The 120,130-nt window shown below is 38.0% G+C and overlaps 6 protein-coding genes across 10 annotated transcripts; 2 read left to right on the top strand and 4 right to left on the bottom strand.

Annotated features, from left to right (window-relative positions):
• Positions 1-3,850: 3,850 nt before the first annotated feature.
• On the top strand, positions 3,851-6,902 carry LOC136691628 (tubulin alpha-1A chain-like). Its single transcript, XM_066664267.1, has 4 exons — positions 3,851-3,948; positions 4,602-4,824; positions 5,438-5,586; positions 5,710-6,902. The coding sequence occupies exons 1-4, from the start codon at positions 3,946-3,948 to the stop codon at positions 6,688-6,690; spliced, it is 1,356 nt and encodes a 451-aa protein (XP_066520364.1). The 5' UTR covers positions 3,851-3,945; the 3' UTR covers positions 6,691-6,902.
• An 8,348-nt stretch (positions 6,903-15,250) lies between these two features.
• tuba8l4 (tubulin, alpha 8 like 4) lies at positions 15,251-19,736 on the top strand. The gene is made up of 4 exons (XM_066662859.1): positions 15,251-15,385; positions 17,633-17,855; positions 18,302-18,450; positions 18,610-19,736. The coding sequence occupies exons 1-4, from the start codon at positions 15,383-15,385 to the stop codon at positions 19,582-19,584; spliced, it is 1,350 nt and encodes a 449-aa protein (XP_066518956.1). The 5' UTR covers positions 15,251-15,382; the 3' UTR covers positions 19,585-19,736.
• A 78-nt stretch (positions 19,737-19,814) lies between these two features.
• On the bottom strand, positions 19,815-41,519 carry LOC136690823 (mitogen-activated protein kinase kinase kinase 20). The gene is made up of 12 exons (XM_066662860.1): positions 41,165-41,519; positions 35,939-36,129; positions 35,048-35,135; positions 31,436-31,537; positions 31,280-31,345; positions 29,549-29,577; positions 29,307-29,444; positions 28,316-28,402; positions 27,136-27,210; positions 25,871-25,977; positions 23,062-23,203; positions 19,815-22,005 (listed from the first exon to the last, which is right to left on the bottom strand). The coding sequence occupies exons 2-12, from the start codon at positions 36,095-36,097 to the stop codon at positions 21,661-21,663; spliced, it is 1,338 nt and encodes a 445-aa protein (XP_066518957.1). The 5' UTR covers positions 36,098-36,129; positions 41,165-41,519; the 3' UTR covers positions 19,815-21,660.
• A 785-nt stretch (positions 41,520-42,304) lies between these two features.
• Positions 42,305-86,573, bottom strand: rapgef4b (Rap guanine nucleotide exchange factor 4b). Of its 5 annotated transcripts, none has more exons than XM_066664365.1 (30): positions 86,440-86,573; positions 80,607-80,749; positions 80,184-80,272; positions 78,124-78,270; positions 61,803-61,875; positions 61,388-61,452; positions 60,734-60,840; positions 59,703-59,824; positions 58,756-58,939; positions 58,051-58,135; positions 57,827-57,887; positions 57,050-57,126; positions 56,797-56,943; positions 56,565-56,692; positions 56,367-56,452; positions 56,120-56,198; positions 54,886-55,036; positions 54,249-54,337; positions 54,133-54,163; positions 53,927-54,005; positions 53,682-53,828; positions 52,543-52,640; positions 52,319-52,444; positions 50,945-51,123; positions 49,938-50,028; positions 49,470-49,520; positions 49,272-49,383; positions 49,005-49,069; positions 46,771-46,825; positions 42,305-45,643 (listed from the first exon to the last, which is right to left on the bottom strand). In XM_066664365.1, exons 1-30 carry the CDS (start codon positions 86,505-86,507, stop codon positions 45,516-45,518), a joined length of 3,063 nt encoding a protein of 1,020 aa, XP_066520462.1. In that variant the 5' UTR covers positions 86,508-86,573; the 3' UTR covers positions 42,305-45,515. The 5 variants fall into 5 exon arrangements, with proteins under 5 accessions (XP_066520462.1, XP_066520464.1, XP_066520463.1 ...); XM_066664367.1 differs by having other exon boundaries at positions 49,272-49,359; XM_066664366.1 differs by having other exon boundaries at positions 56,586-56,692.
• A 3,321-nt stretch (positions 86,574-89,894) lies between these two features.
• rin2b (Ras and Rab interactor 2b) lies at positions 89,895-109,372 on the bottom strand. The gene is made up of 12 exons (XM_066666274.1): positions 109,243-109,372; positions 106,919-107,001; positions 104,558-104,661; positions 103,697-103,880; positions 102,441-102,552; positions 100,577-100,649; positions 99,322-99,413; positions 96,851-98,083; positions 94,968-95,276; positions 93,737-93,874; positions 93,222-93,385; positions 89,895-90,977 (listed from the first exon to the last, which is right to left on the bottom strand). The coding sequence occupies exons 2-12, from the start codon at positions 106,976-106,978 to the stop codon at positions 90,654-90,656; spliced, it is 2,793 nt and encodes a 930-aa protein (XP_066522371.1). The 5' UTR covers positions 106,979-107,001; positions 109,243-109,372; the 3' UTR covers positions 89,895-90,653.
• Positions 109,373-110,419: 1,047 nt separating this feature from the next.
• On the bottom strand, positions 110,420-115,901 carry dtd1 (D-aminoacyl-tRNA deacylase 1). Its single transcript, XM_066665192.1, has 6 exons — positions 115,768-115,901; positions 114,978-115,068; positions 114,251-114,486; positions 113,068-113,165; positions 110,926-111,086; positions 110,420-110,835 (listed from the first exon to the last, which is right to left on the bottom strand). Exons 1-5 carry the CDS (start codon positions 115,808-115,810, stop codon positions 110,931-110,933), a joined length of 624 nt encoding a protein of 207 aa, XP_066521289.1. The 5' UTR covers positions 115,811-115,901; the 3' UTR covers positions 110,420-110,835; positions 110,926-110,930.
• Between the last annotated feature and the right edge of the window lie 4,229 nt (positions 115,902-120,130).

The raw sequence follows: 120,130 nt of genomic DNA, 5'->3' as shown, positions 1-120,130 counted from the left end.
GCTTGAGGAAAAAATGGAAAAATCAACAACAAAGAATTGCATTTATTACTTTGTCCTCCTTGAGCTTGAATTTCTTTTGTGGCATTAACTCCACTAATAAAACATTCATTCATTCTTTCATTGTCTGTAACTGCTTATACAGTTCAGGGTCGCAGTGGGTCCAGAGCCTACACAGAATCACTGGGCGCAAGGCAGGAACACACCATGGAGGGGGTGCCAGTCCTTTACAGGGTGACACACACTCACACATTCACTCACACCTATGGACACTTTTGAGTCGCCAATCCACCTACCAACGTGTGTTTTTGGACCGTGGGCGGACACAGGGAGAACACACCAAACTCCACACAGACAGTCACACAGTCCTCTGATATATCAGCTTTGCGGGATTGTAAATTATGCTGGCCAGATGTATTATCATCCTGAAAGATGACTTCATAATTACTTTCAAGCCAACGAGGTCCAGAATTTCAGTTTACACTTATTTGTCTTAGAAATGCAAATTATACAGTGATCCCATATGTTTTTACACTGGAAAAAAATAATATGTCATTGAATTTAATTTGTTTGAGGTGTGTTTGACAAATTCAGAATGCTCAGCTACTAAGCAAACATTCTTCTCTAATATCTGTGATGAATTCATTTCCTATGAAGTACAAAAACATCCTCTTATTAATTACCATCATCTCCTTATGCCCTTAATCCATTTCAGGGTCACAGTGGCAACAGGAAGAACAATGAAGCCCAGATGTCTCTGGACTCTGCAACTTCCCCTAGCTCCTCCAGGGGGATCTTCAGGCATTCCCAGACCATCCATGTGATATAATCCCTCAAGTGAGCCCTGGGTCTAGCCGGAGGCCTCCTCCCTGAAGGGCGTGCTTGGTATACCTCCAGCAGAATGCCTCCAGGGGATATTCTTATCAGATGCTCAAACCATGTCAACTGGCTCCTCTTAATGCAAAGCAGCTGTGGATTTAATCTGAGTTCCATCCAGATTGCAGTGCTTCTCACCCAGTCACGGAATGTGCCCAGAAACAAGAAAACACATGTTGCCTGCTTGTGTCCACAATCTCTTTGTTTTGGTCTTTACCCAAAAGAGCGTATCCAATGTTCAATGACCTGTATGTAATCCACACCGTTCCTGCAGAATATGAGGTTCGACCAATGGACATATTCTCTTTTCTAGTACCCTGGCATAGATATTCCCAGAGGATGCTGAGAAGTGTGGTGCCTCAATAACTTCTTTTTCAATCCATGTAAGATTACAAATGCATGTCAGCTATGACAGACCCCAATATCCAGGGCCTTCAGCAATTCTGGGCAAATCTCCAGGCCCCATTCTAATGCAGAGCTTGGCAACTACCTCAGTGACCGCAGTCAAGGAAATGAAATCTGACACCCTGGCAGCCTCTGACCCTATCTCCTGCACAGACGTTGTCTCTCAGGTTTAGGAGATCCTTAAAATGCTCTTTCCAATAATTTACAATATCCTCAATCAAGCTCAGAGTTTCACCATCCTTGCTGAGCACACCTTGGACAGTGACACCAGATCTCCATGGCATTTTCAAACTCCTCCCAAGCTCTAGATTTTACTTATGCCCCTGCTACACCTGCAACTTGCTCCCAGGTACCCATGCGTCAGCAGCTAAACCTGAAAAGCCACCCTTCTTCTCTTTGCCAGCTTCCCTTACTGCTGGTGTCCACCACCATGTTATAGGGCAGCTGCTATAACAGGCACCAGTAGCTTTTTTGGCTACAGCTATATGCAGACACTTCCACAACGTAGGTATTACACAGGGGGTGTTCAGACTCAATGCCCACCACTTCTTCTGGGTCAAGTGATTATCTCTCTCAGAGGTGAGAGCTGAAATCATTGGAATCCTCTGCTAGCCTTTCCCAAGAAACCTTCACTACACATTAAGGCCTACTAGGTCTCTCTGGCAGTTTTCCCTGCCATCCAGTTCAACTTACCACAAGACAGTGCTCAGCTAACAGCTCAGTCTGTCTCTCTACACAAGTGTCCACAACATACAGCCTGAGGTCTGATGAAATGACCACAAACTTGATCACTGACCTTTGGCCCAAGGTCATCTGGTATCAAGTACACTTATGAGCTGTGAACCTACAGGCAGACGAAAACCTGTACATAAGTCCAATAACATCCGAAACCTCAGGTTCAGATACGTCAGGTCATTTCTCCCAATCATTCCTCTCCAGGTTTCCCAGTTATTGCCAACAGGAATGTCAAAGTATCCAAACATTGCACCACACCTTTACTCTGGTTCATGCGGGTGGTGGGTCCACACAGTCCTCCCACGAACAGGCACCTGCATCTGAAACTACCCCCAGACCTGTCTACGGGGAAAGATCCCAGTAAGACTTGTCTGGGCAGTGTACACACTCTTCTTTACTTGCATTCATTATAAGGGTTCTTGTTGGATCATGTTTTTATGTAAATCTTTACTTCAGGCCTGTTTGACATGTGAGACTGTACTGGGAGCCCATAGCTCCCGACAACATAGCCTTGGAGATCAGACGCGATACTACAGTCCTCCCATCATGACAAGGTAGTTGTACATTGTATGTCAGTAAAAGTACAGTGGTTTCAGAGTCCCACTTTGTTTTCCTAAAGGTACATTGCATTCTGTCCTCCACAAGGAGAGGTGAGTATTTGTAATCTTTTATTATCCAATTGTGTAAAATAAAACGTGTGGGTTTCTCCCAAGTGCTCAGGTTACCTCCCACAATCTATTTGTAGGTGGATTGGCGACTCAAAAAAAGTGTCCTTAGGTGAGAATGAATGTGTGTGTTTGTATGTGTTTGTGTGTGTGTGTGTGTGTGTGTTGCCCTGTGAAGGACTGACGCCCCCTCCAGAGTGTGTTCCTGCCCAGTGATTCTGAGTAGGCTCCGGACCCACTGTGACCCTGAACTGGATAAGTGAATGTCTAAATGAATGAATGAATATAAGTCCTGGGGATGAAACAGGGTGCATGAAATCAACACAATTTTAAAATCTACCATTATAACTAAGGTAGGAAACAATTTAGTTCCCTAACTAAAAGTAATGAATATGAACCCTGGACATTACCACCACAGTGAGTTTTTCTGACAGGAGGGGTCTAAGTGCCTAAGAGAGAGAGAGAAAGAGAGAGAGAGAGAGAGAGAGAGAGAGAGAGAGAGAGAGAGAGAGAGAGAGAGAGAGAGAGAGAGAGAACAATGAGACATGACAGCAGGGCTCACCATGATAACTGCTGGTTTCAAATGTCAATGTGTAACCATAGAATCTAATGCATAACATTTAACTGAGCATGAAAACACAACAGAGATTGTGCATTAAAATTGGGTATGGGAGGAATAGTAAGGGGATTGAAAAAGAGGTTTGTATACCCCTGGCAAGATACAGGCAGTGGCATTTGCTTATAACAACACTGGTTCAACCAGGAGAATTAGAAAAGGGATGAATCAGTATAAAACAGAGAAATAAAAAAACTTGAACAATCATTTTACTAAAATGTACTAAACCATACCACTATGTTACTTTTTTTCCCTTTGAACCCTACTTTTTGTTCTTCTTGAAGTTTATCAATCATTTGCCTGGTATGAATTACAGAAAATAATTAAATTTTCTCTGCAGGTTAGAGTTAAATATTAATGTGTGTGTGTGTGTGTGTGTGTGTGTGTGTGTGTGTGTGTGTGTGTATTGAGGAGGCGGAGCGCTGAGGTGTGACTGTTTATTCAGTAAACTGCAGACTTGTATGACTGGCTCACCTCTAAACCAGGCAGGCAACAGAACAACAATCTCAAAAACGAGCTTAACCCCTTTGTTGCCAACAACAAATCTTGTTTCCACAGCATCACTGGGCCTATATATACCAGTATCATCGTCAAAACAAAAAATATTCTCTCACTTCAACTCCTGACTGCAGCCAGAACACAAGAACAAGAATGGTAAGAGATCTGAATGGGTCATTACTTCACTATGTTTAGGCTGGTATAAAGTTGTGTTGGTAGATGTAGAAATGAAGCGGCATCGTAGTAAAGTTGATGAAAATTGTTAATGATATGCTATATTGCAGAAGACAGAAAAGCAAACAAGGAAAATGTTCTTTGTTGTTTTTAAGGGTAGTTATATTATGTGTTATGTGTTTAGATACACCTATTAATTAGTTTTTGTGTTTCATTGTACAAACATAGCTTGTAAAATCTCCATGAAATATATTTATAGATTGGGACCTAAGCTTAAGGTCACTATGCTCAATGCCAATTAAATCAGAGGGGTATAAATCCCAGTTGTACTATGTTCTCTAAACTGATGATAAAAAATCCAATACCGTTCAGTTGTTACACTGGCGAGATTTGACTATGTCTAAACATCCAGGGTAAAATCTTCCAATATTGTAAAGGCAGCAATTAAAAAAAATAAAAAATAAATAGAATACGCAGATGCCAACATGTAACGTACATCTCACCTCTCTAACCGTCGACCAAACTCATGGAATAATCTGTAGTTCTATGTGTCTTACAATAAATATTTTTATGACATCTGGCTATTGCTAGTGGCTTGAAATCTGGTTTCTGAATTCTCTTCCGTCTCTCCACAGCGTGAGTGCATCTCAATCCATGTCGGCCAGGCAGGTGTGCAGATGGGCAATGCATGCTGGGAGTTGTATTGCCTGGAACATGGGATCCAGCCTGATGGTCAGATGCCCAGTGACAAAACCATTGGTGGAGGAGACGACTCTTTTAACACTTTCTTCAGTGAGACAGGAGCCGGCAAACATGTTCCTAGAGCTGTCTTTGTAGACCTGGAGCCCACTGTGATTGGTAAATTTGTTTTAAAAAATCTCTAAATATATTATCAAAATTTCTTAAACCTATTAGAAGCCTTTCAGTATTATTTAAAGGGGACATATTATACCTTGTTTAAGTTAGAATACGTCTATCGGCTATACAAAACATTTTCATGAAGTCCTTTGCACAAAATCACTCTCACATAAAGAGATCTCACCAGCTCAATTTTTGCCAGCTTCAGTCCCTTTTAGAATGAGCCCGTTTAGGAGCTCTGTAACTTTTATGCAAATAAGCTCTTGCTGGCCACACCCCACCCACTTGTAAAACTAGCAGACCAAAATAGCGGATCTTCAACTAATCTGGGGGTTGGCAGGTGAGTGGTGGTGCCAGGTTGGTTCTATGCTAATTTCATTACTGACCTCACAATAACAAACGGCTCATAGAAGCATATTACACCTGACAACAAAATCTTTCAATTGATTCACAGAAAACTGATGGATAGGTTTTTTTCAGACTTGGAGTCTTTATAGAAACAGTAGGGACCAAAGTGAAAATACAAAAGCATGCAAAAAGTGAGTTTTGCGTAATATGTCCCCTTTAAAAATATTTGCATAATTGAATATGGATTACTAATATCAATTTCTAGATGAGGTGCGCACAGGAACCTACCGCCAACTCTTCCACCCAGAGCAGTTAATCACAGGGAAGGAAGATGCTGCCAACAACTATGCACGTGGTCACTATACTATTGGGAAAGAGATCATCGACCTGGTGCTCGACAGGACACGCAAACTGGTGAGAAATAACATATTTTCCAAGTAGATAAAATAAACAACAGAACTGATTGCACTGAAAGACATTATGTGATTGATTTTGTCTCCAAAAAATATATCTGTAACCTGTTTCTAATAATTTCAGGCTGACCAGTGCACTGGGCTTCAGGGTTTCCTGATCTTCCATAGTTTTGGAGGAGGCACCGGCTCTGGCTTCACCTCTCTGCTTATGGAGCGCCTGTCTGTTGATTATGGGAAGAAGTCCAAGCTGGAGTTTGCCATTTACCCTGCTCCTCAGGTCTCCACTGCTGTAGTAGAGCCCTACAACTCCATTCTGACCACTCACACAACCCTGGAGCACTCTGACTGTGCCTTTATGGTTGACAACGAAGCCATCTACGATATCTGCCGCAGAAACCTTGATATTGAGCGTCCCACCTACACCAACCTCAACAGGCTCATTGGTCAGATTGTCTCCTCCATCACAGCCTCCCTGCGCTTTGATGGAGCCCTGAATGTAGATCTGACAGAGTTCCAGACCAACCTGGTGCCCTACCCTCGAATTCACTTTCCTCTGGCTACCTATGCCCCTGTAATATCTGCAGAAAAGGCCTACCATGAGCAGCTCTCTGTTGCTGAGATCACCAATGCCTGCTTTGAACCAGCCAATCAGATGGTGAAGTGTGATCCTCGCCACGGGAAATACATGGCCTGCTGTCTCCTCTACCGTGGTGATGTTGTGCCCAAAGATGTAAATTCTGCCATTGCTACCATCAAGACCAAGCGTACCATCCAGTTCGTGGACTGGTGTCCCACTGGCTTCAAGGTGGGAATCAACTACCAGCCTCCCACTGTTGTTCCTGGAGGAGACCTGGCCAAGGTGCAAAGGGCAGTTTGCATGCTGAGCAACACCACGGCCATCGCTGAGGCCTGGGCTCGTCTGGACCACAAGTTTGACCTGATGTATGCCAAGAGAGCCTTCGTTCACTGGTATGTCGGAGAGGGCATGGAGGAAGGAGAGTTCTCAGAAGCCAGAGAAGACATGGCTGCCCTGGAGAAAGATTATGAAGAAGTGGGCACTGACAGCATTGGAGAGGAGGGGGAAGAGGAGGGAGAAGAGTATTAACATCCGTGTATAATTTCCAAGTATATTATTAAAACCATTCAAACAGATGTAGTATTTTCATTTCATAAAAGAATATTTGTATCAACTAATTTTGGAAAGTGTATACTGAAATACTAAATAGTCCCTGATAAAATTTTTGTTTTTCTTATCATCGTCTTCGTATATCATATAACTTCATATCTTTTTGGATGCCATGTATTCAACTTTAAATTATGAATAATAAATTGTTGTGTGACCAGTTATGTTAAAGCAGATTTGCTGTTACTGTTTTATTGTTAAGGACTATGCATAACAGATTAAAGTGAAGACTAGAGCTGAGGTAGCAGTTCAGTGTGAGTATATAAAAGTCAAAGTAGATTCATTCAGCAATATAACTGCGTGTGGGAAGAAACTGTTCCTAAGTCTGGAGGATCTGGCCTGGATGAAAGACACCACTAGATACAGGAGTCTAAGCCTGGAAAAGAGAAAAACAATCCAATATATTAAGAAAATTCAAGATATTTTGATGGGTGGCATGGTGGAACAGCAGGTAGTGTTGCTATAACACGTCTCCAGGGATCTGGGTTTAGGGGTTTAAGTCCCGTTCCGAGTGACTCTCTGTGAGGAGTTGGTGTGTTCTTCCCGTGTCCATGTGGGTTTCCTCTGTGTGCTCCGGTTTCCTCCCACAGTCCAAAAACATGCGTAGGTGGATTGGCGACTTAAAAAATGTTCATAATTGTGAGAGTGTGTGTGAGTGAATGTGTGAGTGTGTGTCGCCCTGGTACCCCCTCCAGAGTGAGTTCCCACCTTGCGCCCAGTGACCCACCGCAACCCTGAAGAGGATAAGCGGTTACAGACAATGAATGAAAGATATTTTAATGCCTGGAAAAATTAAACATTTAAAAAATTAATGGTCATTTAAAAAGTGCACAATTATATGAGCCTTCAGTCTGCACTTGAAGACAAAGAAGGACTCTATAGTTGGGACAGCCATTGAAAGCTCATTTCATCATCTGGGGGCCAGGACAGACAAAACTCTTGATGCTTGTCTTCCATGTGACTTGAAGGATGATGATTCAAGCAAAGCCAAATCCACAAGCAGTTGAGACAGGGATCAGGTTTTGAACTTTCCCATCATGCAGGAAGGGGCTGGGCCATTATCGTCTTCATAGACAAGGATTAGAGTTTCAAATCTGATGCTGGAAACCACTGAAAGCCAGTGAAAGGAATACAGCAACAGAAGAGAACTTTGGACAATGAAATATTGTGGTCAGGACAAGCTGTAGAGGGTGGATGGCCTGTTGAGTGAGACCAGTGAAGAGGTAGTTGCAGTAGTTGAGCTTTAAGATGACCAGAGGTTGAACAAGCAACTGGGGATCGTCCTGAGAAAGAAAGAGTCAAATCTTTTATACAAATCTTTTGTTGTGGAGACACCTGCATGACTGAGTTCAGTTTGAAATATGAGTCGAGACCAATTATTAGTCATCCAGATCCAGTTACCTCAGGGCTGCATACAGCTTCTGACAGTGTTACCAGGGAGTTCTCAAACGAGACTGTCAGATATTGAGCACAAATATTTCCTAGGATGTACATCAGCTTTGTTCTTGCTGATTCAGCGTTTAGTGGTGAATCCATGAAACAATGTCTGCGAGGCATACTGAGATTTAGCGGCATAGCAGTGGTAGGTTAAACCATGAAAAGGTATTGTATTACTAAAAGAAGAGAAGAGAATTGAAGTGGGCCCAGCACTGAGCCCTGAGGGAAACCAGTGGGGAGTCTAAATGGAATGGATATGAATCCTTACCATGTTGCCTGATAGGTCTATCCCTCCAGACAGGACTGACAACATGACGACAAGCTGTGCCAGTGATTCAAAGTATGGAGAGAATAGAGGAGGATTATCTGGTTGAATGTGTCGAAGGTAGCAGAAAGTTCCAGAAATATTAAGGCCAATTTATGCTTCTGTGTCAAACCTACACTGTAGGCTATGCATAGGTCCCGCATCGACACAAACTGTAAGCCGTAGCCTGACAAGCACCTCACCAGAAATGTAAATTTGCATCTCGTTGATGCAGACCACAATGACGTAGTTGGACAAACATGGTTCAAGTTGAACTGAGGAAGTCCAGAAATATAAACTCCTCTTATCCACATTACAGAGACAGCAGCAAGTTCATGGTGAGAAATGTCCTTAGACATTGGTTTGGAGGTAATGGAAAGATAAAAAAAAGGTGAAACAGGGGATACAGACACCTCCAAAAGAAGCAAAATAAGCAAGTAGTAGGGAAACATTTCAAACTTTGTATTTGTTGCTTTACTGATACTGCATATAATCTATGCTCTGTTCCTATTAGCACCCTACTCACTAAATAGAGCAATTTAGATGTTGTTACTATCCAATTAATAACATGTTTATCCATTTTTGTTCATTTTAATGAGAACATTATTTGAACACAGCAACTGTCCTTCACACCTTGTTAAAATTAAATGATGAATGAACCAATAGAAATGCTCCAAAATTACTTGGAAAATAATTGTTTTTTTTCATTCACTTCCATTGAAAGTTAAGACGTTGTTAACTGCTGTAAAGTTACTATTTTGGGAGATTTATGTTTTTAATTGGACATCAACGATGTTTATAAAACTAATACTACTACACGACTACATTGTGTACTACACAGGATTATGGAAAATATTTGTGATTCAGCCCTAATAGTTTGGAGTAATTGCAGAACAATTCAGAAACCAAGTATAAACCCTCACACTTGTGCAAACTACAACATATACTTTTTGTTGAGTCAAGGCAAAGGCATTATAAACCTTTAGGATTAAAAACAGTTTGGTTGCTCTGACATCATGGAGATTCTCACTCACTGCAGTGAGGGCCTTTTTTTTTGGAATGTACAGGTTTGAAGCCAGACTCTTTGAGATCCTGGTGCTGATTCTAAGCAAGAAAGGAAAAATTGATTACAGACTGCTCTTTTCAGAATTTTTGAAAGGAAAGAAAGGAGCGATATCATCTTTAGTTGCTGATGTAAGAGCTGTTGAGGGTGGACTATTTCAGGATATGTACTACCCAGGCAGACTTGAATGTAGCAGGGATGTGTCCAGAGGAAAACTGTTGATATAGGTATCTGGAGTAGGAGTATCTTAAAGTAGATATCTGGAGAATGTCTGGAAAAACATGGATGCAATGGGATTCTGGTGCGGAGGTGGATTAAGTGGAGAATAGAATATAGTTAAGAGCTTGCATGAATCAGATGCTGATGATTCTAGTTTTCCTTTGTAGTATAATTTATTCTTAGATTACATAATCATCTTTCTTGCAGTAAAGAGCACACATGACAAAGTATGAAAAGTTTAGTGCACTTGTCTTTGATTGTGTATATTAAAATATGCTATTACTTTTTTGTGTTAAGCGTTTTAGTATGTCCCCAAACAAGAAGCTTGTTGAAATTACTTTCTGAATTGTTTGCCCTTTAACACAAAAGTTGATCATGACCAGGACTATTTATATATTTCCAGTGTAACCGCTATGTTTCTAATATAGTTACTGTGAACTCCACTGTGCTGCAGCTTCCTTGCAACAACATGAAGACAACACAACAACAAAAGGCAATGGAATCTTTATTTTAGGTCGCAATAAATAATAAAACTACACAAATTAACAACTGGAGTTTTACTTGAATACGTTTGCCAAAATGTATTGTGGTTGTAAATGATCCTTCATAGTTTTTTTGATGAGGGAGAGACACCGTGAACAGCCTGTGTAATACAGGTCTATAAAAATTAAGCAGAGTTATTTCAATATGTTAGGGTTTATTAAAAATTACCACAACTCACAAAAAAAAACTTTTACTACTAACTAGCAGCATTAATGTGAATAGCTTTATGTGGCTGGAATATATCTGGATAGATTCCGTAATCATGCTATTTAATGTAAGTGATACTGACTCAAAAATTTGTAAATTTACGTTATTTTGCTAGCTACCTAACTTTCTAAATTACAATTAACTATACCTTTTTTTTTTAAGTTCAAAAACATAGGTTACGTTTCCTAGTATTTAAACATATCCATATGGTGCGCTCAGTTCTTCTGCAAATCAAATCCCTGACAGAAGGAATATGGGTACCTCCAGCTGCTGATTGGTTTTCTAAAAACTCTGACTGATATCAAAAATGAGTTTTATAGTTGGCTTCAGTTGAAGAACAAACCCTCCACAGTGCTCTGACTTTCAGCATTACCTTTCTCGACCATTAAGATAACGTCAACAATTGTAATAAAAAAACATTTTTTCTTCACAATTTTCTAGCTCTCTAGCCTGTTTGCATAACCAGTCTAATGTTTTTAGGAATCCCCATTATCAGTAAATGGTTTAAAAGTCAAAGTGTCTTGGTCTGATATGCTATGATCTCTCTCTCTCTCTCTCTCTCTCTCTCTCTCTCTCTCTCGCTCTCTCTCTCTCTTCTCATGCCAGTGAAAAGGCATCTGAAGTTTTTCAGACAACAGAGAGAACTCCAGACGTTGAAAAGCAACTGCAGAGATGATGATAGTTTTCTAATCCTGTAAATGTCTCCAAAATTGGGAGACATCTAACTGCAGAAAAGTCAAAATCAACTTTTGCTACATGAGTTTCAGTTGCAATTCTTAAAAACTTATAGTAAAGTTAAACTTTGCCACTTACAAGCAACATTTTTTTTTTCCTCAATACCAATACACCCTAAAAGATGCAGAGCTTTTGAATGTAAAACAAACTAGAGAGAACTGCTGTTCCCACAATCTTAGACATTTCCTTTAACTATGCATGGAGGAATCACTGAGCAAGGCGGGAACACACCCTGAAGGAGGTACCAATTCTTCACAGGGTGACACACTCTCACATTCGCATTTATGGACACCTCTATTAGTAGTCAATCCACCTGCTAAAATGTGTTTTTGGACCATGGGAGGAAACTGGAGCACACAGAGGAATCCCACGCAGACATGGGGAGAACACATCAAACACCTCACAGACAGTGAACGTGTAACGTTAAATAAAGATGGCCAACTGCTTCAAAGAACAGCATGAATCAAACATTTCTGAGGTATATTTGCAGTGTATATGCTAATTCTGTGTTCTGGGTGTCCTACATGTGCTTCGGTTTCCTCCAAAAGTCCATAGGTGTGAATGTGTGAGTGTGTGCCCTCCTGTTATAGATTGGTGCCCCGGGGTGTGTCCCTGCTTTGCGCCCAGTGATTATGGCTAGGCTGCACATACACTGCTACCCTGAACTTTATAAACTGTTACTGTTTTTCTGCTTATTTAAATTAATGTCCTTTATTAGGCAAGGTCATATGAAATGTTGCACAAATGATAATCAAAGTCATATTTTTTGCCATTTATTTAAACCTGGGACTTCATCAGGCCATCAAATCAAAATTATTCTCTTTCTAAAAAGAAGGATGAAGACTGGTGACAATTGTATAATGGGTGTTTTACAGCCAGTGGCTGTCTTGCAAAATCAGGCAGACCTAGTTTTGTTTTTAATAACAGTTTTTGAACTCTTTTACTTAATTCATTTTGGGTTTGCTTGTCCTTTACAATGGGGTATATTAAATCTCTTGTAAATATCTCCTGAAAACGTATAGCTTGTAGTCATTTAGACTGAATATTGTCACTGCCCATAGAAGAACACGTATCTCTGTTTTTGTGAATTTTTAATTTACTAGATCCTTTGAACACAACAGCTGTCCTTCACATTGTGTGAAAATGTCAACAGAAATGCTTTAAAATGGAACTTGGAAATTATGTTTAAGATTGACTTAAGTTAATTATTTTTCCTTCTCCTGGAAAGTTACAATTATTGTGCTTACAATCAATCTTTCTTTCACTAAAGTATCTTACTGTCATGTTGTGCTTCTGTCGAGTGCTTTGGTTCAATTTTGCCTTGTCTTCTGCTGCCTTCAAGTCCTCCTCGGAAATTCCTACTTAATTACTTCCTTAATTATGACATTTTACGTTTTCAAGTGGTATTTAGTCAGGGGAAATGGACACTATGCAAACCTTTTTGATGTTATTTTTTTTTTTTTTTGTATGATCAGAAACAGCAAGTTTATGAAGCAAATAAGACCCGCATTAGGTAAAATATATTTGCATACATTAAAATAATTTAATTACATATGCTAGCATATTATGTTTTTTTTTTTTTTTGCACATTGCTGAGACATTTTTAAAATGTCTTCCTCATCAACATAAGTGAAAGTTGTGCACAAAATGTATACAAACTTATACTGTACTGTTAACATGCAAAACTACCACTAATAATCTCTAAACTTTTACTGTCTACTGTAGAAGCAACAGTCATCATGACATTTGATCTTTGTGACATGACTTAAAGGTAGTATTAGTCTTGTGCTTTGTTTTGTCCCTGCCATGTGCTCATTGTGTGAGGTTGTATCTACCAGATGCTGTTTGTTTGTCTAGCCACATGCTCATGTCTCCTCTTGTGTCATGTGAGTAGTCCTTGGGGGTCCCATGTTTATTGTAGATATTTAAATCTTAGTCCCTTGGTCTGTCTCTTCTTGGTCATATTCTGTCTGTCTCAGTTGCTGTATATTTCTGTTTAATTCTTGGTCTGTAGTATTTATTTCAATCTCAGCTTCAGGGTTAGTTCCTTGGTCCTTTTCTGTCAGTGTTTCTGCTTTTGTCTCTAGTTCTTCATTTGTATAAGTTCTGGTGTTTAGTTCTCTGTTTGTCTCTGCCTGAGTACAGTGTTCTTTTCCTGTTTTCTGTATGTCTTGATTTCAGTTTTAGCTTCAGTATTAATTTCTTTGTCCTTTATTTTCTGTCCCAGACTTTGTTTTAATTACTATATCTAAGTTTCTGTCCTGCATTTAGTTTATCAGTCATTTGTATTCTTGGTATGCAGTGTTTGCCTCTGTGTTTTGTGTGTTTGGTTGCCGACCTGGTCTGAATATAGTTGAATAAATCTGCATCTTCATTTGTACATCTGCCTCATCATCTTCTTACACCAAACGTTACACCTACAGAGATTAAGGGGTATAAGGATGAATCCAAGGACAGTTTAAATCCTGTCTGGGATTTATAAGTCTGAAATTTAATGAAGTTTGATAAACTGGATAAAACTGTTACATGACTGTTACGGAAGTAGAAGTTTATCCTTGCAAGCTTTTCTGTCAAGCTGTAAATATACTCTACTGTGCAAAAGTTTTAGGCACCAGAGATTATGAGATTTAACACAAGCAGAGCAGTAAGTGTTTATTTGCTAAAAACATACAAACAACAATTAACGTCCAACATTAAAATAAAACCAAATAACATTACTTTAATAAGTGTGATACTCTTCAAACTCACTCACACCGACTACTTTATAGAAAAAAAATTATTTTATATTTCTTATTTGTTTTATATTATTCTTTTTTGTATTTACTGTGATTATATATGACTTTATATAAGCACCACACTTACTGAGAAGTCATTAGTTTAAATATATATCTTAGGTGCCTACTGTGTATATAAACAACTTTGAAGTTTTTTAAATATTTTCTGCATAAAGTCAGTAACACTGTGCCTTTAATATGTACCCGTCTTTAAAGTATCTAGTTCAGCCTGTGGAAACAGGACCCACTTTGCATTTTATCAGGGCATAATTTTCATGGTATGATGTAATTTGAATGTTTGAATATGTAAAGTCTACAGTGTGTCTGTTTGTTTATTTCTTTGCCACTAGAGACTGAACAAAAAGCAATAAATGTGCATGAGGACTTCATTCTCTTTCAGTTGGTCTGGCTTCCCCATGTATTTTTCAAGCAAAATCTTACCTTATGTGTTTCATATTTATAAATTATTTCATAATAAAAAGATATTAAGTCATGATTGTGAGAACCTATTCTCATCATAATGAGAAATTATGTCATATAAATGACCAATGTCCTCATAAGTGTTAAAATTGTATATCATAATTATGACGTATTCCTAATATATTCAGCTCCTGTCCAGTATATTTTACGTTATAATTCATGTCATAAATATTTTAAGTCATAATTAGGAGATGCTTACCATTTAAAGACACTTTCTCATTATGACCATAGGTGAATATATTTCAAAAGTCAGAAAGCAGTTTCCATACACATCATGTTTTTTCTTAGATTATTTTAAATCACAGAAGCTAGCAAGCCATGCTGGGCTCGAGCGGTACGGCAATTTATTACGTTTGTTTTACCGCTGAGCAGAAATGCATAGATTTTTTTTGCCCTCTAGGGCCTCTTATTCTAACGGAGAGTTTGTAGGAGGGTTCGCCTGGGGCTGTGTTTTTAGCCTGAGTTTCAAGAACCCGGCAAGAAGTAGCGCCCTCTATTGTCACAGAAATCGACCGTCACACTATTCAGTGTAACACCGGAAGTATACGTTTTATAAGAGAACTACCTCGACTCTGCTGATAACATCATTTTAGAGGATTCTGAGAACGTTGTGTATTTTGTAACATAAAGTTTGTAAAATCTCTCTCTGCCTGGCTCGTATTTGTCGTTTAAACATAAACACCACCCCCCACCCGTTAATGTCTCTCGCTGGAGCCAATAGGAAAGTGATGATTAGCTACTTTAAGCCCCACCCCTCTCCAGCGCCTAAAACCACAGCCCGAGCCTAGACAGCCACATTTCACCCTCTTTCACCGAGCCATAGACGTCGGACCGGAGGGAAAATCTGAAACAATGGTGAGTCCATCGTTTATTCAGATTAGTCGATTCAGGTGTCATATGTGTCCAGGCTGATATATTTTACTTAGAAAATAAGTGGGTTGTTCTGCTTCTATTAATATAATATAAATATTTATATTGTATTATACCTTCAAATCAATCGCTAATACAGTGGTTTTTAGACGTATTCAATCGAAAGAATAATAGCAGAAAACTGAAGTCTTATATTGGTTAATTCTATTTTTAAAAAAATAACAAGAATAAAATCGTAGAAAATGGCCCTGAGGCGTGCATCGAGGCATGAGGCCTTCCCAGCACCGTTTAAACTAATATTAGAAACAACGGCTAAAAAGCTCTAATATTATAATTTTGATGTTTAGCTTGGCGAGATGTATAATAACGTTTGAGTATTATGACCGTGTCCTTAAAAACCCGCATTTCTGTCTCAATCCCAGTTCTATTTTATTTTTCCCTCCATTTCTCTCGGCTTTGAAGCGATAAGGGACGTTTGGCGGTAAAGGCGCGGTGGGGGTGGGGACTCGCCCTTTTCTGTTTCTTTTAAAGAATGTCAACGATGAATGTAAGAAAATGGCGGACCACTGCCCCACCTAGTGCGAAGGGTTTTTGTTTTTTGTTTTTTCCTCTGCCATTAACATAAATGTCCTAAAATATTTTTTTGTAGCCGTTTAAAAATGCCCAGTTAATAAATTACGGAAAAAAATGGGTAAACAAATGCACCACATTGCCATTGCTACTGGACAAAAAAAAAGAAATGTACAACCAGCTACATGTTGCTGTTTTCTAATGTCGAACTAAATAGCTCTAATTACTGTTTAAAAAGTAAGACAACTGAGATCCATTTGTTTTTAGCTAGCTGATACATGCGCACATCCCTGTAGTTTTATCTTTCTGAGTATTTTGTGTGACAGTGAGTTTAACATTTATTTAAGTACCTTCTGTATGTTAATGCTAGCACTTCGCAGTTCCGGTTACACTGTTTGTTAAAAGGTGTGTCTATGGCAGATAGCAATAAATTACCTTTGATCATTCCTTTTTGATCAGGGTAATTTAGAACAGGCCGGTAAAGAGTTGCGCACATGGCACAGAAAACCATAATGCACCACACTGGCTGATAATAGCTTATACAACTGTGTGGCTGGATTATGGCAGCTCCTCCCTGTCATTAAAAAAAGCCAGCACTTCCGTACAGTGGCACAATCCAACATTAACTCAGATGGTGGGCATACTATTGCTAACCAAAGCAAAGTCTTTTAAATGATTATTAGGTGGTATTTTTTACCTTAAAAGTACAGTTTCAAAATCAGTGTGAAGCTTCATTGACCTTTAATAGGGAGAAGTGTCTATTGTTTCTACTCTAGTCTCAGGACTGTGAAACTGCACTATGTTTTGGTGGATTGTATAAAATCAATCCCGTACCCTTGTTTCAGGAAACTTGTAAATGTGAATTGCAGTCTGCACATGTATGGGGGGCCCCTGAGCCAAAATTGCCAATTTTAACTAGTCTTTATTTCCCTCTTCAACACACACACACATGAATCATTGTGAAAAGTAAACCAGGCCGATGATATGCGGAGAACATACAACCCGAAATGTCCCAAAGTATTGTGTCAAATGAGGTGTCACATAAACAGTCAAAACCAGAAAAAGAACACAATCTTAACTATCAGGTGTTGATTTTGTATTTTTCAAAAAATAAATGTCAGGAACTGTGCTTCAACTCAGAACTGAAAAGGTAGGTCCTTATATAGGCTATGCACTGAAACGTGACATACTTGTTGCTTATTGGCTAATTAGTAGTTGTTCTGACAGACTGGTGTGAATCTAAATTAATTGTAAAATCTCATAATTTAATAAAGTTGTTACAAATATGCACTTATAAAGCACAGAATGAACTCCAAAATTCTTCTGGAGGATGAAAAAAATAAAAGGCAATGGTATCTTATTCCAACAATTAATGTTAATCTAGTTTAACATAAGAATGCCATTGCCTTCACTCTTTGATACCCTTGTTTCTGCCTTTGTGTGTGTTAGACCATATGTTGTGGTTCTTCTGCTTTTGTGTGGGTTTTGCTTTTACTTGTGAAAACATTAGCCGCACTCATTCTTTGTGTTGAGATGAACATCAGAAAAGTTACTATGTAAGCACTACTAGTTTTCCAACTTGAATAAAGTAAATAAAATCCAAAATGAATGAAGTATGCCTATATTACCATGTTCTTAACATTTCCCACTTTCTTTTAACAGCGTGAGTGTATTTCCATGCACGTTGGCCAGGCAGGTGCCCAGATGGGCAATGCATGCTGGGAGTTGTATTGCCTGGAACATGGGATCCAGCCTGATGGTCAGATGCCCAGTGACAAAACCATTGGTGGAGGAGACGACTCTTTCAACACTTTCTTCAGTGAGACAGGAGCCGGCAAACATGTTCCTAGAGCTGTCTTTGTAGACCTGGAGCCCACTGTCATTGGTAATCTTTTTTTTTTTTTTTTCTATCCCCCCCAAGTACAGTCTCCATTTCCAGAAAAGCTTTAAATTTTGTAAAATGCATTTCATACAAGAATCTGTGATTCAATAATATATTGAATAGTGTGCTTATGTTTTAGACTTAATAATTGGTTTTTAATTTGTCACTGAAAGCAGTAACGTTTTGTCAGTTAACTAAAGGCTCTTGTGATTTTTATACAAGTTAGATGTCAGTTTACGTTGCAGTTGTGTACCAATTTTTCTATGAATATGGATTTGTAATATGAAACATGCCTGAAACTTATACTAAAACATGCATTTTTGAAATTTAAATCAGAATTTTAATACTCGATATATATTTAATTTAATATTTTAGTGTGACTACCATTAGATTACAATGGAATATAACTGCAGAATTTAAAAATTTTATTCCTGTCTTTTCTCCCTCAGATGAGGTGCGCACAGGAACCTACCGCCAACTCTTCCACCCAGAACAGTTAATCACAGGGAAGGAAGATGCTGCCAACAACTATGCACGTGGTCACTATACTATTGGGAAAGAGATCATTGACCTGGTGCTCGACAGGACACGCAAACTGGTGAGACCCTGAGTGTGGCTGTTTTGAGCCCTCTGGGGAATTATCGAAAGGGTAGCTGCAATGTTTGTCCCATGATTATAATCGCAGCTGCTAAAGCATACTTATCCATATTTACGAGTTCTAAAGTTTAAATCCTGCATGCTTGTCCACTTATTTCAGGCTGACCAGTGCACTGGGCTTCAGGGTTTCCTGATCTTCCATAGTTTTGGAGGAGGCACTGGCTCTGGCTTCACCTCTCTGCTTATGGAGCGCCTGTCTGTTGATTATGGGAAGAAGTCCAAGCTGGAGTTTGCCGTGTACCCTGCCCCTCAGGTCTCCACTGCTGTAGTAGAGCCATACAACTCCATTCTGACCACTCACACAACCCTGGAGCACTCCGACTGTGCCTTTATGGTTGACAACGAAGCCATCTACGATATCTGCCGCAGAAACCTTGATATTGAGCGTCCCACCTACACCAACCTCAACAGGCTCATTGGTCAGATTGTCTCCTCCATCACAGCCTCCCTGCGCTTTGATGGAGCCCTGAATGTAGATCTGACAGAGTTCCAGACCAACCTGGTGCCCTACCCTCGAATTCACTTTCCTCTGGCTACCTATGCCCCTGTAATATCTGCAGAAAAGGCCTACCATGAGCAGCTCTCTGTTGCTGACATCACCAATGCCTGCTTTGAACCAGCCAATCAGATGGTGAAGTGTGATCCTCGCCACGGGAAATACATGGCCTGCTGTCTCCTCTACCGTGGTGATGTTGTGCCCAAAGATGTAAATTCTGCCATTGCTACCATCAAGACCAAGCGCAGCATCCAGTTCGTGGACTGGTGTCCCACTGGCTTCAAGGTGGGAATCAACTACCAGCCTCCCACTGTTGTTCCTGGAGGAGACCTGGCCAAGGTGCAAAGGGCAGTTTGCATGCTGAGCAACACCACGGCCATCGCTGAGGCCTGGGCTCGTCTGGACCACAAGTTTGACCTGATGTACGCCAAGAGAGCCTTCGTTCACTGGTATGTCGGAGAGGGCATGGAGGAAGGAGAGTTCTCAGAAGCCAGAGAAGACATGGCTGCCCTGGAGAAAGATTATGAAGAAGTGGGCACTGACAGCATTGGAGAAGAAGAGGAGGGAGAAGAGTACTAGTGTGGCCTAAATTCGTTACTCTATATTTGAAGGGTCATTGCTGCAAGAAAACATAATGGACAATCTAAAATGAAAAACATTCCATTATGTCTGCATTCCAGAAATGTAAACTTTTAGATTTGGTTTTCAATTAATAAAGATATTATACCTTGTTTTTGCGTCTTTATTGTATTAATGCATTTAATACAACATTATTTTATTTGTATGTATTAGTTAGGAATTTAGTCTAGAATTTTCATTTTCTGAAAAATGACCAGGACAGTTGAGACATGGAGTAATGCTTGACAATTTTGACAGTAATACACAGTCAAAACTGAAACAGTGGAAAAGCAATATTTGTTTCTTATTTCAGAAAGGGAACTAGTTTTTGCAGCAGCAAAAAAAATGTCAGCTGTAAAAGTTAGTGTTTCATAGGTGTGAAAAGCCAACATGCAGAATTTTTTTTTTTTTTGAAAGGCTAGTTTTTTTTTTAACAATTAGGAAATTTGAAATTAGTTTTCCTAATAATGATGTTGCTTATTCTGAAAACAGCTTTGACAATTGTACAGCCCAAAAAGTGAAGTTAAATCCAGAATGCAATATCTAAAAATTGTAAGCTATGCAAGGCTTGAAAATAATGTTTAAGTTATAACTTTGGCAAGTTCACATTGCCCAACATCTCCCAACATTTGAATGTCTGAATAAATGTAGTAGAGATCTTATATTTTGCACGCACAAATACTTTTCTACTCAGGTTTAAACTGAACAACTACAGCCATTTATAAATAATTATGGTGTCAATGGTCCAGGAATGAAAATTTTGGATCTGACATTTTACACAGTGCTGTCACAGGACAATGTTAATTCTATTCATGGATTTGTAGTTTCAAGACCAACTGCATATTTCAGATTGGGTAGAAATCTGAGTGATAAGCTGGATCACTCACACACACACCCATTTATATAATCGTCCATACAATGCAAGCAGGGAAAAAAAAAAACACTGCTAGAGATTTTCAGTCCTCTGTATTACCCTGCAAAACAAGGTATTAGAACATTTGTCAGCTGACCTGCTGCTGGGCTTTACTGAAAGTAAAGTCCAAGGGCGAGTCGAGTACCTTCTATATTCTTTGAATATGTTCTGTGATTTGACAGTATACACCCACCCACCAAAGAAATATAGAGCGTGGGTACAGGCACAGTAGAGTGTTGGTCTTTCAGACCGTTACAGACCATGCTTCTGTTTTGGCACCCAGCCTATCTCTTTCACACACTGGGGACTGAGTCAAATAACTGTTATGCAATCTCACAAAAAGAAATCGAAACCCTGGTCATGCTTATCCAATATTCACAGTGAGAGGAACTCTGGTATGTGCTCTTACACAAGCTGGATTTCAACCCAAGCATCAGCAGAGGGATTACAGAGTTCACAGAGGACCTTATGCCACAGAGTACAGAATTGTTCTAATTCAGTACTCAATCTTGGTGACTACAACATATTTTTTTTACTTTTTTTTAATCTGTAATTTGTAAAGAATTTAGAACAAAACTGCATTCGTTTCTTTATTTAAAAACAAGGGCTTTACAAAAAACACATCTTCACAAATCATAACCACCAGGCCTTCACACCAAGGAAAACTAACAGATATGCACAGTATATTTTGAAATATTAGATGAAACTATTTATGGGTAGTTAAGCAAGGTATGGCAAGGTAAACCCCTGATTATAAAACACGGACATTCGTTTAGTTTATGCTTGGCTTCACTTGGCTTGGCACTCAGTATTGACTTACAGACTTTCCTCCCACTTACAGAGGTGATGAGGTGTTGAGATCTGCTCAGGATTGAAATAGGTCATACAGGACTCAGGTCAGATATTTAATTCTGTTTAAGGGTATATTTTTAAAGTTGTTTAAAAAGTTTAATGTTTTTGGCGTTTATTTTTTTCCAACCAATAGACTTAGACTTAGATGGCTTAGTCATCTTTATATTGGTTCAGTTGTATTAATTAAACACTTTAAACCCTCTGTGTGTCTTAGACCCAATGGCTCGTTCCTTCTCATGCCCAGTGACCCTCACATCCTTCCCAAGAGCTTATTAGTCGCTGTCGTCATCAGACCAGCCAAATGGGTCCATGGTGATGGCCATATTGAGTTTGCGGCCCTCGCGCAAGCTGCACGACTTGGAGGAGTTCTGCTTGGCCTGCATGTTGATCTGCATGCCTGACTGCCGCAAGGGGCTACTACCTGGCATCCCCACATCCAGGTCAAACACACCTCCAAAGCCACGCATGATCGCTTGCAAACTGCTTCCGCTCAGATCTCCGTTACTGCAGGAAGAGATGTGACAGCTCACCTCTGAGCTGTTGCTCTCCTCAGTGTGAGACTCATAAAAGGACTCAGCGCTCAGCGTGGCAGCCAGGGGGGAGACATGGGAGAAGAACTGAGAGAGAAAAATAGAGTTTAGCTGTGAATAACAAACAATTTATATGAAACTACAAAAGGTTTTTGTAAAACTTATGAGCCGTGACGTTAAATAAAAACATTTTAAATATTTTTGTACAAGGATGGTGGGTAGTTAAGGTTATTTAGGCAAACAATACACACCCTTTTGCTTCAAATAGAGAACAAATCACTAAGAACTGTACTGATTCTGGGTTATCTGGGTTATCGTATTTTACTGGTTATACTGAGATCCGGTTGCTGAAGAGATTACTTTTAAAATTTAAAGTACCTTTCAGAAAAAGGTTCTATAAAGAAACCCTTTCTTTACAATTTTTCTTTTACAAATAGTGTTCTCTAGAGACCGAATGTAGTTCTTTGATGACGTTGATGATCAAAGTGAAATATCATCTGCATTTTGACGCCCCCTAGTGGTTTCAGGTTAGCTAACTCTAGGACAAAGCATATTTCCTAACTTGAATTTGAAAATCTAAATAGTTTTAACTTTTAAAAAGGTACTTATTTTATTTCTGTACTTCAGAACTCAGAAGCATTGAGTTTAACTGCTTGAATTTTTAGTAAAAATATAATTTATTGTGCCCAATGATTACAGGTAGGCACAACACCATCTGCAATCAAGCTGTTCACAATCAGGATCAAGCTGTTACGGAAAATAACAGAATTAATGAATACATTTAAACAACTCAACTCAGCTCTAGGAATAATATTTTATTTTTAAATTAAGCAGTTTAGAACAGGAAGACTTTGTGTGTGGTTTGATCATGTAGTCTTTAGGGTTTCAAAATGATTTTCACAATAGTCTGGATATATGTAGAAGTTGTATTAAAACCAATAAAACAGGGTTATCAATTCTTTTATGAAAATGTCCAGTATGGTTTCACGTTTTCATTCTGACTGACTGATCAATTATTTGAAGCCTGACTGCCACATTATTCAAGAGAATAACTTATGCTTTAATGTTACAATAGGCTAAGAATAATGTTTGATTGGAAATAATCAGAAAGTGTTAAAAAAAGTGTTATTGTGAAATTCTTACAGGAGTGCATGATCTAGATCTCTCCATGAGTCTGTTCTCCCATTCTCTCAGTCTCTTCTCTCTTTCCTCCAGCTCTTGTTCCTTACAGGTCAGCTCTCTCTCCAGCCTCTTCAGCCGTTCCAGAGTTGCATCAATCTCACACCTTAGAAAAAGAGAGGAGAAAAAATTAGAAAGAAGCACAGTAAGGTACATATGCAAATACAAACAAACAAACAAACAAACAAAATCTCTCTAAAAAGCTAAAGGCTAAAAAGGTCACAAATTCTACGCTTTCAGTTCAGACAGGTGACTCTACAAAACCATTCCTGGCATAATGTGTCAAACAGTGCATTACAAATTAAATCAATCAAATATCATACTGAATTTAAAAGCACATTGTACTTCCATACTCTGATCTGTTGGTTACTGAAACACAATACCAAAGAGGGTACATGTGCTAACTGTGCATTTTTGTGTTTACCGTACAAAACAAGCCCCTTCACCTCTGCCTATTTGTGTGTGTGTGTGTGTGATCATGTTGCAAGTTTGCCATATTAAAGGGAGCACCAAAAAAATGATCAAGATGTGAAAGGGAACTATAAAACCATCCAAGAGAAAGTAGGTAACCGTGATTTAGTAATAACCATAGTAACTCAAGGAAGTGCAACATGTTTCACAGGATACTGCACAAGTAATATTGGTTATGATACTGAAATGTTTTTTTCTTCTAAACTAAATAACAGAATGTGTGTAGTGATATTAAAACATGATTACAAATTTGACCTTATTCCCAACCCAGCTTGTCCAAGGGTGAATCATGTTGATGATAGTCTTCCCTTTTGGCAACACCTACCATGTATCTAAACTCATTGTCTATTGTATCAACTCCACTCTCCATACAGGAACACTTCGAAGTTCAATCATAGACAGTAGTCCACCATTTTCTCTGCATACTTTCTTAAGACCATTACACCCTGCTCTTGAATTATCAGGAACCCCACAGGACCACGACCAAGCAGGTATGATTTGGGTGATTGATCATTCTTAGTGCTGCAGTGACTCTGACGTGTTGGTGACGTTGCTGTGGATCAGACAGAGCAGTGCTGCTTAAGTTTTAATAAAACAATCTGTCCACTCACTGTCCACTAGACACACCTACTAAGTTGTTCTACCTTGTAGATGTTAAGTCAGAGACAGTAGCTTATCTTTTGCTGCACAGTTTGTGTTGGTCGTCCTCTAGTCTTTCATCAGTGGACACAGGACGCTGTCGGCTGACTTTTTTTGGCTGGTGGGCTTTAAAAAGTGCTCCTGTGTGGTCAGTGGAGCTGATAAACTAGACACTGAGTGTAGATACCAGGTAGGTATTCCAAATTCAGTCATTGTTCAATGTATATGGAGTCTATTACAGAGTGTTACTGGGGAAAGACCAGATTGGGAAAGATCTTGAGACCTTTTCTGAAAAAAAACAAAAAAAAAAAACAAGAATATTCTACTTTATACTTTTATGATTTGATCATGCTTACTATGATCTGTCATGTCAAAGTGTCCATTTTGAAGTGCATCTTACTGTGCATTACCCCAGCCCAGCAGCAGGGGTCATAGTGTGCTGTGCTAAAAACAAGCCACAGCTGCTCAGACACAAAGCCTTTAGTGCAGCTATTTATAAATAGGTATGTGATGCAGAGCCAGAAACCCCCTCCTCGGGTATTTACCCCTGAAACCTTGTATGCTCCTGCCAAGCTCACTCTCCACACACACACTACAAACTTCTCTCCTGCTGCTGGAATTGGTTTCTCTGCCACTCTCCTGACAAGCACTGTCAGAATTTCTCACCCTCTCCTTCTCAGTCTCTCTGACACTTGCACATTCATGCTCGCTCCTGTAGTTTCTCTTGTTTCTTGTTCTTTCTCTCCGTCACCATCTCTTTTTGCAGCCCCTCACTTGATTTTGAGATAGCTCTTCTTCCTCCCTGTTTGAGAAGAGGACTCTTGTCTATTTTTTCTCTCGTTGCTCTGCCTTTAAATAGCTCTTGGGACACCAGAATGAACTCCCAGAACAAACCCCTCAACTATTTTTGCCCTTCACCCCATCTCACTTATACATCTGTCCCAGCTGCTTTTCTTTCCCTTAACCTCTCATTCCCTACTCAACCCTCCCACACTATCTTCCCAGCCATTTTTTTAGACAAACCAAATAAACAATCAGATTTTCTCATGACAGTCTTGTGTTTCTTGATGTGTATTGGTGTGTACACTGGGAATATTCTTGCACAACGTTATGATATTCAGGAGGGGCTCATAAAAACACAAATTTTCTTTAGCTTTGTTTATGTTAATTATTATATTTACAGATAATATTTTATGAAGGGGGCACTCACATTCCGTTTTCCCTGCAGTGCTTCATTTTTATGTGGTGTTTATATTAACCCGGTATAATACCATTATATCTGATCTTGAGGTACTTCTTTCAGTTTTTAATTAATTTCATTTTTATTTATTTAGTTACATTCAATAATTTTGACAATAATCTAATTCCATAAACTAGAAGACATTTCCATCAAACAAGTTCTGATAATTTTTTTTGTTACTCCATTAAAGACACACTAGGTATTTTTGCTCCTGAGCTCCCCCTAAAGGGGCAGAGTGTAATTCACTTTTCCAGAACTGACCTGTAATAGAAAAGCATCTCCATAAATAAGATTGATGCTGTAATCTTAAGGTAAAAAGACCTAGTGTTCCTTTATTTTATGTGTGTGTGTGTGTGTGTGTGTGTGTGTGAGAGAGAGAGAGAGAGAGAGAGAGAAAGAGAAAAAGAGATCAATGCAACATACCTCCACTCTGCTTTGTTGTGTAGAAAAGAATTGCACTGATCAGGAAGCTTACTATCATTACACATGGACTCTAACGTAGCCAGGATTTGTTTAAACACAGGCCTCTCCTGTAGAAAAAAGCAATAAAAGCATACAAGCATAAAAGTTTTACTCATATAGTTCCTACAGGTTTAACCAATCTTTATCACATTTTCTTTTTTGCTGGACTGCCTACCGGGCCAGAATAAAAGAGACATTTTCGCTTATTGACTGACTGACTGATTGACACCTAGTGTTGAAACGTGCATGCGCGTATAGGAACCACCGTCAGTTGGTTCAGCCATATTTCACATTCCAGTTTGTGAACTAAATTTGGAACCGTTCGGCATTTTCCACTGACATAAACAGGTTCACGAACCAGAAAAATTTGTTCCCAGCTGGAACCAAAGAACAGTAGGTTGACACAAACCGTGGCTGAATAATAGGAAATAAGGCAGCAACACGCTCTGTTTGTGTGTGTTTCTGGGGCTGTGTTTGGTGCGACAACATGTGCACTGGCCAGAGCCTCAGCTTGGCATCGGTTAGTTCACAAGCTCTGCAGGGCGGCTCGGAATGTGGCAACATTTACACACATATCTTATAGAGTGAGGAGGACTGCTGGATTTGTCTTATTTCATGAGTGTGTGTATTTGCATGAAATATTGTAACGGGAAGTGGTGGGGAGACATTTTGTGTCGTTAGTGTGTTTATAAAACTAGATATAGCTGCACACAGCCACATTAAACTTCACTTGTTTTAACTTGTTTCATTGAAAAAATAAGTAATTGTAATTCTTAAAATCAACAAAATGTTCTTGGTCTTCTTTGTTCTTTGGTGGTAGATCATCTAGTATTTAATTTTAAATAAAATGAACAAGAAAAACACTGATGCTATATATTATTACCAAAACTTTGTGCTTTTTGTTTTCTGCATTTATTAGGTGCTGCTCTCCATATTTTCTGTACAACACGATCACATAATAAAAACCACATGCAAACAAAGACATTGATATGAAGCACCAAAGCTTCTCCAGACCGTCCAATGACAAGGGTATGTATTTTGGTCTTCCTTGTTATTGAAATGCCAGAAAAGCCTATGTAACAATGGCTATATGGCCATTGGCAGTCCGGCAAAATTAGGCTTGCCTAGTTTCTTTTTGCTCTTGTCTTTTTACAACTGTACATCCAAGTTACTTTTCAGTTTTGTTTTGTTTATTTGTTTTAATTAATCTGTTGGATCACACTTACTTTGGGTTCTGGCCCCCAGCATGTTCTCATTAACTCTGCAAAGCTGGAAGGGCAACTGCTTGGAATGGTGGGCCTCTGAAAAACAAATAGGTACATACAGAATATAAAAAATAGCCATTGTTAAATAAAATTCTGTATTTAGCCCATATCCAGTTTCAGCATACACACTCAACTAGTGTAAAAGGTCTCCCCAAGGACTGTGTTTATAACATTAGGTTGGGCTGGATCGTTCTGCATATACATAAGAGCTAAGAGCATAAGAGTTAATTAAACTACTTTAGGTTTTACAGTATGTTGGATGTGAGTGTTGTTTATACTTCTGCACTTTAAAACATGCCCTAAATGTCCTGTCAAGTAAGTGAAGAAAGTGGTGCATATCTACAGCATGGACATTGTACAGTTAACTTGTTGTATATTCAATGGAATGTGCAGCTCGCATATTTAACTTTATTGTGCTGCAAAACCACTTGCACTGCAGAGGTATTGAGCTCTGGAAAACATCTAAATAAAAATCTAAAATATTGCTCTCCCATACCTCTTAAAATAAGTCTATTTGAATTTGATTTAATTTCAGAACATATTTTGGTGCCTCTCACGTAAACTACATTTGTGTACTGTGCTCCCTTCAGACGTAGCAGAATCACAATGTAAATCTAAAAATCCCCTACATGATTCAATTCCAACTGCCCGTCGTCTCTAATCATCTCAAACCAGCAACATAAATGCAAGGGCACTGGGGAGGATTTTTATTTTATTGTTGTGAATTTACCACTATTGTCTCTCACACTAAAACACTGTGCTGTGACCTAATGGTGAAGGGCTGCAGCGGGGAGAGAAGCTTTTACACATGCATACACAATAAAATACTGTGGACAACATGCTCAGACTGAGTAAAGTGTGCTCATGTTCCATAAACGCAGCAGAGATTCACTCAGTCACAGAAGCCTGAGATCAGCCCACTATAAATACCCAGTCAGAGATGCACAGGAATTCATTATCATCCTGTTCCTCTAACCAGGGAACAAGGGCAAGAGGAGAACGCAGTGAAGTGAAGTGAGTGGTTAAAATGGGACTGGAATCCTAAACACATATTCAACTGTTGCCAAAGCAATGAACTTCCTTTATCTAGTCATACTGTTGGGGAGGCTAAAGTGGAATTGTGGGATATGTAGTGTGTTACCTCATTTTTTTCCACAACAAGCCAGGCCACCTGCAAGCCCTCAAATCCCTTAAAGGGAACCTCTCTGGTCAGCATTTCCCATAAAACCTGTAAGAAAACACATGTAGTATTACTTTCTGATGTAGTATTATATCGGAAACAAGCTCTTAATCTGAGAAAAAGACAGACATACACAAGTGAATGTAGAAGGAAATGCTTTATAGAAGGAAATGCTTGTAATGCTCTGGGCAAAGTTCTTTTGAACCAGACAAAATGTTCAAGATGTTCATTTGGCCTCCAAATTCTCCAGATATCAATCTGATCAAGCATCAGTGGGGAAAAACAATCTATGGAAGCTCCACCTTGTAATTTACAGGACTGCTGCTAACGTCTTGGTGCCAGATACCACAGGATAACTTCAGAGTTCTTTTGGTGTCCATCCTTTGATGGAGCTGTTTTGGTGGAATAAGTGTGACCTACAGTATTGGCCAGGTGGTTTTAATTCTGTTGCTGATTGGGCAAAATCTCTGCCAAATGTCGTCTTTGTAATTTAAAATGAAAAACAGAATTACATAAAATCTTACATCAGAAAGTACTTCTTGTCTTATTATTACAGAGAGATATTTCAGTATGTCCTGACAATAATTATGTGTACAATTACATGCTAAAACATGGCTTTAAGACTTTTGATATAAAAAGTGTATAAATTTAATATCCTTTAATAACAACTAAGCTTCAAAATAAGCCACTTATTTATTATAGCATTTTGCTAAATCATGATGTTCAAATTACACTCTACTCCCTCCAAAGGATAAAAGACATAGTGTACAATGCTGAGTGGGATTTTGGGCTAGACTTGTGATTGGACTGGATCAGACTAATTTATTTATCAGTTCTGATATCTGATACAGCATTTTCTGCTGATATTGGGTACTGATACCCCTGATACCCGATGATAACTGCTGGCTTATTTTATATTACACAGAGGAACAAAACACAGTGAAAAACTCACCACACCATAGGAGTATGTGTCACAGGTTTCAGATACAGGCAGGCTCTGGATCACCTCCGGGGCCATCCATGGGAATGTGCCCACCAAAGACATGTGTGTGGTATGAGACAGGAACTTAGATGCCCCAAAATCACAGATCTGACAGAGACAATATTGTAGGTATTGAAGGTCATTGCTGAGGACAGTAATCACCCACAAATTAGTGTGAGAATAAAAATTAAGTTGCGGTCCATAATATGTACCTTCAGTACATTGTCAGCAGTCAACACCACTAAAAAAAGAAAAGTCCATGTTAATTCAGCACATCATATTTACAGCCGACACACAGTCACACACACAGCAGTGCTTTCCACCTTTAGCTTTCCAGATAGCAGCATTTTGATAGCACATGACTGCTTTTCACAATGAGTAAATAACAACAATAATCAAATAAGTTTAGATTTTCAGAATTCTAAAAGAAACGTAGAGACCTCTTAGCTCTAAAACAACAGAACCAGTTATACTTGAATGAATAAACAGAATGCCTTATATTTTTAAAATCTATAAAGCAGAAGACAAAATTGTTATCAGATAAATACAGTATAATTCACAAAATTATACATAAAACATCTTCAAGTGTTTTTATGGTGTATACTTTGCTATATTTCTATACACTAAAATACCAATATACACTGCCTGGCCAAAAAAAAGTGACACACACTGAATGGATCACCTTGATTATGTCAGGGCATTCTTCTGACAAACCTATGCACTGACACAAGAATTTTTCTCTCTGGATTTGCATTAAATTTTGGCTGAGATCTTGTATTGACAAAGGGAGGGTTAAACCACTGCGTAAAGTCTTCTCCAGTACATCCCAAAAACATTCAATGGTGCTATGTTCAGTGAATCAGTAAGTCTGGAATATGTCCATGCCATCAAGGAAGAAATAATCCATTAGGATAACCGGGTCATTTGGTTAAATAATTTTGCTGACACTAGAATCAACCAATTAAAGCTACACATGATAACATTACCAATGGAACTTGTATAGTGGGCACTAGACGTGGTGGGTGCATTGTTCATGTGCTGCTCTTCTTACCCTAGCATGTCCATTTCTCTGGAATAAGTTAAATCTGAACTCATCAAACCACATGACCTTTTTCTAATTCTCCAAGTCGAACATTTAAGCTCCTTAGCAAACTAAAGTCTTTTTTTATGATTAGTCTTACTAACAAGTGCTTTTAAGCCCATACAGCTGTTTAGTCTTGTCTCAGTTTTGTGTGGTAATTCTTTTGCTTTCGTAATTAAACATAGCAGTGAGTTCTACAGTCAGTTTTTACAATCCCACTTCAGTAAACATTTAAGTGATTTTCAATCCAGAACATTCAAGCTTATATCTGACCACTCTCTTACACTAAGCTGTTGTTTCACTACTATCCTTCCAGGTTTTATTATACCTTTGGATAGTATTTAACACAATTAAAGTAACTTCAGCAATCTGCAATGTTGATTTCTTTGCTCAATGAAGGCCAATAATTTTACCCTGCTGAAATACAGTAAACTTTACAACTTTTCCACAGCCATGTCTTCTGACAAGGTTGTTTAAGAAATTGAAAGCTACTCTTTGAATCACTCAGGGTGAAAAGAATTGTTGCCAGCTGAAACACATGAATCAATGCGGTAATCATCTAATCACAGGCTCAAGTACTTGCTTATTTAAATCCAAACACCAATTTGTTGACCAGGCACTGTAAGGTATTTTTGTATGTGTATGTGCCAAAAAATTCTGTTAAATGTTTTGTATAACAAATAACAGGAATCTTAATGTTTAGGTTATTTTCTGTTCAATAAAATGACAACTGTCATTTTAATACTACACAATAGTTAACATAAAATGGCAAATAAGACAGAGAATGTTTGAATTCTGAATTGCAATTATACGTTACGCAAACAACTAATAAATTAAAAATGTATCAATATTTCCAACTTGCCGTTTCGTGATTTCAGATCCCTATGAATAACTTTCACTGGAGCTTCTGCATGTAAATAATGCATTCCTGAGTGAAAAATGTAGACACATCAATTACAAGACTTGCGCTACTTTTGAATATGACTATGAAGCATAGGCATGCACAAGTAATACATACCTTTAGCAATATCTACTGCCCATGTCATTACTTGATCCATGTCCATCTCTTCACTGTCTGGACTAGACAAGTATTCATACAGTGACCCTCCGCTGGCAAATTCTTAAATAAATACACACACACAAACATACACATATACAAATATAAGATTCACATCAGAAAAAGGGTCCATCCTAACTTTTCCTCTGGACTCTGAAAACTGCACATACTTTATATTCTCTAAATTCAGGGAAGAGACAAATGTCTTGCCAAAACGAAGGGGTAAAGAGACAAAAGGAGAGAGTGAGTTTCAGATGAACTTGAATATATTTAAATGTACATCCTGAGCATCAACCAGGCAACCTCTATATGCTCAGTGGAAGATTTGTTCACAGGTTACATAAAATGGAAGAATGGTGTAACTCATCACAAGCTTGCTTCAGTGTTGTTAAGGCAAAGTGATGATAAGTAACCATAGGTACAACTCCTTTTGGAGTTTCCAACAATGTCTACCAGAGTTGGCTATAAAAATGAAAACTACATAGCGCAGTTAAAGACTGCAGCAATATAAAAACTAGATTTTTAAATAGATGACATTAATTTACATCTTAATTTATTTTGATATTTTATTCTGATCTTAGTACATAACTATAATTTCGGGAAACTCATTTGATACGTCTGATATTCTGTTCCATTCATTCATTCATTATCTGTAAGTGCTTATCCAGTTCAGGGTCACGGTGGGACCGTGGACACGGGGGGAGCCTACCTGGAATCATTGGGCGCAAGGCAGGAATACACCCTGGAGGGGGCGCCAGTCCTTCACAGGGCGACACACACACACATTCACTCACACACTCACACCTATGGACACTTAGGTAGGTGGAGTCGCCAATCCACCTACCAACGTGTGTTTTTGGACTGTGGGAGGAAACCGGAGCACCCGGAGGAAACCCATGCGGACACGGGGAGAACACACCAACTCCTCATATTCTGTTCCAATCATTTTAACAGAATGAATGCTTATAGAATATCACTATCACCATGTCACACAATTTCACAGTAACTTTACAGCTTTGTTACAGCTTTTAGAACAGTCAACATAAAGTGTTTATTTTGGCACTGGCACAGCACTTTAAAGTATAAGTTTCTTTAAAAAAATAATTACAAATGTATACACTAGTGGCTATATGCATGTTAAGCAAGAGCCCCACTTCACCATCCTGTCAAATTGTTTACAATTTCAGTGAGAGGAAGAAGCAGAACTGTCCTTCTGGTCACGAAAAGGGAAAAAAAACCATGAGAGGGAATTGTGAGCATAGCTATCATCTCCTCTCCAATTTTGTTGTCAGCATACTGCAGTACCTAGCTTGCAGTTCATTTCTTTCTAATCTATCTGTCTCGCTAACCTTGCTGGGCAGTGCATCTCTGGGTCTGTGTGTCTTGCTTGCCAGCCACTTCCAAGGGTGTGTTCTATGACTTTGTGCCTGACAAAAGTGAGAGTGAAATACAACTATTTATTATGTTTGATCAACAGTACCTTTGTTTATGAAAACAGCTCGGAAATGAAAAATGCATTTGAGAATTCATATGCCCATGCACAAAATGAAACTTGTGCTGTCCAACAGCAAGCATTGTGGGGACCAAAATACTACATGAAATAGTATTTTATATGTAAAAATATATAATAACGGCATGCTCTGGTTTCCTCTCACAGTCCAAAAACACACATTTGTAGGTGGACTGGCTATGCAAAAGTGTCCGTGTATGAGTGAATGTGGGAGTGGCACTCCTTCCAGGGTGTGTTCCCGACTTACACCCAGAGATTCCGGGTAGGCTTCGGATCCACCGCGACTCTGAACTGGATAAGCGATTACAATAAATGAATGAATGAATGAACGAATTAATGAATAATAACACCATTTTGGGGAAGTCAGTTTGGAGTGACCTGATGAAGGTTGATATATTTAATAATAGTACTGTTATCTGTAAGTTACTAATTTTAAAAGGGGAATATTAAAATGAGTGCTGGGGTGTCACGTGTGACAATTTGGCATTGGCAAATGGTTTACATGGTTCATACGTCAGGCAGAGGGGCCCTTTAGCAGAATTATTCTTAGAGCATTACGGGTGTCTCTGAAAATGACTCTCACCTTTTTTCTCTACTAGTGCATAGTGGGAGATTTAGAAGCACTGAGTAGTCATTAAGTAGTCATCTTACAAGCATTCATAGACAGGAGTACAGGCATAATAAAAATACATACTGGAAACCAAAACTAATAATAAACAATTTAACACAGACATGATATAGGCCCTGCTTAAGAATTTCCTATTTTGTTACTTTGAATAAACCACAGTAGGCATTAAATGGTGGTAAGGTATAGGCAACTCAAAGCTGGATTATTGATAAAAACATACACATGCAAACACACACGCAAACAGAGTGAGAGAGAAAGAGAATCAAGCAAGCTATCTCTGGTTCTATGAGCACAGTCATTAAGTTCTGATCAGCTTAGTAATAAACAGCTAAGGTCAGATTTCAAATGTACTGCCAGCTGAAAGAACATCACAAATTGACTGAGAGACAGGAGGGCTATTACAATATAAGCAAAGACAGAGAGACTGGATGGGTAACTCTAAAACTGTAACAGACAAATTTGCTGCCTCATATCTACATGCAGAATAAGCTTTTAACCACAATAAAGATGAAATGTTACAATAATAGTTACAGGTATAATTGCAGATATAATATAGATATAATAGTTTTAACAACAAATGTGAAAAGTCATTATTTACAGTAAATATTAGAGCACATATTTTTCTTAAACAGCCATCTTTGAGAAAATCTCGAGGAAGCGATTAATCTGACAAGCACTTTTACAAATTTTGATTGATTTTGTTGTTTTACACTCACAAGCAATGTCTCCATTACTGAAGCTGATGCTTATATGCTCTGTAGTTACATAATTCTAGACTATATATAGTACAATAGCTAATTTACTGACTTTAATCACTGTACTAGGAAGCTAAACATTGACATTATCCAAAATAGTTATTCAAAATAATCAGTAGCATGGAGGTTTTGTTTTAATTTGTATAATATCGTGATAATCTTCCACACATATTTTCTGCAAGCAATTGGTGATAGTATTAGTGATATATTTCTACATGACTTCTAGATTTAGTTTTCATGATAGATTTTGGGTTATATTTATAGTAATATTTGCTGCTTTCTCTGTTTCTCTCTCCTTGCTTTTCGGGGGTCTGTGAATGGCCTTTGTTGTTCACTTGGCACTAGGAACACTAGGACCTAGGAATATGTGTAAAGCTGCTTTTTTGAGAGTCCCAATTGTAAAAGGAAATATATAAATACATTTAAACAAAACTGTTTATCATTCTATAACATTAAAATGATTCAGTTGCTATTCCTCTAGAAAAGAAATAGTAACTATGTCATCTTCAACACTCAGAGTGCTTTTTTCCCTAGTTTTTGCAGTCAGTACTCTATTTCCTTCTACATATTACAGAGTGCAAAAGTCATGAAATCAGTTACACCATTGCAAAGCCAGGCATACAAAATATGGGGGAATCGTATTCACAGTTTTATAAGACACATATTCATACTTTCATTACCTGTGACAATGCCATAGTTTGGTGCCTCGAGAATCGCTCCATAAAACTGAATGATATTTTTGTGACTGAGGACACTGAGAATCTCAGCCTGAATAGAAAAAGACAACGGACTGTTATAAACAATGATGAATGATGACAAGTACACTTCCAACAACCTAAACATCATATCTAACTGCACTGTCACAAAGCTGGGGTCCTGGGGTTGTGGGTTCGAGGTGACTGCCTGTGAGGAGCTCCCCATGTCCATGTGGCTTTCCTCTGGGTGCTCTGGTTTCCTCCCAAAGTCCAAATGTCAGTAGGTGGATTGGCTACTAAAAAATGTCCATAGTTGTGAATGTGTGAGTGTCTGTTGCCCTGGGTTGCATTGGTGTGTGCTCAATGATTCTGGATAGGTTCCGTACTCACCACGACCCTGAACTGGATACATGGTTACAGACAACGAAGGAATGAATTTATAACACTGACTCTGACGTGTGCTGTTGAGTGTTTACTGATAATTGCAGCCCTACAGTGAGTGAAGGTGAGAAAGTATCATGGAAAATAAGATCTGGGTCTGGCAGTCAGCAAGATACTCCCTCTCCCCCTCTGCCACACTACCAATAACAAAAACAAGACTCATAGATAAAATGACAGGAACAAGGACATTCAAAATTCACAATACATGTTACGTATCACATTTAGAGGAACAGACAAAATGCACCACTGAAGAGTGACATTGAAAAAGGCTATGGTTGAAAACTATGAAAATTATCTATTATAATTAACTAAAATATTTTCAATATGTTCAAGAAAAATAAGGTAAAAATAAAATATTACTGAAACTTCAAGTCTCTAAACAACACCAAACAAATAATTTCAGTTGGTTTCTGCAGGTATAAACTTGTCCCTCACCTCTTTATCAATTTTCAGCAGCTTTTTGACAGCCACCTCTTTGTCCTGTGAGATCCAGCGTGCTCGATACACACTCCCGAAGCTCCCACCGCCACAGTTTTCATAAAAGTTGATATCACTAAAACTTATCTGCACGAAGCTTGCACTGAGGGACGACATCTCATACTGACATGAACATGCACAACACCAATCTGTAAAAGAAGGTACATAGGAATATTGTAAGGACACATTATGTAAAGGCAGTGAGATTTGTCTTGCTTTGTTTCATTGTCGTGCATCAGATTTAATGATCCAATAGAACGATACATTAAGGGTCCGATAAAAAACAAGTAAGTGCTTAATGTGAGTATTTGACATTAGTGTCATGTGTAAATTGTCGGCTTCTGTGTGTGAATTACAGCAGGTCTGGAGGGTCTCCTTCCAGCACTACTTGACATGTGAATGCATCTGTTTCTATGTTATACTGAATATTTTCAGCAAAAAGCTGTATGGATGTCAAATTAAATACCCCTAGATCAAATAACAAATAAGAGGAAATTTTATAAAAATAAACCAATTTTCAGAGCATTAATATGCACATTAATTTGGGTATCTGAATAGTCTGCCAACTCACAAACGGAAACAGGACCACCTAGTCAGTTTTTTGTGGTTTGCCTAATTCAGTAAATGTGGAATAAACCAAGTCATTCAGATTTTGTGCTGCTTCCTACATCATGTCCAGAGAATTTTAAATTATCCCTTGATGTAGCTGTTATTTATCTCTGTTATTTTCCAACCTGTCTGCAGGATTTGATACCAGGCATGTGCACAGACATTTTTGGATGCAGGTGCTCAAGTCAAAACAAAAAGGGCACCCAGTGCCAAAATTATTCATAACATAAAAAAAATAAAATAAAAACACAGCAGGATATTTAACTTATATATTTACATTTGTTAACACAATAAATACGCATCTAATCAAATAACTCAAATGATCAAATTGCATAAATTGCATGACTTATGAATACAAAACATACAAAAACGCAAGCATTTTCAGTGGGTGTTACACCTAAATGAATCCTATATCCCCACCCCCCCACACACACCTTGTTTTTTTTTTTTAAAGGAAACGTCGGGCCAGTAGCCATGTAATGTTTTTCAGTGGCGTGTTGTGATGCCGCGGGTCAGAGGAGAAATGTGTAGCAGTGGTTTGGCTTGGGGTTCAGCACTTCATGAGCGCTAACCTGAGGAGGAGGATGGAGGGGCAAGGTGGGAGCTTGTGCACACCACAGATCAGATGGGGGCAGAATGTGCACAAGAACTCAAATAAATGCCCGTCAGATATCAAAACACTTTTGGGGTGAACTGATGGCAGAAAGGGTCATTTTATTTTTAAATATTGACAAATTAAGAAATAAATTGGGCTCCAGAAGAAAGGGCACTTTACTTATCCAGGGCAAAAGGGTAGGTGTTTGAGCACCACTAGGGGTCTATCTGTGCACATGCCTGTTTGATATCAAAGGTCCCACTATTTTAACAGACAGGCTACAAAAATTTACAGAGGTAACAGGTGTAGCACTAGCATTAGCATAGGTTTAACTCTTACCTGACCAACTGTTATCTTTCTCTAAAAACTACCCATCCTGTCTGACCCATTGATGGAGAAAGACTAAATCTGAATGCCCCCACCTCCCTGACATCTGGCCTACTTTGACCATGACACAGCACTAGCACGTCCCTCAGAACAGGCCTCAAGGTGCAGATTCCTGTTAGTTTCTTCTGCACCTTCATGCCACCAACTGAGTGATGAGACTGGGCTTTAACTAGAACTGCCCACAGTTCACCTGCCTCTCACTATACTTTTATTAACACAGCTCAGAACCCATTATAGACCACTGTGCACAGCAAAGCACTGTAATGTTATTACTTTATTTCTTCCATTTGTTCTTTTTATTATTATTCCAAGATCAATAAATCTAAAATCACTTAATGTTTGCACGAAAGTTTTTTTGTAAATGTCACAGATGCTATACCTCTTCTATTTTCTACACATTATACTTTTTAAGATAAAGACATAAAAAAAAACAGTTAATTTATCCCCATAGACTTTGATGATTCACTGTCGCATCTTCATCAGGTTTAAACTTGCTTGAACCAGCTTGAACCAGTTCTTTACTCTCAATAAGCCTGACTCTCTCTCTCTCTCTCTCTCTCTCTCACTGTCTCAGAAACTGTGCCCTATTCACTATATAGTGCCCTATTTTGGGGTTCTTGATCAAAATCATAGTGGAAAATTTTCAATCAAACAATTGCACAATGCACCGTGTGTACTAACAGATGAAAATTACCCATAATCCACTGCATTGCTTGGTTAACAACCCGCATGAGCAAGTGCCTAAAATCATTCACCATCCTCTAGTATTCAGTTCTCTATAATATTACATAATATTATATAATGGATAATATAGGGAATAGTGAATAGGGAGCCATTTTGGACGCAGGGACATATAAAACTGCAGAACACCAAATTATATATTATTTTTATCTATCTATCTTGAAAATTCTTAATTCATACTGTCGATGTTTATACACTGCACATTGTTTATACTCTGTTCTTTGTTTGTTTTGCTCTGGAGTCCACTTCAGGACTGAATCACCTAGAGGAAACCCACACAATGTGGAGAACACACCAAACCTCTCACAGACATTGAACCCACAACCCCAGGATCCTGGAAATATGTGGTAGCAACACTCAGCAGCCCTCACGCATATTTAGCAGGCTTAAAATTCTTACTTGTTAAAAAAGTAAAATAACATAAATATATGACCAAAGCAGGTTTAATATTAAATAAATATTAACTAAATTGCTTAGCACTTACTAAATACAGATGTAACTTTGAGATTTGTTTACTGGTCTCTTTAGTTCCCACCTGGGGCTCACAGTTTAAAAAATGTTTGCATATAATTTTTTTTTGTTTTTTTTTTTCCAAAAAATCCCATAAATTTTCATACTTGAACTGTTTCAAAATAATGATTGATTGCCCCTCAGTCAGTAACAGTCATCTCCAAGTAGTTCTTCCTCTTTCAAAGAATTTAGTAAGAATTAGTATTTAGATAAACATTAGAATTTGAGGCAGTTAAAAATATAAAAGGACCATCTCAGAAGTGGTGGGGTTTTAATTACATTCCTCAAAATTCATTGGTCAAATTATAAAAAGGCATACCTGCTAGCTCTAAGGTAAGCTAACGCTTATGTAGCTTAATACTCGTTTCAATATTATGTCTAGTCAAATAAATGATAAAGAGTACAATACTGAAATAAGTATTTGCTTTAACATTAGCCATAAAGGCAGTTACTCAGTATCTGAAAAACTCTTTATTAGACAAGAAAATCTGCTATTTTATTTTATTTCTTTTTCTTTTTGTTACTGAACGTATTGGCCCACAAGCTGGCCTGACCTAAAAGAGGAATGGACACAGCAGCAGTAAAAAAAAAATAAATAAAACACAAGATATCTTGTAATTTTGCAAATGTTCAAAAAACTGATGCTGTTTTCTTGGAACATTTATATTAAAAACACAAATGAATGAAGTCTCATTAATAAAAGTCAGGGTAATGCTGCAGGATGTACATTTTAGTTATCAATGCCAAGTTGTTTAAAGTGAGTTAAGTTCCTGTTTTTATGTAACTGTATTTGAAAAACTTGGTACAGTTTGTATATTATAAAAGAACAGAAAGTAACCATTGGTTACTATTGTATGTTCATGTATATTCTGGAAAGTTCTGCCCTCATCAGCACTCATGAAGTATATTACCTGTGAGAACCTTTTATCTTTAAATATTTAGACATGTGTTCACCATTAAGAGCTATGTTTGCCGAATGCACAATATACTGCTTGTTAGGATCATGTAGTCTATTACTAATACATTAGAGTTAATATATTTTTTTTATCTTAGGTCCAAATCTAAACTTGCCCTAGCTTTACATGAAGCCTAAACATCCACTCTAAGACAAACCTAATCTAATAATCACAATGTCCAAAAAACCTTTTTTAATTCTAATAATCCAAGGCAGACAGTGCTTAAGCTGTTTTTATTGAGGACTTATTAAATGAATTTTAAATAGTTTTCCATCAATTTTTAAAAAATGTATGCATTATTCAAATCATATAAAGCAACTTGATATAAAATCCTTCTTTCCTGGCAAGTCAAACTGTTAACAGCACTGAGAGAAACCAGACGTCCAAAGAGCTCAATGCCTCTAAAAGTGAAGTGGCCACAGCCTGGTACTTAAGACATTGTTTTCTGATCATTCTTCCCCCTAACCCTAAAATACCCTTTTAAAAAACGCATGATCCACAGGGAGGTGACATCCAGCTTATTAAAAGGCAAAATTAAAGAAAACGTACTTTTCAGGATTCCCACCCTTTTACCTCTGCAAACATTACATATGATAATAACTGGTAATTTTGGTTGCAATAAAGCCATTCAGATTTCTGGGCTCTTGTCATATCCATGCTGGATGTTTTCCTGCAATTATTTTTACACCAAAACACTTCAAATAATTTAGTTAACACCAGTTGTTGAAAATGTAAAAGTTTCCAACAACCATTTCTACTGTCAGGACATTTGTAGATGGATATTTGCCCGCATTCTCACTGTTTTTAACACATCAGTCTCTAAAACAACAAACTAGGATTAAATTGGGGTTAATGACAACAGTTCACTGCATCACAAGTTGCTGTATCCTTCACAGAATGCCACTCCTACAGACCTGTGTCTATTTGCATAAAAATGTAAAGTTATCTTATGTTAAAAACTTAAAAATGCACTGACCGCTGTGCATTAAAATAAAATGAGCCGTGAACTCCGCCACTCTACTTTCATTATGACCGCTATACACTCTCCACTCACACTGACTCTGCAAACTGACTTAGCATATGACATAGATACATAATTTAGATCATATTCCTGCCCTCTTCGTTACCGTCCAGTTTGCAAATATCTAACATTGTCTCATGCAACTCTAATATACACAATGTTAGAGCTTTCAGCCACACTACATAAATAACACAGATTAATGGAAATGAAGGGTTCGGTTTGAGATATTATCCGAACGCTTGTTTATATAGCCTCTAAATTGTTTATTATGACCTGTCTGTTATCGGCATATTACTATACCGTATTCAACAACGCCGTTAAGTTTCTGAATAAAAAACAAACTCTTAAATACAATCCGTCCTTACCTGTTCTTCGTGTTTTCGGCGCCGTCCTCTAGTAACGGTTGCTCTCGCGCTCCGGACAATCCGCGTCATGAAATAGTGTGGAGCCTCGTTGTCTCGAGTTACTGCACTTCCATAACAGGACACACGCCGGGGACCTACGTGCCATAAACTCAACAAACACCAACAGCGCCGCTCCACGGCCACACAGAGCGGACCACAACTGCCTCATGCTTGTCTTCAGCAGGGGCGTTTCCAAAACTCCTTGCACTGGGGCACAGCTGTACACCTCTAGCCTCTTGCTAAGCACAGGGGTCACAACTGTGCAACTACAACAACATGTCTGTTAAATACGAAATATTTTTAACGATTTAAAATTGTGTGTTATCCTGCCAGTGATGAAAGTGAAGGAAAACACAATTTATTGCATTTTGTTTTGTGCATGTTCTTGAAAAAATGAAGAGAAAGAGAATTTCCGTTTGTCAACACTGGCCAACACTGCATCTAAATTTCTTTATACACATACACATGGGGTACACTGAAAACATGAGAGAATAGTGTAATTATTCTTCTGCATTTCCTAATTTAATGAAACTCTCTACATGAACGATTCCGAAATCACAAATCACAAAAAACCGTCTTTCTTTAAAATACTCCCAATTGACCATTGCTCTGTAAAAATAAATAAATAAATAAATAAAAAAAGGGGGGGGGGTTATGGGAAATGTAGTGCCTTTGAATTAGCTTCTATTCAGCCTGAAGAGGATAAGCCGTTAGAATTAATGAATGAATAAATGAATGTCTTGGTGGCCCTGCTTTTCAGCAAGATAAATAAAGTGCATTATATGATCCCCTACGTAAGGCTCTGTTAGACCCACTCTGTCACCTGTTGCTGCTGTGTGGGTCATTTCTAGTGCTTCATCAGTGGACACAGCCTGCTGACCACAACAATTTTTGGCTGATTATTTTTGGTTGGTGGATTCTCAGGCAGGCAGTAAATGAGGACTTTAAAACTCCAGCAGTAATACTGTGTCTGATCCATTACCAGCATAACACATCAGCACTATGTCAGTATCACCGCAGTGCTGAGAACGATCCACTCCACATAGGGAATATGACACTTTTGTAAAGTCAACTTTTCAAAATGTTGAGCAATACATTTATTTAAATTATACTATATACAGGGTAAGTGGAGACATAATCCAACAGATTAAGAACTCTGCAGCTTCTAAGAGATGCTTTCTCCTAGAGAGGATGAAAACAAACAAGGCATTCTGAGGTTCATTAAAATAAATTAACAAAAAAAAAAAAAGATGTCAAGCAAAAATATACAAATATGTCTGAATATACAAAAAGACATCATAAATGCTACAGGCTATGGCAAGAGGTAAGTCACTAGCACAGAAATATACCAGCAATAAAACAGTCCTTGAGCAAAAATACTGATGTAGCCCATCATAACTGATTTCAAATAAAAAGAGCACACAATTTGGAGGCCTTTAATATTTCACAGAGCATCATTAATGTAATGCACATAACCGCACATGTAATGCTTCTTTTATCTTTGATCTACTTAAACTTAGGAGAGTAGTATGTAGAGACCATCGAAAACCTCAGTTTATAACTATAAAGTAATGTTTTAAAAGCCTTAAAGATGGAAGGTTATGTAATGAAAATATAATTACACTGTACTTCAAGGATATATATATACACACAGCAAATAAAATTGGGCCAAATAGTTTTCTTCATATCTGACACAGATACCCTATCCGTGTGGTATTGTGAACAGCAAATAACATGTTAAATTAGACATTTTCATGTGGTATTAATATACGATGTTTATCTGCTACAATTCAACATGAATTGAACAGCCAGAAGAATATGTATGTAATTTTATATCAAACTGACTGGACATATGTCATAATTTCAGGCTGCTGGAAAGCAAAGATGGATCACAACAGTAAGAAAAAGTATGTGTATGTTCTGTTTAAAGCACTTTCATTCTGAATTTAAGATTTGCTGAGCACTATTCAAAGCCTTGCCATTTCCTAAAAAAAATAAAACTGGGAAACAAAAAATGTAATTTATGAAAACGATGTGGACATTGGCATTACAGATTTCATAATAATTAAAAATAGAGAAGACCTAATTTCTCAAAATGCCATCAGCTTTATAATTTTCAAGTCCCAAAAATATCTTAGTGTTAAAATCTTCTTAACAGGTAGAGTGTGTTCAGAACGATACTCACTCTACTACTTAAGAATACTCTTTGTTCTAAGATGCTTTCGGGAAACCCAGCCCATATCCTCTGCATACACCATATGGAGCAGCACGGACCTCTACATTTGGATGAACATGCCATATGTGGGTCAGTTTTAAGAGCCTGACCTGTTCAGACGAATGTCATATATAGATTATACTAAATATATTCATGTGAAGGCACATGAAAAAAAATGGTGTCTTTCAGAAAAACAGATTTGGCCAAGTTTACATGCTGTGTAAAAGCAGCCTCATGGTCTACCAGGGAAATGAATTAAAGGGGACGTCGACGATTGTGGGGAACTGAAGTCCTTTCTGGTTTGATTACGTTCATGTTTGAGGTTAAACAAACAACTGTTGTTTGTATGTGGCTGAAGTTTATCTTGTTTGTAAGTTTATTTTCACTGTTTGAATTACCACAGAATCCTGCTTGCAATTCGTGTTGCTTAGTTTTTGTAGCATGTTCAGTCTTTCGTGTAGTCAGCCTCCTCTCGAATTTGGAGACATTTCTACTTAAATAATCAGAAACAGCACAAACAAGTGAACAATACCCACCTGTGGAGCAAGAATAGAGCAATATCCTCATCTCACTTTAATTTTTAGCCATTTTCTGACACCTGGGCTTCAGAAAATATTACACAGGTTTCGAGTACGCAAACAGACCTGAGAACTAGTAAATGATGACGAAACATCCTCACAATTTTATAAAAATATTTTTTGATTACAATCGTGAACGTCACCTTTAATGGCATTAAAGGCGGAGGAATGTCAACCCCAGATCACCTTAATGCCTGGCCTACACCACAGGATTTAAAAAATTCTAACCTATGTTGAAAACGTTAGACAACCCACATGTAATGACATTTTTTCACCAATTGTTCTGTGCTTAATCACTGTTAGTCATCAAAGACTCCACACTACACAATCTGCCCTGAATGAAACACCGCACATTTTCAGATTTCTCACACCTGACCGACAGTTCTGATCCTCAATATCTCTCAGGAGTTCCTTGCAAATTAGATGTAAACAAACATGGCAGATAACAGCAAAACCACTGCTATGCTATTGGGGAGTGCTTTATGCTCAGAAAAAAATCCAAGAAAAAGAAAAATATTTAGTTTCCATGCTCTTAACTTCTTCTGTACACACTGATATATTCCATTCAGCTCAGCTCTTATAGGTTGATGATCTTTCAGGTAAGACGTCAACGTCGTATTTATGATTCACAATCATAAATATGATAGGAGAAGATCGGAGGAGTATAGGTTGGATTATGGAGTCCCCACACTACAGGACAATCATCATTTACCATCACTCTAAAATCAGGAGACCTTCTGTGATTGTCAAGAGGAGCAAATCTGCCTCAAAACTGGTCCGATTATCCTGTAGTATGGGCCAGGCATAACACACACACACACACACACACACACACACACACACGCATGCAACACTCAAAACTGAATATCAGCTCACAGAATGCCAATAGATGAGGTTAGTCTTAAATCTGTAGATATAACTGGCAGTATTTAGTACACATACATACACACATTCACACATGCCTCTCCCAGCATGCACACATTTAAAAAAGTAAACTTGGACACACAAATAAATGCCCATATACATGAACACACTGATCAGTTGGCAGTGGTAGCACACAGAATAAGTATTCAACAGTTTTTGCAGCTGCGAGTTTTATAGTTTGGATTTATTAATGAAGGATACTATATGCAAGCTAAAGATATTTTTACTTTTTGTCTTTAAATCAATAGTTTCATTGTTTTGGTTTCATTCAATCAATCTTAGTCTATATATTTTTTTCATCTGGGTTTAATTTAACTCCGTTTTGTTGGTGATAGCACCTGCCGAGCTTTACTCTTGCACTGCTTTACTGCTTTACTGTTGCTTTAACATTTTTAAAGATACAACTCATACTGTTTCAATACAGCAGCATGGTTTTCACTTCAGAATGGGTTCAGGCTACTCTACACACGTCTGGCAATGGATGTGTGTTTCAGTGTGTCGGAGACAGAGGAAGTGCAAAAAAAGAGCATAAAATCAGAAAGAAAATGTAGGTATTCTAAGAGAAGAAACAAGAGACCACTGTGCTTTTAGGCTCTTAGGCTCGTCTTTGCTCCAGTCTAAAAGAGAGCTGGGATAGGGTCCTCTGGTTGTCGATCACTGAGAGCTGACGCACATAGTTGCGCACTTCCTGGGGATTCTTGCTGGCTGGTGATGCCTCAACATCTGGGAGAGATAAAGTAACAAATATCAGACTTAACAAAGATTTGCTGCACTAATTAAATTCACTTAACTCTGATCTGCAATGAACAGAAACCTGCTCACATCCCCACAGGAGGTGTTTCTCATTGTCTGTTATTGACTGTCACAATTATGGAGATTTAGCTGAAAATTAACTGCAATATGCATAACATATCATTCATTCATTCATTATCTGTAACCGCTTATCCAGTTAAGGGTTGCGGTGGGTCCAGAGCCTTCCTGGAATCATTGGGCGCAAGGAGGGAATACACCCTGGAGGGGGCACCAGTCCTTCACAGGGCAACACACACACTCATGGACACTTTTGAGTCGCCAATCCACCTACCAACGTGTGTTTTTGGACTGTGCGAGGAAACCGGACCACCCAGAGGAAACCCACGCAGACACGGGGAGAACACACCAAACTCCTCACAGACACCCGGAGCGGGACTTGAATCCACAACCTTCAGGTCCCTGGAGCTGTGTGACTGCGACACTACCTGGTGTGCCACCGTACATTAAACGGTACTGAAGGACAAGCTTAGAACTGCCAGAATGGCTGGTTAAATACCTCTGGTCTTGCAACCTACATGTTGCTACTTTCTTTACAAATGACTAGACACAGCTCAAGCTCAAAATAATTAATTATAAACTTTACACTGCCTTTTAAATATATTTAAGCACCCATCACGTTAGAATATTAAATGTTTTTATAAGATCTCAAGAGATGAAAATATACCCAGTTAAATTACATTTCAGGTGCAATAAACATAGGATGATAAAATCTATCAATATTGGAAAATAATTGTGGTCAGTTTAATGGACCACTAGGTAAGATTTTATATCTTCCTCCCTTTGCAGTTGCAGAGTGTAACCCACTTTTACAGCACAGGCCTTAAATCAAGGGTTACACAGTGCAGTTTCTGCAGTGCTGAGCCTGTAGTATCAATGACAGAGGCTCTATTTTCACTATTACAGGTCAGTGAACCTGTAATTTTAATTACCTAGTATTCCTTTATATCAGGTGTTTATGCAGTAATCATTTTGTGTTTATTTGTATAGTGTAGCATATGAGATTCTGTAGGTGTAGTCCATCTTAAAAATTAACTTACTGAAGGGTTGGCTCCTGCAGTGTCTCACAGCCCGAATCGTATTAGCAATCAAACGCTTAAAAAAGCATTCAGAAATATTATACATCATAGGCCATTTAAAAATTATTTAGCATTTTTTGACATTTAAAATGGTCATATAATGCAGAAGCAAATACATGATAATTAACCAATCATCAAGATGGAAAAGGTTTTGGAGTCTTTATGAATACCCACCCAAAAAAAAAAAAAAAAAAAAATATATATATATATATATATATATATATATATATATATATATCATCATCATCATCATTTTCTTCTCCGCTTCTCCATTTCAGGGTCGCGGTTATATATATATATATATATATATATATATATATATATATATGTATAGTACTGTTTTATATATATATATATATATATATATATATACACATTTTATTGGTATAACACTTTTTACATCTAATGTTGTCACAAAGCAGCTTCACAGAAATAGTTCCTACTGGTACTTAAATATAGGTACAGTGAACATTTGGGGACTTAAGAGTGAAACTTTACAACATTTACGGTATAATATCCCAGAACTTTGTCCAGTACTGCTTCAAGTTACCTCTCTGAAGTGCACAGCAGTGGAAAGTAGCCAGTACAGAAAACTTCCTCTGTAAGTACAGAGAAATCACATGCAGGAAGTACACTCTTCTTCCATTTTTACTCTAAGTACAATGTAAACATTTTTAATCCAGCACCCTCCCTGCTGTTTCTCAGGAAGTACTGTTTACAGAGGAAGCAATCTATACTTACTGGATTACCTTGTATTCTCTGTTTAATGAATGAGTAAAAACATTTTTATAAATATCCCTGCACTCCATATTACTTTGTAATTAAAGATATAAATATGTGTATTATTGCATCTTGTATACACGCTTCGACTATTTATTATACTTTATCATGTTTAGGATTATCCATAACTCAAATAACACACAATTTGTGTTGGTTTTTTGGGGGTATGCAGAGGAATCGATGGACAAGTTTGTGTAAATGTAGAACTACATAGTGTTCCTATATGATTAGTAGAGCTGATAAAACAGACAATGAATGTAGATATAAGTGACATGTTTTATAATCATTGTACAACTGTACATTGAAATTTGACCACTGCATTTAACCCATTCAGTGCCAGGAGAGCAATTTGGGAGCATAAAGGTGTCTAATTATAGGCCACGGCTGCCCCACAAAACTGCGTGTTTCGCCACAGTAGCATAGAGTTAGATAAAAGTACCTAATCAAATCACAAGAAAAGTGAATATAATTGTCTATACAACAAGTAGTGCATAGCTGAATGACATTAAAGTGCACATATAACATTCAGGCAAGGGCATAGGTTCACATCCGAGACAGTATAGACAGACATATATCTATAGGAATGTATAGAAAACTATGGCATATTGAATAAAAAAATATTGCATGTTGTTCACAGTAGTGGTCATTATTATTGCACTGTGTAACAGGAAGTGTAAACTTGACATGGGTGATAAAGTGCTCAAGTGTTGTGAAATATAGAATTATTGAACAAAACATTCTGGGAAATTATACAGTAAATGTTGAAAAGGTACACTCTAAATACCCAACTGTTATTTTAAATGCAGTGATTCATACAGTTATATAGTAAGTACCAGCAATATACACTAGAAACACGAGAAGTTACACACTAAATACCAGGACAGTATAATCTAAAACACAGGCTTTATAACAAAGTGTTACCTTATAATTTGGTACATACCTTTACACTGTTGTTTAAAAATGATAAAATTATATGTTGTGTGTCTTTTCTCAGATATTAGCCCATCACAGTGGACTGTGTAACTAGAAGATGACATCCTCTAAAACTGGCCACTTTCCTGCTTACTTAATTTCAAACATTGAACAATAAAAGTAACATTCACTCTCCATCAGAGCTCACTGCAGATAGCGAGAGGCAGTAAATCAATGTATATCATAATTTTTTGTAGAATGACTGTCGGATTAAACATCTGTAGATTGTGTCAATTAATATTTCAGGGAGCTTCAAGGGCAGAAATGTATAGTTTGTAATGTTTGTTGCTGCACATGTCAATTACTGAAAATAATGCATATATTCTTATGAAGATTTGTTATGAAATCATATGCTATGTTTAATATGAAGTAATGGGATTACTTAAAAATCAGTTGACACCCCTTACAAATTGTGTTTAGATGTGTAATTGTATCATACACACCATTTTCTCGAAGTTCACCAGTCCATCAACAAATGTCTTGTTACCCTCATGAATGAAAGTCATGTCTGCGAAATGAGGTAAGAAGAAAAAAACAGCTGATCTGAGTGTTCCACCTTGCAGTGATATTTTGAACGAGATACTACCTGTATTTTTTGCATGTACTGCTAGGTCAATAGATCATGTTTCACATATTCAGTGTTTATCACGTTGGCCTTGGGGAAAATTGACCTTGCTGGCCCAATACACATTACATATGCATCACATTACCTTTAATGAGGAGGGGCATGAAGGGAATGATTGGTGGCTCCATCTTAGCCACAGTGAGGCGGTAAACTCTGTGGTTCCTGGATGGATCCTGAGTGGACAGGACAATGATGAACTGTCAGTGAGGGATGTAGATGAAAATCATCAGTAGCCCAACCTAAATAATTATTATAATTAACATCAAGCTTATATGATACATACGAGTAAACTCTCAAACTCTGCATAGAACTTCTTAAATTTACTGGGTAGCTTCTGCATAGAGAGAGAAACAGAAAAATTATTTTTTGTGTCTGTGACAAGTAAACCCAGCTAATTTAGCAGTACAGAACACCAGAACACACACGCATGCCAGGCCATTATACATCTTGAGTAATTCATGGTTCACAGATTTTTTTCCCATTTTATTTGATACACATCAGAGATCGTATTCTGAGATTTAATTTAGTGAATGGGCTTGTGAGATAATTTGGGTGGGACTGCGGCTCAGGGTGTTCATTAATAAAAATGGTCTCTATTGTAATATCAGATCTTAAATGTATTTTTAGTAAATAAAAATGTCTTTTTTTAGCATTTTGACTGGTGTAAACATTTTATTTTAACAATTAACTTGAAATCAGTGACCAGTTGCACCACTATAGAGTACTACCTGTATGTATGAGTTACACTTACCTCCCATGTCTGACTTAGTCGGCTTACAGCTGGATTGCACATACCCATAATGATGGCAAAAAAGGAATTGAGATTCCTAAACTCTCTGCAGCTGCAGGAATACAAATGATTGTGCATATTATGTCTCTCCAAAGAAGTTAAAACATTATGCCAGATCACTTTCAGAGATAAACATGTCTTTTACTGTCACTGAATCAGGTTACATACAGAACATCTTACAATACATTTACAAATACAGTACACAGTGTAATTAGTATGAAACTACAAAGTACTCAAATGAACTTTAATTTATTATATATGCCATTGTAGACTGTTCTTTCAGATAGAAGAATAAATTTTGCAGAGTAAATGTGTTCTAACAGTTGATGACTAGACAACAAAGCCAAATTAGCTATAATTTGTATAATGCAAGATCAAGTACTCTCTGTAAGATTTTAATCTGGGCTCCTGCCATGATAAAATATGAGTCTGATAGTGTTATTGTCAAGCTGCTTCTTGGTAGTTGTAGCAGCATGTGTATTGTCTTGTTAACTGTAAACTGATTTATTGTAAGTAGGGTCACGGTGGGTCTGGAGCTTTCCTGGAATCATCAAGTGCAAGGCAGGAACACACCCTTGCCAGGACTGGTTGAGCACTTTCCACTTTGAAACTGCACTGTTCAAAAGACAGTCTTTATTGTGTGATTTTAGCAAGCTAGGGTTTCATAATTCATAAAACCAAAGCCTTTCAACTTGTAGGGCAGGGCTTTCAAACTGCATATTAGACCCAATGTAGGGTCTAATTGAATATTCATTGATCTGCCCATCCTGAATTACTGAAAAACATGTGGAGTTATATCTAAGCCACTTTTAAGGTATTAATTTTTTTCATGGAAAGAATGTTTAAATTTGTCATTTTGATAAACAGAGATGAGGTTTTAGAGGTTTAATATTTTGCCATTCTGGGCAGTTGGCCCATTTTCTGCACAGGAGTATTTTTGTGTGTGTGGAGGTTTGTATATTCCTTACTGAGCAGCAATCTTGATGAACTTCTTGAGCAGCTGCACTCGTTTACTGAGAGTACCACACAGGCAGACCTCAGTCACCACCCACAGCTGCACCTGGTTAAAGCGGCGTAGAAAGAGATCCAGGTTGGCTGTGGACCGCCGGTACGCCTGTCGCCCAAATGTATGATACACCAGTTCATACTGCAGGGGAGACATAGATAGACACACATCACACAACCTACATGCATTATGTCAGGTGGTAAATAACGTATCAAATTTGTTGATAAAAAGTGCATACCAGCAGAAAAACACAATAATACTTATAATAGAAACCTAAGGTTAACAATTTGAATTTCTAGGATTTTCATGGTAAGTGACGAGTTCCTAGGTTCTAATTAGATAAACAAGAACGTTCTTGTTGATCAGGGCCCAGCTTCCCCAAAAGTCTCAGTGTTAACATATCTTAACAGAGAGAGATAGCGATCATTGTGATGCCCACTCTACCACATAAGAATCCTCTTTGTTCTAAGCTGCTTTTGGGAAACCCAGCCGTGAAGTCCAGAGGCACCACAAGTTTGTCAGTGTGCTGCAGACAAATGTAGTATTTTAGGAATCATCAACTTCTCCACAATTACCCGTTTCTTGTCATTAACATCAATCCAAAACTGCTTCCCAAACTTGTTGTGTGCTTATCTTATTTCTAAAGAAGCAATAGTGTGGTATTTCACATAATATGGTAGGAAACTACTAAAAAGTTTAAAAATAATGTAGTACAGGCATGTTCCACACTCTGTAACTGATCACAATTAACAGAAATTCCTGTGATTGTGTGAAACTAAATGGTCCTACGGAAAGAAAATGGACAAATATCACAAGACTTGCCAATGTACATAGCAAATTCTCCAGTGTTAAATCAACACTATTAGTGTTAACACTGAGAGTGTTAAATTATTACACTAACAGTGTTGATTTCGCACTAATAGTGTTGATTAAACACTAGAGAATTTGCTGTGTACATTGTCAAGTCTTGTGATATTTGTCCATTTTTGCCAATTTGCTGGGTGCATGCTCTAAAACTGTCTATTATATTTCTGTTATGTTTGATTATGTAGTCATCAGAGATATAGATAAAGCTGGTGAAGAAACCAGTGGTCAACATAAGCAGTTTTAAAGGACTGTGGGGATAAGAGTTCATTTTTCCTTATTAACAATTGTGATGTAGTATGTAAACATTGTGAAATTTCCAAAATATACTCTGATATTCGTGCAATCAATATAAAGAAACTAAAGTAAATTCTTTCTTTTTGGTGATGTCATTTAAATCAACACATTCACATATACCTAATGAGTAAATCAAACATTTAACACTGTGTAAGTATGTGTGATTAATTTAAACCTCATGAACACAGCTGAAGAGTTCCCAATCATAAAGTGTCATCTGAAAGGCCAAGTCCTTAGAACTCATAAGCTCAAAACTGGACATGGAACCTGTGGAAGGACCTTCCTGCTCTGGAAGGGGAGTCTGTAACACACACACACACACAGAACAGTTACTGGAATTCTAACATTTTACCTCTCACTCACACACATCCCGAACATTTTATTAGCTGATTATCTCACCAGTGAGTCAAGCTGCTCTCTTGTACAGGCAAACAGCCGTCCATTCACTCCTAATGACTGGAACACTGACACATCATCGGGCTTCAGCATCTGCTTCTCTTTATAGAAACAAATTAAAAAAAAAGAAATCAGTTAATAGGTTAGTCCTTCTCACTAAGAGCAATTTAAAGAAACTGTGCAAATAACCTTCACAAAATGAAAAGCTTGTAACAACAACAACAACAACAACAACAATAATAATAATAATAATAAACAATATGTAAATCAAAGTTCGTTATTAATGAAGTAGGTTTATTAAAACCCAAATGATAGATGCAATAAATACTAAAATTAACACAAAGCTAATAAATACCTGCCAGAAAGGCTTCAATATTTCCAGTCAAAATCTCAGTTCAAAATGCTGTGTATTCCAAGACTAGGCTTAATCCCTGACTGGGAAATTACCACTTGGTCATCTGTTGTGAGTCCACAGTGCAGAACCTCACACACACAAACACACACTCCACAGGACCAATGAACATCATACATTGTGCACTTTATTCAAGTCACACTGACAGGACTGTTATATAACCTTTTAACAGTTCTCAAAATTTCTTACTAATATTACCCATTCTGGCAACCAAATGTCCCTTCCAAAACAATCTTATAAAAAATCATGCTGTGTTTCTAGAAGGCTGTACCTTAATATGGATGACTAACAGGGTCCTAATGCTATTTTTAGAACACGCTAAATATGTCCCTTTCACTAGTTTATTAAAAGATTTATTTAATTACTCAGTTTCAAGAAGATCACACACCAAACTAGGGTGGCAGAACCTGTCTGTATGTGTGAGAGCGGTCTCTATTAGAATACTATTCAAAATATCATTTAGTTAAAGGATCATTATAAAGACAGAATATTTACTTGAACAATAAGCATCAGTGATTTATATCCAGGAGGATAGTCTCCAGTTTTATAAATTTAGCATTTTGCAAAAGATATAATTGAATTTGTATGCAGATGTGTAATATAAATGTTTATTGATATTAGAATTTAATGATTTATTCATATTATAATTTACATTTAATGTTAATAATAATTTTATTATTATTATTATTATTATTATTATTATTATTATTATTATTATTAATAGTACTACCTCCATTAGCATTGAGGCTGATCAGGAAATGCTCCTCAGTGAATCCAAGTTTATCAGCTACAGCTGTTATCACTTCTCTCCCGGTTGCAAGCACAGGAACTCGGATGGTGGTATATGTGTGATCGGCGCAGTATACTTTCACGAGTACTAAATACACACACACACACACACACACAAAGAGATAAACAAAGAGTAAGAAAACAAGAATAAATAACAGCGCAACTTATATACACCCACATACTCACTATCGTCAAAACTCCTGATTGGTTGCTTCTTTGCGAGCCTCTCTTCTCCAGAGCTGAACTGCCGCAAGAGAACTTTATGCTAAAATGAATGAAACATGAAACAAAGCATGAAAATCTTTTATAATACTTAAACAGGTATAACAGTACAATTAGTGAGATACTTGAGGATGAGTATTTATGTAAAAAACTGATGCTTTAAAATTAACCTTTTTTTGAGAGGTACGGGCATCGTCAGGGCTGAAAAAAAGGGAAAAAAAAGTTTGCTTACTGCACATATAATACACATATACTCCCGATCTCATAAATACATATACACACTTACTATTGTCTAATGATTTTCTCCAGTTCTGGTAGTAGTTCCTTCAATGGGCGTATGACCCTCGTATCGTTTGAAACAAATCCATAGAGCTCCTGAGTATACACACAGGTACAAAAATGTTGCTTCATGCATATATTGAATTTGATATTTAAATCCGTGCTATCACATTATCACATCTTAACATAAAAATTCAATTTGTTAGCATAGTCATGAAGGGATAAATAAGAAAATAGTCCAATTAAATGGAATAAATCTTGTTAAATTAACATATGTTAAATTTACAAAACGCATTCTTGCTTCTGGAGATCTACTTGGATTTATAGTGATTTGTGAAAACAGGGTTTTACTTAGTATGTAATCCTTAAATATACCCCAAAACATAGGTATAAAATAGATATAAACATTGGACTGCAGTTTGTAATGTATGCCTATGAAGTGCAAAATATACACCAGATAATGAGATCAAGGAATGCAGGTCCAATGGACAACCAGGGTCACACTGGCATATAAAAACAATATATAAATTATTTAATAACTAGGAAACTAAATATTTGAGTTTTCTTTATTTATCTGTGACCCTGAAATGCTGTCTAAAATTCACTCTTAGTTAGACAGTGGACCAACTGTGTATGTGTTCAACCTCAAGAAAGCTGAGTGCAGTGTCATCCTCTAGAAGATGGTGGGCCTGCAGTGTGGCCCACCGCAGAGCCAGGCCCATCACACGTCTCTTAGTAGCCACAGCATAATCCATTCGCTCTTGCTCAGAACCCTGAGATGCCTGAGAATGGTAGGTGCACACATGCTAAGGAAAACACATATGTTTTTGACATAAACACATATGTTTTTGACATAAAACACATGCAGTGTTTGCAGGCAATGCGTTATTTGAGAGGGATGGGAAAGTGTTTTAGTTAGGGGTGCTGACATTTTCAGCAGCATTTATATCACATATGTAGAGATGTCACATTAAAAGTCAGATGTTTTAAAAACTAGTGATTAGATGATTCTGACAATTCAGCTGCTAAAATTCTGAGAGCAGCAACCCAACCTAACCCAGCATATCAAAAAAACACAACCATTTATTATTTATAACTCATATTGTTATTACATTATAAGAGTAATTTATAAACCCATGTAAATCCAGTTCAAGCTAACACTACACGTGGCATCAATTATATAAAATTATCCTACTGCTTGCAAACTGCAGCATTCCATATGTGAACTTGTGCTCAGGAGTGATGCTGATAAACTCCCTCATGAGAGCATTAATGTCAATAAAGCTTCAAAATATCACTGTGAACATGTAGTAATGCCAGGTGATTTAATTTTCTCTGAGAGCCATTAGTAATTATTTCAATATTCCAAGATTAAAGGAATTATTTCAAAATGTAGAACATTTTGAGATTAAAGTAATAAAGTAGCATACTCGAGATTCCTACAGTAAAAATACAGGCCCATTATCCCCTGTGTATCAGAACTGTGACTTTTAGGCCTGCAGTGGGTTTTTCTGATAACAATTTAATTTCAGTTTTTAATAACAGGAAAACTGTGGATATCCTACATATTATATTTCTTAATCATTCAACAGGCCATAGTGTGTAATGCCATTTTCAAATCCAGTTGATTGGAGAATCAATAAATGTGCCTTTCAATGAGTGGCAGGTTTCCCTGCCCCTAACATATATTCTACCGTAAAACACAATGCAGACACGCAAACAGAAAGAGAGGCCACCAGAAAGCCCAAAGTGTCTTTACATTCTCAAATAATAGTTGATAATTACTGTAACCAGGGTGGAAAACTTTTGGAAACAAGTTTTAATCATTCTAAGCCAGAAAACAAAACTGAACCAAGAGGCTAACTTGGGGTAGGATATTGAGCCAGCAGGGCTGGGCACAGTTGGCTGTTGGGCATGAAGACACAGTGCATGAGAACAAAGTCATCCAGAGCAGGATCTGTATGCAGAAAAAGTAGCAGTTTAATTATTATTAATTATTTTCAGTCAGATCTTCCAACCAGTCAATTTCTTATATTTATCTGTGACCAATAAATTTACCACTTGTTGTCCATTGATATCAAATATTTATTCCTACTGTCCTGTATGAAGTGTAATAACTAATAACCTGGGTCAGAGAAATGAATGTCAAGGCGCATTGTCTCCAGTAAATGCTCAAGAATCTTCTCTGGGGATCCTGACATCACAGTGTATCTGAATACCAAATACACACAGATTAATATGTGGATAGCAGCTTAATAAAATGACAGATGGTGAGCATGAGTACAACTGCAAAAAATATGAATGTAATATATTTATGAATTACTGGTAAGGTGTGCATATGTACTTGAAGTGGGCCGGAACATTTCCATGGCTGGAGGGGCGGAGACTCTTCTGAAGCACCAATACATCCTTCCCATGTTCTTTCAGACGTACTGTGTTTGCCTCTACATCCTGCCACACAATCATTTATACAACAGGGAGAACAGATTCTTGAATTGAAGGAACCTTACCCTTTATACACTGTGTATATATGTGTATATGAGAGTGTACTCTACCCTGAGTATGCGGTTAAAGTCTTCTTTGTCCACTCGTAAAAAGTGACAGTTGTCCTCTCTCAGAACGATGGAGGCAGCACGTGGAGCATCGTTGACCAGAGCCAACTTGCCAAAGTCATCACCTTCATGCAGCGTGCAAACCACCCCCTAATAATACAGGCCAATGCAACACTTCATTATCACTGAGTCTATTATGAGAATATTTAGTGAAATTAAGAGTGGTTAGTGTAATGAATCTATGGGATTGTCTCACCTTGCCATAGATAACAACATTTACAGATCCCTTCTGGATGATGTACCAGGAAGTGCCTTCCTCACCCTGATTAAACACTAAATATCACATAAAAAAGAAAAAGAATAATAGATCATGATTCACATAAGAATATTATAAACACATTTTTTTTACATTATTTTTAATCATTGTTTTTGTTATTGCATATTTTTATGATGCTTCATTCTCATCAGGACTGTGAGTTAGGTGACTCCCTGGAGTCACTGCACACAAGACAAACACACACCTGACAGAGCACCAGTAAATAATTCATTCATTCATTATCTGTAACTGCTTCTCCAATTCAGGTTAACGGTGGGTCCGGAGCCTACCCGGAATCATTGGGCGTAAAGCAGGAACATACCCTGTAGGGGGCATCAGTTCTTCACAGGGTGACACACACTCACACCTATGGAAACTTTTGAGTCACCAAACCACCCACCAACGTGTGTTTTTGGACCATGGGAGGAAACTGGAATACCCGGAGGAAACCCACAAAGACACTTGGGAGAACACACCAGACTCCTCACAGACAGTCACCTGGAGTGGGACTTGAATCCACAACCTCCAGGTCCCTAGAGCTGTGTGACTGTGACACTACCTACTGTACTCAGTAACTCAAGGTGGTTATTGAAGCCAGAACACCAAATTGATGAAGCTGTGTGGCAGTGACACTACCTGTTGCACCACCATGGCACCCACTGATATAATAACTTGTTTTAAATAAGTAGTAAATAAACAATAATAATGTGTACTTACAGACAGTGCCTGCTTTGGCATGTGACTCAAATATGAGGACACCAGCAAGCTCTCTCTTCACCTGCAAAGGGAAACACAACCAGGTTTAACAGACTGACACAGTGTAATACAAAATGCATGCCAAAATGTGGAAATTGTAGTGCTATATTGTATACACACTAAACAAAACAACCAATGATTATTCACATGTAGTAAAAAAGTAAATATACAAAAGGGTATTTTACAGTGTTGGAGAGGTGAGCAAGAGCTTTAATATGCAGCAGTTCATCATAAATAATCTCCAGATCTTCAAGTGTCCTCTGCCCCGGCCTGCACAGAGAGGTAGATAGACAGAGAGATTAATAAATAAAAAGCAGGTTTTGATTTCCTCTGTGCAAGTGGACACATGCAAAGCAGGAACACACCCTGGAGGGGGCACTAGTCTTTCACAAGGCAACACACACTCACTCATACGGACACTTTTGAGTCGGTAATCCACCTACAAACGTGTGTTTTTGGACTGTGGGAGGAAACCAGATCACCTGGAGGAAACCCACGTGGACACAGGGAAAACACACCAAACTCCTCACAGACAGTCACCCGGAGTGGGCCTTGAACCCACCACCCCAGACACTACTTCTGCGCCATCGTTCCCCCTGATGCAGACCAAGTGCAGCCTTTTATGGCCACAAGATTACTTAATGGAAGTAGGAGGACACAACATAAGACTGATGTTTTAAATATTACGGCTGATTGATTGGTGTAAAATAAAACATAAATTAAATTATCTTTTCTATTACTCTTAAAAAATACTCTTCACACCACCACTACTGATACTGGGTAAAATGTATTTCTAACACAATATTGGTACCTTATGAGTTTTGAATTATACAGAGTGCATCAGGAAGTCCAAGAATATAGATTTGAAGGTAGCACAGCTATTCACTTACACTTTTCTAAGAATCATGCGCATGTGTGCATCAGGGCCAATCTGAGAGAGGAAGAGGAGGGTGTCCTGCAGCTCTTCCTCTGCTTCTCGTTTCTCATCTTCTGTGGGCAACACTGGCTCCTCTTCTTCATCATCAAGGAAACGATAGAAAAGGTACTTGTCTTGGAAATTAAGCTCCTGGTCCACTGTAAATAAAACAGTGTTGAGTGTTGTGTACCTCATTGAGGTATAACTGTAATTGTTTGTATGTTGGTTTTTTTGTGCATATTTGTGTGTAAATTTGTAAATTAAGACAATATGCAGTACTCTGAAACGTTTTAGGCACTTAATAAGATTTAAAGGCTATTTATCTCAACAGTAAGAGTTTACTCAAAATAAACCCTAATATTAGAATAAATACAAATTACATTATTACAGTTGGTAGTGATATTCTGTGTGTGAATGTACTGTTTTAACAAATTTCAAACCCCTCTTTGTGGCAGTCCAGTATCACATGTGGTTATCATCAAACACCTAGTGTTACAGATTAATAAATACTTCATTATGTTAAATTAAGTGTGGTTGATTTAAAAAAATCCATATGATCAAAGAGAATATCTGGAAACAAACATTGTTCTTCACATTAGTTTACAACAAATCTACCACTATTTCAAAAAAAATCCTTTTAGTTTCATTTTATTTATGTTTTGTATTTATTGTAATTATATATAGTTATATATATAAGCGTGCCACGCTTTCTGAGAAGATACATTCTTTAAAATAATTATAACCTTAGGTGACCAAGACTTCTGCACAGCACTGTAATAGTAAGATTATTTTTGCCAGTTCTCATAAAACAGTATGTATGTATGTTATACTACTTTCAAAATGTGGATAGATAAGTACATAAGTCGGTAAGTATGTATAGAGACGTAAAATATATAGAACATGTGTGACTTCAAATCTCACCATGATTAAGAATTCCCTCCTCCAGCAATGCCTGCCACATTCCAACAGCATGGGCTCGACTGTGAACACATGAACTCTGCTGTAGCTGCCAATCAACCAGCTCAGTGCCAACACAGCACTGCCTGTGGACACACAACGAAATATAAGACAAGTAAACGCACTAATACACACGCACAGAGTAAATATCAACTTCATATTCATACTGATTAAGTATCAGAAGATTATATTAACTGTGCTTATCTTGTACATTTTGATATTAGTAAGTAGTATTAGAAAAGCTTGAATATAGCAATGCAAAATATTATACAATAAATGATCACTGGATTAGAAATACCTAGCTTGTATCTACACAATTTGTCCATTTTATCAGCTCCACTGACTGTACAGAAGCACTTTGTAGCTCTACAGCTCTACAGACTATAGTCTACCTGTTTCTCTGCATACCTTCGGATGGATCCACTTACTGTCCACCCTGTTAGACAAATCTACCTTGTTCATTGAGTTGGTCCTCCTGTAATCCTTCATTAGTGGACACAGGATGCCGTCCACAGGACACTGTTGGCTAGATGTTTTCGGTTAGTGGACTTTCCAGCAGTGACCCTGGGGTCTTTTAAAACTCTAGCAGCCCTGCTGTGTTTGATCCATGCATAACAGTGCAACACACACTAACTGAGTGCTGAGAATGATGCACCACCCAAATCATACCTGCTCTGTGGTGGTCTTGTGGGGGTCCTGACCATTAAAGGACAGGGTGAAATGGGGATAAGAAAGCAGGGAAACAGGTGGACTACAGTCTGTAATTGTAGAACTACAAAATGCTCCTGTATTGGTCAGTGGAGCTGTTAAAGTGGACAAAGATTGTAGACACAGTGTAGGGGTTCCGAATCCAGTGATCGGTCAGTGTATAATATTATGCAAAATATATTATAGCCAAAATTATGTTTAACAGTATAACACCAAAAATAGGTTAGAATTTGTTCATCGTATTGACATATATATATATATTGACATATTGAACGTGTAAAATGTACCTGTATGTTTTTAAATGATATTTTCTGTCTCTGATCATGTGAGGAGCTCTAGCCAGTATAGCATTACGTAAGACCTTGCCTGCTCTCAAAATCTTTTCTGATGGCACCTGAGAGAGAAAGGAAGAATGGTGGGGGATGGCACAGAATAAAAGGAAGAGGGACAGAATGGAGTGAGAATAGGGGAGTGAAAGAGGATTGAAACAAAGAGAGATTTTAAAACCCATATGCACACCGGGCTGACATTAATGAAATAAAAGCCTCTCCATTCAGCAGATGCCTTTTTTTATTCTCTCTGAACACATTTCCACACATTTATGTGAAACAGGTGGCGATCACCTGCAGCCATGTGTGAGTGTGCATTGACCATGGCTGTGAATCGATTAAACTATTATACAGGGTTGCTTAAAAACCCTGTCCCATTAAAAATTTATCTCCTAAAATAGAGGAGAAAAAATAATCTTTAGAAATTTTAATGGAAGTCTGTTAAAAAATGAATTTATTCCTAATTATTCTGGAGCATTTTTTTTTGGTCCATTCATAATGAAATTTTCACACAAAATGCAGTGAGCATGCTGTGTTCAAATGATGTAAACTAAAAATCCACCAAAATGGAAACAATGGAAACAAACACTTTCAGAATGAGGGTGAAAGTACCTTGCTTAGGCTTTTTGACATATATTTCAGGGGATCTGTGCTGAGATTGTCTTTGTCAGGCATTCCTGCAGAACAGAGACAGGTAGGCAAACAGATCATATAACTCACACAAATCATTAGGCACACATACAAGCAAGATATATTTTATTATTTTGTTTTTCTCTTGCATTGTGGAGAAGGAATAAAAAGTCTAGAAATACAGTTTATTATTGCAACTTTATTATATACATGCGACTAATTTTTCATCAGGGATCAGTAGTGTTATCTTATCATGTTATTATGTCTGACGTTCTGTGTATCTGTCCTTCTGTCCTAAACATAGAGTTAAAGGACCTTTGAAGTGGACTCAGATGTTGTGGCTGAAACAGAGAGGGGAGAAAAAGAGAGAAAGAGAGAGAAAAAGGGAGATACTCACGATCATTGCTAGATCCACTCTCCATCACCCCATAAGGAGGGGCGAGTAGTCCTGCCATGCACTGTCTATATTTCTGTAACACACATTGCTTCTTGTTACAGCAGGGGTTCCCAAATATTTCTGGCACATGAACCCATAGTGAATGTCCCTTGACCCAAAGCATTTAAAAACATTTAACATTAAACTTGCAGAAAGTATGATGTCAGCTTTCCCTTTTTCCCTTATATTTTAACTGAGCCACAACACCCCTTCAGGAATGCTCAATCCCATAAGCATTAACCTTAAATATGCCCTTTATATCCTTCTACACCTGGATTAGCATGGTGACTTCAGTTCTAAAGAATTTTAGACATTAAGTGCAATTTTAGTTTTGGTTCATTTTTAGTATTTTCACAATTAAAGTTTAAATTTCAGAATGTTGAAAGGGTAGTTTTCATACCTCTCAAGAACAGTCATTTGAAGAACCACTTCTCCAAATCCAAGTAATTTCAATTGGCTTTTTTCAAGGGTTCTGGTTTATAGCCCATTGTTTTGTCTTTGTGGTTAAAAATTAGTTCAAACGTTCACTCATTTATAATCCAGATTCACCTTTTTTAAAGATGACTTGATATGGTAAAGGCTAGTAAAAGAGATTTCATTCATTCATTAATTATCTGTAACTGCTTATTCTGTTCAGCATCACAGTGAGTGCAAATAGGAAGGAACACACCCTGGATAGGGCACCAGTCCATCACAGGGCACCACACACTCCCACATTCACACCATACACACACTCACACTCACACACACACACACACACACACACACACACACACACACACACACACACACACACTCACTCACTAAATGAGATTACAGCTGAGAACACAAATTACTGTGTATAATCAACCTGACACTTCACCACATACAGAGAGATTATGGATAACTGGGGAGACGGATGAAATAGAATGACATTTAATCACAGGGACATGTATGCAAAGAACTGATTAAGAGCTTTCAAACAGTTCTCTATCAAAGATTTAATGAATGCCATAAAAAAGATATTTAAAAAAGCATTTCTATTAAATACTTACATATATTTAAACTTGATCTGATTGAGAGCCTTGAACAATGAGGATACAGACCGTCTTAAATGTTTTCCTGGCAAGGCCAATAGAGTTAACTGAAACAGTATTTTTATCCAGGTTAATAAATATTTCTTTATGTTAAATAAATTGTGGAGTTGATTTAACAATTAAAAATATAATGGTCAAGGAGAGCATCTGGAAAAAAGATTGTTCTTCACACTCGCACACAACACTCTATTACTTTTATTTTTATTCATTTGTACTTTTATTGTATTTATATTTTTGTGTTTATTGTAATTATGTACATATTTATACAAGCACCACACTTGAGAAGATACATTATTTTTAAAAATAATAATAATCTTAGGTGTCTAATAGGTGCTTACATATCGTTGATGTTCAATTAAAAACATATATACCCTAACCCAAATAGTACCTTTACAGAAGAGGGGAAAAAAACCTATTCATTTTCAGTGGGAGTGAATGTAAAAAGATTTTATTCAGAGTAATTTTTGAGCATTTCTATTGGTCCATTCATTATAAAACTGGTCCATGATATTTTTTACACTGTGTGACGGACAGTGAATGATGTAGTAAACTAAAAAATGCATACAAATGGAGATACACAGACAATATATTCATACAGTGCATTTATAACCATTGCTAGCATAGTGTTTGTGTGTGTTAGATGACCACTGGATTAGGAACACCTATCTTTTGCACAGTTTGGGGAGAAACAGGTGGACTACTGTGCTCCTGCATGGTCAGTGTGTGTGTGTGTGTGTGTGTGTGTGTGTGTGTGTGTGTGTGTACTCAACAAACCCATTCAGCAGGACTGCGTATTTCCTGTTTCCTTACTTGAATAAAAGCAACATACTCTCTTCTAAATATCCTCTGGGCCCCTTTCTATGCACAAATCATCAAAACAAAACACTGCTCTGTTTTCCAGCTGGCTGCTTTTATATAGGTTGAATAATTAAACAACGATTATATAATTCACACACACACACACACACACACACACACACACACACACACACACACACACACACAAACACAAAAAGGAAGTGTTTTCCTGTTCTTAAGTCATTGCTAGGTCAAGCTGTGCCCCATACTGCCTGGCAAAGAGCTGATCTCAGGTCTGAGAGAGAAGCTTCTCAATATGCAGCTCACAAAGCTTGTTTAAACAGCTTTATAAGGCTGCAGTATGAACACAGATGACCAGCAGAGTGTGTAACACCAGTCACAATGACAATGACTAATGACAAAATAACAGACAACAGACATACCCAGATTAAATAATAATGTGTGAATTTTGCCCATGTGTGCCTTTATGGCAGTATAGGCACAATGAAAACAGTGAGAAACATGCGTTATTTTATACTAAGGCAGCAGTTAGAGCACTAAAACTAGAAAAGTATGTGCACAAAAATAAACTCAGCAAGGATACCAGGGTCTGTTACTTGGATAAAATTACAACTTTATATATATTAACAATATACAGTAACAATAACATTACTGCTCCATATGGCCAGACTATAAGTGCTGAACTTTGAGAACATGAAGTGCTGAACTTGCATTGCTACCTCCTACCTTGTACTTGGATATTACCAACCATTTTGTGTTGGGTATTTTTTTAACCTGTGAAAAGTTCCCAAACTATAAATCCCCTTAATTCTAAATAAACAGCATTGTGCTGTCTTACTGAAGCAATGTTTGGCTCAATGTGTACTAAAGTAAACAAGAAAATATTCCAGATTTTTTATATTATTATTTTGAATATTAGCTCTTAACAGCCCTGAGGATGATGTAGAAATTAACAAGAGATTTTAAAGGATTTAAAATCTTAAAAACAAAAAAAAAAAAAACATTTCATTGTGGTACTTAGTACTGCAATCTTGTACACAATGCGATATTATTTTTTCCTCTGGTAAAAGGAAATGAGTGAAAGGGAAATGCTCTGAATTTAATAGTTCCAGTATAGCACTGGGCACATTTGAAACAGCAGTGACCACAAGCCTCTCGCCAGTGATACGTCAACTGTCAGAGACTGATTGCTTGACATTGTATGCTGATAAACATAGGATCCACTGAGAAATGAATTCTCAGTGAATTTCTATTATAGACGATATTCAAAATACCTCATCTCATATGAGCTTCATTTTAACCAAAATAAATATGCTTATCTTCACTACATCGTACCAAGCATTTTGTGATATCCTCAACAGCTACTAGGTTTACTGATAACATTCCAGATGTATCAAGTTCTATAAGCTCTACATTGAAGGCTCTGAACTGGATACTATAACTGAAGACTTAGAGAACAACTTTTGCTCTATGGTAAATAATGTTGCACAACTAAGTAGTAAAATAATTAGGTAGATAAAGTTTGCTAGCCCTGAAAAATGTTCAAGATTTAGAGCATAAATGGTGATTTATGCTCTAACAATTTTTTAAAATAGTGTCACATCAGCAGCAATGGTAGAGATCTATCTGATCGATCATTATAACTTTGTAAATGTAAATGGATAATGATCAGTATTACAGAAGTTAAATATGGTGTACCACAAGGTTTGGTCTTTGGGTCATCTTCTATTTGAATTATATGTGATATCACTAGGCAATGTTATCTGTAAACATGGTCTTACCTTTCACTGCAATGTTGATAACATACAACTATATATCAGCTAAACCAGATGACAAACTCCAATTTATTAAGATGGAGGCCAATTACGGTTACAAAATACTGCATGTCAAAGAAATCAATCCAAACTAAATTCAGACAAAACAGAGGTTTTCCTTCTCGGTCCAAAAGTTGATAGAATTAAACATTCAATTTTAATTCAAAATTTGTATCATTTTTCAGTTTCTTCAAGCATGTCTCGGAAAAACCTTGGTGTCAGAATTAAGTCTGCTCTTTGAAGAATAAACAAGTAATATTACTAGAATAACTGTTCTTAATCTTCAAAAATTGCTATGATAAGAAATGACAAACAATGCAAGATGTTGAAAAATTTGTTCTAGCCTTAATTACTTTTAGTTTGAACTACTACAGCGTCATGCTCTAATAAAAGCCTAAAGAAGCTTCAGTTAGTCTAGAACACTGCAGCCTGTCACGCCTTCGTCCTGTCAGTCTGTTGTCCCTGCCATGTGCTTTATTTGCACATGGCTCTGTTTTGTTTATGTTCGAGTCTCCGCCTTTGTTCCGCCTCCTCGTCCGTGTCATGTGTTACCCGTCCTCGTTATCTGTCCAGGTGTGTCTCGTTTGTGTGAGTATTTAAGCCCTCTTGTCTCTCATCCGTTTGTCTTACATTTCCCCTTTATCCTGTGTTTAGTTGGTCATGTTATTTAGTCTGTCCGTCTGTCTCTAGAGTTTCCCCGTTTCTTCTCCTTTTTCGTCGTGTCGCTTTTCGTCCGTCTGTCCTGTTCTCCCTGTCCAGTTTCCTTTGTTTTATTTAGCTTGTTTGGCTCCTTGTTTGTTTGTGTCCTGTTTAAGTATCGTTGTTTTGTTTATATTAAATTATCCCGTGTTTTAGCGAATGCGTCCGCCTCCCTCAATCCGCCCCTCGTTCCTGACAGAATGTACGACCCACAGGACGCAGCTAGCACGGACTATTACCTTAAGGGGTGTGCCGTTCGCCGGACTCCATTCCGCACAGGCCCCAAAGATCCTGTGGAGGAGGCCTTGAAAGCGGCCTCGGAATGGAGTCGCCGGCTCCAGCTCCTGCCTGGCGCTGTTCCGGATCCTATAGCGGAAGAGTCGACTCGGGAATCGAGTAGTTGCGCCAGCGGGAGTCGAAAGAGCCGGCGGAAGAAGCGTGCTGGAGTTCCCCCCTCGCTGGAGGATTACCCCCTCAGGTCCGGGGAAATTTTTGGGGGGGCGTTAAGGGTAGGGGCTGTTAGCCTCACCTCCGGAGCTCTGAGGTCTGAGGCTAACAGGGGCGCACCTCGAGGTGATCTAATGGGTGCGCCTGTGAAACCCCCTAAACCCTTTACAGCTCCAGCGTGAGCCCGGCGAGCAGCACAAGCCCCTGTCTTCGTTAACGCGGCGCCTCCAGCCGCGCCTGTCCTCGAGAGCGCGGCGCGCGCCTCTCCTGTCTTCGTGAGCGCGACGCGCGCCTCTCCTGTCTTCGTGAGCGCGACGCGCGCCTCTCCAGTCTTCGTGGACGACGACGCAGACTCCTCTGCCTCCGTGGACGTCGTCGCACGTTCCCCAGTCTTCGTGGACGACGTCGCAGACTCCTCTGCCTCCGTGGACGTCGTCGCACGTTCCCCAGTCTTCGTGGACGACGGCGCAGACTCCTCTGCCTCCGTGGACGTCGTCGCACGTTCCTCTGCCTCCGTGGACGTCGTCGCACTGTCTCCTGCCTCCTTGGACGTCGTCGCAGGCCCCCCTGCCTCCTTGGACGTCGTCGCAGGCCCCCCTGCCTCCTTGGACGTCGTCGCAGGCCCCCCTGCCTCCTTGGACGTCGTCGCAGGCCCCCCTGCCTCCTTGGACGTCGTCGCAGGCCCCCCTGCCTCCGTGGACGACGTCGGAGGTTCCCCTGCCTCTGTGGACGACGTCGCAGGGCTTCCTGTCTCGGTGATGGCGGCACCCGCCGCTCCTGTCTCGGTGATGGCGGCACCCGCCGCTCCTGTCTCGGTGATGGCGGCACCCGCCGCTCCTGTCTCGGTGATGGCGGCACCCGCCGCTCCTGTCTCGGTGATGGCGGCACCCGCCGCTCCTGTCTCGGTGATGGCGGCACCCGCCGCTCCTGTCTCGGTGATGGCGGCACCCGCCGCTCCTGTCTCGGTGATGGCGGCACCCGCCGCTCCTGTCTCGGTGATGGCGGCACCCGCCGCTCCTGTCTCGGTGATGGCGGCACCCGCCGCTCCTGTCTCGGTGATGGCGGCACCCGCCGCTCCTGTCTCGGTGATGGCGGCACCCGCCGCTCCTGTCTCGGTGACTGTGGCTACGGCCGCTCCTGTCCCCGTGACTGTGGCTACGGCCGCTCCTGTCCCCGTGACTGTGGCTACGGCCTCTCCTGTCCCCGTGACTGTGGCTACGGCCTCTCCTGTCCCCGTGACTGTGGCTACGGCCGCTCCTGTCCATGTCCGTAGGTCGGCCCGAAAGACTTCGAGGCCGATCCCCAGAACTGTGCCCAGGCTGGTTCCTCGGACTACCCCACAGACATTTGCCAGCCCTGGGCACCCACCTGTTGTATTGGTTCCCCTGTCTGTCCCTGTCTTGGTTCCGGTCTCTGTCCTTGTCCCAGTACCCGTGTCTGCCTTTGTGTCTGTCCCGGTCCCTGTTACTGTATTCATGTCTGTCCCCGTAAACGTCTTGGTCCCTGTTCCCCTACCAAGTCCAGTCCAGTCTCCTGTCAGCCCTGTCCAGTCTACGTTTCAACCCCCTGTCCTGTCTCATGTTCAGTCCCCTGTTAGTCATGTCCAGTCTCCGTATCTGTCCAATGTCCAGTCACCCGTCTTGTCTCCTGTCCAGTCCCCGTTCCAACCCTCTGTCCGGTTTCAAGTTCAGTCCCCTGTTAGTCATGTCCAGTCTCCGTATCCGTCTAGTGTCATGTCACCTGTCCTGTCTTCTGTCCAGTCACATACCCCTGTCCAGTCTAATGTTCCTATCCTGTCCAGTGTCTTGTCCCCTGTCTCGTCACCAGTCTCTGCTCCCGTCCATTCCCAGCACCCAGTCCTGTCATCAGTCCCGTCTCCATTCCAGTCCCCTGTTCTGTCACCTGTCCATGTCCAGTCTTCTGTCCCCAAACGTGTCCAGTCTCTGTATCCGTCCCACGTTCAGTCCCCTGTCTTGTCTCCCGTCAATCCCCATGTGTCCACTCCTGTCCTGTCCAGTCCGTTCTCGTCTCTTGTTGCCCCCCTTTGTCAGTCTCCTGTCATGTCCCAAGTCCCGTCTCGTATATTCGGTCCTGTTGTGTCCCCAGCTCCAGTGTCTGTTCCCGTATTGTCCTGAGTCCTGTCACCCGTTGGTTTGTGGTCCTGTCTTGTTTTCCGTGCCCTCTCCTGTGCCAGCTCCTGGGGGGTTTAGGAGTACGCGCCCGGGAGTTGCGCGTTCTTGGGGGGGGCATCTGTCACGCCTTCGTCCTGTCAGTCTGTTGTCCCTGCCATGTGCTTTATTTGCACATGGCTCTGTTTTGTTTATGTTCGAGTCTCCGCCTTTGTTCCGCCTCCTCGTCCGTGTCATGTGTTACCCGTCCTCGTTATCTGTCCAGGTGTGTCTCGTTTGTGTGAGTATTTAAGCCCTCTTGTCTCTCATCCGTTTGTCTTACATTTCCCCTTTATCCTGTGTTTAGTTGGTCATGTTATTTAGTCTGTCCGTCTGTCTCTAGAGTTTCCCCGTTTCTTCTCCTTTTTCGTCGTGTCGCTTTTCGTCCGTCTGTCCTGTTCTCCCTGTCCAGTTTCCTTTGTTTTATTTAGCTTGTTTGGCTCCTTGTTTGTTTGTGTCCTGTTTAAGTATCGTTGTTTTGTTTATATTAAATTATCCCGTGTTTTAGCGAATGCGTCCGCCTCCCTCAATCCGCCCCTCGTTCCTGACACAGCCATATTTCTTATGAACTAGCAAGTCTGACCGTGTTAGCATTGTACTCGCAGGATTACATGCAGCCAGTCAACAGATCACAGAATACTGCTACGGACATATAAAGCTCTAAACAGCCTTGCCCTGAGCACTTGAGTAATCTTATTTTGACTAACGAAATATTGTGTCTTCATATATCATAAAATATCATAAAACCCAACTGCCTGTTTGTGCCTAGAATGACTAAACCTACTGTACGAGGGAAAGTATGTTCATATAAAACCCCCAATCATTGGAATAACCTTCCAGGACATATTTGAGACTTACAAACATTCTCATATCTTAAATCTAGGATAAAAACCTATTTATTTAGTTGAGTGTTTGTAATAAGATTCCTATTAGACAAAAAGTGTAGATCTAGGGGTTCATGGACATAGAGATTTCTTGTAATCTGCAATGTCCGTGCTGTCGTCCTGCTCCTTTATATGTTCACATGAAGCAGAGCGGTGTTGATATCTCAGAAAGGCTTCAGAGCTTTGCTGCCTTTTCTGGTGATACCTTTTTAGTTATGCTGTTGTAGGTGTGCCAGAGCTACAACTTCTACACTAACCCTTTTTATCATGCCCAGAATATCAAAACTAACTATCTGCATGTTTCTCTGCCAAGCTGCCTGTCCTCTCTTATATGATAATTGGAGAAAGATAGTGTGGACTGAGCTGTCCCTGCTTGACATCCAACAGGCTTTGACAATGACACAGCACCTACACACCCCAGAATAAACCTCAAGATTTGGGGGTTCCTGCTGCCCTCTCATGAAGCCATCAGCATGTCTCAGATTGTCTCACTTTCATGCCCACTGACTGACTGGGGATGAGACGGGGGTTTTATTTTAACTAGCTCTACTCTTTGTTCATTTCCCTAGTACGATACTTTACCAACATTGTTCTTAATATGCTTATAGAATGACATATTCATATTATGTATGATGTACACTTAATGCAACAAATGATTGTTTTTGCTCTAGTGTTGCATAGAGGAGGTCTTGGTTCCTCTAAAGGTTTGGTTGTCATGTTGTGAGGGAGTTTTTCTTTGCCATATTCGCCTCGGGTATCTCTCCTGAGGCTATGACCTAAAATCTTGTAAAGCTGCTTTATGACAACACCAGATGCAACAAGTGCTCTGTAAATGAAACAGAACTGAATTTTAATTTAAACATTATATCCCTATATAATAAGAGTCTGTTACAATATATACATTTTTATAAATATATTTGTTGTTGGTGTTCACAAATTTGGAATCAGTTTTTTCAAGAATATAACAGTGTGTTGTCAGAAATAATACAATATTCTAGCACATTAGAATTTTGAGTGCATGTAAATGCAAACAATTGTATGAATGATTACAACACACAATGACCACAATGTTCAAGAGATCTATATATTTTCTAAAAAGACAGCATGGAGTTAAATTATAATTACATATAGCATCCCAAAGTAACAAATAAATCCTCAGGCAGACAGTTTTGAATAAATTGGACATGAAAAACATGTACCATTTGCCTGCAAGGTAAATAAAATAAAAATTAATTTAAAGCAAATTCCAAATTTTGAACATTAATTCAATGCCTGCCGGACCAGCAAATGGTGCACAATATTCAGCAAAATTCAGTATCGCTATATATTACATTATTAATATATGACCTGATATTTCAGTTGGTAATAGGAAAGATACAGAACTCAAGTTTGCTTTGATTAACTCAACCTCACCCATTATTTGAAATGGATGCCACACAGAAATATAAAATAATTTTGGCTGTAATCTGAATATGAAATATGACTTAAATAAACAACCTGAAGCATCCAGTAAACAAAATATCCTAATTTCTACAATCTATTACATAAAAAAAATCAGTATTACATTGTAATGCAGATATCAGAACACCAGTATGGATGCTAAATTACCAAGCAAACACTAAACTCCATTTGTTGCAAAACAACAGAAGAGCAGGTGAAAAAAATTACCCAGGCAAGACTTACCCAGGAACTGATTTTGTAGAAAAGTCTGACAGTTTCTTTTAAAAAAGAGACTCTCGGCTCTTCCAAAACACACCACCATCATCTGTTACAAGCTCAGAAATGTCCTATCTCTCAGAGGATACATAGATGCTCAAATGAGGAAAATCTACTTCCAGCCACTCGTACTTGGTTTGTGTGTGTGTGTGTGTGTGTTTATGTGTGTGTGTGTGTGTGTGTGTGTGTGTGTGTGTGTGTGTGTGTGAGAGACTGGACTCCAGGCACTGCCAGATGACTGCTATAAGCCAATCAGGGAGCTGATCCCAACCACACAACACTTGTACTGTGAGGGGTGGAAAGAGAGAATGTGTGTGTGTGTGAGAGAGAGAGAGAGAGAGAGAGAGAGAGAGAGAGAGAGAGAGTGAGAGAGAGACAGACAGACAGAAAGAGAGAGAGAGAGAGAGAGAGAGAGAGAGAGAGTGAGAGAGAGACAGACAGACAGAAAGAGAGAGAGAGAGGGGGGGGGGGGATGTGAGATGGGGTGTATAAGAGCCTTAAGATCAGTGTATGTGCGCATGTGTTTGAATGTGTGTGTTTGTGTGTGAGGGAAAGAGAGAGGGAGGAAGAAAGAGTGAGATGAATGAATGAGAAAGCGAGAAGCATGGGCTGCTAAAAGGCTCTTGAGAGCTGGCAGTCTCATGAATTATTGAGGATGTAAATTGTATTTACACAGAGCAGACAGACAGCTAAGTGTGTGTGTCTGTGTGTGTGTGTGTGTGTGTGTGTGTGTGTGTGTGTCTGCACGTGACAATCAGGAACAAAGAAATCAAATTTAGTGCATTAAAATGGGCTTGTTCGTCTTTTAAAAGAGCTGGGCTAGCCTCATATTGAAGGTCTTCCTCTCTTTGCACCTCAGCACATTAGACATGCTTTTAGTGCACTATAAACACATGATAAATTATGACGACTAACAGCAGCCCTCATCATAATAATGATTTTCACATATGTCTGCATAAAGGAATAATAAACAGCACATTCCCTAATGGATAGCCAATGTAGTGTTGTATGTGAAGGAAACTGTAGCATATTTCAACTTCTATTAATTAAAATGGCAAAATAAACATAATATACTTTCATACAAACACACACAGACACACAAAGTACATTACTGTGGTGTGAGTCCAATATAATACCAGTGTAACTAACATACAGGGTATGTTCCATTACTGTCAACCCTATGCAATTAAGTAAATATGTTGTGTTTTTTTTTTCCCATCAACCCTCACTATCCACCCCTCACGCCCATTTCTGTCTACACCTGACAGCCAGCTATAAAATTGTATTATCTGTTTTCTCACTATCAGGACAGGACACAATCTACAAACTTGTTTCTCTCAAGTCATGTCATAAAGAAGACCTCGGAAAGGCTGGTCCTAAAACAACTCCAATCTTTGAACATGGACCTACCAAGACCCCACACAGTTCCCCTACCAGACATTTCTAACATGTGAGAATTATGTTCCTTTAACTGAGGAGGATGCGTCAAATACTTTTAAGCAGCACTGTGGAAACACATGTAACTCTATCAGAGTAAATGTATTAAGGATTCTGATATTCTCTGTGGTAGTTTAATGAGGACTACGAAGATGTTCTCAGCTGCACTCACACCATAGGGCAGTTCCCAAACTTTTGCTGCAGTGCCTCTATGGAGTTGCAAACAAAATCAAGTCAAGAGGAGAAAATATATGTTGTGAATGCCAAACAGAAAAAAGATATATCAAATATATATTTTTAAAAGATACTCAATTACTTTATTATTCTTTGCAGTTATTCAGTCATTTGTATTTTGCCAGATTTGCTTTCGTTTTATGTTGTTGTTTTTGTGGATTTATCTGATAAGAACCTTAAAAATTTGCTTGTGGGATCCATCATATGCTCCTGCTTAGGTCTTAGGAGAAGGCATTCACCTTAAATTTCCAAAGGTCACAGATTTCGGACTGACAGGTGCTCTGAAACCTCACCTGGGACCGAGCCACGCCCACTTTCAAGCATTTTCAGTCATTGCAGAAGAAACGTTTTCCATTATACAACAGCAGGTAAACTGAATTTTAGCATTAAAATGTTGATTATTTATATATTTCCACATTGCTACGTTATACATTTGAAAACAAATTCAAATAATTACTGTGCTCTTTTTCATGACCCATGTATTTTGTTGGTTTATTTATTTATATATGTCATTGTTGTCCTACATACACCAACATCTGTCTAGTTAAAATATAAAAGAATATTCTGGACAAACTTGCTACTATATGTTGTGTGTTAATAAACATGTCCTAGTATGAATTCAATATGACTTTAATATAACCCTGAATATTTAGCACAATTCACTAAATTGGAGTGAACTGCGTGGCGAGAAAACACTTATGTAGAGAAGAAATATGAATATATTAAATATTTACAAATAATCCAGCCATTAATTTTTAATGTTTGTATCAAATTGGAAATGTGTGGCTGTGTATTGGACAAATTATTATTCGAAAATTCTTTTATAATTAAGTATGTTTTTGTACCCCCTCCCCCCCTCCACATACACACACATGCATGTCTTTTTGTGTGAGACTCCACTCTAATTTCTTTTCCCTTAAAATAACTCCCAATTTTTTGGGAACCACTGCCCTAGAGGATTAATCATTTAATCAATTTATTTAAAATAGAGAGAGAGAGAGAGAGAGAGAGAGAGAGAGAGAGAGAGAGAGACAGAGAGACAGAGAGAGAGAGAGAGAGAGAGAGAGAGAGAGAGAGAGAGAGACAGAGACAGAGAGAGACCATTTGCTTCATTAGATTGATTTATAATTCATGTAGTAAAATGTCTGTGTGGAAAACCAAATCAACATTTCCCTCACTGACTGATAAGCATCAAACCAGCAGGCTGCATATGTGCAAGCGAACAAATGAGTCACATATGTTTGTGTGTGTGTGTGTGTGTGTGTGTGTGTGCGTGCACGCGTGTGTAGATGTAATAGAACAAAACATGCAAAGAAGGCACATATGGTCATCTATAAACTGAGAGTAAGAGGTGATAGTGCTCACATATGCAGCAATAACAACACTGGTGCCGGGCTCTTCTCTGACATCTGCTTCACAAACGAGCAGTAGACACTGATAAATACATCAGTATGTTGAACATATTTTTGTAAACCCCCCATAAATATCTGACATTTAGATTTTTCACTGAAATATTACTAAATATCTACATTTTTTTGAAGAACCGTTACTGACAGAAAACAAAGCCTCAAAAGCTCTGGCTCTTCTTACGCTTACTCTGAAGGATACATGGTAAGGGATCTGAGACCAGCAGTGATCAGTCAGGTACGTCCTCTTCTGGGTATGTTCTTAACATATTCTAAATGCTTGCCATAGTACCTGAAAAAAGCTATCTTTTAACATTATTAACATTTGTTGCACACATAGATTTGAGAAAAATATTTATATAATAATACAATTTTATTTCCTTCTATTGGTTATTATATTTTAAAAGAAGGTTAGATTTTTGTAAATAATTTAAACAAAAGATCAACAGCATATGCAGCAAAAAAAGCTTTTATATCCTGTTTTGCTCATGTTCACCAGGATTCCCAGTATTTTTGGGGGTCACAGTAGATCAAACAATAACTAATATCACCTATATAAACAAGAAAAATATCTTACAGAAAATATGAAATGCCTTACAATGGAATGGGCTACAAATAGACTATAAAGCTAGTGAGTGTTTTATAATGAATGGCTCTGGGCAGTACACACAACAAGCACACAATGACCCACGAGCACAACCCTACACTATAATATAATGCTAGCACTTCCTGTTTTTATTTTCTTTTTATGTGTCCTTGTTCCACTGTTTGCTGCTCTTTTTGTTTCACACACTTCAAAGGCCTCTACATGCAGTATACATTTTCTTAGAGACAATGATGCACATCTTATTATGACGAAGTAAATGTAAAAAAGAGACATCTTAAAAAGATGACACAATCATGCTTAAGAATGAAAAGAACACCCGGAGGGTGGGAAGTTGGGGGGGGGGGGGGGGTGTTGTCTTTTATGAACATAAATGTGTTGAAGGTCTACAAAGTATTAGTAAAACTACATGACAGTGGAAATTCCACTTCAGTAAAAATAGTCTTTTATGTTGTAAACGTGTACATGTGTGTGTGGTTTTTTTTTATATATGACTGGAGATGTATATATGACAGGAGAGATGTATAATAAGCTATATATGGAGTGTGAATGAAGCTGAAGTTGTCAGAGAAGGCAGTGCCTATCTTGAAAAGAGAAGTGAGCATACAGGCTGACCAATAAATCATTAATTGATTCATTTTCTGTAACCGCTTTTCCAGTTCATGGTCTCAGTGGGTCCAGATCCTATTCGGAATCACTCAGTGCAAGCCAGGAACACGCCCTTGACAGGGGTGCGCCAGTCCATCAAAGTGACATCACACACAATTACACACTCTCACAACTATAGACATTTTTTCATGACCAGTTCACCTATCAATGTGTGTTTTTGGACTGTGCGAGGAAGCTGGAGCACCTGAAGAAAACCCATGCAGACATAAGGGGATTACACCAAACTCCTCACAAACAGTCACCAGGGGCAGGGCTCAAACCCACAGCCCAGAACCCTGGAGCTGTGTGACAAAGATCCTCTCTGTAACACCATCGTGCTGCCTCACATCCTGTTATTATTCATTTATAATAATAGTCAAAAGTTAGGGCGGCACAGTGGCGCAGCAGGTAGTGTCGCAGTCACACAGTTCCAGGGACCTGGAGGTTGTGGGTTCGATTCCTGCTCCAGGTGACTGTCTGTGAGGAGTTGGTGTGTTCTCCCCGTGTCCGTGTGGGTTTCTTCCGGGTGCTCCGGTTTCCTCCCACAGTCCAAAAATACACGTTGGTAGGTCGATTGGCGACTCAAAAGTGTCATAGGTGTGAATGTGTGTGTGTCTGTGTTGCCCTATGAAGGACTGGTGCCCTCTCCAGGGTGTATTCCTGCCGTGCGCCCAATGATTCCAGGTAGGCTCTGGACCCACCGCGACCATAAACTGGATAAGTGCTTACAGATAATGAATGAATGAGGATGAATGAGTCAAAAGTTAGACACTACTAAAATGATGGACCCCTTTAGAAACTTCAACAAAAGAGGAATTCCTAAATAACACTAATTACTTAAGCCAGAATTTCTCAAAGTGGAGAGTGAAACTATTGCAGGGGGTTTGCACCAATACAAAATAAATGAGGCATGTTTGAGCCCTGCCAACACTGACAACAGTGAAGGGGCTGGAAAAAAAATGTTTTTAACCAAAAACATTTTTTTTAAAGATTCTGAATATGATTGGGATCCACTGACAAACTATGTATACAAAATATGTATGGCTGACTTGTTTGTCATCTGTGTGTAATTCATTTTGGCTCCACATGGCAAAACAAGTGTCTAAATTGTCTGAAATTATATAAACCTGGTACTTCACAAAGTTGATATGAATACAAAAACATTGTCTAATTATTAAATATAACATAAACATTTGCAATTGGGAATTGGGAACTACAAAAATACGCTGACCAAATTATGCTTAAAGAACCTCTACAGAATCTGTCCAAGAAGAAAACCATTAAATACACTCCAGCTTAATGCTTAACAAATGCTTAATCAGAGCAGCCTCATGAAAGTTCATTTACACACTACCTCATGCAGGTTTGCTCATTAGTGTGAACCATAAACTCTATAAACATCAAGCCACTAGTCTCCTATAACCAGTGAGAAAGGAAAATATAAGTATTATATTCAATATACCCACTACTTACATTTACAGGTCTGTGGGAAGGTTTTCACTGCTGTTCTCTGTAGCCCTCCTTAGCTAAACATGTGAATCTTCAACCCAAACAATGCAGTGTATTATGGGTATCTGCTATCCACTTTTGTACACTACTTATTGCAGTGCATTATGGGTTTACTGGAGTTTAAAATGCAGCAACCAAAAACAATGCACTACTGAATATGGCACAACAAGTGACTGCTTATAGTGCCAAATGTGAAATGAGGGGAAATAAGAGGAAATATATGTGAATACAGGGGAGTCTTTGATATGAATATTTCCTGGCTTGTATATTACATTCAGACTCAATTCCCAAAAAGAAAACAAACAAACAAACAAACAAAAACATGAAAACCAAAATAGCTGGTGGTTGCTTATAATCAGATTTTTCAGAGTCAGATTAAATATCAAATTCTGACTTTAAGTTTCACCACTTCAGTTTTTTCTCTTATAAATATACCAGATTTACATCTTTAAATGAACCCTAATCCAAATGTATAATTATAAAAAAATATATATTTAATATATTCATATATATTTTTAATATATATATTCATAATTATACATTTTTATATTATATTGTATAAAATTATTCGTATTCACTGTCTCACTTTTGGCTTACATTATCTTAAGTGAAAAAAATCGTGCTTTGTGAGACACCACCCTGAGCAGCTGAAATGTATTTGTTTATAACGGCAAAAAATATCATGGCGCCCTCGCGTGGACATCAATGGCACTTCAGTGCAGGTAGACATTTTATGGCCATACGCCTCAAGCAGACGTGAACTGAACGATCCACAAACACACATATGGCAATAGTAAGACGGAAAGACCCCGCATACACACCTCCCACAGGGTCTTGAACTCTCTCTGTTCAATGCGTAGGAGTTCACTATTCTCTCGGCTAACAATTGTGGCATGTCGTGGAGTGTTGTCTAGGATTGACTCGCCAAATGCTGTGCCTATTCCCAGCGTACAGATAGTGACAGCATCCTACAGAGAGAGAGTAACACAGAGTCAAATCTGAATCACAGTGTGAGCTAATCTGCAGAATCATCTTTCTTCAATTTATTTAAATTAATTAATGATATCTTTGAGAAAGTCACTGCCTTAAAAAAGGGCATCACAAAATGGACACACAGCAAACACTTCATACAAATACTCATACTAAACCTAAAAAATTAAACACATACAAGTATTGTATGTTCAAGCAAGTGTTTTGTATTACACATTACACAGATAAAAAAAACCCCACAAATATAATATAAATAAAATAATAATAATAATTATTCTGAAAGTAACTAGATGTAGCAAATACTGTGTAGAATATAAAATCTTTCCCAGAATAATTTCTCAATTGCCCTAATACCTCTGAGGTTGGTTTGAGGTCTTTAGCGGTGCCAGGCTGTTGTAATATAATCTTCAAGAGCAAGAAACATAGGTAATTTTAGCAACAACATGCAATTTTATATTCCACGTTTTTAAGCTCAGCACAGCTGTGTTTCTCCGCTGCCCTGAAAAAAGCACTGAGACATCCAGTCCATGAGCTTCATGCTGATTTGATCAGTGCTTCACTGTGGCAGCAGAATACCCTGCGGTGCGCTTAAAGAAACAATGCCTCACACACAGCTACAACAACAGAGTGAATATTTTATTACTGAGGCATTAAACTACACATGTTCAAACAGAAAAAAAGAGAAGAAAAAGTGAATATTCATGACTGACGGTCCTAGTAGGGAGAGAGTTGGAATCGCAATGCAGTGTTTTATATGGATTCTGTGTCATTGCCAAAAGGGGGAATAAGCTTTGAGTTTTGATGTCGGACAGTCGAGATCTGTATCACAGGCACGTAATGGCTCTTCTGAACATTGTGACCTAGAGTTAAACTTGTGTGTTCAATATTAAATGCAAACACTTGATATAACTAGTTTATAACTCACACACTGCTACTCCATATGTGCTGTCCCTACTGAAGCTGGTAACTGATTGTTTATTAAGTTCTCAATTCTGTATCATATTTCTTTTCTTTCTAGAAATAACAGAAAATTATATATGGAGCTAAATATCCAACCTAAGCATTTGAATCTGAATTTTGAATATATAAATGATATTTATTTGTTAAATGCGATTAAACGCTGCATTCAATTGCTCTATTGAAGCTTAATTATTGGTTGATCTAAGGTCTAGATCTGAATTTTTAAGATCTAAATGTCTTCACTGCATGTGTAAAAAGTCTCTACTCAAAATGGTTCTGGAATCAGCATTGCTTTTGAGGCAGAAGGAGCGTAATTTGTTATCAGCCAACAGATTAATTAAATGTGACGTGACTGATTAAACCATATTGAATAGGGATACCATGCCATAAAACGGAAAATCTCCACCTAGGTCATCTGCCCAGTGCGTGCTGACTGATCAACAATGTTTGAAAACATTTTTACCCTCATAATAAAAAGTCATAGGGCTATACAAAATTATTGATGCTTAGGACATTGCTCACTTTTAAGAAGGTGCTACTTGCACATGTTTTTGATGCTGGACTTAGTGGTTGTGTGAGCACATGTCACAGTGACACTACAAAGTGACAGAGCTTTTGCTTCAGTTTCCTAGTCTATAGGAAATAGGAATATTATCTTAACAAATGTCTGGAGAGTATGCCCATGTGCACAAATCACATCAATGGCTACCTTATTATCAACTTCTTCTTATCCACCCTTGAAACTGTAAATGTAAGTTTAGGTCCATAGCAGAAACTGCAGGCTTTCTTCTGCAATTCCTTTTCCTTGATCTGATAAGGGACAGTAGGTACAGTAAATGAAGCTTCAAGAGCGTCTCCTGCTCTCTCAGGGACATGACAACACCCACACATGCAACAAAACATGTAATATTCTGGGGAATTTGACATTTACCTGATAGTTGGCTGTCTCAGACACCTTCACATCAAGTGAGCCAGACAGAACCGCATACCAGCTTGTGCCAATATCTCCCTGCCGATACACTATGGGGATATAAAATCTCTCAGTGGAGAAACTTGACTTGTTTCAACTTTACAGTATATAAAACATACAGTGTAAAAACCATGCATCTCTATCTTTGTCACATTTAATATACTACATTATGCGAACAGAGCACCAATCCTTCAAACTGTGTGAACATTTCATAATGAATGGACCAATAGAAATGCTCCAAATGTACTTGGAATAAAATCTTTTTACATTGATGTGTGTTATGTTTAGAAGGTTTTTTCCGTCTCCTGTAAAGTTACTATTTTGGGCAGCGACATCGACTGGACAGCGATTAAAAGTGTGCTTGAAAACTCAGCTTTAACTTACGTGTGATTCCTTTCTCCAGGTATTCATAGAAACCACACTGGCAGATTTGCTGCAGGAGATTGGGGTGGAAATTCTCAAAGGCCTTCACTGCTTTCAACCTCGACAGAATAATGTCCACATCCTCCCCTGAGCGCTCTGCTGGTCTGAGATATAGACATACACATACACAATGGCCACACATGGTTAGAAGAGCAAAAAACATAGAAAAATAAATGTAATACACTCTTAAAAATTATGCTTCTTTAAGGGTTCTTTATTAAAGGAAATGGTTCTATATAGAACCCTTTACATTCAAAGAACCTTTTGCATGATTTAAGAGATCTTTGCATCATGAAGAGGTTCTTCAGATTGGTGGAGAATGTACTATAGATGTTTCTATATAGAACCTTTTAGAAAATATACGGCATCAAATAGTGTTTTTCTGTTACGGTGTCAATATTGTTGTAATTGGAGAACTGTTTTTGGTGCCATATAGAACCCTTCAGGTTCAGTGTAGAAGCATCTATAGCATATTCTATACTAATCTGAAGAACCCTTCATGATGCAAAGTACCTGTTAATTATGCAAAAGATTCTAAGAGAGTTCAGGGATCTATGTTTTCTTTAATTGTATTATTTACTTATTACTAAAATATTATGAAAATTCTAATATATTTAAGTGTACATCAACTACCATCCTTAATCTATAGCATCTCAGGACACAGAAATTCATTCATTTATTTTCTTGAGTGTCCAGAGCCTATCAGGAATAATTGTGGTCAAAGGCAGGAACACACCGGAGCACCCAGAGGAAACCCATACAGACACTGGGAGCAGTACTTGAACCCACAACCTCCAGGTCCTAGGAGCTGTGTGACTGCGACATTGCCTGCTGCTCCACCGTGCCGCCCCGCAAGTGATCATATTATCCACATTTTTTTAAAACAAAATATGCAGAAGGAATTTTGAGATTTTGCTTAAGCTTATCAAAATTAGAGCCATTTACCACAGCTGACAGAGCTTAGAAATAGGAAGCAGAAACTTTTTGATGCATAAAATCAAGATGTAGCACAGTGGTAACTCTTAAAGAAACAAGTAATGCACTTCATATTTGTAATACTAAGAGCATAATGAGACCCTAAAAACATGTCAGCTTAAAACTATGGGACAGCTTATATTTTTATATATTACATTAACATGTATTTTTGTTCTTTCTATGTTTCAGCAGAAGCCCTCTTTCTGGCAATGTCTGAGCTCAAGGGGAGTTTGGACTCAAACCTATTTGTGCTAGCTAAGATACACATTCTGTCTGAACACTGAGCACTTTTGTAAGTCGCTCTGGATAAGAGTGTCTGCTAAATCCTGTAAATGTAAATGTATATTATTAAGAAAAAATTAATGAACTATGAAGTATACATACGAAATCTTCTCACACACTGGCTACTAAAGATTATACAATGTAAATCCATCCTATTATACAGATGAGGAACAAGGATTGTTCTGGCATGTTTTCAATACTGGAATTTTCCTTCTCCACATAGTTACAATTTGCTGAAGTGTTAAATAAAGAGTATAGTGTGTTTGTATAAGACTGTGTATAGTTTTAAAGGCTCTTAAGTTATTTGTAACATATAGAGCTGTTAAACATTCACTTACTTAACAAGTTAAAACAAATTAAAATTATTTGCCTTTTTATTATTGGGCGCAAACTGTGAAGATTTCCCTTGCCTTCCCTTCCCACTTAGCCTGTGTTAAATCTGATTTCGTTAGTCCTAGTTTTTTTCTTATTTTATTCCATTAAATAAAAAATAGCCTAATTTTAGTCATGTGTTTTTAAAAGTTTCACTATTTTAAGAGGTATTTATGACTAAATTTCATAAACAATATATTACAACTTATGTTACACAAAACCATTTGGCATTGATTTAGTTAAAAATCTCTGCACAAGGCGCTTGTGAACCGATACTGAGTGGACTCAGGAATTTCAATTTATGAACCATTAATACGAGTGACTCCCAGATGCTCGAAACAACGATTCATTAGGAGTCGTATGGAGGTATATTTGCTGCAAAAGAATTCTGACTTTATTCTCGGAATCTTATTATTATTATTTATTTCAATGCCGTGTCCCTAAAACCCCGTCGTAGGTTTCATTAGCAATGTCGAATGATTTTTCCCCCTCTGTATTTGGCGCCAAGGGACATGCGCACAAACAAACTCCCCTGATTGGTCAGAAGGGTTATTCCCAGAACAGTGCCCGCCTCCCAGTTCTACAGATACGAATTAGTTCTGCACCACGCTCCATCTGATGTATTTGGTGCAAATGTGAGAGCGCGCGGAAGTAGTCACGTGTGAGTAAAGAAGACAGCATTTGACACTCGTAGCCGCAGATTCGAGCAGGTGCAGTTACTGACCTGTGTTTGTGAAAGAGAAATATCACCCCCCAAAAAACTAAAAAATATATATTTCTGAGGAGACTTTCTACAGGTGTGTAACTCGCACTGCACAGATTCACATGTTGCTTTGCGAATGTAAAAATTTTATACAAGTGTGCAAATGTGTTGTGCACCATATATACAGCTACAAATGGAGCAAAACTGTGAGCGTATGATATTTTTGTACTTCTGTGTGTAGAACAGGATTTGTGCAGCTACAGTGAAGGGTTTGTAAAGGTGTAACTGTTAAGCTGTTCTTGTGGGAGAGGGGAAAAAATCTACAGGTTTGCAACTCCTGAAGTGATTTTCTCTGTGACTTCAAATGTATTGATACACATGTGTGACTATTTTCTACAACTACAAATCTCACTGTTACAGGTGCTCAGGGGTTTTGCACCAAATATACCTCCATAGAGTCGACTCCTCTTTATTATAACGGCAGGCCGCTCTTGTCCTTGCCGTTGGATGGAGCCTATTCCTGTTTTATTTCATTGCGAATTTTGTTTCCAAATCAGAAGTAACATTTATCGGTCATTCACATTTTCGTTTTTATTTGTTGATGAAAAGTGCAAAAAAAGTCTTTAAATTATTAATTTCATTCAGTTATTGGTTGTGAAAAATAGGTTGTCAATTCATATTTTTTATCATAATTTTTGTTGAAATTATTTTGTATAATTTTTGATGAAATTAACACTGTCAGTAACTCTCTTTGCCTCCAGCTTAGCAAGCCACTGTGGGCATAGCCATAAGCCTAAGGATGTGTCATATGCTATATAACAAATTCTTTTCTACTAAAAAAAACCTCAATATTAAAGACAAATATGCACAATAAATTATGGTCCAGTGGAATTCCTGCAAGTAAGCGTGATCTGTGTTTGCTTACTTGCCTGGAGGCTACAGTGACCAAAAACATGCTGACCTGAGTGATTCTGACCAGTTCTGCTGTATTCTTCAGTGTTTATGTGTGTGTGTGTTAAAGGCCTTAGAGGCAGCGGAGTGGAAACAAGTACACATTCACTGGGCACAGAGCTGCAAGTGAATTGCAAACCTACTGTCTAGCTACCGTCTGCACACTCCCCTCTTGTTCCTATCTTGCATTTTATCATTTCTTGACTGACTGCACATCCACCACCGTTGATTACAGAAGGATTAATGAAACAGCCCAATCTAAAATCTTCCTTTTCCCCACACTCGCTCTCTCTGACTCCTTCAGATGTGTCCAGATTAATAGGTCTGGCATGCATTTTCCCTTTTGTGTAGTTCACTCTCCATCCCCTGTCTCAGAGTGTTCATGTAATGCACCCCCTACGCTTGATCTCAATGCTGCAGGGATATTTGCTTAGACAGATATGACACAGTCTAAAGAACAAGGGTTAACAAGCAAAGCTCCTTGTCCAACGAAAAGGATCAACCTTCAGTGTTACTGACAAAGTAATGTTTAGGAAAATCCATCATTTACAACATCACAGGATGCCATAAATGAAATGCTTAAATGATAAACAATGGTTATGAATGATGTACCATACACAGTAATCTTCATTTTAATCAATTTCTATTAAAGGCAACATCAATAATTCTGGGGAACCACTGTTCTCTATAGTTTGTTTACATTCAGAAGCTCCACATCTTTTAAGGTGGAATAGTATGTTTGTACATGACTAAAGTTTACCATGTCTGTAAGTTTTTGTTGGACCTTATCCCTGGCAACTTTTGCAGCAGCGCAACTCCCTGTCAAAATGTAGCAGGTGACATCTTTAAAACCCACAATGGCAGCTGTAACAGCTGTAAGTACTCTTACTCGCTGTGTATTCATGTGTTGTTTTTGTGTTTTGGGACTGAACACAGCTCTGCTCTCCAGATCAGTAAAGTTTTTTGTTCTTTGTTGCATACCCAGCTCTCGCTGGAGTTTTTTCGTGAGACACAAATACAAGGAGAGTTTGAACTTCTTCAAAAGACCATGGAGTAATTTTACAAGCTACTGATGTAAGTTGGATAAAAACAAATGATATCTCTGCTGTAACTTGGAGATTTTACAAATGGCTAGTTTGTGCTAGAGGTTTGCAATTTGTCATGATTGATAAATATCTCTGGCCAATCAGCACACTGCACGGATTTTATGGCACTGTTTATTCCAACTCAGCTAGCTAAGAACCAGGAGTGCACAGGTAAAAAAGTACCCAGTGCTAAATTTCATTCATTCATTCATTATCTGTAAGCGCTTATCCAGTTCAGGGTCGCGGTGGGTCCAGAGCCTACCTGGAATCATTGGGCGCAAGGCGTGAATACACCCTGGAGGGGGCGCCAGTCCTTCACAGGGCAGTGCTAAATTTGCTTAACGGAAAAGCAAGAAAACAGACTACAGACTAGCAGAGTTGAGTAAGTACTGTGAAGTGGAAAATGCCCAAATTTGTGTTTACAGGACTAGGGAAAATAACAAACAAACAAAAAAACCTTCCCTCAGAATCTTGAAAGCAATCAAGACTTCAACAGTTATGCTATAGTCGTCACACAATGAAAAAATTCACAGATCCATGAACACTCTGTGAAGATTCTTTGAAGCGGAGAGGCTGCTTGAACAGCACAGAGCTCAGCATCAGCTGATGCTGCTGTGCCTTGGGCGCTGCTACTGAGTGTAAAGAACTGGTGCTGAGCACTCCACAGTAAAGTGCATGACCATGAAAGTCAGAGACATGCTGAAGGAATTTGATATTGATTCATTGAAATGTGATCTGCCCTTGATAGGCTCAAAGACTCCCAGCTGTAGACATCAGCTGCAGCCAAGCCAATCACACAGGCTTTAAGGTGATCTCACACTTCCTCTCATTGCCATGGTAACCTGCAGGGAAATGTGCTAAGGAGGGGTTGGGGTTCGGGAGTGCGGGAATAATGCAGCACATCTTCAGAGACACGTAGTACAATATAACTACAATTAAACATGATGAATAATATAAAGAGTGGGAGGTAGGTACTTGTGCACAAATGTACTTTGTTTTTGACTTTTTTTTTTAATAAATTATCTCTACGGTTGCTATCACACTCAACACAAGGCTACATAAAGTCTGATGCATGTTCATACCCCTGCAGCACTACAGCACAGCTTCCAGCCTTGTATGCAAAGAAAAATCGTGCATGTGGCGATTCAGTCGGGGGAATACGCAAGTGGCGTTTGTTAAATATGACAAGATATCATTACTTATAGTGATTAACAGCTGCATAATAGCCCGTAAAGCCAGGTGTTTGGAGCATGCACATGCATCAGTCAACAGCTTGGTTTGATAAACCATTTAATAAGCGTAACCTGCCACAATATTACGTACGCCGATGGCGGATTTGGCATCACGCTGTCACCTTGTTGCAACCAAGGGACTTTAAAACGGAAGGATGCGGATGTGTTTGTCTAAATGAAAGATATTTGCTCACCTCTTATCGAGGCAGACAATCCACTCGGTGGAGGCAGCTGACTGGGGGGAGACATACACCGCTACCATCTTCGTCTAGACTGCAGTGTATGGTGGACGTTATACCCAGCTACTATACGCGCTACATCAGCCTGCTTTCGTCTACAACGGGTTACACACACACTCACACAACCCCCTCCCTTCACCACCCCTCCCAACTGCTGCCGTAAACTAGATATCAGCGGCTTCGCGATGTCCGCTCACAGAAGCGGTGACATAGTAACATACATGTACCACTGCTTCCAGTTCTCATTATTAATTGTACGTATAGGTGAGGTTTTATGAACATGACAGTCCTACAGCATGTGTATCACCGTTAAATGCGACAGGACATGTTGCTGACGGCAAAGTTGCACGCACAAACCAATGGAAAACACTAGCATGTGGCCGTGAAGCAGCAGAGAGCTGACGAGGACGACTGGCCAGATCCTGCTGAGGAGGGTCAGCTTCAGCCGTGACGGCCTGTCGCTCTGGTGACAGTGGAGCTGCTGCAGCACTATGAAACTGAAGTGGGAGGGAGAGGACGTAATGAGGCGCTGTCTGCCACATCGTCCTTCCCTCAAGGAGGTCAACTGAAATATCAACGCTATGCTTTGTTCAAAAATTATATTTGCTCTATTCAATCACACTTTTGTAATATCAGTCCAAAATGCTCAGTTTCTAAGAGCTAAGGAGCTACGAAGTCCATAGTTTCCCATATAGAAGACCTATCTCTGTTTTTGCACTTACAGTTCAGTTACAGCACTAGCTAATGTTTTGTGGGACGCTAGCCGGACACTGGCCAAATGTCATGACCTAGGCTTTACTAGGGTTATGGCATGCTTTGTGTGGGCCCATATATCATAACATCTGGCCCACATAAGGTGGAGCTGCAGTTGAAGTGAGGTCACCAGACTCTCCCTGAGTCAGCCCCATCATTTCAGGCCAAATGTGGGTCATAAGAAAATTGTAGATGGGCCAGATATTTTTGGCTATTTTGGGTTATAGCCAATACATTTACATTTAGAGCATTTAACAATGGCATTTACAAATCCAGCATGCTGTCATAATTACTGAAAACTTGACCCAAGTCGTTGATTGAAGATAGCAATGCTTGCTAACCAGTGAACGGAGGGCCTAAAATATTCACAAATTAGGCTAAGGCTAATATTGTCATGGCCAGGTCACCCAAAGTGAAGTGAAGTCCATCCATCCATCCATTATCTGTAACCGCTTATCCATTTCAGGGTCACGGTGGGTCCAGAGCCTACCTGGAATCATTAGGTGCAATACATCCTGGAGGGGGCGCCAGTCCTTCACAGGGCAACACAGACACACACACACATTCACTCACATACACTTTGGAGTTGCCAATCCACCTACCAACGTGTTTTTGGACTGTGGGAGGAAACTGGAGCACCCGGAGGAAACCCACGCGGACACAGGGAGAACACACCAACTCCTCACAGACAGTCACCCGGAGCGGGACTGCGACACTACCTGCTGCACCACAGTGCCATCCGAGAAGTGAAGTGATTTATTTGTAAGTGATTTTTAAAATCGTAGTAGCTTTACAGACATCAAAAATGAAAATTAAATCAAAATGAATAACCACATGTGAGTAACAGTAGCACACAGACACACAAGGGGGGCACACATCATTCTCAGCTCAAACATTTTATTACCAAAGCAGATTTAATTCAATACTAGGTAGAAACAGCCTAGGTAGGTAGAATAATACTTATGAGTAGTGGAGGCCTTTATTAAAGACCTGTGCTGAATCAGTCTCATTCTATATCCAAGTGTTGGTTCAATGGGATGACAGTAGTCATATATGTAGTTGCAAGCGTGGAGAAGAGTGGGAGGGCAGAGTGTAGCAGATGCCAGATAGTGTGGTCTATATTAATAAAAGCTGCACTTGGGTTGTTTACAGGAACACTACATAATATTTTACCTTGAAAATCATAGTGATGCTCTACTGATCTGTAATAGGGAGAATAGAGACTCTGTTTTTGCAACTCTGGGTTCAGCACTGCAGAAACCACACTATGTTTGTTTTGGAGGAGCCATGACCTCTCTCACACACCATCCCCCACCCTCTTTGATTTCAGTATACAGTGCTATAAAAACAAATTACACTAGAGGGTTAGCAACAGGAGCAATGTTATTTTTAATGATATCTGTGCTATGATGGGGCCAGGTTGAATTTCTATGTGTAAACAGATATGAACAGAGCTGCTGGGGTACATTTCTTTCTAAGGGTACATTTCTTAGATATGAATGACAGGTTAAATACGTCTATAATTGGACAGATCACTAGGATTGATATTTGGTTTCTGGATTCAAGGATTAATAGCTGCTTATTTAAAAGCATGTTGTGATCCAAGTTAAGTAAACATTTTAATATTTTAAAAATAGGTTTAAATATAATTGCTAGTACATTTGTGAGTAGGTATGTTGGATTAATATTGAGTGCACAGGTTGCGGAACAAAAAGAAAAAATAATATTTTCCAGTCCTTGCTGCCATATTGGGAAAATGGTTCTAGCTTTTCTTTCATAACTAGGTTGTGGGCTATAAATTAGCAACATCAGATGACAAATATGTGGTACTCTGTATTATTGGCTAAACGTTTTGTATAATATTTTTCAATTTTCTAACTGAAATGTCCATATAATTGTCACTGTTGTAAATGGCAAGTGCCTACTTGTTTTTGTAAGTTTTAACATTATGCTAAATAAAACTTTTTATTATATATTATATGGGTATTTTTTTAGTGTACATTCTATACTGAATAAGTCTGTCCTTTCGGGTATAGTGCAAGACTTCCAGCTTAGTCAGCCAACCGATTCCTCTCAGTTAGCATACTCTTTTTAAGTTATGTGTTTGATCATTGTACCAAGGGACAGGCTTTTGTTTCATAGTTTACCCTTTAAAGGTGCTACACTACACTGACTTCTTAACATTCTGTAGGTTTCTCCATTTCTGCTGTGTCTGATTGAAAGTAAATAAATGTTGATCAGTCTAGAAGATTTTCTATCAAATGTTAAACTATATGGCAATGAGGGGATGTATACACATCTTGATTGAGGTGTAGCTCATATAAAATGAAGTCATGATTTGAGATAGTGGTTTGAGGAAGAATTGTTAGGTTATCTATGCTGATGCCCAGTGTCAAAACTAAATCAAGCATATGATTACAATAATGTGCATGCCCCTTTATATTTTGGGTAAAACTGCTTTGTAACTGTCAACTTTGTACCATATTTAAGTTTCACAAAAAAACAAGCATTTCAATGACTAATGACAGTTCCACTGAGAAAGCACAATTATCTTCTCACACTATCAATAGGCAAGTTAAACAGTAGCTTATAGTGTCACTTTAAAGAAGAACTCCATTTAATTGAGGGCAAAGAACAACTCATTCGAAACTGCCGTTAGCTTCACAAACAAAAACAGAGACATTTACTCTACGGCTCAATGTTCAACCATTAAGAGCAGAAGTATGACTCAGCAGAAATAACTGGAATTTACAGTAGTATAACATAAAGTAATAAATACAAGTAGAATGTCTTTTCAATGGGCATTTATTTTCAACAGTATTCATCAACACTGTGTCCCCTATGTTTATTTATTCCTTTTAGATCAGTTTAGTTCATAACTTCCACAGTATCCCTTTTAAGTCTTCTTGTCCTTCAACTCTTAATTCATTCTGCCTTGGACAAAGTGCAAACTACTCTTGCTGCATTTACTGTTCAATGCCAGCACTACTATAACACAGAGGAATCGTACAGTTGTTGTCTATGGAGGATTAATTTCACGGAATGCTGTGGTTTTCTTGACCAAATTCGTATGAGAATGTTTTTGGTTGTCAATCTTTTGTCAGTTATCTTACAATTTTTATGTGGAAAATATTTAATTACAGGGAAGTAGAATAAGCTCGTATAATTTTCCCAAAATGAGCAACGAAAACAAATTATTAGAAATGAATATGATACATTATATTCATTTAAATTTATGCTGCCCTTGATTCTGGAGAGCACCCTATACTGCACTGGTCTGACACTCTCTACTAAAGGGCAACTTTACACTGAATTAAGAAGATATTAAGGACCTCTTATTCCAACTCAAATATAGTACAGCATACACTTGTTCTTTATAATATGTCAACAAGCAAAAGTCCACAAACAGACATTGCTCAGTCTGTAGAGCAGCTTCTGTTGAGGGACTGTGATGGAAAGCAGTCATTAGCAGTAGGCAGTCTCCTATAGATGAAGTAGAAGGGTTGGGGGAAAGGGCGGCTGTGGAACTCAGCTTTGATCCACTGAGGGTATGTGTCTGGGGCCAGCTGCTGGCTGCTGTCATCCGTGAGCAGGAAGAGACCATAATTTTCTGGGTCAGCCACATGGAATTTGTGGGCACAGAGGCAGCAGACCTCCTCAGTTGTAGTATGCGGACGCACTTGCAAAGTTTTAGCTGTGCAACCATTGCCAACCTCTTGCAGTGCCACGCGTAGGTAATTCTGAACATTCACATACATACATACAGAGAACAGAGTTTTAAGTTTATTCATTTTAACAAGAAAAATACAGAAATCAATTCAGGGATGCCAGGGTATGGAATAAACAGATACATTCAAAAGACAAATATGCCATACAATGCTATACAAACCCATTTAAAGGAAAAAAAAAAAAAATAACAACAATCTGTGATTTATTCATTCTCCTGCCCATTTTTAACTGAAAAATACACAGAAAATATTTCAGATGTTTTCACTGACCAACTGTACTTTGTAAATATAAACAAATTTTGAGTCTCTGAAGTGTTTTCTTCAGCATTTAGATAAATTTGAACAGGGCATGTATACAACTGTGTTACATAAGCTGTCCTTAGATTGAAAGATTTTAAACTATGGGAAAGAAACTTAAAGGCAAATTGTTGAAGCTTTTCCAAGTCTAATTCTGGTGATTATTGCTTATTATACCACTGTTAGTTCTGCCCCCACAGTGTGATTGGCTGAGAGAGGTTCCAGGAGTGCCAATATTGCATGATAATGACATGCTGACCAAGTCACTTCAGGCATTACCTGAACCTAGCAATGACACCAGCAAGTGTCTGATAGCGCTTTTGCATCTGCATGAAACAGGTTTGTTTCCTGTTCACAAACATAATTGAAAGCAGTACAGCGCATTGCCACCAACAAAAATGGGTTCAAGAACGTGAAAGATTTATTTTTTTTAGTTTTCTTCACTGCTCTTGTTTACCAGCTCAGCATATTCCAAAATAAATTGTTTTATTTCTGTTTTTTTTTTTCTTAAAATCTATCAGTAAATGGTGATGACAGAACTTATATTCTACACTCTGCCTGTGGCCTTGTTCTTACAGCCTTAGCACACTAGTGGCAATATCTCACATTATATCGGTCCCTATCATGTATTATTGCTTAAATAAAAGACATTATCTTTAAAAAAGTCCATGGTCTTTGCTGTTTTTTCTAATCATGATGCACAATTGAATACAGCCAGTAAAGCACATGCATTTTATGCACTATGAAGCCACCCTCTCATAAAATTTTGCTGAATGAGGTCTAGCACTGTCTTGCTGAAATTCACTACACCTGGACTCATTCAACCACAGCAATTCTCCACTGACTTTTAAACCATCTGAGATAAACTTGGACCCAGGGACCTCTGCAGTGTGTCTGGATAGAATTGATGCATGAAAAAGTTTCAGGTTCAGTTTCGGTGTGCAAAGTACTCCCAAGTGTATGTCACTATATTTACCACATTAGCATGACAGTCCCTCATGCAATTGCCATTGTAGGGCTCCAAGGTCACACACACATTTAACAGTGGTCTCCGGCCGTGGTGAAACCTAGTTTCAGATGTTTGTTTTGTTTTTTTTTTGAAAAATCTGAGCTATCAATAAAGGCAACGCTCCAGTTCACCCTCCTTCAGGCTTGTCAACATTAAAGTCCTTATACAAATGAAGCTAAAGACTAATATATAGTTATAGCCTAACACGCTAAAACACTTACAACAAAGAAGTTAATTCTGTCAGCTGAAATCAGACAACTTCTGCAAAGCTCTGGTTATCACAGGCGTACACTGTGCTGTGCTTTTAAAGGCTGTGTATGCCTGAGTCAGCGAGTGAGGCTAAATAGCAGCCATGCTATGAGCCACTGTGCAGGAGATTGGTTTAGCAGGGATCTGAATGGGATTTAATTAAAAACACAACTCACCCCCAACCAAATATTATCAGAATATTATTGCTGAAACTCAGACACACTAAAAACTTGGGACAGCCAGAGTGTTTCAAAATTTGCCTCAAGGCCTCAAGTCAAGTGTGTCACAAGAATTTAAATTTGTTTATAATTACAAGTTGATCAGCTATGATATTGGAAATCTTTTTGTTGTATATTTGTCAGTTAAATAAAGGCTCAAAATGTACAATATATACCAACTTTCTTGGAAATTGTGTAATAGAATATCTTCATTTTTGTGTGTCCTTAAAGTAACACGTTGTAATAATATGCTTTGTTACATTTTTTAATGGCAATTTTATAGTCAATTTGGCTAACTGATCTAGGAACAGGTCATTTTTACATCCTGAAGCAAACCCACATTCACACATGTGTACAGCAAAATCTACCTAATGACAACAGTTAAAAAAAAATCTACACATCTATAATCCACAATAAACACAACTAACAGGAAGGAACCCCCACTTTCTGTGTCCTGGAATCATTGTGTACATGCTGTGATACCTGGAAGTCTTCTACCGATGGAAGGTTTTTCTGGGTTTTGCGTCTCTGGTGCCACTGATGCAGTGTGTTGCGAGTGGTAGAGCTGAGAAGGCACGCGGCCTGTTCCTCCTTAAAGTTCTTAATTAGAGACATCGCTCCATATGCACTGGTAAGGTAGTATCCACCTTGAAAAAAATCACATAACATTTATTCCAAAAATGTGGCCACAAATCTGCTTTGGCTGGGCTTCTGTCTGCTCCACATTGGGAACCGGAGAACAACACCCAGGTTGAAATGCGTTTGTACAGGAAGTGTCAGCAATTCTAACAATGCACAACACAGACTTTCCCCTAGAGTTTTTGAAAGTGTTCCAGCATCCAAACGCATTCAGTAGGAACACACAGAGAAGGCTGGGAACTGCTAGCTCTTGTACCAGTTTGAAGAGGATAAAACCTTAAGCAACTTGACCATCTCAATGTATCATTTAATTCCAACCTTATTTATGTGCAATAGAATGACAAAAAATAATGGCCTACCTTCTCCATGCAGTAAAGAGGGGTCAAGGAGCTCCATCATGTACTGTACATCGGTTTCCATCTGAGGCATTTCACACTGAGCCAACACATACGTCAGCATGGGAAGGAAGTCATCAGCCCCAAACATCCTCCCAGCCACTGTTATACAAAGAAGGAATTAATTTAAAACAGTATCATATTTACACTATATAAAAACTGTATAAAAAAAAGAAATATCCAGAAACAAAATGTAACTGTGGCATTATTTCCTTTAATATTTTACTTCTTAACGTTGATCAGAGTGCCTAGAAAAGTTCAAGCTGTAATAAATGGCAGGATATATGAGTGGACACAGAGGTCAAATTTCCTAAGTCATTGTATTGTGGGAAAAGTGTGTGGAAACTTTACGGTAAGAAGAAAGAAAATTCCTGTAGGTGTTTTCTAAATCCTACTGGGACATGTTCTCTGGTCAGATTTAATCAAAATTTAACTTTTTGGCAAAACAACACTCAAGGTGGTTTTGGCTTAAAAGAAACATGACTATACTTAAAACAATCAGATGTACATTATTTAATTTAGTGGAGGGTGTGATGTTTTTCCTCAAAAGGCCCTTTGAACCTCAAGAGTACATGGCATCATGGACTCCATGAAATTCCAGGACATTTTTAATCAAAATCTCTCTTGCCCTGCCAAGAGACTAAAATGTTTTGTCACTGAAATCCTCAGCAGAATAATGATCCAAAAATTGGTTACTGAATACAAAATCATGCTTTTGTCACAGCCATCTCAGTCCCCTGAAATAAACCACATTAAAAAAAGTCTGTGGCCCAGAATTGTTCTCCAAACTTATTACTATTAACATATTATAGGAGTAGAATAATACTGTTACTATGGCAAATGTAGATAGTACATTGTATTAAATACAGAGGTGCCAAAATGATTATTCGATACTGAGGGATATTTTTTCACTATGAAGCAAATATAGTGCCAAAACTTCACAAATAAACAGGACATATATAATACAATTAGCAGATAATCACAACATGGTTTACAAATTTTCACTATCCAAAGAAATACATGTGTCTCCATTTTTGTCACTTTTAATATACTACATCGTTTGGACACAGCAGCTGTCCTTCACATTGTGTGAAGATGTCATGATGAATGGACCAAAATATGTTCCAAAATTATTTTGCACACACACACACACACATTTAACGGCCTCATTTTTTACACTCCCCTACACACTTACCTGAGTAATTCTGCAAGAAAGTATAGATGAGCTTGCATACACGTAGAAGCACCTTGAGTTTTTTTTCTGGTGAGTACATCTTGCACATGGCACAAAGTTTGCGTTGAATCTTTTCGATTGCTTGAGAATCCGGAGGTGTGGCCCCATCTATTCCCAGCTCTCTTGGCTGTTTGGCCTTTGCCAAGGCCAGATTCTCCTGTAGCTGCTTCCATTCGCCACTGCTGACCTGGAACTCATGCAGGGCAGCATCCAGTGAACCATGCAGAGGCTTCAACACACATTTATGCATGGCTCTTTCCAGAACTGCATCTGTCAAAGAGGTGAAATCCTTACATTCATTCTGAGTTTACATTTATTTCATAAGAAGAAGGAGGCTCTAACCCTGTTCGATCCCTGTATATTAACTCTGGATGCCCACCTCTATCTGTGTAATCTTCTCAGTCAGAGTATAAATTAATTCACATTTCTCAAAATCAATAATGATGGAGGAAAACGGTACACAAACATTTCACACTCTGCACAAAGACAGAGTTCACAGTCTGATTTAAATGATACTCAATTTATTTCAGTTGTTTTAAATCTAAACATGTGCTGAGATTCTACTAAGCATTTGAATATGTGTGGGCTGAAAATGTATTCAGTGTAATATGTGACTACATTTGTTACATACATTAGTTACATACATTAAGGTGTCATTGTCTTAATGGATGGCAGGCTAAAAGTAAATATATTCCATCAGTATAATTTGAAAAGTATGTTTTGAGACGTAGCCCTTCATTCACTCAAATTTTGATTGACCTTCATTAAGGTCCATAATTTAAAAATAAAAAAGAGATGCAGAGGAAGTTATCTCAAGTCTTTGCATAGATTCTATATTTTATATTCTAAGTTAATGCCTTTATGTTTTTAATAATTGCTATTTACTTTTACTTTTGTTTCTATAAAGCACTTTGAACCGCCCTTGTGTGTTCTATAAATAAACTTGCCTTGCCATGCCTCTCTAGAGTATAAGTAGTTTTATATAATGTACATAGTTTACATATTGTTGAATGTTTTTTTCTTATTTATTATCAAATATTCATTTAAAATTTTAAGCTTGAATATTAATGCATAAGGCCATGCAGCCTAATACATTTAACTTTTAATTTTTAACAGATTTACTTTATAAGTATTATCAAACACTAATAAAAATAAATCTTCAGCAGGAATTTGTGAAGAGAAACTCATTCAGGTTCTGTCCCAGCCCAGAATCAATAATTATATCAGAGTTACAGAGTGACAGAGTTAAAATCCACTCATGCTGTGTTATTTTCGAAATGATTTAGGCTTAAAAATGTTTTTGCTAAAATTGCACACTACCTGCTGCATCACCCACTATTGCTGTTCATTATTATTTTATTATATTAAGATATTATTCATTTGTTTTCATTCCTTAAACATTCTGCTGTTAATATTATGATTGTTCACTGTGATGAGAATAAAGAGCATATTAGAGTTGTGAACTTTTTTTTATGTCTGCACACACTTCGATCAGGAATTGTCACCGCTCTCTGGCACATCTCACCTTTTAAAGTTACACATGCTGCTATATTGTTCATTTTTAGCTTGACTCTTTTGCAATTATGCCACTCTGTACTAGACTTTATTTTTATTTGTGTGTGGGCCCAGTTACCAGATTACCCTTTAATTTGTCACTGCCACACCCTTGTGAGCTTATGCCATGGTCTTATGCCTTATTTCGGTACTTGTGCCATCTAAATGCAAAGAGTCTCCATTCCACTACATCAGTATGTTTCCAATTTAAATAAAAATACACATGCTATCATCAAAAATCTATAATAAAAATCTTTAAAACAGGGTAAATCAAGAAAATAAATATTTACCAATCCTGTCTTCAGGTATCAGGGACTCAACAGGGGGATTTAGCTCAGAGCACTGTGTTAAGTAGGCCTTCATCTGGGTCATAAACTGCCGAATGGTCTGCAACAAATCCAAGCTTGATGTGTGGCAGTTGTAGTTCTCCTGCACAAAGCTTATATAATCCTGCACCAGGCAGCCAAAGTAAGAGCTTTTATTTCGGGATAGTTGGATGATGCGATGCAAGGCACGTCTCTCAGGAGTGGCCAGCACACCCAGGACTCCTCTGACCTTGTGGAATTGCCCTTTTAGTGCCCGTGGCATGATCAAAAGTGATCCTGGACGAACACCCACTAGTTCCACCGCTAGAAGCTTCTTGGAGTTTCGTGAGGATTGCAGCCGCAGCTCCATATCTCTCTGGAGTGCGGCACCATAATCATCCTCTTCTTCTTCTTCCTCATCCTTATCAGAACTGTTGTCTGAGGAGGGGACTTGGTGTAGGCCAAAGGCCAGACCTGAATGGTGAGGATGTGGAGGTGAGTCTATGTCAGATGAAGAAGAGGATATGTCACTTGGTTCTTGCCCAGACTCTCCTTTGGCATCCCATATCTGAAGGACATTACTTGTACGCTTTGGAGGTGACTTGCAGGCCTGTTTGGTTTGGGACACAGCCTTGGTTATATTATCATCATCTAGCGCATAGGTAAATCTGTGACGATCAATGTCAGGTGGTACATGGAGCTTCTTTGAAGTGCTCTGTCTATGTCCCATAGAGCCTGTGGGTTTGGATTTCTGCAATGACCCCTGGTTGCTTTTGGCCCACGTAGCATTAACAGGCATTCTCTTCTGACCTGGAGGCAAAGCTGGACCACCGGGTCGGAAGAGAGGTGGAGGAGGCCTGGGTGGAGGAGTTCGTCGGTTTTTGGTGGTACAGCCCTGTGACTGAGTTGTAGATTTGTTGCGAATGTCTGTGGTGGCGTTTCCTGTTAGACGCTGGGGTGTCTGGAGGAAAAGTGGATTGAAGAAAGACAGTGCCTCTTTGGGGCCACTCTGTTCCTTAGGGAGAGCAGCAGAACAAGTACGAGTCAGAACAGGAGGAACACACTCGTGACTGGGTAAAACCTCAGGCTCTGAGAGGGTCTTATCCTGTGTCCTTGTTATTTGACCTGGTGTCCTGGTTACCAACAGATCCCATGGCAAAAAGGTGGTACATCGTTTCTGAACTAGCGAACAGGAATTAATCCCAGAGTTCCAGAATCCTTTCAAACAAAACAGAACAAAACACAATAAGTGAAAACCCAAAGAAAAAACATGCACTCAGATATCCAGTTCACATACTTAGTTGTTTCCCAGTTGGTAAAAATGATTACGTTTGTGTGTGTGTGTGTGTGTGTGTGTGTGTCTGTGCGTGAAAGTAAGAGAGAAAAAAGAGAGGTATAAATGTCCTTTACCCTTCACGGTCCTGTGCTTTTAAAAAATGCCTGGAGGCTCTCAATAATTTCTGCCTTTCATTGCGGTACTCTGCTGGTTCATAAGTTCCAACCAAGTAGACACATGCTAACACACCCAGAACCCTGTGAGTCACTCAAATCCAAACAAAGTTCCTGTGTGGACAGTTGAAGTTTATAAGGCCAGAAAAAGCTCCTCCTTTTCTCCTCCCTCTTTCTTCTTGTTTCAGTCAGCTGGCCTACATTTATTCTTCCTGCCCTTTCGCATGTATCCGTTATCTGGCTTCATTGACATTCCATACATACTGTATCATTTTTTTTTATTTGGCAACACCTCCTTTCTGCACCGTAACATATGCTTCATTTCAAGTACTAGCCGTATTTGCAAATGCCAGCTTTTATTCTGAACTGGAAGTGACCGCTTGAAGTAAACTTATGAAATATGAGGAAAGCAGTGAACACAGTGATTGTGTAAATAATTACATATTTTTTAAAAAATAAATGAATTGATAGAAATAAAAATGAACCATTTCACATTTAAATGTGCCTGGAATGATGATGGAATATATTCATGATAGGATTTATTTTTTTGCACAACCTTCTCTGTCAAACCTCCAGGATTTACTCACTCCCACAGACATACATACACACGTATACACTTACACTTTCAATTTGATTCTAATTCTGTTTGTGACACACTTACTTGGCAACTCTAATAATAACATGGAATGACACCATAACTGGAGTGTGACTAACACTGCAGCATTGAAAGCACAGCCCTCTTATAAAAATATCAGCAGGCGGTCCTTACATCTTTTGCAAGAAAATGTGTTCATTGTCATCACTAATTGGCTGTTATCAGATGCATATTCAGACATTCAGCAACAAAATTTTACTAGGAAAAGCCAAACATGTTTTATCTGTGTTCACAAGGTGTAAGTAAACATATTATCCAAACACTCATATCCGCTGAAGTCCGGATGTTACATTTGCAAAGAATAATGAATATGCTAAAGAGTGTAGTCTGTTGTTGTTAAAGTATTGAGAACCTGCTCCCATCTTGGCCATTTTCTGTAGTTCTGCGGGGGTCTTTGCTGAGCTGATGACTTCAGGAACCTTCAGCGTGAAAGGTAGCACATCTCTTTAGATGAAACCATAAGAGAGAGACAGAAGGGATGTGTCACAAAAGAAACAAAAAATATACAAAGGAATGAGAGCAAGAGGTTGCCAAAAAAAGCTGAAAATATTATGACAAAATTCTGCTTATCATTAGTAAATTACTAAGAGTCTTCTGATTTTTCCCTACTTATGACAGCATCAAACAAGAGCAGTGACTGTTCAGTGACACCTCTGTTTAAAAATAAACTTTTTTTTAAATGTCCTTTCCTTATTTGACATTAAAACAATGCTGTAATACTTTGGATTAAGTGTCATGAAAGTTGGAAGGCATCGTCATGTGGAACAACCTTGTGCTTAAGTACACTCACTGAACAGTCACTGGATTAAAAACACTTACATTCATTGTCCATATTATCATCTTCACTGACCATACAAGAGCACTTATAGTTCTACAATCACAGACTGTAGTCCACATGCTTCTCTGCATACTTTCTTATCCCCATTTCACCCCACTCTTAAATGGTCAGGACCCTCGCAGGACTGCCACACAGCAGGTATGATTTGAGTGGTGAATCATTTTCAGTGTTGTAGAGATTTGAAAGGTCAACAATTACATATCTTGAGTTTTTAGCTCGGTATCTAGTTTAAATGAGAGAGGGCTAATCTAAAATATCAGTACAACATCCATCCATTATCTGTACCGCTTATCCAATTTAGGGTCGCGGGGGGTCCAGAGCCTACCTGGAATCATTGGGCGCAAGGCGGGAATACACCCTGGAGGGGACGCCAGTCCTTCACAGGGCAACACAGACACACACACATTTTTCTCACACACTCATACCTACGGACACTTTCGAGTCGCCAATCCACCTGCAACGTGTGTTTTTTTTTTTTTTGGACTGTGGGAGGAAACCGGAGCACCCGGAGGAAACCCACGCTGACACGGGGAGAACACACCAACTCCTCACAGACAGTCACCCGGAGCGGGAATCGAACCCACAACCTCCAGGCCCCTGGAGCTGTGTGACTGCGACATTACCTGCTGCACCACCGTGCCGCCATCAGTACAACATTTAAACATTATTCTAGAAATTTGGGTTTTGATTTGAACCCCTTGAGGAAAGTATATCAGAAAGTCAGCTGTATTATAATGTAAAATGAGATAATTATTTTTAGGAACATTACCTGCTGATGCAGTAGAAAGCTACAAGATGGAAAAGATCTGAAAAGCTAATTCCTGAATCTTCCAAAGAGAATGCTAGAAAACAATACACCAAGACAAAATGTCAATAAATTGCTGTCTTAGCATCTGTCCAACCATACATACTTCTATAATTACCATTTTACAGAGTCAAGTTAATTAATATCTGAAAAATGTAAACATAATTCATTATTTGTATATACAATTTCGTGTGTATCAATACATTTTGCAAATATCTGGAATCAAACCACTATATAGTTATAAACAGTATTGTGCAAAATTCATAGACCACAGGTTATCTGTTGCAGGTTATTCATTTTTCTACAATAAAAAATTCAAACACAAGTCACCTTTATCAGAAAATGTTCATCTTTAAGATCTGAACATAACAGAACGTCAGTATTTAGAAGGTCCACTGTTTGCCTTTATTTTATCTTTTGATTTTTCAAAGCAATCTACCTACACCTCCAATTTTGTAACTGAAAGTTTTATTTTTCTTCTCACAGTTTAACTAATTCCGAACACATTGAGTGTAAGAGTCTGGGTTCTTTTGAGGATAAGCCAAATCACATATATGGAAAATTCCAGTCAGGCCTCAGCATAGAGTCAGCAAGTAAAATAAAGTATGCAAACAATTAAAAATATTTAATGACTTCATCATTTTCAGACCTGTGTATCTCCCCTGTTTTTATTTGACCTTTGTGGAGTATTTGGTACCATGAATCACAAAGTTGTACTAGACAGACTATAAAAAAGTGAATTAGGGTCACAAGAGTAGCACTGGCATGATATACATCTTACCTGACTGTTATCAGTTTTTTATGTTCAATAAAGTACTAAGGTACAAGCATATTTAGAGTTTACATTTCAACAGTAGAAATTTGTAATATATTCTGGATTATATTAGCAGCCCAATGTGTAAGTTATTGTAAGATCAGACTGTGGCATTCTGGACAAACTAAAGTTTCTTCAGGGCTTTTATAGGATTGGTCAGACAGCAGGGCCTAATAGTGTATCATCAAAATGAATATTAGTGCCATCTTTATGGATAAAATTCTCTAGTGGTCATTTAATTTGAATAGTAAAGGTACAAAAACAGTTCCATATGGTACACCAAATTTAACTTAAAAATTGAAATTTATTAAAAAATAATTCCATTTTAAAAAGTATATTTTCTAATTAACAATATTATGAACCACTGTTGCTAAATAGATGATGAAGTCCTGTCTGCCTTTTTCAATGCCTAGATTTACTAAACCTAGTGCAAGGGGAATGCATTCTTGGAATAAATTTCCAATCAATGTGTGGGACTCGGACACATACTCAGTTTTAGAGTGTAGGCTAAACACCTATTAATTTAGGCAAGCATCTGATAATAAGATCCCTTTTAAAAATATAAAGCAGGAGGGTTCTGATACTTCAAGAGCACTAAAACTCACATTCCAATAGTTTTTATAGTGTCCAGTCACCTTTAAACAACTATGGAATTCTGTAAAATTGGTTTATGACAACAGCAGTAATAAAATATGTTATCTACAAATTGTATTTAACTGAATGTATTTTAGCAAATTTTCTAGAATTTTTAAACTAGCTTTAGCTAGATAGCATCTAGCTTTGACATTTTTCTTTGTCTTTTGTACAGACTGTGTCCATCATTGTTCCCCTAGTGTGTAGATTTGATTAATTAATAAATATTTATATGCACTTTAAATAGGAAGATAATGAAATAGCTGTAAAATCAGGAGTATTCGGCCATATTTAAATAGGAAGGGTTATTACTGGCAGGAAACGTTTGTCTGGTTTGGTTTTGTTAAAAGAAATGCAATATCTGAATTGGTGGCAACGTACTGTAAAGGTTCTCCCTTATAGGATAGTGGATGATTGGAGATCCTGGCATATTATTTACATGAAGCAAGAGCACTTTTCTCTGTAGTGCAGATGATCTCCACACCAAAAACGCCTGCAGGAGACAGAGGTGACAAAGATGACTGTTACAGAGTTCTGTACAGAGCCTGTCTTTTATACATTCTAAAGGTCACAAATTCACAGAAACACAGTTACAGTGGTGCTAGAATACTTGTGAACTCTTTAGTGTGAATCCTTTTTTAAATGCTTATTACCACATCAATTGCAAAATCAAATATACTGTATGGAAATCACTTATAACTTGGGCAATGTTACCATAATAGATGCTGGCTTTTCTTTTGTATTTCCTAAAATCGCCCTACACCTATTATGAATTAGTCCATGTGGCTACATTTATCACAGTAGCTTTATGGTTTCTCTTGCAGTGTCATCTAAGGATTTGGAATTCACAAATATTCAAGAATTTTAACCATTTAAAATGGTTCACAAACTTTCTAGCACAATGGTGCATACACTTCCATGCAATACAGGGCCTGAAATGACAATGTAAGCTTTCAAACAGTAAGACATTAGCAAACATATAAGAATAAAATATATATATAAGAACTTTCCCCCTTTTGATGATTTATAAATGTAATTATTTATATAAGCACTTAATTTTTATTTACAAAAATAATATTCTGTATTGTTCCACCTAGTAGTTAAGGCTTCTAGAGTTTGAAGAGTAGTTAAAAAACAAACAAGCAAACAAACAAAAAAATTTAGTTAGTATGGTGGCCATGAATCCAACATGCTTCAAATATGAAAATTAAGTTCCAATACTTTACTGCCACACTAGTCAGTCATTCCTTTTGGTGCTGCTCAAACACATCAAAAAATATATACACTCACACAACATTAATAATCACAATAAAATAGCAAAGTAATAAATAATATCATTTAAAATAACCAAATTATCATAAGCGTCATTAAAAGAGAAAATAACCAAGCACACCAACAAACAGAAGAGCAACACCTTGTGGCCATAACAGTGAGTCCGTAGTGGGAAGCCAGGCTTCCTGCAATCTTCAATTCAAAACATGTTGTTACTACGAATAAAACTTTAATGCTATTTTAGGCTTGGCTTTAGGCTCATATATACACACACACACACACACACACACACACACACACACACACACAAACACTCCATGACACACAAACACTCAAATACGCACACTCATTGTTCATATTCTCACCCCTGCTGGTTGTTGTAGTAAGATGTGGGTGGCCTCCTGCTCTGTAAGATTTAGAAGTAGCCAGATGGGGTATGTGAGAATAAGCTTGTCCAACAAATTTAGAGGTTTGCTCATGTAGTCGCTCACAAAATACCTCCCTACCAAAGGAGACTGCCAGTAAATCCCACTCACTTCTCCCTCAATTCTATAAGCAGACAACAAACAAGAGAAATATAAGAGAACTTAAAGTAATACAAAGTATATATATATATATATATATATATATATATAACATATTTACATATTACATATAATATAATATATATAATATATACAAAAGAGATATATAAAAATTTGATATATATATATATATCTCATCTCATACATCTCATGTCATTGTAATTATTTTTTTTAATTATTATCAAATGCCCTTCATACTGTCTTAATTTTTATAAAGAAAGAAGCAATGGAAATAGTCCAAAATATCTAGACAAAAATATGTTTTTTGTAGTATGATTTCAGACACCCCGAATTTGACCATACAATTTTCATATTCTCTGGTTACGTCCTAGAGAAAAAGTTGACACCCACCACCAACTGTCACTGTATAACTCATACTCTGAATAAATGTGATGTAACACATAGGTAAACATGATGTTCCATTTTATTTGAGTGTGCTGCAGGTATCACATTCTATAATATTTAAAAAATACAATTATAATTTTCATATTTAAAGACAACCACATTATAAAATCAGCTTCTTTTTTTCTTTTAATCTTCTTTTGTACTAAATTTAATCCAAGATAAGTTGTGCATTATGGTTTGTGCTTTCATGTGAATACCATTGATAACTTGTAGAGGTAAAATTGTGTTATTACTCACTCTTGGATGAGAGGTGTTTCAGGTTCGCTGGTGCATCTCTGTAACGCTGTATAAACCATTTCTTGCTCCAGCTGATCCAGCTCTGAAGCAAATGCATCTACCAACTACAGCAGGAGAGGAAGGACAAAGATGGAATGTTACTGAAGACAGCAAATATCTGAGAAACATAAAGTCTACTCTTATAAAAATAAACCAATGTTTCAACATCCTCTGATATTCATCCAGAGGCAGGAAGTTAGTCACCTTCCTGTGCTCAGAAAACCCGGTCAGGAAACTAGATTCATTACCATTACAGCCCAAAACATCTTAATGTAATCCATGTAATGCCTCAAGTAAACGAAGCTACTGCAGATAAACTTCAGTTTTGCTTATCAGCCTGAAATGTAATGACGAGGCATAAACATTGAGTCCTTAAGGGGAATAATGGAAAGACATGACTGCATAAACGTACTTTAAAGAAATTCACAATTCACTAAGGTACACTCTCAGAAAAACTTTCACTCTGGTGGTGCCCCCAGAGTTACATATTCAGTACTTTTAGTTAAGGATCATAATTGTACCATGTTCTGTATTAACTGTAAAATATGTGTTGATTTCATACATGTCCATTTCATCACCAGAAATAAATTTATTTATTTATTTTATTTTTATTTTGCACAGTTCTATAATGAAAGATTACAAATATTGTAATAATAACCTTGCCAATCCACCTACCAATGTTTTTTTTTTCTTTGCACAGTGGGAGGAAACCAGAGCACCCAGAGGAAACCGCAGACACGGGGAAAACACACCAAACTCCTCACAGACAGTCACCTGGAGCGGGACTCAAACCCACAACCTCCAGGTCCCTGGAGCTGTGTGACTTCGACACTTCCTGCTGCGCCACCATGCCACCCTTTATAGAACACAACTGGACTTTAAAACCATTGTTGTATATTTAAAATTAAATTTACACTGTTTGTACATTTAGTGACAATAATGTATCTGTACGGTACTTTTTTTCTAAATATCATTGCAAAGTATTTTTTTTTTCTTTTTTTTTTACACTGAACAGTTGATTTGCTTTTATTGTTATATGCAAAAGATTGAACACTATTCTATTCATACTGAAGGTTTTGTTAAGGAATTAGGGGAAAAAATCAAAATTTCATTTGTTTATTTTTTTAAACATTTATTTAAATGATAAATATAATAATAAAAAATTTCAAATGTTTCCAACTGACCAACATTTCAGAGAGTCAAAATAAGAGTAAAACTATTATAGGTTATTCAAGTGAAACTGTGAATTGTTATTTTTATGACCCATATTTACTTGCAGATAGTGTTTAATGAAAGCTCCTTTTATTCAAAAACACGATGCCTTCACCTACTGTTGTGTTAAGCAATAAAGATTACCAAAAAAAAATGTAATTAAAAATGTAAGTGTTGTAGCAAAGTGGTAAACATGAGTTTGCTGCAGGGGTAAAGTGCGATAATTTATGTTCATAAATACATTTAAGATGTGAAATCATCAATCTGTGTATGTGAGTCTCAATCCAAGGTAATTAACAAATTATATATTTTTGCTGTTATTACCTTGTATGGCATTTTCTGGAAATTAGGTTTTAATTTAATGACAGCCAAATTGCTATTTCAGTGTAATGGCCACAGTGTAATGGCCCCAATGATCCAGTTAGTAGCCCTTCCTTGTCTGAACATCTAAAATGCAAAGATGGATAATGTATACCTTCATAGGTATACTCTACTCTACAACTGTGTTCATCACCACGCCTGGAAATTGTTACTTGAACTTGTGTCCAAACATAGAGGAGAAAACTTTGCAAATTTAGGTTTTAGCTAGTTATCCTCCTTATTGGACCAGTCTTGTGGTTAACCCTTTCATCACTGTACTGATTATGTCAAAATTGTTACTACAATTATACTCATGCAAATTATAAAGATATTACAGCTGGAAAATTGCAGTGTAGAAACTACTGCTGCAGTAGGACATGAAGTGGCATGTTTACACAAACACACACACACAACAGCATAATTGTAATTTATCCAAAAGCATGTTATGTATGATTTTTACTGCACTATATTTTAGCAGTTGACCAGTATTCAGGCTTAATTTATGCATACTGAAATATCATTGGATGCACTTTAATATTTATTTAAATTAAATAAGTATCTGTAGCATGTTTATGGTGCATCATGAGGTTAAACCTGTCAGGGAAAGGTTTACTGCTTCATCTTAAGGGACTGTTAAAATCAAGTGGATTTTTATTGTCATTTCCACAGTACAGTGTGCACAGTACACAGTAGAATGAATAAACATTGACACTGACTATCCATTCGACCAGAGCTGAGTTTAAACCGTACCTTTAAAAAACTCCCAGTCCTGTCCATCCTGCTGGGCAGGGAACCTGTGTTTATAGCCATGCTTTTCTGGAAAACTAAAGACCCTGGAATGCAAAAGAAAAAAGAGATGTGAGACATGGGACTGGATGTGACTGTCCTACAGTAATGCTAGAAGTTTTCTTTTGTACGATCATCCTCTACCAATTGAGCTCTTCGGTCGATTATGTATCTGTCAAGCTATGTTTATATTGTGTATTCTGAACTTGCTACACCATGGCTGTGTGTGTGTGTGTGTGTGTGTGTGTGTGTGTGTGTGTGTGTGTATGTGTGTGTGTGTGTGTGTAAGTAAGTGTAAGTGTGTGTGCAGGAAGTTCCAGGATGAAAGAGATGCCTGTGAGCCCTACTTTAAAGTCTACTGAACGAAACCAGTGACACAAAATAAATGAGACATCAATTTACATATTTAAGGTGACACTCTGGTTGACATTTAGAATTATTTTTCTATAAGAAATGTATGTATTAGTTTTAAAGGAGTTTTATAAACTTGTACCATTAATACAAATGCATCATTAATGAGGCGAGAGCCATCCCAATCAGTACAGCTATGCATCAGTGAGGCTCATAACCCTGAGAAAAGGGGATTATCCATACTCCAGTTAGCATGCTGAATATCCCTATTACACAGTCTAGCACATTAATTAGGAGTGAATCATCTCCACACTGTTATTGAGCACAAACCGCTGTATATAAAATATATGTGTAAAATAAAATAAACTCTAATACACTGTGAAGTCTCCATTACTCACAAGTGTGGCAGCACAACAATCTGGATTTCACCAGCTATACAACTGTTCTGTATAATATGACATCAATGGCTTTCCTTATTTTGAGCAAAATAAATTACTATAGATGTTATTTATTAAACTTTTATAACTATGATTAGTAAAGAAGCTTCAGACGGGTCAAGAAGAAAACACGTGTCCTTTCAGCTGCAGTACAGAAAAGCTTTTATTGCTCTAACAATTAACAAATGATGCAGTGTCTAGCTTTAGTATTACTCTTGGTTCTGTTGGGGAAGAGATACTGAGTCTGGCAATCAGTTCTCACTGACTCAACTGAACAATGGAGTGTAAAGGACATAATCAACAAAGCAACATTCAAACAAAGGTACATTTAGTGACAACTGGACAAAATTTTACATTTTGTTCCTATTAATGCTATTTTTCAAATCAGTATATGCTTTCATAAATTTGAATGAACTAAGAAATTAATTAAGAAAGTTAAAACTGGCTATTACCGAGAGTAAAATGCTGTATTACCCTTTTGTGTTTTTTTTTTTAACAGTTTCGCTTTTATATAAACTGTGTAATTTAAGAGCTAGCCTTCTAGAAAACTGGAATATTGCAGGGTACAAGTTAATCAGGAAAATAAGCTGACACTCATAATGATGATTTTTTCTATCTGGTCACCTCATGTATAACAAAAGTAACCACTAGATGACAAGGTTCACTACCCTCCTGAATTCAGTTCCCTGTATCACTGCTATATAATGAGTAATTTAGGGAATAGAGAGTAAAATAAATCTTGGCATTGTTCTAGAACAAGCCTCAAAAATGGCTTACAGTGCAACACAAAATAGTATTAATAATAATATTAATAAATAACAATTGACACAGAAAAACAAAAGGTTATCAAATAATCAACAAAGTTCACAAAGTACTAAAAGCAAGAGAGTAAAGCACTTTAGTAAGTTAATAACCCCCATTTTGAAGCCCTTATCTTACATTAAGTGGACACAAAAACCCAGCAATATTAGGGGGCATTTCAAACAGGCCTCAAGTTACTTAAGATGAAAACAAGTTAGGGCTAGCCCTCCCCAAACTAATAGCGATTGATTTAAGACTCTACAAAAAAAAAAAAAATAGTCTGTAAGAGTCAGAATAGTCTGGGTGATTATCAGTCACACTGAAATCGGCCAAAACCGGCGGTAACTGCCATTCTTAGAGAACCTAATTCTGTACATTTTAATGGATAAATACGGTTTTATTTTCTGAATTTAGTAATGTATGGCAGAGAAACTAGTATACAACGTTGGATTTGGAAAAGTCATGGCACATTTTAATTTTTATGTATTTTTCCCATTATAAAATATGACATACTTAAGTTTGTTCCCTATACAAAAATGTATTCAATTGAATGAATATGAAATCCATTAAAGTGTATAAAACAGTGTGTAAATAAGAAAAAGGATACAGAACAAAACCCAGAGCCACAATGTCCTTGCACCGATTGAAACAATTATTCAGTCACGGAACACAAAGCGCTGTATTCCAGGTGAAACCCACCGTGCCTGCAGGGTCTGTCCAAATCATGTGCTGACCGGTCCTGGCTAACGAATCGGCGGCTGTTTCCATCTACATTTACCACTTTAATGTGAAAAAAAAAATAGAAAAAAGGATGCAACTGTTATGATTCTCACACGTGAAGCAGATATTTAAAAATGATGCAAGATTTATAACACCCCCTTCTCCTCTTCTCAAAGATATTCCAACTTCAGACAGATGAGGGCATTGGTTTACTGAGTCATGTGTCTAAATGGGCGTGTTCCTAGTTTTGGTCCATATATAAAAGTACATTATATGAATTAAATAAAGTACACAATCTCCATTACTTACATGTAATTTACACTACGATAAACCACACAAAGCATAGATATGAACGTTTCCAGTATGATATTCTTACTTTCACATGAGTTAAAGAATGGATTTCAATATTCTTTTAATGCTTTACTAGTGTAGTCTAATCCTCTTCTCTATTTGTGGTTGCAAACTCTCCCAAAAGTAGGTTATACAACAAAAAGCCCATTGTTCTTCACAGACTTTTACTCTATTCCAATCCTTCTTCCAAACCTCCCATTACCCACCATACACATAATTAAAGTATATTCTGTTAATCTTAGACGAGTTATTGTTTGCATTTATGGTCGATATCTATTTTATTCACTCTGTTCCTTATTATATACACATTCAGCAACTTAAAATCCTCTTTCAGTCATCAATTAAACCTCTAAAAATGTATGTTTGTCAACATATTTAGAACTTGTTTCCAAGAAAATGACTAAACCCCCTGATGCATAGATTGAACTATATGGTTTTGCCTTCAGTCGGCATACGTGAATCTAGGAATATGTAATTCATTCCTGTCTCTGTTTACATTTTCCAGTCTACCATTCGCTGAGAGCCCCACCTTGCAAATTGATAGGACATGTTTAGGTTTGTGATGCGTAAATCCCTGGCTGACTGAATCCACCCATTTGAAACAACTAAGTTTCAACGTGAAAATATTAGGCCATGGCACTGGCTGCTTATTTCATTCATGATAGGTCTTACAGCATAGAAAGATCACATGGACAGGTATGCAAGGTAAAAAAAATAAAAAAATAGATTTTCACTGGAGGGTGTATTTAAAACATGAACATACTGAAGTGAAACACACATTCAAACATTTGGTTTTTACTAAACTTTGTTTATATGGCAAAGGTCTTTTTAAACAACGTTTTACAGCATTTTTTAATAAATAAAAAAAAGACAAATTTATCATTCATATATTCAGATATCTATTTTTAAGAAAATCACATGTAAGTATACATTCAAGGTAACCATGACAGTACACTACATCAACTCAATAAATATTCACATTTTACTCCAGAACAGCAAAAACATGTTGATGACAGTATATCCTGGCAAATTTCACCTTCCAGTTTAGAAGATATTAAGGCTGTACAGTTGGTTAAGAAGGGTGATGGTAGGGAGAGTTGGTAGAGTAATGACCATGTGATTATATGAGTCAGGTTTAGTTTGCTGTACATTGTTGTGGAGTCCCTGAAGATGGCAGTCCATATCTTGGAGAGTGGACAGCTCTGTCCAAAAAAATCACTCCTAGGAGACAAACAAACCATAGATGTTATTCTTCCATTTGACAAATTAATTTGCCACCTCTGTGTAGGAACTGCAAGGTCTGAACCTCACCATAGCTATGGTTCCCTTTCTGAAGACACGTCTCCCTCTGCCCCACTACTAGCATTGGTGTCTCCTTTAGAGCGTAAGGCAGCTTTCTCTCTGCCTGACTCAGAGTTGGCTTTTGATCGTGTTTTCTCCTTACGCTGCTGCTGCTTTTCCAATTTTGCGATCTTACACACAGCACAAAAAATATTAGAATTATAATGTATAATCGTAAAACAATGAAAGAATGCGTATCATTATTAACAGGTGCACAATCAGAATCAGTCAACAATACTGAACATGAGTTAAGATTTTTTGCTCCAAACAATCAGTCAATTAATTATTTACATTATATACAAGTTACTTTTCTAGAAATGCAAAAAAACAAGAATATAAAGTTTTCTTTTTTTAAATTTTCAACCGCAGGATGGACCCAAGACAAACATTCAACATTTTCACTGATGTAAATATTTTGCCAGCAACATATTTAAAAATAAAAGGGACAAAGACATCTTTATCACTGAGTTATGTCACCTTGCCTATTTATTACACTTTTTTAATTGTCTGGAAACAAGACTTCAACTGCTCTACATTCTATGGTCACCATTGTCTGAACTTCCTCTTCATGATGGGCCATAGAAGACAGATCTGGATTGCAGGCAGAGCAGTCAAGCACATGCATGCAGAAAGCCACACTGTTTTAGCATGCGCAGAATGAGACCTGGAATCTTGCTGAGATAACTGCCTGAAAATATATGCTGCATGGTACGTAGTATGTCTCTTGAAAATCCAAAAATTCCCATCTATATCAATGGTACTTTCACACATACGCAAGATAGCCATGCAATGGGCAATGATGCACCCCTTTTACCATGTCTCCACTCTGCAGCACAGGCAGAGCCCATCTTTTTATACCTTTTATATTCTCCTGCTTATAGTTAAAGGTATTGTTTTTATTATGTTTTATTTAAAAATCCCAAATTTTCCAGAAATGGAATGTGTGGTGCATAATAAACATTGCTACTACACCTATCCTAAAATTCCATTCCATTGTACTAAATGGGGCGGCACGGTGGCGCAGCAGGTAGTGTCGCAGTCACACAGCTCCAGGGACCTGGAGGTTGTGGGTTCGATTCCCGCTCCAGGTGACTGTCTGTGAGGAGTTGGTGTGTTCTCCCCGTGGGTTTCCTCCGGGTGCTCCGGTTTCCTCCCACAGTCCAAAAACTGGTGGATTGGCGACTCAAAAAGTGTCCGTAGGTGTGAGTGAGTGTGTGTGTGTGTCTGTGTTGCCCTGTGAAGGACTGGCGCCCCCTCCAGGGTGTATTCCTGCCTTGCGCCCAATGATTCCAGGTAGGCTCTGGACCCCCGCGACCCTAAATTGGATAAGCGGTTACAGATAATGAATGAATGTACTAAATGACCAACTCTCTGGTTGGGAAAGACGCACACCCCTTGCTCCCCATCACTGCCCATGTCAGCTGATGTGACAAATCTATGAAGATTCCTTTCTCCATCAGTTGGCTAAATTATTTAATGGAGTTGCATCACCTGCAATTTGTAAAGGAGCAGTGGGCTTGCCTCGTCTCTCTGAGAAAGCACATGCCTGCCTTCACCCTCCAGAGGCTACTGGCACTGTGTGTTTGTGGACGGGGTGTGGGGGGGTGGAGGGTTTCCCCACTGAGGCCCCATCAGCACAGAGTAGTTTATTTTAAAAAATTGAGAATTACAGCTCTGTCTTTTTAAATATCCCTGTCCAAACGAATGTGACAATGGCTGCATTATCATGCTAGTCCAGTAGAGGGGGCCATAGTACCTCTTTAAGAGAAACATCAAAGCACCATGAAGCATGAGCAAAACAGGTTAAATCCCAAATCACTCCATACTCCCAGTGTAGTACACAAGTCATGAAATTACTGAATCTAGATTTTAACATTCCATTATATATTTCTAATACAGCATCATTTTTAATTTATTCATTTGTGGGAATCTGAAATCTAGTGATATTTGAATGTATATATTGTAGTTTTATGACTTACGTAATTCACTATATGAGTGAATAAAAATCCCCAACTTTCATATGTCACAGCCAAATGCTTACTGCTAAATTAATTTTACATTAAAAAGTTACACCTCCCAGTAAACAGATGTACAATGATAAATGTAAGGTACTTGTTTAGGATCTGTGGGCCCAGTAGGAGACTCTAGATGAATGGTGACAGGTCCGTCGTTTTGGATGTGTACTTGCATGTAGGCACCAAACTGACCATCTAAAACACATAATTACAGACTTACAGTTTCTATTTGATTGACCACACACTTACATACTTACTACAATGAAGCCCTCGCACTAAAAACCATATATGAGATTCTTCCAAACACCTCTTAATCCTGAAATTACATTGTTTGACACTCTCTATTGACAATAGTAAGTAAAGCATTAGTTCTGTTCATTAGTCTATGTTATTTCTATTTAAACATATGCTAACAATGCTATAGGCTTTGATAAGTAAGTAGTGCTAAAATGGAAATGGCTGATAGATTTTTTACCTTGTAAGTGCTGAATCAATACTGTAGCAACTGAGAAAACAAAAACCTCTACAGTGCTCTCCATAAGAACTGGCACCCCTGCTAACTACGAGCAATACAGTATATAAAACACTTTCCCTATTACTTATCCTGTTGATAGAGTCATCAAATAACAGGGAAATGGTGTTTAAGTGAGGTGCAACTAAAATGTAGTCCTCAACCCCATCTAATGGCCTAAACACAAAAGAACATCAGAAACATTAATACATCTGTCACTCATACCCTGTCAGGAATTAGGAAGATAAAAAGGGCAATACATTCAAAACTACATTTTATTGTCCATTTTCAAGTCAAGTCTCTTTGGAGTGCATCCAAGTGATGTATCCAAATGTTTTTTGGATAGACATTTGTCATTTATCATTAAAACCCCTATCTTTTACCACCACTTGTTCTATAGCAAATAAAAAGATTTCACAAAGAGAATGCCCCATTTTTAAAATATTACATAAATATTTTTATTATTATTATTATTATAGTAATTGTGGAACACAAATTTGTGGGGTTTGACAAAAAAATATGTATTTTTTCAACCATTGTACTTTGAACAAAGTTATTGATAATATTTTAAATAATAATTTTGTTCGTATATACCAGAGCTGCCAATATATTTTGGAGAAAACTGTTTAATTTATGCTGAAGCCTCTGCATTCTACTGACATTAAAATATTTTACCCTATATTAATGAACATAATAAATCTAAAGTTAAAAATATACAAAACAATAAAGTCTTCTTACTAACCTCTTACAAAAGCTAGCAATGTCTTACCTTTGATAAGCTCTGGCTTGTATGCAGTCCGCATCTGTTCCAGGATTTTGTTATAAAAGGGCTGAGCAAATTCAGCAGGCATGGCTGCATGAAAGTCAGGCTTGTTGCCTTTGAGAATACATTGCAGTGTGAACTGACTCACACAAAGCACCTCAAATTCTTTGTCCATTACACTGCGACTCCATGCACGACCATTCTCATCCTCAAATATACGCAAATTCAGGATCTTACGGACTCTGATGAACACAAACAGACACAAACATACAAATAACTGCTGTCAGAACTATCTTCAAAACAGCACTTTTACAGGAGAAAGACCTTTTGTAAATTTTAATGGCATTTATTTCTCCCGAAGTAATCTTGGATCGTTTCCTTGGGTTAATTCATCATTAAATATTTAAACAATATTAAGTATATGTAAAAATAATGTCAAAAATAAATGGTACAGGATTTTGTCCCAACAGCAACAAATATATACACACACTCTCTTTATTTTGCAAACCTAGCTCATATTCCATTTTATATCTAAATCTTAAATATACTGAATATGTTTCAAGATCCAAAGAGTACATATTGAATTATGGACTCCCCAAACTCCAGAAGAATCTGGGGAGAGAATCATTTTACAAACATCCTCAAAATCATCCTGATTTTCCTGTAGTTTGGGCCAGGCATTACTATCTACACACACACACCACCAGCTAAATCAACATAGAGCCATACTCACATGTAGTCTGCATCTTTCTGTGTATCCTCAGCTGAAATCCCAAGCAAAACACAAAGGCCTTTCCCAATTGAACTGATCTGTTCCTCCCCAACTTGCAGAAACACAGAGTTTAAAAAATTAAACAAAGTGTATGGCTACAAACTGTTAATAAAATAACAGGCCTTTGTTTACATTTCTTAGCCTAATTTATTCACATATTCATTTAAAGGTGCCTTGCATATCAGTAACTACATACACATATGGCAAGCTTTTTAAAATTGTTTCATTCTGGGGCTCCGTGGTCAGGGCTACTTGAAGCATGTGCATGATAATCTGAACCTGCTGTAAACAGTGGATAAATCATGACCCTTTATTGACTTTTTCTGTTTAACTATGGTACTGCCATTGTTAAAACAGACCTTGGTTCCCATCAAAACCAATGAAAACGTGGAATGGCTTACTGGATAGCACCTGAATCCTTAACGATGTCTTTCCAACTAGTCAAATTTGTAAAGATTTATATATATATATATATATATATATATATATATATATATATATATATATATATATTAATGTACCTAGTCTAAAATAAATTAGATATCTGGAATGTAAGTCTGGCCACAAAGATTAATGTTAAACCGGTGTTCTGCTGCACACCCAGTAACATGAGACTATTTGGCAGCGACAACCTCCGCTCATTCAAAGAACATGCTTCGAACATTAATGACATTTATGTAGCGAATTCCACAGAAAGTCTTACATATAAGTTTTAGTTTTATTTTAAACAGAGCCCTTATTTATTCCTCACCTGTTACGCTCGCTTTAGTGACTTTCTGAATGATTGCTTTCATTGTTTTTGTCAGGAGTCGTGCTCAGGAGAGTGATGAGCTTCCGGTTTCCAAGTCGTCATTACCTGCGTCACCGACGTGTGCCGACGCCGGCTAGAGCACAAGTGGGAGGGACAAGTGGGCGGGTCAATTATACTTGTCAATCATTTTCGACTGCAGCCAATCAGATATTAGTTTTGTTGCCAATCAAGTTTTAGCTCCCCCAAAGGAAAGCGACAACAGCGTTGCTATGGTTAAAAACAAATACATTGAAACGGAGTCAGACAGAAACTGTCTGGAAGGCTCTGCCCTAAAAATACAAAAATGTTCCCGAATGTCCCGAAATGCGGCGAAGCAGAATCTGCTCGTGTTTTTTTTTTTTGCAAATACTGTAAAACATCATTAAAAACTACAGCGACCTCGGGTAAAAGCATTCAAATAGTGGGGTACGCCACCTACTGGGGTGGGGAGGAATGATAGAGGGCGTGTGTAAGAGGAGCGATAGCAGAAAGCACTGAAAATATTTAAACAACCCGGTCAAACACGTTCTAACATTATCTTATTTTTCTCAGACTTAATTATTCACGTTGGTTTGTTTTATTTCTATAACAACAGAGTCATATTGTCAAAGTAGAAATTCAGCGGCTTATGGAGCCATGGGTGGGTAAAATATTCATTTGTGCAGAATGTGTCATGTTCAGGATAAAAAAATTGTAATTATTATTATTATTTTGTTATTATTATAATAAAAATTATGAACTCTGGTGTAACTAGAAATGTGAACACACACCTGATACTATTGTTTTTATATGTTGCTATATTTTATACATATAATTGAATGGTACTTTTATAAAGATTGTTATAACCTTATTTGTCTTGTTTTTAATGTTATTATCCTCATATGAATTAATGTGATTGAATATAAATAATAACTTTATTTCTTAAGGTCAAAGTCAACTGTAATTTCTTCTCATCACTTATGTGTTGAAGGAAAGCATAAATGTTGTTTGTCCAAGACATAAGTTATATCTTTAAAAGAAAAAAAAAATTAATTAAAAAGTTGTAATTATCTTTAGCTGAAAATGATTGACATGTCCTCCACACTTCACTTGCACCTGCCTTTGCTCCAGCCTGCAGCAATACCTTTCTCATATTACACCTAATACCAAACGTACTTAACTTTGTTTGCTACTATGAAAACAAAATTTTATCTGTCAGAATGACTTGCGTCATTATTCAATCTATACCTCATTCAATTTCAAAATCATACTGAAAAAGATGACCTAAATTTGATATTTGTCATAGAATCATTATTGTCATAAAATTGTTCAGAAGAACAACCCCAAAATAAAACTTTGACAGTGAAATTGAACTAATCAAAATATTTGTTAGGATATTCGTCAATTGAAATAATACACTAGGCTACTACTCCTACACTTGCACATGCATTATGTTACTGGATACGTTTGATGAGTCTAAAAGCTCACTTTAGTGAACATCTGAAAAAAAATTGTTCTGCTTTGGCCAACACAAGCCTACAGCCTCAATGCACATTGCCATAGACTCTATATTTTGGGATGGTTCTGGAGAAATTAAACATCATTCTTGCCAGTTTGTGTTTTGAAGCAGTGAAGAGCACCCTTTGATATGTTTGTTCCAAAACCCCATATGGGTTTTCAGCTGGGTTATCTGGGAACAGAAAATGCCACAGCATATGACTGACGCATACTGATTTGGAGTGAGTCTTCCCTCTGTGGTAGGGAGTTCTTGTGAACCCAGTTCTCATCACATTCTTATGTTTTCTCTATTCACCACAAGTGAATTTTCTAATAAGTTAATACAAATCAGGTGTACTAGGTAAGAGAAAGCAGTTCTGACTGTGTCTAAAACAAAAACAGTAACCACAATGCTGCCTGTGCTGTCTCATTAATCAGTGCCTCAGGGTAGTTTTTACATATGAAGGCACTCATAACTGCATCGTGTTTGAGGCGCAATTCCAACGCAGCATACGTCATGACGTTGCCAGGATACTGAGAGCTGGCTGTCATCAGGTGTAGTAACCAATACATACATTACTGGTTATCATTGAAAAGAAAAAAAAAATCAGAATAAAAAAACTAATAAATAAAAAATTAAATTAGTACAATATGTGACACGGGGTGTTGCATCACCTGTGTGAGAAGTCATACCTGAATATATGACACACACACACATATATATATATATATATATATAAGAGAATATATACCATATTTTAAGTAAAACATTAAAGTAGCACAATATTTTCAATATTTTAATTTTGTTTAACAGTATGAAAAAGCTGTGAGGAGCACAGCTGTGTGTTCTCCCTATGTCCGCGTGGGTTTCCTTCGGGTGCTCCGGTTTCCTCCCACAGTCCAAAAACACACGTTGGTAGGTGGAATGGTGACTCAAAAGTGTCCGTAGGTGTGAGTGTGTGAGTGAATGTGTGTGTGTGTGTGTTGCCCTGTGAAGGACTGGTGCCCCCTCCAGGGTGTATTCCTGCCTTGCGCCCAATGATTCCAGGTAGGCTCTGGACTCCCTTGACCCTGAACTGGATAAGCGCTTACAGATATTGAATGAATGAATGAATGAATGAGTGAGTGAGTATGAAAAAGCTTCTTTGCTACATCATCCTTGAGTATGTTAGGTGTCAATAAAGATGAGACATTTTTAGAGATTTTTTTTATTTTCAGCACTTTTGTTACTAAAATGTTGTTCTCTCAGACATCTAAACAAACATTTCCATGAATAACCAATATTTATAAAACAGGTTTCCAATTATTTGAAGAGAGTCTGGAGGATACAGTCTGTCTTGTGTGTTTGGAACCTGCTAGTAATTTAACAGGCAGATGCATGTCTGATGCAGTATTGCTGTTTGCACAGGTTGCAGGCATATGACTTATATAATACTTATGATGTACTATTGTTGGTTCTTGATAGATGGCTTCACAATTCTTAGAGAAGCTTTTTCCTGCCTCCCAGATTGGCAGCACTGTGTAAGACTGAGGACTAAGTTAGGGGGAAAATATTGATAAAATGCAAAAAAAAAAAAAAAAACCAACAACAAAAAAAAACCTTGATTGCATAATAAATATATGACAATCGGTATAACAGCTTATAAAGCTATCAAACATTCACATTCATGCATCAAATTTAAAAATACTTTTAATTCTTGATCGTAAATAACCGGACATTTAAACTTCCTCTTGCCAGTGACATACAAAACAAGACCAAAGCAAAGAGTGAAATTCATTTCCAACTTAAATAGTTGTATTACAGAGCATGGATTCTCAGTTTTAACATTTCTTTAGTTTTTACAAATCAACCAAATGCAAATTTAACAACAAGGTGCTTTTCATTCATTATATACTGTGTCCGTTATTTTTCATCCTGAGATCCTTGAGTTCCTGAAGAGCTGTCTGCTGTGTGTCTGAAAAGGTTGAGAAATCTTGTTGAATAAGGTACAAAATCTTCTTTGTAGACGATTGTGGTTGACGTGTGCTCCGTCTTTATTTTTTTCACATTTGTCCTTGTGTCTTCCTCTTCTTTGGGTATTTCAACTAACAAAAACAAAACAAAACAAAAAAACAACAACATTGAAACATTAGTACAGGAGGACAAATGATCACTACAATCTACATCACATTTATGCCACAATTTACATCATATTTACACCATCTGACTACACAGAAGGGTCTTATGTTTCTTTCTTCTGGCTACATTAAAACATTCATTCATTCATTATGTGTAACTGCTTTTCCGGTTCAGGGTTATGGGGGGTCCGGAGCCTACACGGAATCACCAGCACAAGGCAGGAACACACCCTGAAGTGGGCGCCAGTGCTTCACAGGGCGACACCCGCTCAGACATTCACTCACACCTATTGACAATCTTGAGTTTTTATTTTGGACTTTGTGAGTAAACCAGAGCACCCGGAGGAAACCCACGTGGACACCGGAAGAACACACCAAACTCCTGGAATCACCTGTAGTGGTACTTGAACACACAACCTCCAGGTCCCCGGAGCTGTGTGACTGCAACACTACCTACTGCACCACCATGCAAATCAGTCAACAGATTTAACTTTTTCTGACACACAGTTTTAGATTTTGTATATAATTCAATATCTGCTTATTGACTGATATCTGTTTAAAAGGCATTTGAACAGCATTATTTACAACAATTTATTAACCTGTGTACAGCACAGTTAGGTGGGTCAGTCCTGGAATTGGGTGTAATTTGGATTTCAAAATCTAGCATTTATCAAAACATTTTGTGCATATATCGCTGCTGTCCAGTGAAAAACATGTCTCAATTCTTGTC

This window comes from Hoplias malabaricus, chromosome 3 (assembly GCF_029633855.1).
Source record: "Hoplias malabaricus isolate fHopMal1 chromosome 3, fHopMal1.hap1, whole genome shotgun sequence".
NCBI lineage: Eukaryota > Metazoa > Chordata > Actinopteri > Characiformes > Erythrinidae > Hoplias > Hoplias malabaricus.
This window is presented reverse-complemented; position numbering and strand designations above follow the sequence as displayed.

What these genes read in the sequence shown, in the direction of transcription:
- rapgef4b (XM_066664365.1), bottom strand. Translation starts at nt 86,507, where the DNA reads ATGGTAGCGGTGTATGTCTCCCCCCAGTCAGCTGCCTCCACCGAGTGG. An exon ending in GAGAAAATCATTAGACAATA is followed by an intron (nt 54,164 to 54,248) that starts GTAAGTGTGTAT and finishes CCTTTTTTTCAG; the next exon opens with CCCTGACGATGCCCGTACCT. An exon ending in TTCATCAAGATTGCTGCTCA is followed by an intron (nt 50,029 to 50,944) that starts GTAAGGAATATA and finishes GTATTCCTGCAG; the next exon opens with CTGCAGAGAGTTTAGGAATC.
- tuba8l4 (XM_066662859.1), top strand. An exon ending in CCTGGAGCCCACTGTCATTG is followed by an intron (nt 17,856 to 18,301) that starts GTAATCTTTTTT and finishes TTTCTCCCTCAG; the next exon opens with ATGAGGTGCGCACAGGAACC. An exon ending in TCGACAGGACACGCAAACTG is followed by an intron (nt 18,451 to 18,609) that starts GTGAGACCCTGA and finishes CACTTATTTCAG; the next exon opens with GCTGACCAGTGCACTGGGCT.
- LOC136691628 (XM_066664267.1), top strand. An exon ending in CCTGGAGCCCACTGTGATTG is followed by an intron (nt 4,825 to 5,437) that starts GTAAATTTGTTT and finishes ATCAATTTCTAG; the next exon opens with ATGAGGTGCGCACAGGAACC. An exon ending in TCGACAGGACACGCAAACTG is followed by an intron (nt 5,587 to 5,709) that starts GTGAGAAATAAC and finishes TAATAATTTCAG; the next exon opens with GCTGACCAGTGCACTGGGCT.
- rin2b (XM_066666274.1), bottom strand. Translation starts at nt 106,978, where the DNA reads ATGGCTATAAACACAGGTTCCCTGCCCAGCAGGATGGACAGGACTGGG. An exon ending in TATAAGGGAGAACCTTTACA is followed by an intron (nt 100,650 to 102,440) that starts GTACGTTGCCAC and finishes ATTGTTTTCTAG; the next exon opens with CATTCTCTTTGGAAGATTCA. An exon ending in GATACCTGAAGACAGGATTG is followed by an intron (nt 95,277 to 96,850) that starts GTAAATATTTAT and finishes CCTCTTTGACAG; the next exon opens with ATGCAGTTCTGGAAAGAGCC.
- dtd1 (XM_066665192.1), bottom strand. Translation starts at nt 115,810, where the DNA reads ATGAAAGCAATCATTCAGAAAGTCACTAAAGCGAGCGTAACAG. An exon ending in CACTAAAGCGAGCGTAACAG is followed by an intron (nt 115,069 to 115,767) that starts GTGAGGAATAAA and finishes TGTTTCTGCAAG; the next exon opens with TTGGGGAGGAACAGATCAGT. An exon ending in CAGAAAGATGCAGACTACAT is followed by an intron (nt 114,487 to 114,977) that starts GTGAGTATGGCT and finishes TGTGTTCATCAG; the next exon opens with AGTCCGTAAGATCCTGAATT.
- LOC136690823 (XM_066662860.1), bottom strand. Translation starts at nt 36,097, where the DNA reads ATGTCGTCCCTCAGTGCAAGCTTCGTGCAGATAAGTTTTAGTGATATC. An exon ending in CTGCTGACAATGTACTGAAG is followed by an intron (nt 29,445 to 29,548) that starts GTACATATTATG and finishes TGTCTCTGTCAG; the next exon opens with ATCTGTGATTTTGGGGCATC. An exon ending in GATCTAGATCATGCACTCCT is followed by an intron (nt 22,006 to 23,061) that starts GTAAGAATTTCA and finishes TTTCTCTCTCAG; the next exon opens with TTCTTCTCCCATGTCTCCCC.